At 45.0% G+C, this 104,520-nt stretch overlaps 1 protein-coding gene and 1 pseudogene across 2 annotated transcripts; one reads left to right on the top strand and one right to left on the bottom strand.

Annotated features, from left to right (window-relative positions):
• Positions 1–1,456: 1,456 nt before the first annotated feature.
• On the bottom strand, positions 1,457–104,107 carry LOC309818144 (coiled-coil domain-containing protein 3). The gene is made up of 3 exons (XM_082647621.1): positions 103,728–104,107; positions 99,309–99,483; positions 1,457–3,342 (listed from the first exon to the last, which is right to left on the bottom strand). The coding sequence occupies exons 1-3, from the start codon at positions 104,099–104,101 to the stop codon at positions 3,067–3,069; spliced, it is 825 nt and encodes a 274-aa protein (XP_082503747.1). The 5' UTR covers positions 104,102–104,107; the 3' UTR covers positions 1,457–3,066.
• LOC309819013 (large ribosomal subunit protein uL24-like) lies at positions 78,055–78,526 on the top strand (annotated as a pseudogene). The gene has a single exon. The product of its transcript is annotated as a large ribosomal subunit protein uL24-like (transcript).
• Positions 104,108–104,520: the final 413 nt, after the last annotated feature.

A 104,520-nucleotide genomic window follows, 5' to 3' on the forward strand; every position in this document is an offset into this window, starting at 1 on the left:
AACACATTTCTGATGGACTATATTTTCTTGGTAAATTTGCAGGAACAACCCACTACTGAATGTGAAAGAAAAGGAGGTAGTTCAGAAATAAGGAAAATGGAAAGGAGCTGGAGTATTGTACGGCAGTTGGACGGGAAAATGACATGGAATCCCACCAGACACTCTTATTTCTGACATGCATTGGGCCTTTCTGGTGAGTATTTATCACTATAATATAGATGATGATTGTGAGTAATATTATTGAGTATGTGTGGGGTGTCAGGTATCATGCTAAGCATCTCCTCACAGCCTTTACAGTAGGAGTGATTATCCCCATTCTACAGGTGAGCTCGTGCAAAGAGAAAAGAAGATAGGGTTGGAGGTCTGACTGGCCACCTGTCCTAGTTGTGTACACGGGGCAGGTTAATCTGTTGAAGCCCCAGATTCCTCTTGGAAAATGGCGATCAGAATCACTATTATGAAATTGTTAGGAATATTAAGTGAGATGTGTGTGCGAGAGCCTAAAGCATTCTGTGTACTTAGTTTTGTTTTTTTAAACGATCATAGAATGTGGACGTTGCTGAGCCAACAGCTGATCCATAGTCCTTGTGATTGGATTTTGCGTTCTCCCTCCCCAAAGGAAGGTGAGGATTTGCACCACAGAAGCGGGAATCCCTGTTAACTTCTGCTGCCAGGCAGGTACCACAAATGCATGATGTGTGTTAAAAAAGAAACAAAAAAAACAAAAAAACCCAAACGGGGGTGGGTGCGATAGTAGCAGAGACAGCGGCCTGAACCGTAGTCCAGTGAAGGTTGACATTCAAACACAGAAACCTCATCCCCACGTGAGGTGTGGCCCACATGCCACCAGTTTGTAACTCCTGGGGACCCTGGTTTAAAGATGCTAGATTCTGTCAGCCTCTTGCTTATTATGTAACTCTGACAAAGTCACTTAGCCTCCTTGAACCGCTGAGTGGAACTCAACCATGGCCCACAGCTCAGAGATAGTGCTACGACAGGTCGGCCAATGTGTGTCAAGTTCTGAGCAATTCTTGGGTTTTTCTTGCATGAACAACTCCTACTAGTACGACGAGCGGGTGGCGAGGGCTGCCGTAAGATGATGACGTAGCAGATAATGGGGACCTGGGAGTTCCTGTTGGCACAGATCCTAATGTACCTTTGAAGACACTGATTAATGAAGCTGTGTGTCCCGCGTGAGGTGAGGTCAGGATAACACTGCTTGTCTGCAGGTGTGTTGAGAGATGGGAACCTGGGGAGAGACAGGGTTAGCCTCATCCCAACGGGGAAAGCAGAGGCGGCTTCAGCTTAATCTCCTAAATGCCTCAGGTGTGACCCACAGATGCTTCCCCGAGGATCTAAATGGCCTTTTCAGGCCAAAGCTGGAAATCCTGCAGGCCCCCTGCTCCAAAAGATACACGCATTGCTCTACTGCTGTGGCTGAACTACTGGCTCACGTTTATTGAAAAGGCAGAACATAATGCATCCGAAGAGATCCAGCTTCCACAGTTCTCCAAACGCTGGCTGTAAATCACCGTTAGGCTTGTCATTCCCTTGGGTGGCAGCAAAACTGCTGTAATGAAACGTCCCTGGGAAGAATAAACCACAAGACGTGCCTTCTATTGTACAAGACCATGCAGATTACAGCTGATACAGTGCTGGCAGAAGCTTAGCGGTAAAGAGCCCTTGAGCAAAAGTCCCCATGCTGTGCAGTCCAGGGCGTTGGCTTCTCCTCTGAGGCCATCGCCTACCATCAAGACCCAAGTGTCACAAGGCTCATGCCCCAGGCACGCTGCCAGAGCAAGAAGGACATGGTTTTTCTAAAGGCAGGGGATGGAAATCTGACCCTAACTGCCATTTCCAATGGAGAGGACGGCATTGTCGGGCCCTCCTGTATCTGGGGTGGTAAAGGGGCAGCTTCTACCTAAAACAGCGGGGAAGGGATACTGGTTGGTTTGGAGAACCATCATCAGAAGATAGATAACCAAGGGATGGGCGCTTCTTAGTCACACAGCTGGGACGCGATCACATGTGGCTAAGTGAAGGGCTCAAGTGTTAGGTATTGTGACTATCTTTTACTTGCAATACTCTCTCTAGAGGTTTCTTCCCAAAGAAGGTGAAGCGATCGTACAGAGGATCTAATGCAGTGAGAAGCGGGCTGATGTGCAAACACTACTCCCAGGGTCTGTCTGGACAGTCCAGGTGGGTGCAAAGCATTTGCATAAAGAAGCCAAGATCGGAACGCCCTCAACAAGCCCTTTTGGGAGCAGAGCAACGAGGCAAGGTCCCCAGACCCCAGTAGGTAAGGAGGTGTCTTTGCACAACAGAAATTCACAACATACTGGGTCAGCTCACCTCGAATTCAGAGAAGTTGGAAGTAATCACTGAGCAAACAGTAAGTCAGAATTTAGTAGGGGGCTGAGATACTCTTCGAGCTCCTCCAACTTAGAAATGTGCTTTCATGAAACAGGACAGGACCATAAAGGCAATTCCCCTTTAAAGTGGCCCATGGGAAACCTCTGTAACTCTGGATAGCTGAGGTTGGAAATCAGGTATAATTCTTCTTACTTAATTACCTGCCACCTCTAGCTCCACTCCCTGACTTGTGATGAGCTCCGTAAGTCTTAATGACACCAGAAGATTCCACGACCTATCATTCCTTCAAACCAACGGTTGTCCTGCTGCTGAGAGCTGGGACCACACTCCCTTTCTTCGGAAATGGAGGCTGAACCCCTTGAGTTCTGTACCTCTAGAGATTCTAAAATGTTCTTTCCCCAATAAGTGCACTTTTCCCAAGCTGCTCCTGGAAGCCAGGGACAGGCCCCAGGCAAGCATATGGCACTGCTGGCATCAGAGCACTGGGTCTGGGACAAGGGAAGGGCAGGAGGCCGGCAGCCAAGAAGATAGGAGACTTGCCCTGTAAACCAACTAGACGCTACCCAATGCACAGTAAAAATATCATCATCTACAAGAGTTCTTGAGCTACGTGCACGTCTAAACCCAGTGTCCTTTTCCACTCCCCGTGAGAGGCCTCAGCGGGTACCAGGTGAGGCCAAGGCTCCATCCCTGCTACCCCCGCAGGTAGGCGGCGCCCGCGGGCTCGCGGCCCAGCGCGTTGATGTGCGGGAGCGCGCCTGCCGCGGCCGCCAGCTTCTCGCTCAGCTTCTGGTTCAGCAGCTCCAGGTGGCGGCCATTCTTCCGCGCCTGCCGCAGGGACCTCTTGACCTTCTTCACCCGGTCCCGCAGCTGCTTGTTCCGCTTCTCTAGGGTGGCCACCTTCTGCTGCAGCTTCTTGACGTGGTCCTCCTCCTCAAACAGGGCCTTCTGCACCGAGGAACACATAAGCTGGGGAGGAAACACCAGGAGACGCAGGTGAGTTTCAGAAAACCTCCCCAGGTAAGCTTCCTGGTGCTGCCAGCCCGGCAACACAGACCCCGATGTCACCAATGGCCCCAACCCGGGATAAGGACAGTCCTCATGCCCCCTTCTTGTTTTCACCCTGTGGACCCCAAATGCAGAACACCCCTCTTTTGCTTTCTGTGTTTGGGTACCCTAGATAATTTTGTTTTCAAAAGATACTCCATGGTTTTGTCTTCTTACGTGCCTACCGATTTGCATCCTGTTGAGTCCCTGTTGGATCAGGTCACTCTTCCCTTTCTGCTCTCATTCAGCAGTTTCGCCTGTTCAATTCTAATCTGACTCTAGAACATTTTACAGTAAAGCCCAAGCTTGAGGACCACCCACTTGGAAGCGAAACTGGATCCACAGAGGGCCTTCAGTGTATTTCCACGAAAGGGCTTTGCCTGTGCTGAGGTGCAAATACCCTCATTCTGGAAACATTTCTAGTCATCGTGGGATGGGCTGGAAGTGAGTGTCTCTTTTGAAAAACTGAGTTTTTGTTTCTTACCTAAGCCCCCTTGGTTTCTTACAGAAAAAAAAGATATTCTAAATATGTCACTCTAGCAAGGACAGAGAGCTCTGGTGACCCAAGAAGTAAGAGAACAAAACCCGAAACAGAAAGATGCACAGAGTATATGAATAGTCTACAGGAAGGTAACATACAAGTATCTCTTAATCTCTTGTAGGAAAAACTTAATAAGAGAAATGCAAACTAGATCCACAATGGATTGCTTTTCTTTTAACAAAATGAAATTTTGATTTTACCCTTTGGTAAAATCAGAATCAGCATTTGGGGAAATAGGCATTCTCCTGTAGGCATTCTCACATACTGCGGGTAGAGTGTAAACTTCTATAAAGAACGACCTGTGTCAAAATGAAAACTGCTTATACCCTTTGATCTAGTCATCCTGATAGAAACACTCCCATATGTGCAAATGTATATTTATATATTATATATAATAATATAATTGTATTTTATTTATACACACACACACACATAAAACAACTATAAGAAGGTTGAGGAATGACATTAGCATCATGGCCATATGAGACATCCCTCTTCCCACCCCCAACAAAAATGGCATCATGAACAAAAGAGACTTTAAGAGAACTGTGGGATCCACCAAGGGACCCAGGAGGAGTCTTGCCCACGCATGGCATCTGTGCATGCCTGTCCTTCTGATTGCTTGCCTGTCTCTAGTATTCTGTTGTGTCCACAGAACCTATTTTTCCCTGTATATGCAAATTGTATGTTTATAAGTGAAAATGTTAATACATTAAATGATTGTTCATTTTAAAGCATAAGAAAAAAAGACGCACATCAGTCCTGGCTGTGGACCCTTCAGTGGTCCGCGAGCTTCCTCCAGCCCCTCTCAGGCAAAGAACCTCAACAGATATTCCTCAAAGGAGATATACAAATGGCCAACGAGTATATGAGAAGGTGCTAGACATCACCAGTCATCAGGAAAATACAAATCAAAACCACAGTGAGGAGCAGGCAAGCAAAGGAACCTGTTGTTTGTTCTCCCTGCCCCCCACCCCTGCTCTGCTGCAGCAGGGGTCCCAATAAAGCCCTGACTGAACTTGGCCTCTGATCCATTTCTATTGATTAAGGAGGCCAAGAACCCTAGTTGGTAACAGATTTTGTGGTGCCCAACGCGGGGCTTGTCCCTGCTGCAGGAGAGGATCTGGGCACCTCCGGGACCACCTAACGCAGCTTCCCCGCGGGTGACAGGTGGCCACCTGAACCTCTTGTTTCAGCATCGCCTCGTCTGGTAAGTCTGCCTTTCTGGCCCCCGAGGGGCCTCAGTACCCTCATTCAGGCAATGCTTCTCCCCTCCCCTTTGTCCCTCCCCATTTTCCCTCTCCTGAAATCTCTCTGCTTCTCTCTCTGTCCTCTCCTCCTTCTGTCCTTCCGAGAGAGTGGACGCCGGGCAAGCTACAGCTCCCTGTGGCCGGCAGTGGCTCACCGTGACGGGCGACAAGCGGAGGAGGGAGAGGCTCCCTTCACACCTTGCAGACCTTGGTCCAGCGGGCTCTCCCTGACTGGAGATTTCTGAGTGATAGAGGTTCAAACCTCATATCGTGTAGTGGGCTGTAAGTCCGATCATCCCCATAGTCTCACCTTTATTTTCCTGCCGCCAAGAGAAGTCCCGGTGGGAACGAGCTGAAGCGGCAGATTTCTATGTACCGGTGCATGCGTGGGTGAGGGTCCCACCTGTGGGTCGGGGACCCACAGACGACATACAACTGGCTGGTTTCCGGGCTTGATCACCACGATGGGCAGTGGACAGGGTGCTCCCTCCTTCACTGGCCCTTTCTGGAAGCATGCAGATTGGTACCTGAATAGACAGCCCCAGGGGGCGGGCTGAAAAGGCAACCTCTCTGTCTCTTTCTCATTTTCAGTCTTTTCTGTCCCTCCTCCCTTTACTTCTCCCTTGGTCCTTACCCCTACCCTCCCATCCCCTTAATCCTGAAAACTTCTTGTTTGTGTCTTTAAGTTTTGCGATTGCTTTCTTTGTGATGTAGTTTTTGTCTGTCCAGCTGTCCCTGGAAGTCACTGCCGACATTGTGAGCACATACAAACACAGCCCGCATTGCCTGAGACTCCAGCCTTGGGTTACTTAGTGGGATTTCAAAGAACAAAAAGAAAAGACAGGGGCTTGCATCTCTCTCCTCTGCCTTTGCAATGTAACTCTTCTGCCTGAGCTCTCAGGAACTACCTGATTCATCTGTAGTCCCCCAGACTGAGGGGGGGGAAAAAAGGCCATTTTAAATTCAAGCAGGAAAACTATGAGATCTCTGCTTCTACAGAAATTAACTTGTCTAGCTTAAGCTATGGGTTTAATTAATACAGACCCATCTTTGGAGTCATCAACATAAAGTACAATACTTTCATTGTATCTAGGGTTACTGGAAGTCAATAAGTGCATATTGTTCCTGTTGTAAAAATCTGTCAACAGGGACAATAACCTGATATGATTAAATTTTTAAGTAAATGTAACTGGGATAAGAACTTTTTGCTAAGCTACATAGGAATAATTATGTTTTGGAAACGTCCATCTAAGAAGCTAAAGTAATTAAGATAGGAATTAATTGTATCTGCAGGCCATTTCAAATAAGATAAACTATTGGAACATTAATTGCTAAACAGGTCTAAATTTACCTGCTTTTGTCTTCTTGTGAGAGAGAAATTAAGCTGTTTGGTGCCACCTTGAGATGTTCGCTACCCATTTATGGAATGCTAACGTGAAAGACAGTTCATGGTGGCTTAAGGAAAGTAGGATGCGTTAAGAAAAGAAGGTACGAGGAATGGGAATATATTTTGTTGAAAGGAAAAAGGATGACTTTGTCCTACAGCTGGCTATTTCTGAAAGGGGAAAGAATAAGGGACAAGTATGGCTACAGAAAGTTGCAGGTTTGCGGAAGAGGAAAATTAGGAACTTTGGTCAGGATTTTCTAAGGTTGGATTAAATTTAATTAGGTAAATGGATTTTATTAAGAGTAGGTTGATGCAAGACTGGGCTTGGTTTCTCTCTCTCGTAAAAAAACAAAGTTTTCCCGGGATCAGGTTCAAAGTCAGCCCCCACCTTTCCCCCCTTCGGGAAGTAGCGATCCATAAGGCAGGTTCTCAGAGAACCCTGACAAGTTTAGGGATGAATTTATCAGGCTGGATTGACATTCTCTCTCACCTGGCAGGACATCATGGATTATTCTGGCCCACTGTTGTACCCCAGATGAAAAGGAGCGCATACTGAGAAAGCCCAGGGAACACGCAGATGGCCTACTGGCCACCAGTCCACATGGCCAAGTTTATCAGGTAGGTGGGACGCAATCCCAGAACATGACCCACACTGGACTATGAAGATTGTGTAGGCCAAGCTAGGATGAGACATTAGATTACTTGTGTGTCAGAAAGAATGAAAAGGTGTGTGGTGAAGCCAGTAAATTACGATAAGGTCTGAGAGGTTACACAGGAAAAAGATGAAAGCCCAGCAGGCTTCCTGAGCCGGGTGACAGAGGCATTCAGGAAGGACACCAACACAGACCCTGAGTCCGCAGAAGGGAGGACACTCTGGGCCATGCATTTTATCACCAAAGCTACTCCTGATATCTGGAGACAGTTCCAGAAGCTTGCGGCTGGGCCCCAAGCCCCGCTGTCAACCCTGAGGAGGCCTTCAAGGTCTGTAACAACCGAGATTAACAGAGGAGGCCAATGAGGATAAGAGGCTAAATAAAGAAAACGCAGCCTCTGGCCGCTCTGATCCACCCACCACCTCGAGGGGACCCTGGAGGGCCGAGAAGGCTGGACAGAAAACCATGAAGCCCCTTGGGCCCAAACCAGTGTGCCTTTTGTCGGAAAGGGGGGCACTGGGAGGCGGAATGTCCTGGGCGCCCTCCTGTGGGATGCCCGAGCGCCTCCCCGGCTCCAGATCCATCCTCGTGACTGCAGCAGAGCCTCGGGTCACCCTCGATGTGGCAGGTAGGAGAACTCTTGTAGACGCTGGAAACGCCTGCTCTGCTCTGACTTGGCCAGCTGGCCCCCTCTCCAGCCATGACTGTGCTGTGATGGGAGTCAATGGACAGCCAAAGGAAAGGCGATTTACCATCCCCTCTTGCCTGTGGAATCGGGTCCATTATTATTATTCACTCCTTTTTGTACATGACAGAATGCCCTGTCCCTTTCCTCAGGAGAGATTTGCTAAATAAGTTAGGAGCTAGTATATTCTTAGGTCAGGGTGAATCCAAGAAGGTAATCCGAACAGAGAATGCATCTATTAGTCCCAGATGACCCACCTGTTGGGCATCAAAATATGCCCCAAGACATCCCCCAAGAAATTACAGAACAGGTAGATCCTGCAGTTTGGGATACCTCGGTGCCAGGAAGGGCAAAACGTGTTCCCCCAATAAAAATAAGGTTAAGGCCTGGGGAAAAATACCCCTGGAAGACACAATATCCTTTAAAGCCTGAGGCCCTGAGGGGAATCCAACCGCTGCTCAGCAGATTCCTGAGACACGGACTCATTAGGCGCTGCCAATCCCCTTGCAGCGCCCCGAACCTCCCCGTACAGATGCCTAACGGGGAGTGTCGGTTTGTGCAAGACTTACGAGCATTAATGAGAGCTTTGCAATTAGGGAAGGATAAGAAATTAAATATTTTCACTGACTCTAAATATGGGTTCACACGTGCTACATGCTCATGTTGCCAGATGGAAAGAAAGAGGAATGTTAACCACTAGAAGTTCCCCATAAAACATAAAGATCTGATTCTGGTCTGTTTGTTAGAAGCAGTGTAGCTTCCTACCCGGGTAGCAGTAATGCACTGCAGGGGCCATCAGCGGGATGGATCTTTTGTGATCTTTTGCGAGCCAAGGGAACAGCAAAGCTGATCAAATTGCAAAACAGGGTGCACAACTGCAGGAACCTGAACAAGGTAAGGCTCTAGTGATTGGCCCCCCCTGAACTCCTAGCCTTCCCCAGTTCTCCCCCCAGGAATAAGAAAATGCTGAGAAATGGAGCTCTGAGAAGGGAAGCACAGGCTGGCATCAAAAGGAGGATGTTTCTAATCCCTGAAGCCCAACAATGGAGACTCACCAAGAGCTTACATGACGCCACCCACTATGGGAGGGATGCACTATGGGACTTGAGGCAAAAGGCTTTTTCAGGAAAGGGGCTTTAAAGAACAATAAAACAAGGAACGCTTGCCTCGCCTGTAATAACCCACAGGCCCATCCAATCCCCCCTTCGTTACTCAGGCCAATTCAACGCCAAGGGACATACCCGGGGGACGCCTGGCAGTTAGATTTCACCCAAATGCCCCCACGATCAGGATATAAATATCTTATGGTGTTTGTTGATACTTTTACAGGATGGGTTAAAGCCTTCCCCACCCGATCTGAAAACGCCCTGCAAGTCTGTAAGTCCCTTTTAAAAGAAATAATTCCTCAGTTTGGACTTCCAAAGTCCCTGCAGAGCAATAACGGGCCCTCTTTTTATAGCCAAAATCACAGAGGGGCTAGACTACAAGCTACATACCTCTTGGCACCCCCAGTCTTCAGGGAAGGTAGAGAAAATGAACCATCCATTAAAGAAAACCTTAGCAAAGCTCTGCCCAGAGACTCATGCACCCTGGACCAACCTGCCTCTTATTGCTCTCCTCAGGGTCCGTGTAGCCCCCAGGAGTGGTCTGAAACTTAGTCCCCTTGAAATGACCTACGGGAGGCATTTTCTTACTACTGACATTCTACTGGATGAGGAAGTGAACCAGACCCTGAGATATATTATTCTAGGACAAGTTCAGAAAGCAATCCAGGACTATGCCTACAAGGCACTGCCAGCTCCCACTAAAAATACAGAGGAAGGAGCAGTTCCTTCACAAATAAACCCCAGGGACCCAAGTTCTTCTCAACATCTGGAAAGAGAGCTCCCCCAAAGACCAACTATTGCCAACTATTACTGTAAAGTAATTTTAACCACCCCCACTGCTGTCAAACTGCAAGGGGTATCCGTTGGGTTCATCTGTCCAGACTAAAGCTTTTACTTCCAGAAACCCCACGGGTCACAACAGAAGAACAATGCACCTGTGAGCTAGCGGAAGATCTGAGATGCCTATTCCAAAGACAGGTACCATCAACAGGTAAGTAAAATGATGTAGTGGGTTGGCTCCTATCTCAAGCCTTAACGGGACTTGGGACCTCTCGTTTCCTTGGCTGATGTAGTTCTTGACAATCGTCTGGCCCTTGAGTACCTTCTGGCAGAGCAAGGCAGAGTTTGTGCGGTAACTAATACTTCCCGCTGCGCTTGGATCCGTGCAACAGGACAGGTAAAAGTTGATGTTAAGGAAATATAAGCTCAGGCAGAGTGGCTTCATAATTGTGGCAGGGGTGATATCGCCTTCCTTGTCTGGTGGTCAAGGAAGCCCAAAGTTAACCTGGTTCCTTCCCTTTCTAGGCGCTTTAATGGCAGTGGTTGTTGTTCTCCTTTTTAGCCTTTGTTTTGTTTAACCTTTTGGTTAAGTTTGTGTCTTTTAGGCTCCAACAGTTTGAAGGCTCATGATGGCTCAAGAAATTCAGCCCATTCCAGCGGAAAGTGGCCCAGGTCCCTACCGGTCCTTGGAACAGTCAGGTCCTTCTCCTCTAGGGGAGGCTGGGGTCTTTCAGAAGAAGAGACCTTCAGCCTCTTACCCCTTAATAAATGTGTCGAGTCTCTCGGGGGAAGGAGACAGGCTGGGACCTGGGAGCCTGTGCTGCAGGGCTGCAGTGCTTGCACCTGGACACACCTCTCCTCAAGCAACAAATTAAAAGAAACTGCATGGGACTAAAAATTACTGTGTGCATGCTCAGATGGGGCAAATTCTAGACAGAAGATACAAAGAGACCAAAAAAACCCAGCTGCCATTTTGAGGAGCCTGGAGCAAAAGCAGGGCACTGCGCATGCCCCCGGCACACACCACCACCTAAGGGGTGGGCAAAACACCTAAGCTACCCCTTCGGCCCAACCCCTGGACACACCCCTACCCTCACCCCATATAAGGAACAAGCTCGCCCCCTCTCAGGGTGTGGGCAAGCAAGGGAACCTGTTGTTGTTTGTTCTCACTCCCCCTGCTGCAACAGGGGCCCCAATAAAGCCTTGCCTGAAAAAACAAACAAAACCCACAATGAGGCGTCACTCACACCTGTCATCAAAAAGACAAGAAATACGGTTCCAGTTCAAGATGGTGACATAAGAGGATTCTGAGCTCACCTCCCACCATGGACACAGCGAATCTACAGCTACATACAGAACATCTTCCCCTGAAAGAAACCCCAAAACTACGAGTGACCCCTACATACCAGGCAACGGAGAAAAAAACGCACATTGAAGCAGGTAGGAGAGGCTGAGACAATCTCATCCTAAACCCGGTGCAGCAACCTGCAATCAACAGGGAACTGACAACTGAGCTTATCCCCGAGGAGCAAAGGGGTTGAACCCCACATCTGGCACCCCAACTTTTAAGACCTGCACCTGAGAGACGAGCCCCCAAAACTTCCAGGTTTGAAAGCCACTAGGGCTTGCCTCCCTGAGACCCACAGGCTATGAGTGAACTGAGAACAGTTCTTAAAGGGCTCACACAGACTCACTGGCTACCCAGCACCAAGGCCCAGTGCAGAGGCAGCCGACTGAAAAGCACCTGATTCGCTTATCTGAAAGCTTTGGCCTGAGGGGCAGGCTTCTCATTGAACACACAACTAAAGGCCAACTGAAATACGCGACAAAGACTATGGCCTCTTTTTGAATTACGGTTTTCTCAGGGTATATGCCCAGTAGTGGGATTGCTGGAAGTCATGTACCAAAATGTTCATTGCAGCTCTATTTACAACAGCCCAGAGATGGAAACAACCTAAGTGCCCATCATCGGATGAATGGATAAAGATGATGTGGCACATATATACAATGGAATATTACTCAGCCATAAAAAGAAACGAAACTGAGCTATTTGTAATGAGGTGGATGGACCTAGAGTCTGTCATACAGAGCGAAGTAAGTCAGAAAGAGAAAGACAAATACCCTATGCTAACACATATATATGGAATTTAAGAAAAAAAATCATGAAGAACCTAGGGGTAAGACAGGAATAAAGACACAGACCTACTAGAGAACGGACTTGAGGATATGGGGAGGGGAAAGGGTGAGCTGTGACAGGGCAAGAGAGAGGCATGGACATATATACACTACCAAACGTAAGGTAGATAGCTAGTGGGAAGCAGTCGCATAGCACAGGGAGATCAGCTTGGTGCTTTGTGACTGCCTGGAGGGGTGGGATAGGGAGGGTGGGAGGGAGGGAGACGCAGGAGGGAAGAGATATGGGAACATATGTATATGTATAACTGATTCACTTTGTTATAAAGCAGAAACTAACACACCATTGTAAAGCAATTATACCACAATAAAGATGTTATAAAAAAGACTCTGGCCTTCGGGAGCCACTGTCATGCTTTCCCTCTGCTCCACCCTAGGCTGTGGCGCCTCCAAGAAAGGGGCTTGTGTACACGTCTGACGCCTTAGCTTTTGTGTCTGTCACCCAGAGAACACATCCCTTGATACCGTGGCTCTGGTGGCCAGTGGGGCTTGTGTTCATGGGTTCATCAGCATGGTAGCAAACAAAGAAATAGTTCTTAACTGGCTGTTACCACAGGGTTCAAGGCAGAGGGAGCAGACAGAAATGCCCATCTCCCCGTCTTCTCCTAAAAGAGATATTTGCAACCTGTAAAAGCTTCTACATGAGGGCTTGGCTTCCAATCAGCCTGAATCTAGGTGCTCACTGAAATCCTCCCCTGACAGGTCTTGGCACACCCTCCACTACTGCAAGCCACTAAGAATAAAGGAGGCTTCTTGGACAATCAATCACAAAGGTTTGAGAGATATCCAAGAGCTAGGGCAGAGTTGAACGATAAGGTTCATCTCCTACACAAAGCCACTCCTTCAAGACTGGGAGAGGTAGTTGTTTCATCTAACGCATATAAGCCATAGACTGTCAAGGAAAAATGAAGAAACAGAGGAATATTTCCAAAGGAAAGAATAAGATCAAACCTCAGAAAAAGACCTTAATGAAATGGAGATGAGTAATTTACCTGATAAAGAGCTCAAAAGAATGGTGATAAAGATGCTCACAGAGCTCAGGAGGAAAATGCATGCATAAAATGAGAATTTCAACAGAGATCAAAAATATAAGAAAGTACCAAATAGAAGTGACAGAGCTGAAGAATAACTGAACTGAAAAATACAGCAGAGGTGTTCAACAGCAGACCGGATGAAACAGAAAAAAAGGATCACTGAACTCAAAGACAGGGCAGTGGAACTCATCCAATCAGAACAGCAAAAAGAAAAGAGAATGAAGAAGAGTGAAGACAGCCTAACGAGACAACATCAAGCAAAAGGGGTCCCTAAAGAGGACGAGAGAAAGGGGCAGAAAACTTAATTGAAGAAATAATGGCTGAAAACTTCTCTAACCTAGATCCAGATCCAGGAAACCCAGAGAGTATTAAATAAGATGAACCCAAAGAGACCCACACCAAGATACACTGTAATTCAAGTATCAACAGTTAAAGACAAGGAGAGAATCTTAAAAGCAACAAGTGAAAAATAACTTATGTACAAGGGGAACCTACGAGACTATCAGCAGGTTTTTCAGCAGAAACTTTGCAGGTCAGAGGGAGTGGCGTGATATACAGATATAAAGAGCTGAAAGAAAAAAAAAACTGCCAACTGAGAATACTCTACCCTGGAAAACTGTCCTTCAGAACTGAAGGAGAGAGAAAGAATTTTCTAGACAAGCAAAAGCAAAAGAATTTCATCACCACTAGACCAGCCTTACAAGAAATGTTAAAGGGAGTTATTCAAGCTGAATAGAGAAGGTGCTAATTCGTAACAAGAAAACATTACAAAGTAGGCATCTCACTGGTAAAGGTAAATATACAGTAAAATTCAGAATAATCTAATGTCATAAAGGCAGTGGGTTAATCACTTGTAAAGCCAGTATGAAGGTTAAAAGATAAAAGTAGAAAAATAACTATATAATTTGTTAGTGGATACACAAGATAAAAAGATGTATTTGTGACATCAAAAGCATTGGAAAATAAGTTATTAACTTAAAATGGACTGTTGCAAGTTGTTTTACATAAACCTCATGGTAACTACAAAGCAAAAACCTATAGTAGATAAACAAAATATAAAGATAAAGGACTCTACCACTACAGAAAATCATCAAACAACAAAGAGCAAGAGAAGAGAAAGGAACAGAGGAACTACATAACAACCAGGAAGAAATTAACAAAATGGTAATAAGTACATACCTATAAATAATTACATTAAATGTAAATGGACTATCTCCAATCAAAAGACAGAGTGGCAGGACTTCTCTGGTGGCACAGTGATTAAGAATCTGCCTGCCAATGCAGGGGACATGGGTTCAAGCCCTGGTCCAGGAAGATCCCACACGCCGCGGAGCAACTAAGACCATGTGCCGCAACTACTGAAGCTTGCGTGCCACAACTAGTGAAGCCCGCACGCCTAGAGCCCGTGCTCCACAACAAGAGAAGCCACCGCAATGAGAAGCCCATGCACCACAACGAAGAGTAGCCCCCGCTCGCTGCAGCTAGAAAAAGCCCGCGTGCAACAACGAAAACCCAACGCAGCCAAAAATAAATAAATAAGTAAATAAATAAAGACAGAGTGGCTGAATGGATATAAAATATGACCCATCTATATGCTGCCTAAAAGAGACTCACTTCAGCTCTAAGGACACACAGAGACTGAAAGTAAAGGAATGGAAAACAATATTCCATGCAGGTGGAAACCAAAAGCAAGCTGGGGTAGCTGTACTTATACTATAAGACAAACTATAATAAGAAACAAAGGTCATTAACATAATGATAAAGGGATCAATTCATCAAGAGGATATAACATTTGTAAATACTTATGCACTCAACATAGGAGCATCTAGATATATAAAGCAAATATTAACAGACCTAAAGGGAGAAATAGACAGCAATACAATAATAGTAGGGGACTTCAGTATCCCCCATCAATAATAAATAGATCATACAGACAGAAAAATAAGGAAACACTGGACTTCAACTACATGTTAGACCAGATAGACTTAACATTTACAGAACATTCAATCTAAAAGCAACAGAACACAGATTCTTCTCATACGTACAGGAAACATTCTCCAGGATAGATAATATGTTCGGTTCCAAAACAAGTCTTAATAAATTAGAACGCTGAGATCTTATCAAGCAGCTTTTCTGACCACAATGGTATAAAAGTAGAAATCAATTATAGAATAAAACTGGAAGATTCAAAAATATGTGGAGATTAAACATGCTCCTGAACAACAAATGGTCAAAAGAGAAAATCAAGAAATAAAACATACCATAACTTGCGGGAGGCAATAACATCAGTTGTAAGAGGGAAGTTCATAGTGATAAATGCCTACATGATAAAACAACAAAGATCTCAAATAAACAACCTAACTTTACACCTCAAGGACCTAGAAAAAGAAAAAATAAAGCCCAAATTTAGTAGAAGGACTAAAAGCTGGTTTTCTGAAAAAATAGTAATCTTCAGCTAGATTCAGTGAAGAAAAGAGCCGTAAATAAAATCAGAAATGAAAGGAGGTATTACACCTATTACAGCAGATCATAAGAGACTATGAACAATTATACACCACCAAACTGGACAATTTGAAGAAATGGATAAATTCCTAGAAACATACAACCTACCCACACTAAATCATAAAATAAATAGGAAATCTGAACAGACCAAGTACTAGTAAAGAGATTGAATCAGTAATCAAAAACTTCCCAAGAAACAGAAGTCCAGGACCATATGGCTTCAGTGGTCTTTCTTTCTTCATTTAAAGAAAAATTAATAGCAATCCTTCTCAAACTCTTCCAAAAAATAGAAGAGAGAACACTTCCAAACTCATTTTACAAGGCCAGTATTACCTTTAATACCAAAACCAGACAAGGACACCACAGAAATCAGAAGCCAGTATCCCTGATGAATACAGATGCAAAGATCCTCAACAAAACATTAACCAGCTCTTTTCAACAATATATTAATAGAACCATATACCATAATCAAGTCGCATTTATTCCAGGGGTGCAAAGACGGTTCAACATCTGCAAATCCGTTAATGTGCTACACCACATTAATAAAATGAAGGATAAAAATACTATCGATAAATGCAGAAAAAGCATTTGACAAAATTCAACATCCATTTATGACAGAAACTTTGGTGGGGGATTAGGCCTCGAGGGCAGAGCTCTCATGAATGGGATTAACGTCCTTATAAAGGAGGCCTGAGAGCTCCCTTGCCCCCTCTGCCACGTGAAGATACAAGAAGTCTGTGACCTGCAAGAGGGCCCTCACCTGTCCATGCCGGCTCCCTGACCTTGGACTTCCAGCCTCTAGAACCTTGAGAAAAAAATTTCTGTTGTTTATAAGTCCCCCAGTAGGTGGAATTTTGTTATGGCAGCCCAAACAGACTAAGACCCCCTGGTACATAGTAAATGTCCACTAAATGTTGGTCATTATTATGGTATAGAGTTCAATCTCTTAAAACCCTTAAGACCTTTGTGACTGGACCCAGCCTGCATCTCCAGTCTTACTTATCATCCTTCTGTTCACACACTTTATGCCCAAAGCAACCTGGCTCTAGTTGTTCACCAGTATGTCTTGTTCTTTCCCATCTCAGCCTCTGCGTGCTCTTCCTTCCTCCGGGAGGGCTGGTCGACCCCAGCTCTGTCTGGCAGTCCTAGAACCATTCTGCAGGTGCACCCCCACGACACTTTCCATAGGTGTCTCTCCAATTACACACAACGTTTCCTACTCCCCCATCTCCACAGCACGCAGAGCTATTCATACAGCACACACCAAGCACCACACAGCCCCGGGGGTACGTGCACTACCCTCGTCACATCGCGAACTGCTGAAGGCCTATTTCACCATGGTCTTTGTAGCCTTGTTGCCCTGGCCATTTTAGGCATACACTAAAACATCTGAATCAAGTTTTGTGTTCCAAAAATATCTGTCATTTAACAAAGAGCTTTTGCCACTGTTAAGGGAGTTGGGGGGAGGGAACATGTGCCACACTGCACTCTTCTGGCCAAAATGAGCCCCTCGAAGAGAAGGTGCTACAGGAGACTCTAGAGAACTCATTATTTATATAGTATATGACCAGATATCATCTATATAACTTTCTGATAGTTTAATATGGCCACGTACTAGGCTCAGCACTTTATATCCACTCTCACTAAGTCAAGATCATTCTCTAAGTTATGACAGATCCTTGAACCAAGAGCAAGATAAAAGAATCCAAGCAAAGTCTATTAAAAGAAGAGGACTGGGTTTCGGGGGGGGACTGACATGTACACACTGCTGTATTTCAAATGGATAACCGGGGCTCCCCTGGTGGCGCAGTGGTTGAGAGTCCGCCTGCCGATGCAGGGGACATGGGTTCGTGCCCCGGTCCGGGAAGATCCCACATGCCGCGGAGCGGCTAGCCCCGTGAGCCATGGCCACTGAGCCTGCGCATCTGGAGCCTGTGCTCCTCAACGCAAGAGGCCACAACAGTGAGAGGCCCGCGTACCGCAAAAAAAAAAAAAAAAAAAAAAAAAGATAACCAACAAGGTATTGCACAGGGAGCTCTGTTTGATATTATGTGACAACCTAAATGGGAAAAAGAATAGATACATGTATATGTATAACTGAATCACTTTGCTGTACACCTGAAACTAACCCAACATTGTTAATCAACTATACTCCAATATAAAATGGAAAGTTAAAAAAGAGGACTGGGTTTTAATATGGCTGGCTGTTCATTTTGAAAGGACAGAATCCAATAGTGGGTTGGAACATAACATCAAAGAGAAGGCTGAGTTACATTTTATGACGTTCTTCACACGCTGCATTTTAAAATAATAAATGAGAGCAAACATGGTGGGATGCGATAAGCTCTGTGCTCTTGGTGGAACGTTAGTGCACATCTAAGACATCAACACTCTTCACAGGCATCCCTCAGACCCAGGGCCCAGCTGTTCCCTACTCTAGGGAGCTAGAGCAAGAGGAAGACCACCTTGACAATGGCCTGAAGAAACCAAGATGAAGCAAAGGGACAGCCGGAAAGTGTGTCTGTGGGGGTTGGGGGTGGGGGGGTAGTTATTAAAATGGGATGAATGGGATGACTGGAGTTCCTTGGTGAATATGTCACTCTCAATCTCTTAGCCTCCCTTTGACATGGGTAGGGTTTGAGCTGGAGCAGAAAGACATAGAAGGACTCTTGTCCAATGTCACCAATAGCAAAGCTGTGACCCAGGACCCCTTACCAAGTAGAAGGTCTTTATCTTTGTGGAAAGTGGGCTCTGCCTGCAAATGGGAAGGGCTTCGGCCCTAGGAATAAGAGGCTAACCCCATAAAATCATGAAGCCATTGTCACAAGTGCCTCAAGCAGGCCTCCTGAATCCTGGCCTTCACCTCTTGAGAAGCATGAATTTCTACACAACACCTGTGCTTTCAAATATATGCTTCTTTAAAAAACTATCCTTTCTCTGAAATGCTTTCCAAATGAAATCAATCTCTTTAGAAACTGCTTTTAAAATATACATATAAAAGGTCAACACACTTGCTCATTTAATTTTGTGTGCTTTATAAGAGGCTGAGAAGAGGAGGGGTTTAAGGCCAGACCAAGAGGAAACACGTATTGCCACGTGCTCTTTGAAGAACCAAAGAGAAGCAAATGATCATTTGGGGCAACCGCCAAGCAACTGATTGCTAATGGGCAGCCCCATCCTCAGGACCACATCATACCAGCCCTGACTGGCTACAGAGGAGAAAGCCCTTGCCTGTCAGATGTCTAAGCCCCCAGCATCCACCTGTGGCTGAGTCGCTTTTCTCTAGAAAGCTCCAGTGCTTCAGGGTGGATGGGAAGGCTGTCATAGGGGAGCCTGCCCTTTTATTCTCAGACAAAAGGTAGGCTGGGATACCCATTCTTTACCTTCTTTTTAAAGTAGCGTCTTTTTAAACTATAAAAAGCAACATATTTTATTGTACAAAAACTTTTTCAAATTGAGACCAAAAAAAGATCATCTGTAATTCTGTTGCACTGAGATAGCCGCTGCTGACATTTTAATACATCTCTTCCTAGGACTGTTTCTATTGGTATACATAAATATTTAAACGAAGTTGGACTCATGCCATTATTAGACTTTCTGATGTGATTTTTTCCCTTTGCTATTTTATCATGATTATTTTCTGGACACTTTTACACTTCCATGGAGCATTTCAATGGAAGCTGGGGGAGGGGGAGTCAGGTGGTTCTGCCCAGCTGCCGTGAACTGAAAAACTCATCACTAGTTGTTAATCTTCCTCCATCCTTATAACCACAGGTCAACAGGGAAGGATGCCAAGATGGGCGTTTTTGCATCTGTGGGGCTGAATGATCTTAGGGTGGCCTTTTGGGTGGTCACCAGCCTCCAATGACAGGACAAACCCATGAGAGTTTCTCACCTGTGCTCTACCTAAAACCTTCCCATGTTATCTCTGCTGTCCCCAGGAATCTCAGGTGCTGTGGGAAAGTTTTGCAATCAAGATCTTGAAGGGTTAAGGAACTGAAGCCATGTTACCATATAGAATCCATATACAATACAGAATCACCTCTAAATGATTAAAGACATCATTTCTAAATGGTTTCCACCTCCATATGTTCGTTCATTCCAGCAAGAAGCATTTATTATACCATGCCTGGCACTGTACGGTGTAGAAAGTTCTCCCTGAGTTATTCCGCAATATACCACTAAGCTCTGTATCTACTTAACAAAAAGTGCATTAAAAATTACTATTTCATGGCAGCAGACATACCAAAGGCTCCCTGAGAGGATTCTTGCCTTCACAGCTGCTTTCAATTTAAATAACCCTATACAGACAAAACAAAATGTACTTTCTGAAATGTTAAAAATGAGGCAAGTCCCAAAGTGGTAACACTGACCAACAGCTTGCCTTTTTAACACTTTGCTCCTGTTCTTGAGATTCAAAACAGAGAAAGGAAAAAAAAGGAGAGAATTAAAATCTAGAACAGAGGCCAGCACAAACTGTGGCTTGTGGACCCGATCCGGCCCACCACCTGTTTTTGCTAATAAAGTTTTATTGGAACACTGACACGTTCCTTTGTTTACATACGGTCTGTGGCTCCTTTCCCACTACAATGGCAGAGTAGTTGCAACATAGACTGTGTGGTCCAAAAAGTCTAAAATGTTTAGTACCTGGCCCCTTGTAGGAGAAAATTCTGGAACCCTCATCTTGAGAGAAGCGCAAGGCAAATGGAGATGCAAAGGCCACAGCTGACAACTGGATGAGTTTGGAGGGAAAACAGCCAATAAGCCATGGAAGAGGGCAAAGGATGAAAAAAGCATCGGGTCCCAGAGTTTGCCAAGACCCTCACTGCCCACCCTTCACCCTTTTCACACCACTTTCAAACACTGATGTGCAATCACTGCTTCGGGCTGCCAGGTCGCAGCTCAAGTTCTCAGTGATTCTTGTCAAGGAGCCTTTGACTCCCAACAGACTGCTGCCAATTTCAAACCTCCAGATGGAAGTTCACAAAAGAGCTCTTTCCAAAATGGTTATCCCACTGTTTCTAAAGTGCTTCCCCAGTGACACTGGAAATACACGCTTTCTGGAACCTACCCATGTGCACTGCCCAGGAGCAGCCAATCTCAGAGTGAGTTGCACTCTGAAGTGGGTCGCCGGTCACACAATTTGTCAGTTCTGAAAAGCTTACACTGCATGGTGCCTTCTGAGCCAGTCAAGGCCAGAGGCTAAGACTCCTTCATTCTCCGTGTGATGCAGGAACTCCTGGAGGGTTGATGGTGAGCCCAGAGGCCTCAACCCAAGTTCTTGCCAGTTCTCTCTCACCCTGTCTCTTCGTTCCACCATTGTTTTAAACCTCTTAGAGACAGAGGAATGAGGAGGCGAGCAGCAGAGTCAAGTCAAAGCAGAATGGTTTCCTAAATGATTCGACAGCAACAGTTTGGATGACACCCAGCACTACCGAGAAAACTCCCAAGCCACAGAAGTGACAACAGCGTGCTGCTTCTGCGGACTCTCTGGAGAAACAACCTGAGGTTCCTATGACTGTATTTGACTTGGCATCTGGTCCTTCCTGTGCTCCACCCAAAGTCAGAGTTGTCTCCCTGTGCCAGGAACCCAGCAGAAGCGAGAGCAGATGCCCCAGACAGGCTGTGGCTGAAGGCGAGGGGTGTGGAGGATGGGCAAGTGGAGGTGGGAGCAGGCAGGCAGGGGGTCAGGGGACAGAGCTGGGGCAGCAGCACCCTTCCTACTGGGCAGTACTGGCTCAAGGGCTCCCCCAACCCTCCCTTCCTGCTCCCTTCCCCCCACTCTCCCCAGACAAGCCAAGGCTGTCTGGCCTCCTGGGTAGGAACCTGGGCTTCAGAAGCAGGCAAAACTGGGATTGCCTCCTGGCTGCTCCTTCACGTATGGCAGGGCCTCCTCACCTGCATCAATGAAGCTGCCTTAGTTCACTCTCTTTTTTTTTTTGCGGTACGCGGGCCTCTCACTGTTGTGGCCTCTCCCGTTGCGGAGCACAGGCTCCGGACGCGCAGGCTCAGCGGCCATGGCTCACGGGCCTAGCCGCTCCGCGGCACGTGGGGTCCTCCCGGACCGGGGCACGAACCCGCGTCCCCCACATCGGCAGGCGGACTCTCAACCACTGCGCCACCAGGGAAGCCCTCACTCTCCTCATTTACACAACGGGGGTAATAATGCCTCCACCATCCACTTGCTTTGAAGATTAAAATCACATAACAGATGTAAAAGCATCTGACATAGCGCCTGACATACAGTAAACATACAGTAAATGAATCTTTGTGACTGTTCCTCACCTGAACTTGAGCTTTCCTGATTGAACTACTCCTTCATAACCACACTGGGCTCCCTCAACTATCTGTGCCTTTGCATGTGCAGTTCCTTCTGCTTAGAAAATCTCCACCAACTACCCCCCACATCCTTATCCAACTGACAAAATTCTACTTATTCTCCAAGCCTGGGTTCAAGGGTCACCTCCCCTGTGAAGCCTTCCCTGATTCCTCCAGAAAGAGCCATGTAATCTTTCCCCAATTCTATTGTCAAGTTTATCACACTGTGAGTCTGACTCTCTCCTGGACAGTCAAAGCCCCTCAAATGCAAGGGTTCCATCTTTTCATCTTTGTATCCAGTACCTGGCACTTAATCAAGGAAGGGATGCAGGTTGAAATAAAAACAAGTTCAGTGACTTAAAAATGAGCAACAGGGCTTCCCTGGTGGTGCAGCGGTTGAGAGTCCGCCTGCCGATGCAGGGGACACGGGTTCGTGCCCTGGTCCGGGAGGATCCCACATGCCGCGGAGCGGCTGGGCCTGTGAGCCATGGCCGCTGAGCCTGCGCGTCCGGAGCCTGTGCTCCGCAACGGGAGAGGCCACAGCAGTGAGAGGCCCGCGTACCGCAAAAAAAAAAAAAAAAAAAAGAGCAACAAACGTAGAAGCAGGAGCCACCTTTGGAAAGTAGGTGCAGGGTTCATTGTGATCCTTGTGAAGTCCTATCCCAAGTCTGTTCTGACTCCCTGTTCTGGTAAGATCAGGAACTGGCTTTAATGATCCCTGAAGTTAATGCATTTTCTTTTCTGATTCTCTCCCAGGCCCCGGTGACTAGGTTATTTTGTGTATCCTACACCAAATCCATGAGAGCTGCAGGACATAATGGAGGTGAAAAAAGACTGAATTTTCCCGGGGAGATGCTGGGTTACAGGAAGCCCAGGTAAACTCAGGACACAGATCACGTTTCAGAAAGACTCCAGAGATGGCAGCAGAAGAGGACAGGGTCTTCAAAGGCCAGGGCTTAACTCTTGAATCGACCATGATTAAAATCAGGAGAGACTGCGCCGCCTTGGGTCCATTCTGCGCCATCACAGAAAGGGAAGTTTACCGATCACGTTCGGTTACAGAGAGATAAAGGTAAATCTTCAGATCAATGCACCGGAAAGCACTGCCAAGGTGAGGTCTACATAATGCTCATCTCACGATGCTCGCATGGGGACAAAAGGGGGTTTTTTGGTCAAAGAAAGTTCAAAAATCCTGCATATTATGTCTCCCTCTTTGATACGATACACATTAACCTATCAACCATACACGTTGGTCCTGCATTAAACCAACCTCCGTAAATGTTTTACACCCATTCTCATGTGACTGTGGCAGATCCCCCCAACAGGCAACAAGAACGGATTTCACGTGTTGGGGGGATGTCCATCTTCTTAGGCCTGGAGGCAGCCAGTCCACTCAGCTATGAGCAGCCTGCTACACGGTCCTCAGGGCTTTTTTTTAATCAATGTCCATTACAAAAATCCTTTCCTGTTATGGTTGGAAAAGGCATCATGGGTCTAGGAGTTCAGTAACTTTTAAAATAAATTTTGAAGATAATTAATGATATTTTAATTACCATTCATACATAAATGAATAAATGTCCTCATTGCATCCCACTACACACACACTCTCTCTATATATATATCTATATAGAGATATAGACATATATCTCTATAAAGAAAGAATATTAATCACTCAATTGTATGCACGTGGACCTTGCTGATGGGAACTGAACTTGTTCCATTCTGTGACACTTGGATCTAGGTTCTAAGCGTCTCGCGGGGGAAATCTGTATCTCCCCAGGGAGTTTTGCAAACATCATTTTCCACTGTCCATGATGGGAGGATGACTGGGAAGCACTAGGTCATGGAAGACTGATTCCAACCCCCGAGGCTTTTCTAGACCTACCAAAGGAGGTAAAACTGAAACCATGGATCCTTGCGTGAGAAGGCTGCTAGCGGCTCTTATTCAGTTCCGAGCACTTTCCACGGTGAAAGGGAGAAAAGACTCCCCGGTAAGGTGGAAAGGAGGGTGTGATTTTTGTAGGTTCCCAGAAATTCATTCCACACAGTGGGCATCACAGTAGAAGGATGGGCACCTCCATCTAGTCCCAATCCTGCCACTGATGAGTTGGTGACTTTGGCAAGTCATGGTCCTCCCTGAACCTCAGTTATAGCCTCAAAGACATCTTCCGATGCCTCTGAATGTTTGGTCCAAGCCTCCTTGGGCATTTTAGTCCCTAGTTGTCCAGTTCTGGCCAGGGCTGGGATTCTCCCCCATGAAAACAGTGGGAGGAAAACAGACCCACAGTAGACTTGCCAATGCAGGAGTTCCCTTGGGAGGCATGGGTGCTATTCACGGTCACTGGGATCTCAGGATTTTATTTAAAGGACTGACCACTGGCCTTCTGATGTACGTGCTCAGCTTTCATGGCATCTCGGGCTATGGGAGAGGAAGAATGAAAGGGCCTGATGGTGTGGGCACCTCCAAACCCAGCAGTCGACAGATGTGCGACTACTGGCGATGGGGGCCAAGTTCATTCCTGCCCCAGCCATGGGTGTGCAGACCACTGCTGAGTGGTCTGCACAGAGCCACCGACTGGCTCCTTAAGCTCCAGGCCTCGGGTCACTGCTGCTGCCCAAGGGAAGAGCAGGCTAAGGTGAAGCTTCTCCCTCGCCCTGTGGACCTCTGAACTCAGTCCAAGGTGACCTAAAGGCAGCTCCTCTGATCTCAAGGCATCCGGGTAAGGCTGCTGAGAGTAGGAAGGCTGAACCACGGATCACGGGGGTCCCGCCAGGGAGGGGAAGCCTAGAGCAGAAACTGGCCCAGAGGCAAGCCAGCCTGCTCTGCCCCTGCTCTCTCTCCAAAGGCATCACTGGCCTGACCCATCTGGGTCCGAGGCTCATTTCCCTGGGGCCTTTCGCACTCACAGGTTTCAAATATTCAGTATTGTCTCCAGCCCTTCTGAAAAGGGCAGCTAAGGACCAGGCTCTACTTTTCCTCCTGATGTGTGGTGTATTTTCCTGGCATCATCCGTACTGGCTGAAAAACCCAAAGGGTTCCTGCCACCAGCCCAGCCCAACTGGGAAATGCGACAAAGATTTATAAGCTGTGAGCATGCTCCTATTTACTTCCCAGAGACTGATGACTGGTCCACGGCCACATCCAGGCTCTGACTCAGTCCAAAGTCTGTTTGCTCGGGAGAGTTCTTCAAACCCAGATACAGGATTTTCTGCTACTGAATCAAGACAGATAGCCCCGGAGCCACCTCTCCTTAGAGGAGAAAGAGCTGGGGGTGGGATTCAGTGAGAGCAACTTCAAACTTAGCTCAGGCTACGCAGCTATTTTTTCTTCTTTCAGAAAGTGGAGATACAGATAATGGTGAGACTGTGCACGGCGGTATTTGGGAAGCTGTCCATCCACTAAATGTTGACCATTATAATCACATACAGCCTCGGTCCATAACCTCATGTCCCAGAATCAGTTCTCAGCTAATATTTTAATAGGTAAAAATATTATTGGAAAATCCTTAAACCACAGATGACAAACAGATACTCAAGCACAGTGATGTGTTTCTGCCAACTTTCAAGGGCGTCCTTCCTGCCTTGGTATCTGGCACAAGTCCCTGCAAACTTGAAAGCTTCAATAACATGGTCAGGGCAAATTTTACATGTGAAAGGCATTAGGTTACAGAATCCTACCCACTGCATGGTTATGGCCAGATTCTATGACAAATGAAAAAGGAATATTAGCTCTGAGAAGAAAATTTAAATATGCCTTAATTATTGTCCCATTATACAAACAACCAGTTATTCCTAGCCACCTCTAACAATTTGCTGTTCCACCTTCCTGAAATGCTGTTCCATGACTCTGCACATCAGGCTCATTGTCGTCCTTCTGGTTCCTGTGTCACCACCTCAGATGTCTTTCCTTACCACCTTGTAAGTAGCCTCCCCTAATGACTACCTCAGCAACCTGCTCGTGCCCCTAATAGCATGATCAGTTGACTAAATAATGATTAATTATCTCTTTCTTCCATTACACTATAAAACAGGGACTCTGTCTCTCTTTTTTACTGCTATTACCCTAGTGCAGTTATTACCCTAATACAGTGCCCGGCATACAGTAAGTGCTCAGAAGAGTTTTGACTGAAATAACGAATTATAAAGCTATTACATGCTAATTATTTTAAAAATTGGAAACTACTTCAAAACAGAAAAAACAAAGTCACCACTCAAAAATGACTTCTTTTACTGGCATCATTTTTTTTTTAACCTAGTTATAAACTACACTGTATTTTCAATTTTGAATTTGGCTTTCTCAAGCTTTCATTTCATAAAAACCTTACAATCTGAGAGTTTCACTATTCTGATGGCTGAATCTATTTCATTATAAGATTACTCTTTAATTTATTTAGATATATTCCTTTGGTTGGGCACACAGGCTGTTTCTAAACATTGTACTATTTTAAATATTATTCAAGACAATAACACGCCACATTTTTCTTTATCAGGATTATTTCTTTAGGGCTGACACTTGAACGTGAAATTCTTAGGTTATTAGACTGGAAGTAATGAACATTTCTAAGAATTTTGCTCTGTGTTGCCAAATTGTTTTCTAAGAGTATTACACTGATTTAAGGCTTAATTTTTCATATTTCTTTCTTTGATTTACCTAGAATCTATTTGGGTATATGGTATGATGTGAGTACATAAATACATTTTTTTCCAAAAAGCAAATCAATTATTCTCCCACATTTTATTAAATACTCCTCCCTTAAGCTGGGGGTGTGGGGGGTGTGTGATGAACTGGGAGACTGGGATTGACATATATACACTAATATGTATAAAATAGATAACTAATAAGAACCTGCTATATAAAAAATAAAATAAAATCCAAAATAAATAAATAAATACTCCTCCCTTTCCACAGATTATATTACCTCCTTCCGCAGGATTCTAACTTATACTAAGGTCTGATTGGACCTACTTCAACCTGTTTAGCTGTGGGTTAGTACACCAGTGTCATGGGGCTTTTATGGTCTATCATGTGATAGGATATTCCTCTTCTTTTTCAAAAAGTCCTTGGCCAAACTTTTAAAATCCAGATGGATTCTATAAGGATCTTAAAACACGGTATGAACCCATAGAGCTCTATACATATTTTGAGTGTGTCAAAAACTACAGACTAATATTTATTACCTAACTTTAAAAACTGCTTCAAAGTATATGCTTTTCTGATCTGTCTCCCTGCCCATTATTTTTTCTTAAATACACCCTTGATTCATCTGTCTTATTCCTACTCAGGGAATAAAGCCATGAAAGTTTTATGTTTTGTTCTGGATTTAACCTATAAAAGTTATATGTTCCCCTCTTCTCATTACCCATCTAGAAAAATATGCACAGATGTTCCTAATGGGAATAAAGAAGGACGGTCACAGCTGAATTGTTAATAAGATTGAAAAAGTAGCAACAACTTTCATGCCCGTCAGTAAGGGAAGGGCTAAATAAACTACAGCCTGTCCACCCGATGAAATACTATGCGAAATTAAAGGGATGAAAACGGAAAAAATCTCCGACATGTATTATCAAGCGGTAACCTTCCCCCAGTTGTAGACCCATTCATATAGTATTACACCACTTATGAAAAAAAAAAAAAAGCCCACCAAACTATATTTTAGGGTCCACATGTATGCATGTAAAACCCTGGTCTGAGGTCTGGAAGGATCTTGACTGTTAACAAGGTTGCCTCCGGGGAGGGGCCTGGGACTCAGAGTTGTAAAGGACGCTGTGCTTTTATCTGTAGCGCATACATTTTTATACAAATACATTTTTATACAAATACCATATGCATGCGTGTTTCACTCGCGCAATTGGAAATGAGTACGTGTGTTTCAAGTCATACTCTTGGAAGGGATGATCAGCTCTTAGGTGCTTCTCCTGCACATGCCTTGGTGCCATGAGGTTCCTTCCGTAGGTGCTCAGCACGACTTAGCCCCAGGGAGCACCCAGGGCCTCAGCCCCCAGGGATCCTCACCCAGCAGGAATCACAAAAGACTGCAGTTGCCATTTTAGGTAAAAAAAAAAAAAAAGCCACTCTCGGGCAAGGGTGGGGGGAGCTTGATGAGGATTAGACTAGCAGCCGAGTCACGGGTGACACTCCCCAACCACAGTCATAAAGGAGCAGGTGCTAAGCATGGAACCGGCTGGGGACATCACACACGACCCATCGGATCCGGTTCCCGGCTGTGGAAGGGGGCTGTTATTTCCTTGATGCACCAAGATCCCCACACTTGGGACTTTATCACCCCTAGATTCTGGCGTTGGAGAAAGAATAATAACTACCATTTATCAAGGCATCCACGTGCCAGGCACCGTACTACCCGTTTTGGACACATTCTCGTATTAAATTCTGACATTTGACCCACAAGGTAGGTTGAACTATTTGTCCCATTTTAGAGATTAGAAACACGAAGCTCAGACAGCGGAAGCAACTTGCCTAAAGCCCCATGGTACGTGATGGAACTTGAACTTGGAATCAGACCATCTCTCTTCAAAGGCTGTGTGCCCTTTGCTCTTAAGCTCTGTGACAGAGGTCTTCAAATAAGGAGATTTCATCTGCAAACCAACAGCTCAAGTGGAGGTTTCTAGGGGCCTGGCTCTCCTCCCTGGCCGTTGGCAGTGCACACAAGGCCATTCCCCTCCCACCACCTTCCACCTACTCCCCACTCCTCCGCCCGCGCCCCCCCCGCCCCCCAAAAAACCAGGCGCAAACTAAACATGACAATATTTGCCTGTGACACAGTGGTTTCAGTTACCAAAAGAGAAAACTGGGAACAAGCGTTCCAGCCGCCCGCCTCCTCACCTGCGTCCGTAACCCCACTTGCGAGCAGTCTGGATACTCAATCTAAAATGAATTAAGGAGGCAACTTTAGTGAAGAAGGACATGAGCTCAGCTTTTATTTATTTATTTATTTATTTGGCTGGGTTGGGTCTTCATTTCTGCGCGACAGCTTTCTCTAGTTGCAGCGAGCGGGGGCCATTCTTCATCGCGGTGCACGGGCCTCTCACTGTCGCGGCCTCTCTTGTTGCGGAGCACAGGCTCCAGACGCGCAGGCTCAGTAGTTGTGGCTCACAGGCCTAGTTGCTCCGCGGCATGGGGGATCCTCCCAGACCAGGGCTCGAACCCGTGTCCCCTGCATTGGCAGGTGGATTCTCAACCACTGTCCACCAGGGAAGACCCAAGCTCAGCTTTTAAAAACTCAGTTAATGAACATCAAATTCCACTCTAGTCCCTGAGAAGGTGACCTTTTGACTCATAAACTTTGTACATCCTGTGGCCAGAGCTGGAATCCTGTCCCAAAGGCTGGGCGTGTGCATCTGCTGTGAGGTCTGCCCAGAGGCCCAGGGTGGGCGGCCAGCTCCCCACTCACCCCCTCCCTGAGCTGGAAGCCAGGAAGCCCCGCCCACTGATAGACTTGACTGACCCGGGAAAAGCCAGGCCTTATGCTTTTTTCTCTTTTTATTTATCTATCTATCTATCTATTTTATTTTTGGCTGCGTTGGGTCTTTGTTGCTGCGCGCGGGCTTTCCCTAGTTGCGGCGAGCTGGGGCTACTCTTCGTTGCAGTGCGCGGGCTTCTCACTGCGGTGGCTTCTCTTGTTGCAGAGCATGGGCTCCAGGCACGCGGGCTTCAACAGTTGTGGCACGCGGGCTCAGTAGTTGTGGTGTGCTGGCTTAGTTGCTCCGTGGCATGTGGGATCTTCCCGAACCAGGGCTCGACCCCGTGTCTTCTGCATTGGCAGGTGAATTCTTAACCACTGCGCCACCAGGGAAGTCCCTCTTTTCTTCAAATCATTTTTTTTATTGTGGTAACATACACAGAACACCATTAATGCACCATTAATGCATCCATGTTTACATGCACGGTTCCGTGGCATCACGTGCATTCCCACGGCTATGCAGTCCCCCCTGCCATCCGTCTCCAGGCCTCACCTCTGGGCTCCCTAAGCGTTTCCACCCCACCCTACCTTCCCCTGTCATCGGCTCCGCTTCGGCCCTTACACACTGTCCTCCACTTCTCCAGATGGTCCTTTGCTTTCTGCAGCAGGGCCATTCTGGGGAATGAAGCCCGCACCACAAGCAGCCCACACGGCACAGGCTCCTGAGCGGCCCCGCTCTGATGGCCTCCGGGGCCTCCTTCCAGACCCGAGCTGGACCTCACTGCCCAGACGGCTCAGGACCTGCCCCCTGAGCGGACCCCCGAGCCTCCCCCTTGGACAGCCCTGCATCCACCCGCTCCTCCCTCCAGGCTTCTCCGTGTCAGGAGATGCTTTGGAACCCTGGCACCTCCTTGGGCAGCTAGGTGACCCTGGGCAGGTGGCCGAACCTCAAGGAGACAAAACACCCCTCTACAAAATGGAGCCCCTGTATCTAACTGCTACAATGGATGTGAGGACTAAAAAAGAGTCTTGTCAAGGGCCCAGGATGTGGAAAGCTCTGTTAGATGCTGACAGGCTCCTTCTATAAGATGATACTGACTCCTACTGATTCCTACTTCAGCTCCCTCTGTCTCTCCATCACCCTCCTCCTCAGTTCTCACTTCCCTCTTCCCACAACACCCCTGTCCGCCCACTCCTCACTCTCTGCCTTTGGTGGGAACCCAGAAGGTTGCTGTTATCCCAGCATGTGGTAGGCTCCCTGCTGTCTGAATCCCAAGGAGCTTCTGTTTCTAACCTCTTCCCTCGGCTGAGTCTGGCAGAAAACATGCCCACTTAGATGTCACATCTCATAGGAGGGAATGTACAGAAAGAGACAATTCCCCAAATGCCAATTTACAGCCTGGAAAGGGAGCCCAGAGCCTTCTGGGCTCGGAAAACATACCCTTGCTCTGATGCTTGCCAAATGTTCGATATACAAACACAGGACATCCTTTCCTTCCCTTCTACTCTGTGAGCGAGATAAAGACAATCCCTTGATAGATTTGAAGAATAAATTACTTATTTCTAAAAGTCACTGGGGGGAAGGAGACCATCTGGATGCTCTGAGAGCCTTAAACACGGGAAAGAAACCAAGTAGACAAAACCAGATTGGAATGGGCTTCTACAGACATCCCCTGGGCCTGTCTGTAACTTTAATCTCCTAGAAGAGAAAGTAATATGATTGTTCCCCTGCAACCCCCTGCTTGGGAAATACATGCCAGGGCACTTGTATTACATCACTTCTCTGCTCAGAAACCTTCAAAGGCAACCAGAGCCCATCAGGAGGTGGTCCTCACTTGGCTTCCCTATTTGACATCATAACTCTTTTCACAAGCACTAAATTACAAGCACCCTTTACTAGTCTTGCTGTTTCCCAAACATACCCCAACCGTCACTTGTAGAGTCTTTATTACCGATGCGTTCTCCACCTGGCATGTCTCCCCACCCCCACCCACTTAAAAGGCACCCTCTCCAAGGCCAGCCTCTGATGCCACCTTCACAAAGCCTTTCCTGGGTCCCTCGGCTGCATGTAATCCACCCCCTTTGGCCTCCCATGGTGCCTGGAACCTCCCTTTTTGCATTTATCTTGCGGAGGCAAGAATTAAAACCCATTATGTGACATCTTATCATAAGGTACATAGATAGGTTCACCCCAGGGATACATCACGGTCATGTACACACTTGTCTTTACCTCTGTGCTTGATGATGAATCTTGGGAGGCAACACCTGTGTCTGCCTCCTGGTCTCCATCACTCAGCACCCCTGCTCCATGCCTGGAACTTTCCGGGTACTCAGTAAACATTAGTCTCTTAAGCTTTACAAGTTGATAACACTTCTCTAAGCATACAGCCTGTGGACACAACCTCCACTGCCATGTGGATCTTGGAACTGTTTATAAGGAGCCTGAACTCAGCAGTGCACATATCCCCATGGAACAGCTGTACTTTGCAGCGAAACCAAGGGAAAGTGGAATTCCCTCCCTTTGATAGGTTGATGACACACTAGGTCTGGTCTGAGATTCATCTATGAGCTCAATTCTGCACCTTGAAGGAGACTGGTTTCAGATGCGACAGAATGATCATCCCCTCAATTTCCATACCAGCTTAGGCTATGCAAATTTCCAGGTGAAGCTCTGAGTTTTTAGAGCCCTTCCCAATCTCCCGGAAAGCTGTGAAGCAAAGAGCTTAACATTCCCTATTTCCCTATTCTTGAAACCACCTTCCCACACAGTGTGGCTTAAGACACAAAAATCACTGCATTAGGCTGCAGACTTGCGAGCACAAACGAGCTCGTTAGGTTCTCCTGACCTGTTTCAGGAAATCCTACACTTGCGGGTTGAAGTAGAAATCCTAGAATGCCTTCTGAACTGAAAATTCATTGCCAAAAGGGAACTTGTAACTGTGTTGCCATGGCAGCCAACCTGTCACATTTCACTCAGCCTAAGAATATCTAAACCCTGATGGTTCTGAGAACAGGCTAAGTGGAACAGCCAGAGGCGATCTCCACAGGGACCTGGGGTAAGAGCCATTTTCCTGGTCTTAACCCACTGTGCCTCTCTGTGGAACTCTAAATGCCCCGACTTCCTCTGAGTGTCACTGTGGGGATCCAGGCTATAGCTCCTGCTTCTCCATCACGTTCTGTATGTACACATGTGTGAATGTGAGACTCGCCAGAAAACACGGTCAGTGTGGGTCTCCGGAGTGTGAGGCACCATGGAGAACAGTGCGAGAGAACAGACAAAGAGAAGCTAGAGATTTTCAAGGGAGGCTGGCAGTTCCCCAAGGTGGGAACCGGATGTGACGTGGCGAGCAGCCCCCGGGGATCACTGAGCCCAGGTGGAGGGGATGCAGTAAGCCTGAAGTTCTAGAAGCTTCTGTGTGCTGAAGGAGAGGGCACCACCCATAACTGTTCAGGGGGAAGGCAGATTTGGGAGGCAGAGATGGTCCGAATGAAACACAGGGTCCCAGGAGAGCCCAACTGGGGAGCAACAGACCTCGGTCAGACCAGTGGGTCTCCATCAGGAAGCAGGTAGGTGGGAAGGGGATTCCAGAGAGGAGGATAGGCAGCAAGGCCTGAAGGGATGCCTCGAGGTGCTGAGAAATCCCGCCAGTGGGAGTGCTGTTGAGGTCACCAAACTAGGGTGTCCTCTTTGCCTCACTGGCTCACATTCAATAGGTTACTACTGATCCTAGTCAAAAAGTCATCCAGTCACCTTTCCCCTCCTTAAAATCCCTGGTGGCCCACTATTAATCAAGAATAATTTCAAAGTTCAGAGCCGCTGAATCACATTTCGAGGTCCTGCAGGCAACCTCTCACCCAGTGAAGGCAAACACTTCTGACAAGTGGCCACTGGGGAAAGACACTCTGACCACACCTGGCACCCAGCTCACTTTTTTTTTTTCTAGCACAACTACCTATCCCAAAGGTAAACATACTTACATACCTTATAGCAAAATATAACATAAATGGTTTCAATTCTTGCTCTGGAGTCACGCAGAATAAAACCATTTCCTCTTCTCCAGGGTAGCATGCCAAAGGTTTGCACTATACAGAATCACGCCTTCTTTAAGTCCTCTCCATCCCAGGGTAAATATCGCCAGCTCCCTGGACCATTTCTCACGTTACATTTTTCAAGACTCCCTCATGGTCTAAACTCTACATCTCAAGAAACCCTCCAATCGATCCATCCATCCACGCATCCACCCATTCTACCTAATGTGGTGTCCAGAGCTGAGCACTGTGCTTAAGGGATGGTCTGATCAGGGCTGTTAAAGCCCAAACCTTATGTATGAGGCAAGAAGGAGCAGGGAGGGGTAGAGTTGGAACTCCCATACAGCCAGCTCACTAAGGTGGGATAGGCCTGCGGAGGCCTTACCGGGCTGTAGAGGGAGACTCTGCAGATGCAGTGGGGTATTTGAGGTGCTGTGCCCAGGAGTAGAGAAGGACAGCTGGGCACCCAGTGATACATCTGGAGTGCTGGACAGTGTTCCAGTCCTGGGTGGGGTCTATGACACTGGGTAGGGTGGAAACGGCTGGACAGTCAGGAGTAGAAGCCAAAACAACAATCAATACCAATCCTTGCTATGGACTGGGGAACACAGGTGGAGTGTGAAGACAGCTGTAAATTAGTGATAATAGGCTGGTCTCTGCTCCATACACCGGGCTGTGTGCAACAGGTAGTGATCATCAAATTCTGAGCCTAAGAAACGGACATAACCCTAAGATCCACTGGATGGGGTACCAAAGCCATGTACTTAAAGCCATTAATGTATTTCTCATATATGCCAAGAACTGTGGCTAAATGGAAAAGGATGGCAGGCAACAGTAGCCTTAGCTATGAGGCCCAATGAAAGGACGGCAGGACAGACATGCTGCCCTGGCTCCAGGATGCCTCATTCATGATGTATTGGAACTGTGATCCAGCAGCACTCTTTTCAAGATTGTGATGTGAATGATCACACAGAGAGGGCCTACCTTCTTTGCTCTGCATTCTGTTTTTCTATTAAGGTGGAAACAAAGATCGAATAACAGGTAAGACATAGAAAATGATAAATAGCAAGATGGTACACTTAAACTCAACCATTAACTATGGTTGGACTAAACACTAATTAAAAGGACAGAGATGATCTAACTGGATAGAAAAGCAAGACCCACTACATGCTATTTATAAGAAATGGACTTTAAATACACAGACACAGATATATCATGGAAACATGCAGCACAAGAAAGCTGGTGTGGCTACGCTGATATCAGGCGAAGGGGACTTCAGCACATGGAGTCTATTACTCGAGATAACAGAGGACACTTCATCAAGGGTCAACTCATCATGAAAACATTATGGTTATATATATATTTACCCCTAAGAGCAAAAAATGTAGGAAGTAAACTAGGGGAATATTTCTTTAATGCTGTGAGCATTAAAAAGATAAATAAGATATAGCCACTGCCCCCAAATAACTTCCATCTTGTAAATAAACAAGTATTTAAAGATTTTCAGAGTACAGCAGGAATTCTGTCCTCTGACCACCATTCCATCCCTGGAGCAGCAACTGGGAAGTCAGTCCCTTTTGTGTAGCAAGTTCTGATGTGGCAAAAGGCTCTTGTTCCACTGAAGACATGTCTAGTCCCCCAACATCCAAAGTGAGGGGACAGAAAGGTCTCTATCACAGGACTGTTGGCAAGACCAGCTTTGCAGACACCTGGTTGACCTCAAGTGGAGATGAATGTGATGATTAATTTTATGCGTCAACTTGACCAGGCTAAGGGATGCCCAGAGAGCTGGTAAAACATTTCTGGGTGTGGCTTTGCGGGTGTTTCTGGAAGAGATTAGCATTTAGTTCGTAGACTGAGTAAAGACGATCCCCCTCCCCAATGTGGGTGGGCATCATCCAATCCCTTGAGGGATAGAACAGTAAGGTGGAGGAAGGGTGAATTCTCACTCTGCTTGAGCTGGAATATCTGTCTTCTCCTGCCCCCAGATATCAGCACTCCTGGTTCTTAGGCCTTCAGACTCAGGGCAAGACTTACACCATTGGACCCCTGGTTCTCTGGCCTTTGGTTTGGGACTGGAACCATACCACTGTCTTTCCTGGACCTCCAGCTTGCAGATGGTATGAGCCAATCCCTCATAAGAAGTCTTTCTGTTTTCCTACATTTATTCTCTTGGTTCTGTTTCTCTGACTGATACAGTGAAGATCCAGGTCATCTGGGGCCATCAGACTAAAAGATGACATCTATTGGAGTGTAATTGGTTTACAATTGGTGTGTTAGTTTCTGCTTTATAACAAAGTGAATCAGCTCTACGTATACATATATCTCCCTATCTTCTCCCTCTTGTGTCTCCCTCCCACACTCCCTGTCCCACCCCTGTAGGTGATCACAAAGCACTGAGCTGATCTCCCTGTGCTATGTTTCATTATGTTTAAAATGAAAGTCCTGATGCCAGTCTGATAGAATTGGGGATTACATCATGCATGAAGACGTATACGGAAGGTCTTTGTAAACTATAAAATGCTATACAAAAGCAAGCTAAGAAGTCAAAGTGGGAGGGGGTACAGTCCTATCCTGCAGGGCACAATAACAGAAATCCTAGAATGAGAAAGAATTTTCTGGGCTTGCTTTAGCCACTGAAATTTCTTTTTGTAGTAAGTAGATGAAAGGTGAAGGGTATTATAAGGTAGTCCGCAAACATAAAATGGGAAAGACGTGACAATTAACAGCTGTGTACTGTTTTAAAGTAAAAGTACTGTTTACGCATCTATATGTTATAATGGGAGATGCTAACTTGGGAGCAAGTTATGATGATGGTTTTTAAAAAATTAACGTATTTATTTTTGGCTGCATTGGGTCTTCGTTGCTGCCCACGGGCTTGCTCTAGCTGCGGTGAGCGGGGGCTACTCCTCGTTGCGGTGCACAGGCTTCTCATTGAGGTGGCTTCTCTTGTTGCTGAGCACGGGCTCTAGGCGTGCAGGCTTCAGTAGTTGCAGCACGCGGGCTCAGTAGTTGTGGCATGTGGGCCCTAGAGCACATGGGCTTCAGTAGTTGCGTCACGCGGGCCCTAGGGCGCAGACTCAGGAGTTGTGGCGCACGGGCTTGTTTGCTCCACGGGATATGGGATCTTCCCAGACCAGGGCTCAAACCCGTGTCCCCTGCATTGGCAGGCGGATTCTTAACCACTGCGCCCCCAGGGAAGCTCCAGTGATGATTTTTTTCGTTCATTTTTTTCCTTTCATAATTGCACAGTTGGAACAGAATTCCAGATGTCATCAAGCTCATGCCCCGGGCAGAACCTCAGCCAAATCACTTTCATCAAATAGGTCTCTAATCCTTTTGAACAAGCTTCCCAGGAGAAGAGACTGTGAAGCTTCTCTGTGAATGGCTTAACGTTTTTCACTTTCTCTTCTAATCAGTGATAATGGGTCACCGATTTGCAATGTGCCCTCAGAAAGCATATGTGTCACAAAAGCAATCTGTAGACATTTAGCAGAGCGGTGAGTATACTTAGATATTATTTTGAGGGAAAGTATTACCCAGTTTCTAGTGGCAAATATTGTGAGCAATGGAAAATGTTCTCTTCCCATGACTGGGATGAGAGTTCCCTGCAGTGTGTGAATGTTTCTCTGTATTATTGGTAAGAGGTCAACCTGACACTGAGGGGACAGGATGCCGTTTTGATATGTGAGGTAGGGTTGCCCTCCTGTGCAACGGACAATGGCCGCAGCAGACACTGGCTGCTACTATTGGGTTAACAGCTGAGACCACATTCTACAGCAATTGTTCTCAAATGGGGTTGGGGGCATTTTACCTCCCAGGGGACATTTGACAGTGTTTGTAGACATTTTGCTTGTCGTGACTTAGGAGATAATACTACTGCCATCAGTGGACAGAGGGGGCGGGGATGCTGCCAAACATCTCACAACGCCCAGGACAGGCCCCCTCAACAGAGAAGTATCCATCCCGAAACGTCAACAGTGCTATGGTTGAGAAAGGCCGTTCTAGAAGGAGACCTGGAGCACAGAGCACAGGAGGGGCTTGTAAGGATGGGGCTTCAGTGGGAGCTCCAATGACATGTGTCTGTCCCAGGCTCTGGTCCAGACCTGACTCTACACAGTGAGGGGCACAAATCCATTTAAAGCTCTGACAAGTGTACTGTGTTCACAAACCTTTATGAGTGAGGTCCACGCATGAGTACAACAATTATCAACTTTTTTAGGCAGACATGGTGGAATGGGAAAAGCCAGAAGTCCTAAACTGTCTGCATTTTAAGAATTGGGTCCTATGTGTACGTTTCTTCTATGGGGGTTCTTATTCAGGGGTTCCCACCTGCCAAAGGTCTGTGAGTAGAATTCAGAGGCTCTGTGGATTTGGGTGGGAAAATATTACATGTTTATTTTCACTAATTTCTAACTGAAACATAGCATTTTGCTCTATTCTGAATTCAGTCAACAAGCCACAGCAGTATTAGCAACACCTGACGTTCTGTCACTGGTGGAAATCAGACACCTTCATCTCACCTTATATCTCAATAAATTACTGATGCTCATCATTACTTTGAAATTATAAATGTTATGAGACTTGCAGCTAGTTCTTATTCTATAATGTGTCAACAATAGAGCATATGTATTTCGCTATCACAATTTTTTTTTTTATATTCTGATAACTTACGTACATAAAACTGGCTGCCTTTGTAACCCTGGGCATCTTATTTTCTGCCTTTAAAAATATTACTCTGAAAAGGGGTCCATAAGCTTCACCAGACTGTCATAGAGCTCTACGGCACAGAAGAAGTTTAAGAATCCCTCTTGGTGATATAGTGAACAGACTTGTGGTTGCCAAGTGAGAGGAGGGGTAGGGAGGAAAGGAATGGGAGTTCGGGATTAGCAGAGGCAAACTACTACATATAGGATGGATAAACAATAAGGTCCTACTGTATAGCAGAGGGAACTATATTCAATATCCTGCGACAAACCATAATGGAAAAGAATATGAAAAAGAATATCTATCTATATAACTGAGTCACTTTGCTGTATGGAAGAAATTAATACAACATTGTAAATCAACTATACTTCAATGAAATTAAAAAAAAAGAAGACTCCCCCTTGGATAGGGACAGACTATGACTCAGAATAAGCCCATACACAAATTGTTGCCACGGCTAAAGGAAAGCTGATGGTCTGTGGAAAGCAGGTTCATTGGCCGGGCTCTGATGGAAGGCCAACCTGGGCCCTTTGGACAGTGGTCACAACCTGGGGCCTTGGCCGGCTGGAGGTCCATGCAACTCCACACCAGGGCTCCACTTGGACCCCTGAAGGCAAACAGTCCGCCCCGGTCTGTCATCACCCAAAATGTTGGCCCCTTCCATCTCCCATCGGCCCTGCTCTCACTCCAACTTTCTCTGTGTTGTTATGCTTTGATCCAGGCTGCCCACACCCTCCTCCCTCCCAAGTCGCTGGAACTCTGCAGTATAGAAAATAAATCCTCAAACATCTTCATCTCACGGGGAGAATCCTCCTTCCATCTGCCTGCCTGGTTGAAGCCTCGCTCTTCCCCAAGAACACAGCTTCCCAGTCCCTCAGGCTGCAAGGGTGGGAGGAGGGATTCGCTTTTTCCTCCAACAATGGCATTTCCAAGCTATTCCTCCTCCACTCACATGTAATAACCCTGGAGCTTTCGGACTCAGGCCATCCGATTGTATCACAATCTCCACCTCTTCATTTGTCATCCACTGGTCTTCTAATCACCTGCCTACACTCATGAATGCTTTTAGCCCAGGCTTCTCTCCCACCAGGAATCCCACGGATAATGTACCCTTGAGCTTGCCTCCAGTGACCTTCACCCACACCAGGCTTTAGCCACTTTCTCCTACGGATGTCTCCGGTAGTGAGTCATCACCTGGAACCACCCCACCCTTAACATTCTGCACCCATTATGCACCACAACTTCCTAGAGGCAGTATAAGTACAATGTGGAAAGCTTAGGCTTTGATGCTAGACCATCTGGGTTCAAATTCCAGTTCTGTACTAGTGGGGAGACTTTGGACAAGTTACTTAATCTCTCCATGCTTGTAAAATGTGAAAAATAATAGTCCTTTCTCATACGGTTGCTGTGAGAGTTAAATGAGGTAATTTGCACCAAGAATCTAGAATGATGCCTGGACACACAGAGAGCTATTTATACACCGGCTTCCACTCTCATCCTTCCAGATTGCTCATGCCATCACTTCCTTTGTTGGTCCTTGACTTCCTGAGGTTTCTCATCTCCTGACCTCTCCATTTTCTCCAAAAGTATCCATTTACTCTTGTCTTCACCTCCTTCCCTATCCAGCCACCCTCTCTCCCATGGTTGCTTCATAAATATTTGCTTAATGGAAGCATTAATCAATGATCCATAACTTCAACTATGTTCTCGTCCATACCCTCAGCCCGCTGTCTTCTTGTCCTTTTCATAAACACCCCAACAATACACCAGCCCCGGATCTAACCAAAGATCTAACTTCTCCCCTCCTACCCCCCGGATGTTGACTGCTTCCACTACAAATTTAGCATCTCCAGCTTCAACTCTGCCCAGTTCTTCCTTTATGTGTCTCAAGTCAACTCTCTTTGCTATCGCTCACAACAGTGATGCCAGCCTTCAGTGCTCCCTCAAAGCCCTCTTCTCCTACCACCTCCTTCTTCACTCCTGGCAGATGACTGCTTCCTGCTTTATAGAGAAATAAAGACTTCCGTGCGTGCGTGTGTGTGTGCGCACGCGCTCACGTGTGTATGAGAGAGAAAGGAAGAAATGAAGTGGGGCAGAAGAAAGGTTCCTCAACTTTCTTCCCCATTCCTTAAACATATCTGCATCTTCTAATCTGCCGTTCCAGGAGAAAAGCTGCCCTTCTTTGGAGTCAAAGCTAAATTCCTACTCCAGTGCTCAACTTCCATCCAACCCATCCAACTGTAGCTTTTAAGCTGCCTGAGAAGGAAGCTTTATATTTTATAATGAAGATCACTACTAGGTAATAAATGGTAGAAATGGATCAATCCTGTCCAGATATCAGCTGGCCTCTAAGAATAAATTAGACACTCTGGGAAGGTCAGCTTTCTCACATGGGGCCATACAGAGACATACTGGAGATACCAACCAAATCATGAGAATTACCTAAAAGAACTATGAAATCAAAGCCTGAGCAATCCCATTAAGAGTGACCCAAATCAGTAACTTTTTACAGCCAATGACTTAATACAGATCTTAACTAATTGGTAAACCCAAAGAACTTCCTGAAAACAGACTTAGGTACCAGCAGAGTTCAGCAACTGTGAGATTGCAGGCCTTTAAAGATGGGATACACCTGGCTCAGATGGAGCAAATGCCCATTCAGGGCCTTCCCCGTCTCCAAGTTTACTTCTGTGTTAACATTATCAGACCTAAATATCTGAAAACAGGCTGTTTTTTTCCGACAAAGCAGAGAACCCTGCTGGCAGCTGTTTCACAGAGAAAAGAAAATAGCTTAAAATACATCAGACTATTTCAGTTAAAGAAGCAATGACACAAAAAGAAAAAATAAGGCATCTGGAAAAAGAGTAATTGAAAGAATTTTTTCCCCTTAAGCCAAACCCCAGTACACTGTTTCTCCTGGGAATGAAATTTTACAGTTGGGAAACATGATGTGCGGATAACTGCTACATTTCAAATATATTACTGGTGCACAGAAGGCTGCAATGAAATGGTCAGCAAGGATTTCAAAATTGTATAACCCTTTGAGAGTTACGCTAATAAGATCCATGTTATGAACGAGCTAGATGTCTGCAGAAGTCACCTTTGGGTCTCATCCCTATTCAAAGGGATGAGAATCAGATGTGGCTTAAGGAAGGAAGGTAATATACATACATGATGGAGGAAAGGGCCACCTTCAGCCCACATCCCTTCTTTCTCTCTCTCTCTACTTGCAGGACTTTTCCTAGAATAGCAGGTCTCTCTCTTCAACCCTAATTTGAAGGTCATTGTTGGACAGGATTTGCCCTTCTTAGATCCTAGGTCCAATGCCTTAAATCACTGGGAGCACTAAATAAATATCTGGTGACCAACTGAAGACCAACAGGTCTGGTCAGAACTCAAGTCCTTGTCCTTAGGCCCGTTCACATATATCTTGTGACATTATGAGAATATCTGGGAAGCTGTGGGGCTGTGAGCAGACTGCGACATCACATTTGATTTTTAGGGCCCCTGGAAGACTCTTTTGGTTATTTAAATAGCAGAGGCGCCAAACACCACTGCCAACGGTCCCTCGATATGGGTTCTCTCTTTTCCTCAGTAACAGAATCCTACGAGAACTGTGTAACCGGGCACTGGGTTGCCCAGGTGAGAACCCAAGATTCCCAGCCTGCCTTGAGCCCACTGCAGCCATGTGAACAAGTTCTGACCACGGAATATGAGTAGAAGTGGTAGGTAGAGTAGTATAATGTACAACTTCTAGGAAGTGCTTCATAAAGGTAAAAGCATGTCCTTCTCTTACCCTTTTTTCCTTCCTGCTGGCTGGACTGCAGATGTGATGGCTGGAGCTGGAATGGACATTTTGGGCCATGAGTTGAAGTTAGTCACAGAGGCCATGCACAGGGGAGTAACCAGATGGAAGAACCAGACCCCAGGGCACTCCATTCCAGTCTGGCCTGCCTACGTGACTTTCACACGAGTGAGAAACAAACCTCTACCTAAGCCTCTTGGGTTTTCTGATCCTTGACCTGAAACTAACCCTAGGAATACATACTGATTTATATAACACGGCAGGACTGGGCTAGTTGTCATGCTCACTGGGAAAGAAGGTATAAAACAGACTCGTGCTTCTAACTCCATGGAAGTAATAACCTGGCAGGACTCTGAGGAGGTCACATCAGATTCTTGGACAAAGACTCTTCCTTTAATACCAACATATCTGGGTTTTCTGACCAGGGGAACCATGGACTTCCCTGGCTGTATATCACTATGAGTGCAGCCTGTCAAGCAGTCAGGTGCTGACGTTAGGCTGAGGTTGTACACACGTGGTGACTGTGCAGGCCCATCGGAATGGCGGGACATCCAATGGAACGGACATCCATTGGAATGGCTGGGCATCGCACTGTTACCTTTTTCTGAGCACACTTTAGGGGCACACACCTGTGCTCTCTCCTGGCTACTGCTACCCCTCACCCCTCATGCACCATCACGTCCTGCACTCCCCTGGCTGTCTCCTCTCCAGGGCAGCCCCCTTCCCACATCCACCATTCTCCTTACGACACAGATCCAGCCCCACCCCCTCCTGGAAGCTGGTCCTTTCTTCCTCCAGCTCTTACCTGCACACTGACTAACGCAAGGGCTCCCCCTGACAGGTCAGGGCTCAAAACATACGTATTGAATGAATAAATAAACTAAGTATGTTCAATAAGGCTCAGGCCTGAGAGTTCAACCTAACAGGAAACTCTCCAAAGCACTCCCCAGAAGCCAGAAAGCAGTGCATATTTAAAAGAAAGAGAATCAGCCTGAGTCACCACTAGGCTGCTCTGTCCACAGGATTGTTTCACTTGAAAAAAAGAGGGGACACTGCCTGCTGGAATGCTAAGCAAGACTCTATGGCGCCCGAGATCAGCTTCGGAGCAAACAGAATGAGGTGAATTGTTCTCTATTAAAATAAACAACATGGGGGGCTGCCCTGGTGGCACAATGGATACGAATCTGCCTGCCAATGCAGGAGACACAGGTTCGAGCCCTGGTCCAGGAAGATCCCACACGCTGCAGAGCAACTAAGCCCGTGCACCACAACTACTGAGCCTGTGCTCTAGAGCCGGCGAGCCACAACTACTGAATCCCACGCACCTAGAGCCCGTGCTCTGCAACAAGAGAAGCCACCGCAATGAGAAGCCCGCATGCCGCAACGAAGAGTAGCCCCCGCTCGCTGCAACTAGAGAAAGCCCGAGCGCAGCAATGAAGACCCAACGCAGCCAAAAATAAATAAATAATTTAAAAATAATAGTAAAATAAAATAAACAACATGAAATGCTTTAACACGCTGGGGTTGGTGAACCTCAGAGAAACATGCATTTGATTGTCATTTTCTCCCCTTATCCTGGGTTTTCTGGCTAAATCTCCTGTACGCCATTAGAAAAGAGAAGATAAACATTTCTCAACTTCCCACCTCATCGCCCACATCTGAAACCCTTAGAAGAAACCACACACCCCAAGCAGAGCCAACTGCACAAGTTCAGACCCGCAGTCCTGCCCAGGGAAGATGTCGGCCATGATCGTTTTTTCACAGCTGACAGCGAGATCCTCTATAAGGAAGGGTCTGATTCCATTTAATGCCCAACTGGAGTAATTATGACCAGGCAGCCTGGGTCACCTCAGGAGGGGCAAGACGTGCAGGGGGCATGTATGGCGGGGCTGCCTCGGTAACACAAAGACTGAGTGATCTACGGCTCAGTTTGTGCGCAGTTGCTTGGATATCAAAGGCCAAGGAGGAGCTGAAACAATCCATCAACAAGTACTTAGTGAGAATTGGGAGAAATAAAGACAGTTGAAAACCCTGCGTCAGCCAGCAAGGAATGTTCACCTTGACACACTGATTCTTAGCCTGGAGGCCATGACCCAGTCACGGTGGGTTGTGAAATCAGTTTAGCGGGTCTCTACCTACATTTGTAGATAAATCAGGACAGAATAGAAAGTATCAGGGCAACACTTTCATAACTTTGTGAAACTTCTGTTTTGGTTCTAAAATATTCTTCTTTGTGGGAGCTCCAGCCAAAAATGTGTGGGAGCCACTGCCTGAATAAACGATGAATAGTTCACGTTCTTGTGGGAACTCCTCTTTCATGTCTCGTGCACTCGCCTTCCGTGGAATTCGACCCCATCTGCACAACCCCCAATATCGTTCTTCCAGTGTGTTCAAAGATGGCCACAATTATACCCTTTAATCAGATAATGGATGCAGGTGCAAAACAGAAAATGACTTCCAGTGGCCACTCAGAGGACACGGCCACAATGGCTGTGGCCAAGTCACGTAAGACCCAAAGGCAGGCTTGTGTGGTCCTCCCCAAACCTCCTAAGTAGCCAGCCAAACAATGAACGGCTGCAAGTAGCTAGTGGGCGCCAGCTAGAGCAATTCGCTGCTCCGTCCTCAGTCCCGGAAACAGTCCCTGGCACAAAGCTGGCCCTCAATAAATATTAGCTGAATGAATAACTCAATGAAGGAATGAATTAGGACAATCCCCAAAGCTCAAAAATCATGATGTAGTGACATGGACATTTACCTAACCCTGCAAAGAAATCGTGTTTCACTGAGGTGCAATAAAGATACTCAGCTAGACTTAGAGAACTGAGTTAGAACCAAGATTATTTAACTCCAGCTTGAAATGCTCTGATGGCATCATTTGGACTGAACACTAACCTGGCCTGGGGCATCACTTCATACCCGAGCTCCCTCCTAGCTTTCTAGCTACAGATTCTTCTTCGCTCTCAGCCCATCTTGAAACTTCTTCTTTAGCAATAATGAACTAATTGAAATTCTTCGTCTCATGGGACTGTTTTATGATTTGGTGACATTGCATGTTCAGTGTCCTTTGCCTGAAATGCTAGTCGTCTTTGAGAGCCCAGCCAAATCGTCCCATCCTCCTTTAAGTCCCAGGTCAGGTATGATCTCCTCAAAGCCTGCCCTGATCACGTGCCCTTAACCCCAGCCTCTGCAGAGTAAACCAAGCTCTCATCCACGCTACCTCTGTACTGCAGACAAATCCCGTACAATCGTTGTTTGGCTAATATCCTGTTGCAATTTACCTGGTTAGGTGTTTTACTCCCGGACTGGATTCTGAGCTCCCTGAGGTCTGCAGCGGCTCTTATTCAGTAAGTGTTTAATGGAGGTATAAATGAATACACGAATGAATGAGTAAACCAGTCAGTCCTCCTGGACCCCTCTTGCCCACCTTCAGCCCATCTCATCCTATCCTCATAAATTACGAGAAAATTAAAAAGATGAAAATATGTACATGCAAATAAAATACTGCTATGGCCCGAAGCAAAAGAAAAATAAAATTAAAAAAAAAAAAAAAAAAAAAACGGCTAATGGTGTTTTCACAGGTAGACCACGGAGAAGTCACTGGTCTGTGACTCTCGCACCACCTGCTTGAACGTGGGCAGGGAACATTCTCTCCCGAGCCCCGCTGCTCACTCGCTGAGGGACAAGCTGAGACGGTGGCTCGCTCAGGTTTAACCCTGTGGAATTGAGACTTAGGAAGAGCCTGGGGGGCTCGTGGGCACTCAGCCCAGGGAACGCGGACCCCGAGAGGAAGGACCTCTCACGTGGGAAGAAGAAAACAAGGGAAGTCATGAAAGGGTCCAGGGCAGGGGACGACAATCATTTTTGATAAAAGGCCAGTGAATAGGTAGTTGGGGCTTTGGGAACCACACGGCCTGGGACAACACTCATCCAGGCCATTGTAGCCCAGAAGCAACCACACACAATCCCTGACACCGACCAAGGCTGTGAGCCACTAAAACTTTATTTATACACGCTGAAATGAGAATTTCGTGCAATTCTCATGTCGCAAAATATATATATATATATATATTTTACACGTGAAAACCATACTTAGCTCAGGAGCCATACAAAAACAGGCAGTGGGCCGGAGGTGACCAGCTAACCAGATGTGGCCTGAGGGCCGAAGTTTGTCGAGCTCTGGCCTAGTGTGGAGAAGTCGTGCTAGGTAATAACGTCTGCAAATCTTCACTCAGAAAACAAACACTGCTATGTATATGCATAACTGAATCACTTTGCTGTACACCTGAAGCTAACACAATATTGTAAATCAACTACATTCTAATATAAAATAAAAATTAAATTAAAAAAAGAAAAAGAAAACAAATACTGTTGTAGTTTAACCCAGAATGCCCGTGATCTGACCTATGCCAAATTATCAGTATCTCCAGAATTTCTATATTTTAAGTCCAAACAAACATGATGCTCATAAGAGACTTCATCCAACTCAAATGTTTTTGATTTTGAATGAGCTTATGCTTCATGACACAGATTACTGAATGGGGTACTTACTATATATTCGCCCCATTAGAATCCAACACTCCAAAAAAATGAATATAACCCATGAAAGCAAATAAGGGACCCAGACAATCACAATGCATGTGTCACCTGGGAGACTCCCAGGAGAGCCCTGCAGACGTCCATCGCCTTCTGCCTTCCCGTCTTCAGCGCGTGGACCAGCCCACCTAGACATCACCAGCTGTCACTCACAGCCCAGCACTTCACGCAGTCACCACACACTGCCCACAGCAGCAACCTGTGCTTCAATTGTTTTCGATGACTCATCATCTATTTTTTAAACGTTTAGAATAAGTGTATTTTTGTTCAGACACATCTGATATTTAGACTCCTCAGTTGGTATACCAAAGGGAGTTACATGTTCCCACAATTGTGTACTTTCACTTCCCTAAAGAGTCACTGTAAGATTTCGTTAAATACTAAGCTCTCCTAATTCAAATAAAATATAACTTTTCAAGGACACCTCTGTTAGGCAACCTGTAGAATTTCACTTAAGAAAATCTTACTACCCGCCCTCTGATTGGGATTCCATACCCCCCGCCCCCAATCCTACTCCATCCATCACTTCATTCCTGTCTGAAAACACCACCTTTCTGAGGCAAAGCCCAGTTATTTCTAAGCCTGTCCACGGTTATTACAGGGCAGGACGTTGGGAGTGAAGAGGGAGAAAAGTTTCAAGGGAGACCCTGTGGATCATCTGGTTTGTAACCAAGATGCAGATTCAATACCTTCATCCTTGTTTCTGTGACTTGTGACCACTACATGTTGCTGTTCTGCCAGACCACCACAATCAGAAAGAAAACGTCCTCATCCATCATTCTATGCCTCTCAAGATATCCTGAGCTATTCGTAAAATTCAGTATTATACTCTTCAGGCCAAGTTTCCTCCATCAAGCCTGTCTATGGAGCAGGAATATGGTTAAGATGGACATTAACGGGCCCTCCACCCAGCACAGCTGGGGAGTCAGCACCCAGACCCAGCGGCAGACCCGAAAGCCACTCCTCACCCCCTTTTTCCTGCCCATGGAACCCTGATTTTATTCACCTTCCTCCTGGTTCCAGGCTCAGAGAAAAGGGATTTCCCACCTCCAGGAGATGTACCTTGATGAGTCTAAGGTTAGACTCTCCACTAACAGGGGAAATTACACTTCTTTTGCCACAGTAGAAGCCTGGAGCTTCCGGTGGATTGATTATCACGGGCCAAGAACACAATTCTGGCCAAGGAAATGACAAAGACCTCTTCTTGACGAAGCTTTGGTCAAGTTCCTCGGAGTCTTCTTCTCCACCAGGCCTCAACCTTGTGCTGAAAGGACTATGACCCTCGGCACAAACGATCTTACCCACTGCACCCCACTAAGGGGCTCAAACAAACTCACACGGCTTCGAGCAGCCTGTGGTCATGGCCCTGGGTTGAACCAGTGCCCTGTGAGTTCCCACCAGAAAACACCTCAAAGCTGCCAAATCAATTTACCATTTGTTCCAGCCAACAGCCTGATGGGCCCCTGACTCCCTTTTCTTAAAGCATTTATTTAAAAAACAAAACAAAAAACCTTACAATTGTAAATCCTTCTTCTGTCCCTTTGAGATGTATATGTGTCTTTCTCAAGGACCTGAGAGCCATTCCTTTCAAATGTAATCATCAGGAAAGATAGCACCCCCCCCCCCCCCACACACACACACCGTCCCAGGTCTTCCGGGCTCTATGGGAGGCAGGAGCCTAACTTCTATTAGCACCAGTCAGTAAACCCACATGGCCTCATCACACTGACTAACCAGCGTGCTTTTTGTGATTTTTCTGCCTCTCTGTCTGTGCTTGAGCCTCTGCTCATTCTCCTCTTAAAACTCACAGCCACCTCTACCCGGATCAGAGTTCAGCCCAGCTCTCCACGTCCTCAAGTCTCTTTCTCCTACTGCCACAGTACTGCGTGAAATCTGTCTTTACCTCCTTTACCTAGTGTCAGGCTCTGTCTTCCTTTACCAGAAGCATAAGGAAAGCCTGCTAAAGGGCTGCTACAAACTCCTTCTTTCTGATCAAAAACAAAATGAAACCAAGCCAAATGAAACAAAAACAAACAAACAAAAAACCCCCAACCATCCGAGACTCTGAAGGAATCTGGAGAAAAATTTCCATTTGGGATAAAGCAGCTGTGTGAGGAGGTGATTCCTAAGGCGACAACCTTGCACCACAAGGGGACAAATTCAAAGGCCAGGCTGAGAGCCACAGGTGCCAAGACCCTGACAGCCTGAGCCTCCCACGACACTAGATACCAACCCTGGACCTGCACGGCCCTGGGCTTCTTGTTACAGGAGACTGATAAACGCCCTAGCATTTAGACTGCTTTGGGGACAACCCTGAAGTCAAACACATCCTAACTGATTCAATCCACAGGGTCTGCTGCCCAGAGGGTGCGGCAGAAACACAGCAGTGCCCAAAGAGCAATGGTGATCATGACAATTACAGGTAACACGAATGCAGCCCAAAGCTCCAGTAGGGAAAAAGGAGTCTTTGGTCTATGAAACTGACAAGTCCAAGACTCACTCTAGGTCCTGGCAGAGCTGGACTCAGGTACGCTGACGATGCCATCGGGAGGCTTTCCTGTCTCCTCTGCTCTGCTCTCCCCGGTATCAACCTCATCCTCAGGAGCTTCGCCCCATGTCGTGGGGAAGATGCCAACAGCATCAGGTGTACATTCTTCCTATCGGTAACCCCAAAGGGAACGAGGAGCCTTTGTCCTTACAGTTCCCGCAAACGTCTCATTAGCCTGGCTTAGGTGTCTGCCCATTTCTTAAACACGGACCATGGCCAGGGGAGATGAAATCTACTGGACCAGGCCTAGATCACAGGGATGCAATCAGTTCAATGAGAAAGGGTGGCCACGGGAAGGTCAGGATGCCACTGCCAAAAGCGAGAGTCAGGCCGAAGCAGCAGGTAGCCAAAGATGACAGGATTGAAAGTTAAACCTTAGACTCTGACCTGCCCGGCTAGCTTAGTCTCTTAAATCTTAGACTCTGATAACTACCCTACAACTGCCCTAATTCACTGTAACCTGGGAAGGGCTACCACTGCCATCTCACCCACGTTAGTAGTAGTATACAAGCTACAAAGAGTAGGACCATGCCTTATTATTCCTTAGCACAGTGCCTGGCTTGTAATAGACACTCAGATACTAGTTACCCAAGTGTTCTATCATTTGCATATACAGGGGTCAGGGTTAGCCCAGGACCAGCCCATAGGAAACCGTCTTTATGGACTTAGTATCTCCTCCACTCAAAAAATAGGATGCCAGGGCTTCCCTGGTGGCGCAGTGGTTGAGAGTCCGCCTGCTGATGCAGGGGCCGCGGAGCGGCTGGGCCCGTGAGCCATGGCCGCTGAGCCTGTGCGCCCGGAGCCTGTGCTCCGCAACGGGAGAGGCCGCAACAGTGAGAGGCCCGCGTACCGCAAAAAACAAAAAAACAAAAAAAAGCCCCACAAAAAAATAGGATGTCAGAGCTGAAAGACACCTTCTAAATCATCTAGTCCAAACCCCTAGGATTACAGTCAAAACACCTGAGCCTCAGACAGGGTTAGTGGTGTGGCCTAGATCTCAAGGCTGGTCAGGGTCAAGGTCAGGGCTAGGGCCTCTTGCCAGCCTGGTGTTTACCATTGCACCACAGACTACCCAAAACACTTACAGGTGAGTCTTCAGGAAAATTAAAATGTTCCCTCCTCTCTTAAGGGTTTTCTCAGCATAACGGTACTGTCCTTGAGAGGGCAAAGCAATGAAAATAACAGACATAAGATTTCTGAATATCTGTTGTGTTTTTATCCTCCAGTTCCACAGACCTTTGGGATTACTGTATTGTTTTTTAGTGTTTCATTTGCGTGTGTGTGGAAAGAGCGGGGTGGGGGTGGGGGGGAAGAGCCAGGATAAAGAAAGATCACTGGGAGCGAGAAAGATGTGTCTGGGTCCTGGTGCAGCAGAGGATGGAAATTCCCTAACCTTAGGTTCAAGACTTGTCTGCTTATTGGCCCGGAGAAGGCAGCTGCCAGGCGCGGCAGATTTATGTGACATTCCAGCCCTGATCTCTGTGGAAGAAACAGGCCAAAGCCCACAATACTCAGTGTACGTCTGGTGCTTTTGTACTGAGCTCAACATCTTTTCCCCACAATGGCAAACTATGCGGAGTGGAAACACAGGGTGGGCGGGGGGAGCTGCGCAGCGGGGAGAGGCGAGAATTGTGGGAGATGACGCCGAGGCCCCTGAAGGGGGCAAGGCTGCACAACCCTCCCTACACCCAAGGGCGTGGAGAAGGCCACACCTTTCCAGAGTAACTGTGCTGCCCGAACACCGCCCGCCACATCCCAAGCTCGGGATTTCTGCCCTGACACCCAGAAGCAGCCCTGCTGACCAAACCAATCAGGATGGAAAATGGAAAGTTTTCTATGGGGTATAAAGCTCTGTGCAGAAACGCAGGAGAGATCTTAGTGGTCTTCAGGCTTGGTCTGCTTAGAATGTGACATCTCAGTGGAAGAAAAGTAGGCAGGAGGGGGAACAGAAGTGCCTAACAGCAGGGAGGAGCCCACAAATAGCACCACCACACCCTCGGCAATACGGATGCCCCCTAAGGTGCTGGCAGAGAGCGTCACCATCCTGAAACAGCTCTGCGGTAAGCACGGGCTTGGGATCCCCTACACCCAGGCCCTGGCCCAGACTCTGCCCTCACCAGCTCGGTGGTTTCAACAAGTGGCTTCAGCCCACCCTGTCTCAGTGTCCACGTCTATGACAGGAGAGTCCTAAGAGTACACACGTCGCAGGGCTGTTGTGAAAACCTAGTGTCACCAGAGCCTGCCGAGTGACTGTCACCCACTTTATCTACTGTTCCCAAAAATGAGTTAGGAAAGGAAACGGCAGGTGGATCGACTCCTTGCTGAAGACCAGTATTTCCTTCAAAGCAAAGAAGAACCGTAAGGCCAAAGAGCATGAAACGTGCAGAGAGGGAAGACGCTTCCATCAGTCTTAAATTATCCGAGCTACAGTCTATGTAGCAAATCTATTCATAGAAATGGTCCTTGTGAATGTCGGGAAAGGCGTTGGCATACATAATTGGGGTGTTTTTTCTGTTGCTTCTTCCTCAAGGCTCTGGGACTACCATACACCTGTAGCCTAGCTCCCCGCTCCGTGTTTGCTCTAAAGCCTGGAGCAACTCAGGACAAAGGAGGGCTTTGCATTAGGAAGTTAATGGAAGCACCTAGGCTCAGAGAGCTGGGGACGCACAAAGATCTGCCACTCCAAAGAAATCAGCTGAAATCAGTACAGTTTCCATTTCAACGTTGGTGATCCAGGTTTGCTCTAAAGACCTCCTTAGGAGGCTTCCAAATAGTTACTTGCGGTCTCAACTTCAAAGAAAATACTCCCGCCACGTAGAGGAAGACCCTCTGACCCCTCTTTGAGGGCATGAGCGTAAGGAAACAGCTTCTGAGAAAGAAATGACTATTTGGATTTGTGGATGCTAAGTGTCAGACCAGATAGATTGACAAACATCAGACTTCAGGAGGTTGATGATAAATAATGGAACATAGCTTTCTGAGATTCAAAGTCAAATTTGATAAAAGCCCAAGAAGCAAGAAAACAGAAACTGCTGTTTTCACACCAGAGTAAGAGCTCCAAAATTTCTCCCTGCCTTCTTTGGCTTCCCTGAAGTGGAAGGATTTGATATGACAGGTTCTACTGTCAGATGGACACCTACCCTTTAAAGAGATTTGCTTTGGATCTAACAAAAATACCGAACCATCAGCAAACCCCCCAAATCTCTTCCAGCTGTAAGAATGAAATGATGCATTAACGTGAGTGAGCTTTCCCATTTAGAACTGGTTCTTCCTTTCTTCTTCTAAAGACCTGTAGCTTTGCAGTTGTCACCTGTTACATCTAAAATGCCATATCAAGTGGCCAGCACAAAAGCCTCAGTCCCAAATGACATAAAACATCATCAGATACAACAGGGAGTTTAAGTCACATAGTGTGAAAATGAACTCCAGAATCGTTTGGGATACACAGAATAAATTTTTTCTTGAGTAATGTATCAAACATGGACTAGGAAGAATATTTTTAGTTCTAGTTAAAAGCTTCAAGAAGCCAAGATTTTTCTTTTCCTTTTTCTTGGCTAGAATTGCCATAGCTTTTATATGTTTCTTACAAGTGTATGTGTATGCTTTTCATAAATTTACACACAGATACACAACACACTATTTTCCAACTCCATTCTCCCATCAAGAGTAATGGAATCTAAGCTTTTTATTTGGTTAAGAGACCTCCAGCTATGTTAAGAATACTTCTGCAGTTAAATACCACTTTCAACTAGTGAAAGAAAATAGCTGTGGGAAAGAGGAGACTTCTGAGACTGGAATTCATTAACACATTGGACAATAGTATTTTTCCTTTATTTAGAAAGCTGCTCTAACTCCTCCCAAGATAAAGACGATGACCAAATATAGGCCAAGGGCTCACTCTGTCTCCTCTTTGGCTCTGAGCACCAACTAGATTTCCTTTCTTGTTTACCTTCGGCTCTCTCTCTTCGTTTACCTCTAACAAAACAATACCATTCATAATGCTACTTTTTACTGGTATGGCACTCAGACTCATCACATTCATATATTCAGCCCAATAAGCAAACACACACAGAGTGGTGCCCACGTCCTAAGCACTGTTCGAAGAGTTTCGTATGTGCTTCACTCATCAAACCACGTTACGTCAACATTCCTCACGATAATCTTACAGGCTTCATGGTGATGGCTACCCAAATCCTTCCTCCTTTCCCGTTAAATCCCAACTTTGTTAAAGTTCCACCCTTTTTCACATGGCCATTACTTCAGGAGGGTGTCCTAGGGGGTGGGTCCTTACTGGTCTAAGTTAAGTGGCCCACTGGGTACAGGTCTGTGACACACTTCTGGCCAAAGACACACGAGAGAAAGTCTGCTGGCTTGTGGGGAGGGGAAGTTCATGAGGATAATTTTTTTGTTCTTAATAAAAGCGACACAGGAAGAGAGAATGCCTCCCTCTTTTGGATCTTGCTGGGCCTGGAGTTGATGCCTTGAACTGCTGCAGCCTTCTTGCAACCGTGAGGAAAGCTAGCCTGAGGACAAAGGCACCACAGAGAGAAGGCCAAGCCAAGAGAGTCACCCAGAGGGGTCCGAGAGCCCCGACCGTACTGTTTCCGCAGCTGCCATAGCTTTTGATTTCTTGTCTCATGTGATGAGACATTTCCTCATTGTTTTATTCTTCTATAAAGTATTTAATCTAGTATTAATTTCTTATTATTATTTTAACATTTATTTATTTTTGGCTGTGTTGGGTCTCCATTGCTGCACGCAGGCTTTCTTCGTTGCGGTATGTGGGCTTCTCATTGCAGTGGCTTCTCTTGTTGTAGAGCACAGGCTCTAGGCACGTGGGCTTCAGTAGTTGTGGCACGTGGGCTCTAGAGCGCAGGCTCAGTAGTTGTGGCACACGGGCTTAGTTGTTCCGCGGCATGTGGGATCTTCCCGGACCAGGGATTGAACCCATGTCCCCTGCATTGGCAGGCGGATTCTTAAGCACTGTGCCACCAGGGAAGTCCCTTTCCTCATTGTTTTAAATTAGCTGAGTCCAGAGTTCTCTCTTACTTGTAGCCAAAGGCATCCTTAATTGTAAATTAAGAGATGAAGAAAGAAATAAAGAGTAAGAGGGCAAGTGACTTACCTAAAATCACACTGCTAGTAAATGTCCTGAGAACATGCAGGCACTAAGGGACTACGGTTTATACACAAAACCTAAGAAAAAGGGCTAAGAGAAAGACTTCCAAATACCAATGTTTTATAAATTATATGTACATATACTTTCATAATCACACACACACACACACACACACACAGTCTTTCTCTCTCCCACACACAAGCACATCACAACTAATCTTGAAATCATGGTTAGCAAGTTCATTAACTAGAGCTCAATATATATCTCTGACTCCTATCCCCAAAGATTATTAGATTTTGATGTTGGGTGAGAAAGAGATTATAGGTGTAAGTCACTGACAGTGTCACAGGCACACAAGAAGGCAAATATATTCTTTTTATTAAACTCCAATGGTTTTGACTCTTGACAGTTTATCTTAGTAAAATCAAGGGATTAGCCACCATAGTCTAAGAATATAAACCAGGCAGTGATCTGTTGCTCACTGTTAATGCTTCTTTTCTCCCGTGATCCTGAGTTACTGACTCCTGGATGCTAGCTGTGTGGGGATTTCGGCTAGAAGGAGGCATCATGCAAAAGAGAGCCCAACGCTGGCTCTCCCCAGGGAGAAAGCTTCATTACTACAGATGCCATAGAATGACACATGGAAAAGGCAGACTCCACACAAGCGGGACTCGGCATAGAATTCACTCTGGATGATAAACCACTGAATTCTATGAAGCAAATTATGAGTTCACTCTTGGGCTTCCCTGGTGGCGCAGTGGTTGGGAGTCCGCCTGCCGATGCGGGGGACGCGGGTTCGTGCCCCGGTCCGGGAGGATCCCACATGCCGCGGAACGGCTGGGCCCGCCGCTGGGCCTGCGCGTCCGGAGCCTGTGCTCCGCAACGGGAGAGGCCACAGCGGTGAGAGGCCCGCGTACCGCAAAAAAAAAAAAAAGAGTTCATTCTTAGTGACTGCCCATCAGTAAGAGTCCCCAGCACAGAAAGCGAACCCTCCACGCAGGCATCAGACTTCCAGGTCCTTTGTAAGCCTTTCACCAGAGGCTCCTAAGGCGATGTCTCAATAAATCTGTCATGGTCTGTGAACAAGAAGCCTCTGGGAGCGAGGTAAAAAAGCGCTAATGAATTCAAAGCCCACAGCATTAGTTCTGGGACGAGTTACTTCTAAATGCTAGTATCTGTTGGGAGGAGTCTCCTTCCCTGCTGTCTAGTTTCTGTGTAGAGGGTCCTTCAGTGGAGGTACGTTCCTGGTCTATCCAGGGCTCCTCACTCACGCCCCCCCAGGGGCGGGGAGTGAATTCTGATTGGTTTATTTGAGAACGGAAACTGCGCCTGCCTCTCTTGGTCCCACCCTCTCCCCTTACCCTTTCGGGAACTAGTTGACCACAGGGGACTCCCTGTCCAGTCTTCTTATCAAAGTTGAAAACAGTAGGGCACCACAGCCCACAGACACAGGCTGTGGTTTTCCAGAGCCATCTGTGCCTGACTGGGTGGGCAAGTCCATCGAATCCTAAACTGGGGAGACAGCCCTCTCACCTGCAGGTAGGATCACATTTTCCTACACCATCTTGATCCGTTAAAGAAAAAGCAATCTTCAACTCAATCTAGAACATGGCTGACGAAGCTGGCGGCTCTTTATGGAGCACACTCCGACCCCGACATTTTCCAAAAGGCTTCACCACCCTTGACTGTGTGTGTATAGTGCCTCATGGCGTTAGAAGCACTCTCCCATATCCTCTCTCTTTGGGCCTTTTCAACAAACCGGGGAGGAAGACAGCGTTTATCATCCCAAGTGGGCTCCAGTGTGGAAACAGGGACTCGCAAATTTTAAGTGATCTGTCCAGAGTCCACAGCTCTGCACAACGTCCCAGATCGCTAGCTCCAGGCTTCTGTGCTTTGCGGAATACCTTTCCCTCCCAGCTTTCTCCAAGGCTCTAAGAACCATGAGCTGCAGCATGGGGCAGCAGCTGACGGGGCAGGATGTAGACCAGGCCTCTCTCCACCTCCCCCGACGTGGCAGTCCTGCCTTTTAAAGGCTGCTTCAGTACACCACCATTTATTGATGTGGGTTCTGTTTAATAGAGAGCTTAATTTACAGGAAGCCCCAACTTTAAATTTTTCCTCGCTTCAGAGGCTTCGACCGGGCACAGAAGATAATTAGATGAATTCTTCTGTTATTTCAGGGACCTATTTTTCATTCTGACAAAGAGCGTGTCTCTCCCCAGATTAGAGGCTCTTAAAAACTTCCTTAAAAGCCACTCCACAAACTAATAAACTAAGCAACTAGAAAGCACTCTGTAAAGGCAGGCGCGTCATCAAACCGTCTACTTCTCAGGGTCTACACCCTAAAGCGGGAGCCTGTCTACTTACAGGTGCAGTGTCAAGGCAGGTAATCACTCTAGCACATACACCTGCAAAGTTGTAGTATTCTGAAGGGAAGAAAAGTCCTTGACTGTCATGATGTGGAATCAGATCCCGAGCCCATCAGCTGCCCTCGGAAGCCTCCCTCCCTCCCTCTCTGTCCCGGGGGACTCACAGACTACACTTACACGGTGCAGCAAAACTCTGCCTCACGGAAGCTGGCAGGAGAGGAGCCTTGGTTGTCAGCCGAACCAAGGCCTGAGCGGAAAACACCATGGCTGTTACCCTTCCTCCCATGACCAACGATGTTTTCTTGCCTTAACTGGTCCTGCACAGTGAACACAAGTGACTCTGAGGACCTCAGGTCTCTCACTCAGAGCACAACTTCCCAACGTCGACCATGGTAGGCGGCAACGTGGATGAGCAGGAATGGACACGCTGCAGTCCTACAGGAACCTCTTTCTTGCCAAATCCAGCATCTTTCCGCCCCTTGAACTTCAGCCCTTGGCACCGCTGCCCTCCTGGTTGTCTCTGCGAGAGGGTCCCGCCACACTGCAGTCTCCTGCTCTCCCACCCACATTCCTCATGGCTGGTGGTCTGTCCGCCGGGCTGAGTCTTGTCCCTCTGTCCTCCCTCAACTGCAGCCAAGCCCCAAGGCGTGGTTCTCAACCTCAGTTCTCTCCTGTCTCCTCCGAGGTGGCCTCATTCTGCCTTGTGGCTGCAACCATCACCTCCCAGGCCAGGCACATCAACTTCTCTCTGCCTCTCATCCCACTGCCTACAGGACAATAATCCTCACTGTCAAACCATGACCTCGCGCCATCCACAACCCAGACCACCCCCTACCCAAGCAAGGCCTCCAGTGCAACCTCTCTCCCCAACTCTGCTTGTGGTTTTGCTTGTGTTATTCTATTTTTGTCATGATACTCGCAGTCAAGCAGGCTTCACCTCCAAGAATGCACAGCATCCTTGGACCTCACTGGCACCTCACCCCCAATTTCTAAAGCTGGCCAGAGGCAAGCATCCCCTTACCTCAGCCACAGGTCCAGGCCATACAGTTAGTTGGTTTCTGCCATGTTTCCAGTCTGGCATCCTGGGTTTCCTGCTGGACCAGACCTCCTACCCTAAGCCACATCCCATTCTAAGCTGGAGTCCTGATACGTTCCTAGTTCCTGCCAAGTCGCCATCCACCAGGGCTGGGGGACAAGCATGCTCTCTAGATCACATTCCAGATGCCTCTAAACCTCCAGTATGGAGGTTCCTTAAAAAACTAAAAATAGAACTACCATCTGATCCAGCAATCCCACTCCTGGGCATATATCTGGAGAAAACCATAATCCGAAAGGATACACGCATCCCAAAGTTCACTGCAGCACTATTCACAATACCCAAGACATGGAAGCAACCTAAGGGTCCATCGACGGAGGAATGGATAAAGAAGATGTGGTACATATATACAATGGAATATTACTCGGTCATTAAAAAGAATGAAATAATGCCACTTGCAGCAACATGGATGGACCTAGAGATTATCATACTAAGTGAAGTAAGGTCAGACAGAGAAAGACAAATATCATACGATATCACTCTTATGTGGAATCTAATTTTTTAAAAAATTAAACAAATGAACTTATTTACAAAAGAGAAACAGATTTACAGATATCAAAAACAAACTTATGGTTACCAAAGGGGAAACGTGGAAGGGAGAGATAAATCAGGAGCTTGGGATGGACAAACACACACTACTATATATAAGACAGGTAACCAACAAGGACCTACTATACAGCACAGGCAACTCGACTCAATATTCTGTAATAACCTATATGGGAAAAGAATCTAAAAATGAATGAATATATGTATAACTGAATCACTTTGCTCTACACCTGAAACTAACACAACATCATAAATTAACTATACTGCAATAAAATTAAAATTTTTTACAAAATAAAAATGAGGAATTCCAGAAGACAGCTTGGTTTGGGGTAAACAGCAGAGCAGAGGGAAGTAGGGTGGTATAGTAGAAAGAATCCCAACTTTGGGTGCGGACAGGCCTGGGTTTGAATCCCACCAACTCACCAACTGTGACTAGGCAGCCTTCTCCTCTAAGCCTGGTCCCTTCACTGTGAGGTGGGGACACCACCACCTGGTTTTTGGAATTGTCATGAGGAATAAAGAAGTTCAGAAGAACAATGACAGGAGCTACCATTTATGGAGTCTTCAGGCGAAGGAGACCAGATGAGACCAGCCCTTAGGGCTGCAAGAAACAGAACATTCACACTCCATCTTGCGAGAGCACCAGAATCACAACTAACTGCTAAACAGTCATGACAGGAAGACACTGGAACTCACCAAAAAAGATACCCCACGTCCAAAGACAAAGGAGAAGCCACAATGAGACAGCAGGAGGGGCACAATCACAATAAAATCAAATCCCATAATTGCTGGGTGGGTGACTCACAAACTGGAGAACAATTACACCACAGAAGTCCACCCATTGGAGTGAAGGTTCTGAGCCCCGCGTCGGGCTTCCCAACCTGGGGGTCCAGCAACTGGAAGAGGAATTCCTAGAGAATCAGACTTTGAAGGCTAGCGGGATTTGATTGCAGGACTTCGACAGGACTGGGGGAAACAGAGACTCCACTCTTGGCGGGCACACACAAGGTAGTGTGCACATCAGGACCCAGGGGAAGGAGCAGTGACCCCATAGGAGACTGAACCAGACCTACCTGCTAGTGTTAGAGGGTCTCCTGCAGAGGTGGGGAGTGGCTGTGGCTCACCATAGGGACAAGGACACTGGCAGCAGAAGTTTGGGAAGTACTCCTTGGCGTGAGCCCTCCCAGAATCCGCTATTAGCCCCACCAAAGAGTCCAGGTAGGCTCCAGTGTTGGGTCGCCTCAGGCCAAACAAGCAACAGGGAGGGAACCCAGCCCCACCCATCAACAGTCAAGCGGATTAAAGTTTTACTGAGCTCTGCCCACCAGAGCAACAGCCAGCTCTACCCACCACCAGTCCCTCCCATCCGGAAACTTGCACAAGCCTCTTAGATAGCCTCATCCACCAGAGGGCAGACAGCAGAAGCAAGAAGAACTACAATCCTGCAGCCTGTGGAACAAAAAAGACACAGGCTCACTGAATGGATACGAAAACAAGACCCATATATATGCTGTCTACAAGAGACCCACTTCAGACCTAGGGACACATACAGACTGAAAGTGAGGGGATGGAAAAAGAGACTCCATGCAAATGGAAATCAAAAGAAAGCTGGAGTAGCAATACTCATATCAGATAAAATAGACTTTAAAATAAAGAATGTTACAAGAGACAAGGAAGGACACTACATAATGATCAAGGGATCAATCCAAGAAGAAGATATAACAATTATAAATATATATGTACCCAACATAGTAACACCTCAATACATAAGGCAACTGCTAACAGCTATAAAAGAGGAAATCAACAGTAACACAATAAGAGTAGGGGACTTTAACACCTCACTTACACCAATGAACAGATCATCCAGGCAGAAAATTAATGAGGAAACACAAGCTTTCAATGACACAAGAGACCAGATAGATTTAATTGATATTTATAGGACATTACATCCAAAACCAGCAGATTACACTTTCTTCTCAAGTGCACATGGAACATTCTCCAGGATAGATCACATCTTGGATCACAAATCAAGCCTCAGTAAATTTAAGAAAATTGAAATCATATCAAGCATCTTTTCTGACCACAATGCTATGAGATTAGAAATCAATTACAGGGAAAAAAAACATTAAAAAACACACACATGGAGGCTAAACAATACATTACTAAGTAACCAAGAGATCACTGAAGAAATCAAAGAGAAAATCAAAAAATACCTAGACACAGATTACAATGAAAACACAACGATCCAAAACCTATGGGATGCAGCAAAAGCAGTTCTAAGAGAGAAGTTTATAGCAATACAACCCTACCTCAAGAAACAAGAAAAATCTCAAACAATCTAACCTTACACCTAAAGGAACTAGAGAAAGAAGAACAAACAAAACCCAAAGTTAGCAGAAGGAAAGAAATCATAAAGATCAGAGCAGAAATAAATGAAATAGAAACAAAGAAAACAGTAGCAAAGATCAATAAAACTAAAAGCTGGTTCTTTGAGAAGATAAACAAAATTGACAAACCATTAGCCAGACTCATCAAAAAAAAGGAGAGGACTCAAGTCAATAAAATTAGAAATGAAAAAGAAGTTACAACAGACACCACAGAAATACAAACCATCCTAAGAGACTACTACCTGCAACTCTATGCCAATAAAATGGACAACCTGGAAGAAATGGACAAATTCTTAGAAAGGTATAACCTTCCAAAACTGAACCAGGAAGAAATAGAAAATATCAACAGACCAATCACAAGTAATTAGATTGAAACTGTGATTAAAAATCTTCCAACAAACAAAAGTCCAGGACCAGATGGCTTCAAAGGTGAATTCTAACAAACATTTAGAGAAGAGCTAACACCCATCCTTCTCAAACTCTTCCAAAAAATTGCAGAGGAAGGAACACTCCCAAACTCATTCTATGAGGCCACCATCACCCTGATACCAAAACCAGACAAAGATACTACAAAAAAAGAAAGTTACAGACCAATATCACTGATGAATATAGATGCAAAAATCGTCAACAAAATACTAGCAAACAGAATCCAACAACACATTAAAAGGATCATACACCGCAATCAAGTGGGATTTATCCCAGGGATGCAAGGATTCTTCAATATACACAAGTCAATGTGCTATACTATATTAACAAATTGAAGAATAAAAACCATATGATAATCTCAATAGATGCAGAAAAAGCTTTTGACAAAATTCAACACCCATTTATGATAAAAACTCTCCAGAAAGTGGGCACAGAGGGAACCTACCTCAACATAATAAAGGCCATATATGACAAACCCACAGCAAACATCATTCTCAATGGTGAAAAACTGAAAGCATTTCCTCTAAGATCAGGAACAAGACAAGAATGTCCACTCTCACCATTATTCAACATAGTTTTGGAAGTCCTAGCTACGGCAATCAGAGAAGAAAAAGAAATAAAAGGAATACAAAATGGAAAAGAAGAAGTAAAACTGTCACTGTTTGCAGATGACATGATACTGTACATAGAGAATCCTCAAGATGCCACCAGAAAACTACTAGAGCTAATCAATGAATTTGGTAAAGTTGCAGGGTACAAAACTAAAGCACAGAAATCTCTTGCATTCCTATACACTAATGATGAAAGATCTGAAAGAGAAATTAAGGAAACACTCCCATTTACCACTGCAACAAAAAGAATAAAATACCTAGGAATAAACCTACCTAGGGAGACAAAAGATCTGTATGCAGAAAACTATAAGACACTGATGAAAGAAATTAAGGATGATACAAACAGATGGAGAGATATACCATGTTCTTGTACTGGAAGAATCAATATTGTGAAAATGACTCTACTACCCAAAGCAATCTACAGATTCAATGCAATCCCTATCAAATTCCCAATGGCATTTTTTACAGAACTAGAACAAAAAATCTTAAAATTTGTATGGAGACACAAAAACCCCATATAGTCAAAGCAGTCTTGAGGGAAAAAAACGGAGCTAGAGGAATCAGACTCCCTGACTTCAGGCTATACTACAAAGCTACAGTAATCAAGACAGTATGGTACTGGCCCAAAAACAGAAATATAGATCAATGGAACAGGATAGAAAGCCCAGAGATAAACCCACGCACCTATGGTCAACTAATCTATGACAAAGGAGGCAAGGATATACAATGGAGAAAAGACAGTCTCTTCAATAAGTGGTGCTGGGAAAACTGGACAGCTACATGTAAAAGAATGAAATTAGAACACTCCCTAACACCATACACAAAAATAAACTCAAAATGGATTAGAGACCTAAATGTAAGACCGGACACTATAAATCTCTTAGAGGAAAACGTAGGAAGAACACTCTTCGACGTAAATCACAGAAAGATCTTTTTTGATCCACCTCCTAGAGTAATGGAAATAAAAACAAAAATAAGCAAATGGGACCTAATGAAACTTAAAAGCTTTTGCAAAGCAAAGGAAACTACAAACAAAATGAAAAGACAACCCTCAGAATGGGAGAAAATATTTGCGAACAAATCAGTGGACAAAGGATTAATCTCCAAAATCTGTAAACAGCTCATGCAGCTCAATATTAAAAAAACAAACAACCCAATCCAAAAATGGGCAGAAGACCTAAACAGACATTTCTCCAAAGAAGACATACAGATGGGCAAGAAGCACATGAAAAGCTGCTCAACATCACTAATTATTAGAGGAATGCAAATCAAAACTACAATGAGTTTTCACCTCACACCAGTTAAAATGGGCATCATCAGAAAATCTACGAACAACAAATGCTGGAGAGGGTATGGAGAAAAGGGAACCCTCTTGCACTGTTGGTGGGAATGTAAACTGATACGGCCACTATGTGGAACAGTATGGAGGTTCCTTTAAAAACTAAAAGTAGAATTACCATATGACCCAGCAATCCCACTACTGGGCATATACCCAGAGAAAACCACAATTCAAAAAGACACATGCACCCCAATATTCTTGCAGCACTATTTACAATAGCCAGGTCATGGAAGCAACCTAAATGCCCACAGACAGATGAATGGATAAAGAAGAATGGACAATGGAATATTACTCAGCCATATTAAGGAATGAAATTTGGTCATTTATAGAGACATGGATGCATCTAGCGACTGTATACAGAGTGAAGGAAGTCAGAAAGCGAAAGACAAATATCTCATATTAATGCATATATGTGGAACCTAGAAAAATGGTACAGATTAACCGGTTTGCAGGGCAGAAATTGAGACACAGATGTAGAGAACAAACGTATGGACACCAAGGGGGATAGCGGCGGGGGAGGGGGAGTGGTGGTGGTGTGATGAATTGGGAGATTGGGATTGACATATATATACTAATATTTATAAAATGGATAACTAATAAGAACCTGCTGTATAAAAAATAAAATAAAATAAAAAAGAAAGAAACAGAACATCCTAGCACAGTGCAAGTCCCTCTGCCAATTATGAGTCCTGATACAGGGCCACTACAGCTGCCCACCCTACGGGGTAAGTCTCCAGGATAAAGGGAAGAAGGAGGAGGCCCTGGAGAGAGTCCAACCAAGGCGGGAGGCCTGAGCCATGGAAGAAGGCAGGGAAGCAACCTGGCCTCACGCCTGAGTCTTGGGGGATGCCGCCGGCTCTCACCTGTGTAGACCAGCACTGTCCACCTCTGGGAAGGGTTGGGGGAGCCAACCATGCTCTTCCAATGTGACCTCCAAGAGGTCAGAGGCCGAGATTATTTGCTGGGTTCCCAGCGTCACCAGAAGGCCATTGCTGCCTCCGAGTCAGTGAGAAGGGGTAAGTTTCCCTCTCGCTCATGCACGTTACCCAATTTCCACTGCACTTAGGGCTTCCAGGTAAACCCAACCCCAGTCCCACACCCCCAAGGCCTCTTGCATATAACCCCAGCTTTTCTCCCGGGAGCACGATGTAGTTTTAAACAAAAGTCACTACACCAGACATTTGGGGACCTGAATTATTTTCCTACCTGCTAACAACCTCTATGACTTTGCGTTGGTCACTTACCCACCCCCCGCCACGTTCTCATCTGTAATGACATCTGTGGTTGTGAAAATGACATGAGAAATAAAAGCATCCTCAAACTAGGCAGCACTAGAGAAAGGTCCAAGATGATCTTTGGAAAGGTCAAAGACATACACAGTAGCCCCTTTAATGGTAGGAGATTTAAGGGGCGATGGACAGCGTCCCAAATCTGAGATACCTAGGCCTCCATAATGAAACACATTGGATAGGAAATACCTGCTGGGTACAGTGAGAAAAGCCTCATCCCATGCAGAAACCATGGCCAGGTTTTCAAACTTCCTGTCTGGACTTTCCATTTATGAGACAGGCTGCTTTCAGAACCTGGCCAAGCCAGCGTGTTCCATACGTCATCAACAGAGCACAGGAACAGGGCAGTTCGGTGCAGGCCAGAGGTCTCCACTGCCACCAAAATGATGATCCTGCTGGCAGGGACTGGCCACATGCCTCTCCTCCTGTTTTCCTCTCAAAGTGTGTTTTTATAGCTGTTATCTTTATCAGCAGAGGGGACGGAACTGCCTGATGGTAGATTGATATACTGAAGTGATAGCAATTATATAGAATTTGGAAATCATGCATGTGGCTCTTTTATCCACCTCACCTCGGCCTCAGAATACCCTACAGAAGGGGAGGGAGGGGTGGGATGGAAAGGGAATTACGGCCCAGACAGAACACGAGGTACTGGGAAGCAGAGGGCATGGGGCTGAAGGCTGAGTGAGCTCTGACTATGAGTCACAGTGGAGCTGGGAGCCGAGCTCAGTCAGGAGACCCAAGGTGCGCTGGACCCCCAGGCCAACAGGACACCCCCGTCTTTCTAGGAGAAAGGAGAGGTGGGTGAGTGGATCAAGAAGAGACCTCGTGTTTCCCAGTGACGTCATCTGCATCCTTAATCCCAGAAAAGGGATCAGGAGGGCGTTTTATGAGAGTCCTCTGTGCAGCCCAGAGAAGCCCCACGGTCTGCTCACTTCCTCTCTGTCCGGAGGCCCATCCTTCAAGGTCGGATGAGGACACTCTCTCGCCAGCTCCTGCAATGGTAGGAACCAACCTTACTCAGAGAAAGACCCGATTTCTGCCAGGCGCAAGGGAAGAAAACAGGGCTGACTCAACCCATCCGAATGGAAGTGGGTGGGAGGAGGCGGGTAGGATGAACCCAGCTTCTCAAGACAGTCCCGACAATCCCCTGCCCTTCCTGGAAACTTCTTGGAACCCAAATCAAAGGCAGGAGACGGAAAGAGAGGCTGGAGGTGTAGGAGGAGAAGATGGAATACAGAATAATCACAGTAAGAACGACAGAACCAATATTTATCGGGGCTTTACTCTAAGCGTATGAAGTATATTAACATGAGTTAATACATTTAACTCCTAACAACCCTATGAAGTCAAGTCTATTATTGTCCTATTTTTTTTCATGAGGAAACTGATCCCACAGCTGTTACTGTTCACTTTCATGCCAGGTGTTTGAAAAATGTCCCGAAGGCCTTTAAGACACGAGTTAACCGTCACTCCGAGTAGCCAAGCAGCAAAGGGCAGCATGGCTGGGAAACGCCGTTCCACGTGGCGAAACAGGAGTGTGGCGTCCTGTTGTCGAGAGCTTTTGTGAGAGTGTAGGGAAGAGAAACAGACGCAGCTCTCGGAGCCCTGGACGCTGACCCACCGGCAGAGGCACCCGCCTTTCTGAGCAGCTGGGTCCTTGCTGCCGGCTCCATGGGGGGCTTCCACCCCCCTCCCAGGTCACTGCCTAACTGTGGGGTGGGGGGGCAGGGCTCTGTGAAGCTTCGTCCTTTCAACATCTCGAATTCTTCAATGGGTCTTATTTGAATCGCATCCAGGGATGAAGGTGGTTGGCCAGATCTGGATCTCCTCAGGAGAGCTCTAATAATGTGTTCTCCCAGTTTAACAGTTACCATTTTTTGAACACCTACTGTGTCAGAGACGTGTAGTAGCTAGGGTTTTCTATACATTATCTCCTGAAATCTTGACCTCTTCAAGGTAAGTAATGCCTACCCTGTACACTGTGCCATGACAAATGAAGAATCTGAGACCACCCTCCTGCCACCACCTCCACGATACAGGGATTCCCAAAGGTCAAATGTCCGGTGAGGCCAGGAGTCAAATCCATGCCTGACTGACTGAGCTCATGTCATCATGTGGGCTTCTCTGGCCTTCATTATTAGGTCTAAATTGTTTTAACACCATGGACTTCGACCCTGCCATCTACACCCTCTTCCCAAGCCCCTGACCCAAGCAGGGAGCAGAGGCATCTCTCCCTCGTAAATGTCCTCCACCACACACACACACACACACACACACACACACGCATGCACGCACACACGCATGCACGCACACACACACACACACACACTCACTCTCTCTCTCCCTCTCTCTGTCTCTCTCTCTGTCTGTCTGTCTCTCTCTCTCTCTCTCTTTCTGTCTCTCCCTCACCCTCTCTCTCTCTCTCCTGGCCTCCCACACCTTCCTTTTGGGCCTAGCCCCCAGCCCAAGTTCTCAACAGACAGGAACCTTCCCATGTTGTACTCAATTCCAACCCCACCTACTGCACACAGGTCAGCCTTGTAAGAGAAGAACTTGAGTTTCAGCAGCCTTTCACAAGAAAGGCTGCAAGTAAAAACTCCACCAAGCCAATTCACCCCTAGTTGTTTTTCCAACTAGAAGAGAGATGGGCAAATCAATACTCAACAACCCCTCCCACGGCCTACAGCACTCAAGTCTCTCTTTGTGCACAAGGCCAGGCCTGCAGCCAAGGGCTCTCAACAAGCAGCTGCCCACCTGCTGAGCATTGGGGGACAAGTCCTGCTAACAGTCCTTCTGTTGCCAGCGCCCTCAGTCACACAAGGGATGCCCCTGGCAAGTGACAAGAAATGGACACACTGTGCATGTAACCAGCAACTCTTACAGACAGGCTTGAAGCATTTCACTCTTATCAACCTTTAACCTTGTTGCCAAGGGTGGTAGAGTTATCCCAACCCCACTTTGCAGGTGCTAACCTTCATTTCCCCAGGTTTCAATGAATTGAGTCAGGCTAGAAATTCAGAACACAGCACAGTCATGGGACCCTGCGCCCCAAGATGCACCCTTCCACATTGCATCCTACTGACTTAAAGACAGGAGGTGAGAATCCCTGCAGGGGTAAGATGGCTGTTATTCGCATCTCAGCCTCCAGGTCTCCCCAGATGGGGTCCAGACAGTGGAGCAAGGCCACCTCAACCAGCCACAAGCCCGGGCTTGGTGAGAAGCATGTCTCTGGAGACCAAGGTCTCTGCCCCATTTCCCTCAGATGGATGAGTAGAAAGATGAGCAGTAGCAGCAGTGTAAGTGAGGGACAGGTGGTCAGCAGAAGCTCCTGGATCAGCATAAATGAAAGGAAGTGGTGTTTCTGGAGCTGGTACTTGAGCATTCATTCTCCCATTCGCTGAGCAATTTCTGTGTGTTAAGCTACAAGGATGATGAAGACATGGTCCCTACCCTCAGAGTAGCGGGTATAATGGAGAAGCATAGGGATGGGGAACAGGGGTAGCCAAGAATTCTAAGTGAATTCCACCACATAAGATTGAATTGTCAGGACACGAATCCACAACCACAAAGAAATGTATGTTATAGAATTTATTTTTCTACATCTGATCCTAACCTGCTTCTAACTTACGATCTTATGATATAAGTAGATAAAAACAGACGCGTGCACCTCTACACATGCCCTGTCCCATATGCAAAATAATGTAATTCTCACTGAAAATCCAGTAAGACTAGCGGGGAGGGAGGTATGAATTGGCAGAGCACGAGGGAATCTCAAGGCGGCGAGACTACCCTATATGACACTCTAATGGTGCACACATGTCATTATGCATCTGTACAAACACATAGTACGTACAACACCAAGAGTGAACCCGAAAGTAAACCGTGGACTGGGCGATTATGATGTATCAACGTAGGTTCATCAATTGCAAGAAATGTACCATCTGGAGAAGGATGTTGATAGTGGGGAAGGCCATGCATGTGTTGAGGCAGCGAGTGTATGGGAAATCTTTCTATCTTCCCCTCAATTTTGCTGTGAACCTGAGACTACTCTAAAAAATAAAGTATTTAAAAAATAGTTCGATAAGACCACCACCAGATCATAATATAGACGGGTATTTAGTCCAGTCGGGCTGCTAAAACAAAGTACTATAGACTGGGTGACTTGCACATAACAGAAATTTACTTCTCACAGTTCTAGAGGCTAAGAAGTCCATCAAGACACTGGCAGATTCGGTGTCAGGTGAGGGCAGCTTCCTGGTCCACAAGCAGCCATCTTCTTCGCTATGCCCTCACATGGAGGGACAGGGAGCTCACTGAGGTCTCTTCTATAAGGGCACTAATCCCATCCATAAGGCTCCACCCTCATGACCTAATCACCTCCCAATCCCATCGCACTGGGGGTTAAGGTTTCAAGATATGAATGGGGGGAAGGGCACATAAACATTCAGTCTGCGGCAACAAGAGCCCTGGGCAGCCAGCCAGCCTACCCACCCTGAGCCCTCTCTCTGCTCACAGCCTTCTCCATGGCAGCAACCAAAATGAGACGTTATGCAGTATGCCAGGCATTTTGAGCCTCTACGGCCACCCTTTAGGGTCCAAGATTTAAAGAAACGTCCATTTGGAAGCCCAGATTTCTCAGTCTGCAAGCTCTGCCTTCACACACCATCCTGAGATAGAAGTTCAGTGGGCCAAAATGCAAACCATTCGGGGATTTGCCAAATTACAGAGCTCCATACAGCAGCTAGCCACTTCTTAATCTGTGCCAGAGTCTCTGCATACATAGCTCATTTAAATCTTAAAATAGCCCTGTGCAAAGAGATCATTATCCCACTTTTACAGATAAAGCAGCAGAGACTCAGAGAGGTTGAACGTCTTACCCACAGTCACAGAATGAGTTTGGAGCAGTCCCAGGATTCAGCCCCCAGGTCTCCCCAGGCCAACACTCAAAATGGTATCCACCACTTTTTAGTGTCCAGAGGAGAGTAAGCAGTGCCTTTGACATATTTCCTTGGTGTCCCTAAATGCCTGTAGATACCAGCGTTGATGAAGCCTTTCAAGGGAAAAGAGCAAACCTGCCACCCCTGCAGAGTTAGTAAGCTGATTGCAATGCTGACAATGACAGCATCTCAAGCAAATTTCCTTGGATAGGTCTCTCCAGAAAGCATTCAATTCCAGCCATGAGAGCAACATGTTTGCAACATGAATTGACTAAAGGGAGAAGAAATGCCCTTCACTTAAGGGTTTCAGTTAGTGTTTCTCATAACAAAATCCAAGTCCTCAAAGGGCCTTTCCAATAAGGCCTTGTAAATGGTTTTCTAACCCTAGGAAAGACTTACTGCTGACTCCTTCAGGCTTATTAATATTTCATCATTAACAGATACATATTAAGTTCCTATTGTTCATGAAAAGAATTGGATTTAAACGAGAGGATTCCTTCTCATTAGTAGCTTATGATCTTATTACAGACAGATAAAAACTTACAAAAGACACGTCAGGGGACTTCCCTGGTGGCGCAGTGGTTAAGAATCTGCCTGCCAATGCAGGGCACACGGGTTTGAGCCCTGGTCTGGGAATATCCCACATGCCACTGAGCAACTAAGCCCGTGCGCCACAACTACTGAGCTTGCGCTCTAGAGCCCACGAGCCACAAATACTGGGCCCTCGTGCCACAACAACTTAAGCCCGCATGCCTAGAGCCCGTGCTCCGCAACAAGAGAAGCCACCGCAATGAGAAGCCTGCACACCGCAACGAAGAGTAGCCCCTGCTCGCCGCAATTAGAGAAAGCTTGTGAGCAGCAACGAAGACCCAATGCAGCCAAAAAATAAATTAAATTAATAAATTAATAATAATAATAAAAAAGACACGTCTGGAATAAAGCAGGTTTAATCTTCCTTAGGAACAACTGGACAGAGGAATGAACTCAGGCCCGGGCTTGTTCATGGTTGGTGTCTGGATGGTATCAACTGTGTGGTTTGAGTGACCCAATGTATCGTCTAGAAAAGAAAAGCTATTTTCCCACTCTTGCTTGAGTACCCTGTTCCACTCATTTTTTTTTTCAACTGAAGTATAGTTGATTTATAACATTATATTAGTTGCAGGTTTACAACACAGTGATTTAATATTTTTATACAGTATACTCCATTTAAAGTTATTATAAAATATTGGCTATATTCCTGTGAACATTACATCCTTGTATCTTTTTATTTTATACATCTCTATTGGAGTATAATTGCTTCACAATACTCTGTTAGTTTCTGTTGTCCAACAAAGTGAATCAGCCGTATGCACACATATATCCCCATATCTCCTCCTTCTTGGGTCTCCCTTCTACCCTCTCTATCCCACCCCTCTAGGTCTCCACAAAGCACCGATCTGATCTCCCTGTGCTGTGCTGCTGCTTCCCACTAGCTATGTATTTTACATTTGGTAGTGTATATATGTCAATGCTACTCTCACTTTGTCCCAGCTTCCCCTTTCCCCCCACCCCATGTCCTCAGTTTCATTCTCTATATCTGTGTCCTTATTCTGTCCTGCCACTAGGTTCATCAGTACCATTTTTTTTAGATTCCATATATATGCATTAGCTTACAGTATTTGTTTTTCCCTTTCTGACTTACTTCACTCTGTATGACAGACTCTAGGTCCATCCACCTCACCACAAATAACTCAATTTCATTTCTTTTTATGGCTGAGTAATATTCCATTGTATATATGTACTACATCTTCTTTATCCATTCATCTGTTGATGGACATTTAGGTTGCTTCCATGTCCTAGCTATTGTAAATAGAGCTGCAGTGAACATTGTGGTACATGTCTCTTTTGAATTATGGTTTTCTCAGGGTATATGCCCAGTAGTGGGATTGCTGGGTCGTATGGTAGTTCTGTTTTTAGTTTTTTAAATATCCTTGTATCTTATTTTATACCTAGTAGTTAATACCTCTTAATCCCCTTCCACTATCATGTCCCTCCCCACTCCCCTTGACTCATTTTTGTTTTTTAGAATTAAAGGATCTAAAGCTTTAAAATGTCAATGTTTACGGAAGGCAATAAATAATGCCACTCATCTCTCTTACCACTTTACCCTGAATTAGTCTATGAGATCAGCTTCAACTGTCTAGCAGAGCCTTGGGGTTACACAACACAGGCAGGCAAAGGACAGGTTGGGCAGAAGAAATCTCTGGGGTCTGGAGAATGGGACTCTAAGAAAGAGACAAGGTGGGAGCCATGGGCACCAGGCAGGCGGCCAACAGGGGTCTGCAGGGAGAGCCCAGAGATGAAAACAAAAAGACAAACAGCACATAGAGACTAACCCTGGTCTCCAGACGCAACTACGACCATTTCCCAGAAAACTGAGAAACCAACCCTTCTCTCTGGCCACAGAATAAGGAAATGAAAAAAAGGGCCCTTTTCTCAAAGCAAACAAATAGAAATGATTTAGAAAGCACCTACAGGCTTGCCACCTGACACTGTGCAGAAATGTCCTTCCTTTACTTTTTATGTATGTATGTATGTATTTATGCACACAGGCATTGGTTTATTATATTCCTTTGACCTGTACTTATGACCATTTTGCTTTACTACAAAGCTACGACAGAGGCTACACACTTTTGGAACCCTACGCTAGCTTCTACTAATATTTTAATAGTTTTAGGGTTGAAATTACAGTTACCGTATTTAAAATCAAAACAGCATCACTCGGCCACATGGTAAGAGCTGTAGCTGTGGGGTGGGTCTTTGTTTTCCTATAAAATTCTTCCGCGATGTTGCATTAAGGGGTTGACTAGATGACTCTTCAGCTCCCTTCTAGCACCGACATTCTTCTCCTTGTGTCTGTGCAGAGTAAATGGACTGGCCTTGAGTGCACCCCGGGGACAGAACAGGCTGGCAGCATCTGGGTTTGCCTAGGCCCCCAGGGGAAGCATGGCTCTGCCAGGTGTCACAGCTGATTTAACTAAAAGAAAGATAAAAACCAGCCATGGGAACTGAAGCTTGACAGCATTCCCTGAGGGTCTGGTGAGTGAGAACCAGAGAAGTATGGAAGAGACTAGAGGAATCTCCTCTGGCCCAAGACTCCCAGGCAATGTTTGCTCTAACCACTGAGATCCATCCCCAGAAATGTCCCCAGCTGTGTGCAAAACCACAGCGCCTGCTGAGGAAGGTGAGAGCTGAAGCTGCTAGTCAACTCCTGGGATAGGATGATGCAGAAGCAAAGGGCCAACTGGGAGAAGGGGGTGTGGGGAAGAAAAAAGGATAAAGGCAAAGATACGTTTTCCGGTCTGCATGAGCTAATATCTCCACAGGGAGAGCTCAGATGGTGGCAGATTTTTTGTTTCCAAGACAAGAAGGGGATAAATGATCACCCTGTCTTATTTAAGACCACAGCTTGATGGCCAGAGATCTCTCTTCCAAATTTCTCATGCTGCTTTGTAAAGGACAAGGACAGTCAACACATTCAGCCTCCGTGTCCACATGGGAACAATGAAACACCGAGAAAGAATGCAATGAAGAAAGCAACTGCAGTAGGCTTTGGGACAGACGTCAGAACGCCCACTTCCTAGCCTGCAAGACTCTCAGAATGCTTTATTTCCTTTCCTCCTAGTACCAGAGCACATGTCTATAGCAACTCCCAGAGAACTGGGTGCCTCATGGGGCCAGGTGGAGGTTGGCTTAAAGATCCTCTTCTTTGGGGGCACAGAAGACCCTTAACGAGAACTAGATCCCTTGTTGGATCCTCCCCTTTCAATTTCAGGATATATGTGCTGAGATACTCTGGAATGATTGGGGGATTAAAGGGTGAACATTATGCAAGAAGAGAAATTAAAAATTAATGAAGAAATGAGGTCACTCAGTGAAGCCTCTTCAACAAACCAGGATGAGAACCTTCTGCTCACTTCTGACTTTTTGGCGAAGACGCATAACTGCCACCTGTGAGGCGGTCCACAGGATGAGAGTATGGATTACTCACAAAGCTCTGAGTTTAGTTACCAAGTTCTATGCCACTATGACCTACTGTTATCCCTTTTGCAGAGGGAGAAACTGAGTCATGGTGAGATCACATGGTTATTAATGAGATAAAAATGAGCACTGGCCTCGCATGGATCCAAATCTACAGCTTGGCAGCTCTATTCACAACAGTCAAGACGTGGAAACAACCTAAATGTCCATCAACAGATGAATGGATGAAGAAGATGTGGTGTATATATACAACGGAATACTACTCAGCCATAAAAAAAAGAATGAAGTAATGCCATTTACCACAACATGGATGGACCAAGAGATTATCATACTAAGTGAAGTAAGTCAGAAAGAGAAAGACAAATAGCATATGATATCACTTATATGTGGAATCTAAAATATGACACAAATGGGGGATTCCCTGGCAATCCAGTGGTTAGGACTCTGCACGCTCACTGCCGAGGGCCCAGGTTCAAACCCTGGCCAGGGAACTAAGGTCCCACAGGCCACGCAGCATGGCCAAAAAATAATAATAATTTAAAAAATGACACAAATGAACTTATCTATGAAACAGAAACAGACTCACAGACATAGAGAACAGACTTGTGGTTGCCAAGGGGTGGGGTGGAGAGATGGATTGGGAGTTTGGGGTTAGCACATGCCAACTATTATGCATAAAATGGATAAACAACAAGGTCCTACTGTACAGCACAGGGAACTATATTCAATATCCTGGGATCAACCATAATAGAAAAGAATAAGAAAAAGAATGTATATATATGCATAACTGAATCACTTTACTGTACGGGAGAAATTAACACAACACTGTAAATCAGCTATATTTCAATAAATTTTTAAAAAAATCTACAGCTATGGTCACATACTACAACATGGATGAACCTTGAGGACACTATGCTAAGTGAAACAAGGCAGTCACAGAATGACAAATAACGCATGATTCCACTCATTTAAGGTATCTAAAGCAGTCAATCTCACAGAAGCAAAAAGCATAACGGTAGTTGCCAGTGGCAGGGATATGTGGGGAATGGGGAGTTACTATTCAATGGGTCTAGAGTTTCAGTTTGTGCAAAATGACAAAGTCTTAGAAATCTGCTTACAACATGTGTATAGTTAATATTTGCACTATACACCTAATGGTTGAGGGTAAATTCCATGTTGTGTTTTTTAATCACAATTTAAAAGATCTATAGCTATGAGCAGCTTAACAGCTGCGTCTCATGCATCTTAGTGCTGCTGCAAAGAAGAGTTTGAAGACATATATACTATAAAGGGAAAATGTCTACAGCCATAGCTCTAGTAAGAGGAATGACAAACATGGGCAAAAGATATGAATAGACATTTCACCAAAGAGGCCATACAGATGGTAAAGCTGCAGATGAAAAGATGACCAACACTGGCAGTCATTAGGGAAATAGAAATTTAAACTACAGTGACAAGACAGACCACATAATGGGAGAAAATATTTGCAAATCATATACCTAATAAGGGCCTAGTATCTAAAATATGTAAGGAACTGTTACAACTCAACAATAAAAAGACAACCCAATTGAAAACTGGGCAAAAGCTTGAATAGACATTTCTCCAAAGAAGCTACGCAAATGGCCAATAAACACATGAGAAGATGCTCAAATCATAACTCGTCAGGGAAATGAAAAATCAAAACCACAATGAAAGACCACTTCACTCCCAGCAGGATGGCTAGAATCAACAAGACAGATAATAACAAGTGTTGACAAAGATGTAGGGAAACTGGAACCCTCATACACTGCTGGTGAGAAGGTAAAATGGCGCAGCTGCTTTGGAAATCAGTTTGGCAGTTCCTCAAAAGGCTAAACATAGAATTACCATACGACCCAGCAATTCAACTCTCAGGAAAATACCCAAAAGAAAACACACATACATACATACAAAAACTTGTACAAAAACGTTGTTAGAAATATTATTCATAACAGGCAAAAGTGGAAACAACCCAAATGTCCATCAACTGATGGATAAACAAAATGTGGTAATCATACGATAGAATATTATTCAGCCATACAAAGGAATGAAGTGCTGACTCATATTACAACATGGATGAACCCGCGAAACATTATGCTTAGTGAAAGAAGCCAGTCACAAAGGGCCATATATTATAAGATTTCATTTCTATGGGCAAATCCATAGAGACAGAGGATAGTAGTTGCCGGGGGCTGGGAAGAAGGCTGAATTGGGAGTGACTGGTAATGGGTACCTGTCACTCTTTTTGGAGGGATGAAAATGCTTTGGAAATACAGATAATGATGATAGTTGCACCTACATGAGAATATACTAAAAACCATTGAATTATATACTTTAAAAGGGTGAGTTTTATGGTGTGTGAATTACATCTAAAAAAAATTTGAACACAATGAGAACACACCTATCAGAATGGATAAAATTAAAAATAGTGATAAGAGCAAAGAGTAATGATGCAAAAAACGGGGTCACTCATACATTGTTGGTGGGAATGTAAACGATTCAGCCACTTCGGAAAACAGTTTGCAAGTTTCCTTTAAAATGACAAATGAACTCATCAGATGACCCGGCATATGACACTCTTGGCCATTTACTGTAGAGAAATGAAAACTTTTTTTTTTTTTTAAGTGGCATACCCTTTTTTTTAAAATTTATTTTTTATTTTTGGCTGCACTGGGTCTTCGTTGCTGCACACAGGCTTTCTCTAGTTGAGGCAAGCAGGGGTTACTCTTCCTTGCGGTGCTCAGGCTTCTCATTGTGGTGGCTCTAGGCGCGGAGCACGGGCTCTAGGCGCACGGGCTTCAGTAGTTGTGACACGCGGGCTCAGTAGTTGTAGCTCGCGGGCTCTAGAGCACAAGCTCAGTAGTTGTGGGGCATGGGCCTAGTGGCTCCGTGGCATGTGGGATCTTCCTGGACCAGGGCTCAAACCCGTGTCCCCTGAATTGGCAGGCGGATTCTTAACCACTGTGTCACCAGGGAAGTCACCTTTTTTTTTTAATTTATTTTTGGCTGCACTGAGTCTTCGTTGCTGCACGCAGGCTTTTCACTGCGGTGGCTTCTCTTGTTGTGGAGCACGGGCTCTAGGCGTGCAGGCTTCAGTAGTTGTGGCGCATGGGCTTAGTTGCTCTGTGGCATGTGGGATCTGCCCAGACCGGGGCTCGAACACGTGCCCCCTGCACTGGCAGGCAGATTCTTAACTACTGCGCCACCAGGGAAGTCCAAGAAATGACAACTTCTGTCCACTCAAAAACCTATGCATGAATGTTCAGAGCAGTTTTCATTATAGCTGATAACTCAAAACCAACCAATGTCCTTCAGTGAGTGAATAGTTAACCAAATGATGGTCCACCATACCATGGAGTATTACTCAGCAATAAAAAGAAAAACAACTTTGGATGAACCTCAGGGAAGTTATGCTGAGAGAAAGAAAATAATCTCAGCAAGTTCCTTAAACTGTATGGTTCTACTGATATAACACTTGAAATAAAATTCTGGAGATAGAGAACAGATGAGTGGCCACCAGGGTTTGGGAATGGACAATGGAGAAGTTGTAGCTATAAGGAGTACCACGAGGGAGCCCGAGGTGATGGGACGGTTCTGTATCTTGACTGTGCTGATAGCAACAGGAAGCTACACACACACAAACAAGTGCATTATGTATAACTGGTGACTCAGCTCTGTGCATTTTACCAGTGTCATTACCCGGTTTTGCTATTGCACTAGTTATACAACATGTTCAACTGGGAAGAATGGGTGAGGGGTACCAAAGACTTCTCTCCATTTCTTTGCAACAGCCAGTGAATCTATATTTATTCCAAAATAAGAAGTGTGTGGGGTTTTTAAAGTAACTACATGGGGTATTAGTCAATGCTTAAAAGTAATGACTGTGTTTCAATAAAGGTCAGAATTGAAGGCAGGAGTCAAGAAGAAATGACAGCCTGCACAGTACGGCCACAAACCATCACCTCTACAACATGTCAGAGGAATCCTCCTTTTAGTGTGAACTGCATACACCTGAGAACAAGTCAGGAACTTCCGGTGCAGACCCACTAACTTGTGTGTCCTCACTTGTCCTCTAGTCCCCTGCGTGCAGCTCTGCTATCCTAACCTACCCTCATCCTCATCTCCGGGCTTCCATTCATGCTCTTTCCTATCTGAATTTATCTTCTCTCCACTTATCCAAATCCTTCCCACTGGGTCATAAGGCCCTGCAGCAGTATCCATCTTTCCACATGAGTTAATTGTATCTCTCTAACTAGATGCTTGAGTTCAGACACCAGGTCATCTTCCTCTACCATATCCTCCATAATACACCATACAATGCTGAGAACGTAAGGAGTATCAAAGATCTCTGTTGATAGAATAAAGGCCTGCCTGCCTCAAGATCTTTTATTATCACTCTTGCAAGCTAGGTGATGGAGAACGGGTACACACAGGGGCATGAAAGCCAAGACAACGTTTCACACGTAATTGCAACTGTGTACTTTTAAAATCATCATCTCAGTTGCTTTTTTTTTTTTTTTGCGGTACGCGGGCCTCTCACTGTTGTGGCCTCTCCTGTTGCAGAGCACAGGCTCCGGGACGCACGGGCTCAGCGGCCATGGCTCACGGACCCAGCCGGTCTGCGGCATGTGGGATCTTCCCAGACCGGGGCACGAACCCGCATTCCCTGCATCGGCAGGCGGACTCTCAACCACTGCGCCACCGGGGAAGCCCCTCAGTTGCTTTTTATTACAGGGCTATGAATGATGCATAGGAGGCATAATCTGATCCATTTTACGGATAAGGAAACTTAGTTCAGAGTGGCTAAGTGATATACAAAATCACAATTGGTACTGAGTCAGTTAGAAACCAAGACTCATCCTAAAACCTTAACGAGACGCAAATTGCCACTTTAAACTTTGTTTTTAAAAATTACTGCTCTCTTCCCTTTTGCGGCCATTGCTGAAGCACCAGCGGCCAAAATGAAGTGCAATCCCTTTGTGACTTCTGACCCAAGCGAGAACAGGAAAAGGCATTTCAATGCGCCTTCCCACATTCGCAGGAAGATTATGTCTTCCCGTTTCTAAAGAGCTGAGACAGAGATACAATGTCCGATCCATGCCCATCCGAAAGGACGATGAAGTTCATGTTGTACAAGGGCACTACAGAGGGCAGCAAATTGGCAAAGCAGTCCAGGTTTACAGGAAGAAATATGTCATCTACGTTGAACGAGTGCAGTGGGAGAACGCTAACAGCACGACTGCGCATGTGGGCATTCACCCCAGCCAGGTGGTTATCACCAGACTAAAACTGGAGGAAGACCGCAAAAAGATCCTCGAACGTAAAGCCAAGTCTCACCAAGTAGGAAAGGAAAAGGGCAAATATAAGGAAGAAACAATTGAGAAGATGCAGGAATAAAGTAATCTTGAATACAACTTTCATTAAAAACTGTTAAAAATGAAAAAAAGGGCAAATTATTAGTAAATTAAGATGCAAATATTCCCAAAATGAAGTGTAACTTTTGCAACCCAAAATATGGTACTTAGCCGACACCTTGGGGTGGCTGAGGCCCTATATGAAGAGGAAAAAGGAAAAGCCTTAAAAAGTGGGGATGGAAGAGCAGACTGTGATCAGGGAACAATTGGAGGAACACAGGAAAAGCCCCACTTCCAAACATATCCTGAATCCAGCCATACCTCTCCAGCACCACCGCTGTCCCCTAGACCCTGCCTCCATCACTCAGAGCACATCACTCCACTCAACAGCTCCCCGAAGCATAAAGATCTAAACTTGACCTTGCTTAGAAAGCTCTAAATGGTCCGGGTCCTGCTCACCTCTCTAGACTCATCTCATTCCATTCGTCCCCACCAACAATGCTCCCTTCACACCTTTCCATCCCTCAAGCATGCCTAGCAGGGTCTTGCACAGCGGCACTGGCTTCTTCTCCTGCCTGGAATGCTTTGCCACCTGACCTTTGTACAGCTTGCCCTGTCATTCAGACTTCAGTGTAGGTGTCACCCCCTCAGCCTAAAGTAGTTGCTAATTCCTCTTTGTCACTTACCACCCTCTTAATTCTTTGCCAAACATCATTAACTGACATGTTTCTTATTGACTGATGTATTGATCGATGTATTGATTGTCTCTCCCTCATCCCACTACAGTGTAAGCTCTAGGAGGGCAGGGAACTCTTTTCTCTTTTTTTTCTTTTGTATTCCCAGTGCCTGACATATAGCAGGTATTCAATAAATATGTGTACAGTGAAGGTCTGAAGGAATGAATGAATGAAAAAGACCACCACCCTACCTCCTTCACAGTTCTGGTTCTACCTGGCCAATGAATGACCTATTAATGGCAATCTAAAAGTTACTAACATTCAACTAGAGGATAGGTAAATAGCATGACCCTTGATATCACAAAAGGTACTTTGAAAACAGTAAACCGCTGACCCTTGAACAACACGGGGGTTAATCCACGTATAACATAGTTGGCCCTGTGCATCCTCAGACTCAACTAACCATGGACCGTGTAGTACTGTATTTACTACTGAAGAATATCTGCATATAAATGGACCCGTGCAGTTCAAACCTGTGTCATTCAAGGGTCAACTGTATTACAGATCATCTTACAAGGTCCAGATCAAGCCCCCTCTCTTCTCTGAAATCTTCCTGGGATACTCAAGCCCCATTGATCTCCCCTTTCTCTGACTTCCTAAAGCTTTTACTGCCTACACGACTCATGTGATACTTTACAACCCTCTTCTTCTTTTTCTTTTTTTTTTTTGCGGTACGTGGGCCTCTCACTGCTGTGGCCTCACCCATTGCGGAGCACAAGCTCCGGACGCGCAGGCTCAGCGGCCATGGCTCACGGGCCCAGCCGCTCCGCGGCATGTGGGATCTTCCCGGACCGGGGCACGAACCCGCGTCCCCTGCATCGGCAGGCGGACTCTCAACCACTGCGCCACCAGGGAAGCCCTACAACCCTCTTCTGTATTTTGGTACCCATGCCTACCATGTGAGGGAACCATGCTAGGTCCTGGGAATACAACAACCAGTAAAAAGGAGTTTATACCTCGGTTGGGGGACATGAATAGTGAACCAGTATTTTCATAAACCATTGTATTTGTGATAAGTGTCACACACACACACACAAAAAAGTGTGCACTAACGGCATAATCAAAGGACAAAACCAGACCAGCTGCATAAAGGAAGGATAGCAAGTAGGAAGTGCGTCAGGGAAGTAACAGTCTATGAGAAGAAAATCTCTCAGCTTTGGGAGGCAGGAGACCAGGGAGCAGGCAGGATGGAGAACATAAATAGCATGAACTTGAAGCCGGGAGACCCTGATCCCACTTCCGGCTCCATCACTGTCCACCCACATTCCTCAGTTTGTCTGAGTTTCAATTGACTCCACTGTGATAAGAACAGAATCACGTTCAGTGTTTACAGAACCCTCAGAGAAATAAAATATAACCCCTTCGTTTTCCAGAGATGAAATTATTTAATTTCAATGAACAAGATACCTATTGAGCATATATTAATTACATGTTAAGCATAAACATCCATCAAAGTAAATGGATTTGCCCAAGATTAACATTAGTCAGTGGGCACAGACCATATTAGAATCCACATCTGCTGAATCCCAGGCCCTGAATTCTTCTCATAGGTATCCATCACCCTCCACAATCTGGTCTATGCAACTCCCACTACTCTCACTGCCAGAAGCCCATTCCAAGCTGAAATGCTGAAACCATTCCAAGCTCCATGTTGACTCCAGGCCTTCTGAAATTCTGGGCCCCTTTGCGAGGTCACACATCCCCCCTTCCCAGCTCAGAATGTGAAGTGTCCCCCATCCACACTCAGTTCAGGTAACACCTCCTAGTTTGCCATTCACCTAGCTGGTCTAGAGCAGTGGTTCTCCAAGTCTGCAGATTCCTGGGGGATCCAGAGATCCTTCAGGGGAGCCCATGAAATCAAAACTATTTTCAGAACAATACTAAGATGTCTTGTTCACTGTGCTGACATTTGCACTGTTGGTGCAAAAGCAAAGGTGAGTAAAACTGCTGGCACCTAGTGCAAATCAAGGCAGCAGACCAAATGACACGAAGAGGCATTATATTTTTCAGTGCCTTGTGTGGGCAGAAAAGAAAAAGGCAGTTTAAGAATGTCCTTGATGATGGGACTTCCCTGGCGGTCCAGTGGTTAAGACTTCACCTTTCAATGCAGGGGAAGATTTGATCCCTGGTCGCAGAGCCAAGATCCCACATGCCTCAGGGCCAAAAAACCAAAACATAAAACAGGGCTTCCCTTGTGGCGCGGTGGTTGAGAGTCCGCCTGCCGATGCAGGGGACGTGGGTTCATGCCCCGGTCTGGGAGGATCCCACATGCCGCGGAGCGGCTGGGCCTTTGAGCCGTGGCTGCTGGGCCTGTGTGTCCGGAGCCCGTGCTCCGCAGTGGGAGAGGCCACGGCAGTGAGAAGCCCTCATACCACAAAAAAACAAACAAAAAAAAAACCATAAAACAGAAGCAATATTGTAACAAATTCAATAAAGACTTTAAAAATGGTCCACATCAGAAAGTCTTTTAAAAAAAAAAGAAGAACGTCCTTGATGAAGCAGTAAAAACCATTAATTAAATCCTGGCCCTTGAGTACACACGTTTTTAGTATTCTGAAGAAATTCAGAAGCACAGAAAGCACTTCTGCTGCTTATCAAAGTACAGTGGTTGTCTCAAGGAAGAGTACTTAGGTGACTGAGTTCTGAGTTGAACTAGTGGCTTTCTTTGTGAAAGACTATTTTTACTTGAAAGGATGAATGACAGAAAAACTATGGATTTGAGTATTTGATAGACATTTTCTTGAAAATGAATAAATAAGCCTCTCACTTCAAGGAAAACTAGCAGTATTTGCTGCCACTGATAAAATTTGAGCTTTCACACAAAAATTAGAATTTCAGAAAACTTGCCACTGCATGCTTGACATTTTTCCATTGCTTCAAGACTTTCCTGATGAGATCAATGGTGATAATGATGAAAAGGGGTTTTTAATATTGTATAATTAAAAGTCTCAATGTTTTCAACATCTGTATAACTCCGAACGAGTATTTTTCACATGGTCAATTCATCATGTTACAAAAATCATGCATGGATTAAAAAAATCCATTCAAAGCACAAGAAAGACTATTGGATTTTCATGTAGGAATACAAAAAGTTCATTGATAAGGTTTCTGATTCTGCACTGTAACTAACTTTTAAGAAACTATCACTTTTTGAGTTTTGATGAGGTATCAAAGAAGACTAAATACAGAAAAAGTACTTAACTTACACTTAACAAGTCACAAATACTTGTTAAACTGACGTTATACTCCTCCATCCCTAAGGGATATCTTTGTTCTTGAACAAATAGTGTGGTAACCTAGACTGCCTAAGCAAAGTTCCAGGGACATTTTAAATCAAATACTTCTAGGGCTTTATGAAAGATTTGGATGAACTGAATTATGATTTTCTTGACCCATTTGGGCTCGAATTTCACTTTAAAAACTACAGATCCAGAGAGTGGCATGGACATATATACACTACCAAACGTAAAATAGATAGCTAGTGGGAAGCAGCCGCATAGCACAGGGAGTTCAGCTCGGTGCTTTGTGACCACCTAGAGGGGTGGGATAGGGAGGGTGGGAGGGAGGGAGATGCAAGAGGGAAGAGATATGGGAACATATGTATATGTATAACTGATTCACTTTGTTATAAAGCAGAAACTAATACACCATTGTAAAGCAATTATACTCCAATAAAGATGTTTAAAAAAAAAAAGGACAATCCTCTTTCCCATTCCTATTTGCTTTTGATCATCAAGAAATAAATACTGTTCTTTCCCCCCCTGCAGTATGTCCTATGCAAGATTGACCAGATGTTCTTGATGGGCCCAGTCAAACAGGAACATCAGCTTCCAGTAGCAGTCAAGATGAAGGAAACTGCATGTAGCCTATGAGTCCTACTGATGTCAAAATCTCTGCACATAATACACAAAGCAACTACCTGAAGACTCTGAAAACTAAACAACTAGAGGCTATGGGACCTGAATCAAAGAGGGCAGAATCATTGAACTGTGCAGCAAAAACTCTAGGAGAAATCTCCTATTTCTATCTAGAACATCAAGTAAAGGAGCCCCAGTGTACTACACAGTAAGGGGGAAGTCCCTGGTTTTCTTCTCTTTTTCTTTTCCTTCCTCACCTGGCCTTGCACTACACCAACCCCAGTCTCAGATCTGCATTGCCGCGGTGGCACAAGAAAAACAGACACCCTAAAGAGTCCTATCTATTAAAGAAATTGAATGAGTAGTTTAAAACCATCCAACAAAAGAAGACTCCAGGCACAGATTATTTACTGATAAACTTTACGAAACTGTTATGGACTGAATTGTGTCCCTCCAAAATTCATATGTTGAAGCCCTAACCCCAGTACCTCAGAATGTGACTGTATTTGGAGACAGGGCCTTTAAAGCAGTCATTAAGTTAAAATGAGCCTGTTAGGGTGGGCCCTAATCCAACCTGACCTGTGTCCTTATAAGAAGGGGAGATTAGGACAAATGGAGAGCCACTAAGGATGCTGACACACAGAGCGGGGACCCTGTGAATAGGCAGCAAGAGGGAGGCCATGTGCAAGCCACAGACACCTCAGAGGAACCCAACCCTGCCAGCACACGGATCTTGGAATGCTGGCCTCCAGAACTGAGAGAGAATAAATTTCCGTTGTTTAAGCTACCCATTATGTGGTATATTGTTTTCCACAGAAAGCTAATATACAAACATTTAATGGAAAAAAATACCAATTCTACACAATCTCATCCAAAAAACAGAAGAGGAAAGAATACTTCCCAACTCATTTTGTGAGGCCAATAGTATCCTGATGCCCCCTTTTTTATTATAAGAAAACTACAGGCCAATATTCCTCATGAACATACATGTATCAAATCCTCAACAAAATATTAGCAGATTAAATCCATCAATATATAAAAAATGGGATTTATCATGAGAATGTAAGGGTGGCTCAAAAGTTAAAGACAAAGAGAGTTTTGAAAGCAGCAAGAGAAAAGCAACTAGTTACATAGAAGGGAACCCCATACCCACTCCAATGAGACTATCAGAGGATTTTTCATCATAAATCTTGCCAGGCAAAAGGAGTAGAATGATATATATATTTAAAATATTGAAAGAAAAAGAATTGCCAACCAAGAACACTATTCTGTCAAAATTGTCCTTCAAAAACAAAGGGGAAAAAAAGGGGTGGGGGGGAAACAAAGGGAATGTAATTGATATAACCACTGTGGAGAACAGTATGGAGGTTCCCTAAAAAAAGAACTACCATATGACCCAGCAATCCCACTATTGGGCATATACCCTGAGAAAACCATAATTCAAAAGGTCACATGTACCCCAATGTTCATTGCAGCACTATTTACAATAGCCAGGACATAGAAACAACCTAAATGTCCATCGACAGATGAATGGATAAAGAAGATGTGGTACATATACACAATGGAATATTACTCAGCCATAAAAAGGAATGAAATTGGGTCATTTGTAGAGATGTGCATGGACTTAGAGACTGTCATACAGAGTGAAGTAAGCCAGAAAGAGAAAAACAAATATTGTACATTAACACATATATGTGGAATCTAGAAAAGTGGTAGAGATGAACCTATTTGCAGGGCAAGAACAGAGACACAGACGTACAGAACGGACATGTGGAGACAGTGGGAGAAGAGGAGGGTGAGACGAACTGAAAGATTAGGATTGACATATATACACTATCATGCATAAAACAGATAGCTAGTGGGAACAAGCTATAAAGCACAGGAAGCTCAGCTCGGCACTCTATGACAAGCTAACTGGGTGGGATGGGGGGAGTGGGAGGGAGGTCCGAGAGGGAGGGGATATAGGTATACTTATAGCTGATTCACTTCCTTGTACAGCAGAAAATAACACAACATTGTAAAGCAATTATACTCCAATAAAAAAACAAAGGAGAGATAAAGACTTCCTCAGACAAAGGCTAAGAAACTTTACCACCTGCTTTATAAGACATGCTAAAGGTAGTTCAAGTTGAAATGAAAGACACTAATTAGAAATATGAGAGCATAAGAAAGTGTGAAACTAGTTAATAAAGGTAAATATAGAGACAAAAACAATATTTTATTACTATATACTATAAAAGACAAAAGTATTAGAAACAACTAAAACTGAATGTTAACAAATATATATAGGTCAAAGTAAACTGTGACATCAAGAATATATAATGTGGTGGGGAGGAGAGGGAAAAGACAAGATTTCTTGTATGCAAGTGAAGTAAATTAGTTGTCAGCTTAAAACAGAATGTCATAACTATTCGATACACGATATATTACTTAAGCCCTTAGTAACCACAAAGAAAATATGTATAGAAGTTATACAAAAGAAAAAAGAAAGACATTTCCACTAAGATCAGGAAAAAGACAAGGTTGCCCACTCTCACTACTATTATTCAACATAGTTTTGGAAGTTTTAGCCACAGCAATCGGAGAAGAAAAAGAAATAAAAGGAATCCAAATCAGAAAAGAAGAAGTAAAACTGTCACTGTTTGCAGATGACATGATACTATACATAGAGAATCCTAAAGATGCTACCAGAAAACTACTGAAGCTAATCAATGAATCTCGTAAAGTAGCAGGATACAAAATTAATCCACAGAAATCCTTTGCATTCCTATACACTAATGATGAAAGATCTGAAAGAAAAATTAAGGAAAGACTCCCATTTATCACTGCAACAAAAGGAATAAAATACCCAGGAATAAACCTACCTAAGGAGACAAAAGACCTGTATGCAGAAAACTATAAGACACTGAGGAAAGAAATTAAAGATGATACAAACAGATGGAGAGATATACCATGTTCTTGAACTGGAAGAATCAACAGTGTGAAAATGACTATACTACCAAAAGCAATCTACAGATTCAATGCAATCTCTATCAAACTACCAATGGCATTTTTTACAGAACTAGAACAAAGAGACTGCACAATGTGTATGGAAACACAAAAGACCCCGAATAGCCAAAGCAATCTTCAGAAAGAAAAACAGAGCTGGAGGAATCAGGCTCCCTGACTTCAGACTAGACTACAAAGCTACAGTAATCAAGACAGTATGGTACTGGCACAAAAACAGAAATATAGATCAATGGAACAGGATAGAAAGCTCAGAGATAAACCCACACACATATGGTCACCTTATCTTTGATAAAAGAGTCAAGAATATAATGGAGAAAAGACAGCCTCTTCAATAAGTGGTGCTGGGAAAACTGGACAGCTACATGTAAAAGAATGAAATTAGAACACTCCCTAACACCATACACAAAAGTAAACTCAAAATGGATTGAAGACCTAAATGTAAGGCCAGACACTCTAAAACTCTTAGAGGAAAACATAGGCAGAACACTCTATGACATAAATCACAGGAAGACCCTTTTTTTTTTTTTTTTTGCATTACGCGGGCCTCTCACTATTGTGGCCTCTCCCGTTGCGGAGCACAGGCTCCAGACGCGCAGGCTCAGCGGCCATGGCTCATGGGCCCAGCCGCTCTGCAGCACGTGGGATCTTCCCGGACTGGGGCACGAACCCGTGTCCCCTGCAACGGCAGGCGGACTCTCAACCACTGCGCCACCAGGGAAGCCCGCAAGACCCTTTTTGACTCACCTCTTAGAGAAATGGAAATAAAAAGAAAAATAAACAAATGGGACCTAATGAAACTTAAAAGCTTTTGCACAGCAAAGTAAACCATAAGTAAGACGAAAAGACAACCCTCAGAATGGGAGAAAATATTTGGAAATGAAGCAACTGACAAAGGATTAATCTCCAAAATTTACAAGCAGCTCATGCAGCTCAATATCAAAAAAACAAACAAACAATCCAAAAATGGGCAGAAGGCCTAAACAGACATTTCTCCAAAGAAGATATACAGATTGCCAACAAACACATGAAAGGATGCTCAACATCACTAATCATTAGAGAAATGCAAACCAAAACTACAATGAGGTATCACCTCACACGGGTCAGAATGGCCATCATCAAAAAATCTACAAACAGTAAATGCTGGAGAGAGTGTGGAGAAAAGGGAACCTTCTTGCACTGTTGGTGGGAATGTAGACTGATACAGCCACTATGGAGAACAGTATGGAGGTTCCTCAAAAAACTAAAAATGGAACTACCATACAACCCAGCAATCCCACTACTGGGCATATACCCTGAGAAAACTGTAATTCAAAAAGAGTCATGTACTACAATGTTCACTGCAGCTCTATTTACAGTAGCCAAGACATGGAAGCAACCTAAGTGTCCATCAACAGATGAATGGATAAAGAAGATGTGGCACATATATACAATGGAGTATTACTCAGCCATGAAAGGAAATGAAATTGAGTTATTTGTAGTGAGGTGGATGGACCTAGAGACTGTCATACAGAGTGAAGCAAGTCAGAAAGAGAAAAACAAATAACCTATGCTAACACATATATATGGAATCTAAAAAAAAAAAAAAAAGGGTTCTGAAGAACCTAGGGGCAGGACAGGAATAAAGACGCAGACATAGAGAATGGACCTGAGGATACAGGGCAAGGAAGGGTAAACTGGGATGCAGTGAGAGAGTGGCATTCACATATATACACTACCAAATGTAAAACAGATAGCTAGTGGGAAGCAGCCGCATAGCACCGGGAGATCAGCTCGGTGCTTTGTGTCCACCTAGAGGGGTGGGACAGGGAGGGTAGGAGGGAGACGCAAGAGGGAGGAGATATGGGAATGTATGTATATGTGTAGCTGATTCACTTTGTTATACAGCAGAAACTAACACACCATTGTAAAGCAATTATACTCCAATAAAGATGTTAAAAAAAAGACAAAGGAATCAAAACCTATCCATACAAAATAAAACACAGCAGAAAACACTGAAGACAGCAAGAGAGAAAAACATGGGAAAAGGAACTATAAGACAAACAAAAAACAGTGAACAAAATGCCAATAGTAAATCCTTATCAATAATCACTTTAAACGTAAATGGACTAAACTCCCCAATAAGAAGACATGGGATAGCCAAATACATACAAAAATTAAGATATAATTGTATTGGGACTTCCTTGGTGGCACAGTGGTTGAGAATCCGCCTGCCAATGCAGGGGATACGGGTTCAAGCCCTGTTCCAGGAAGATCCCAATGCTGCAGACAACTAAGCCCGTGTGCCACAACTACTGAGCCTGTGCTCTAGCTCTCGCAAGCCACAACTACAGAGCCCTCACACCACAACTACTGAAGCCGGTGCACCTAAATCCCATGCTCCGCAACAAGAGAAGCCATCGCAATGAGAAGCCCACGCACCTCAACGAAGAGTAACCCCCGCTCGCCGCAACGAGAGAAAGCCTGCATGCAGCAATGAAGACCCAACACAGCCAAAAATAAAAAAATAAATTTATTTTTAAGAAAAGAAACAAGTGTATTGTATCTAGAAGAAACTCACTTTAGATTCAAAGGCACATTGACTGAAGGTGAAGGAATGGAAAAGGATATTCCATGTGAAAGATAACCAAAAGAAAGTAGGAGTGACTATCCTAATATCAGACAAAGTAGGTTTTAAAAACTGTCTCTAGAGATAAAGGTCAGTACATAATCATAAAGTGGTCAGTTCAATAGGAAGATATAATAATTGTAAATATATATGCACTCAATGTGAGAACACCTAAGTATATAAAATATTGACAAATCCAAAGGAGAAAGTGATAGAATACAATAATAGTAGAAGACTTCAGTATCCCACTTTCATAATGGAGGTAACATTTAGATGCAGAATCAATTAAGAGTGGACTTGAACAACAGTATAGACCAAAAGGACCTAACAGACATATAGAAAACTTTTCACCCAACAGCAGGAGAGTACACATTCTTTTCAAGCGCACACAGATATGCTCCAGGATATATCACATGTTACACCACATGTTAAGTAACAAACAAGTGTTAACAAATTTAAAAAGATTAAAAGTATACCAAGAGTCTTTTCTGAACACAATGGAATAATCAATAATAGAAGGAAAAGAGGGAAATTCACAAATACACCGAAATTAAACAACACACACTTGAATAACCAATGGATCAAAAGGGAATTTTTTTAAATCTTGAAACAAATGAAAATGAAAACACAACATACCAAAACTTATGGGATGCAGTAAAAGCAGTACTAAGAGAAAAGTTTATAGTGATAAATGCCTATATTATAAAAGAAGATCTCTAATAAAGAACCTAAATTTACACCTCAAGGAACTACAGAAGAACTAAACCCAAAGTTATCAGAGGAAGAAAATAATAAAGAACAGAGAAGAAATAAATCAAATAGAGACTAGAAAATAACAGAAAAGAACTAAAAGTTGATTTTTTGAAAGAAATAAATAAAATCGATAAACCCTTACCTAAACTAAGAAGGAAAGAGAGGAGACTGAAATAAATACAGAAATGAAAGCAACATTACAGTAGATACCTCAGAAGTAAGAATGATCATTAGGGACTATTTATGAACAATTATGTGAACAAATTGGAAAACCTAAAAGAAATAGATAAATTCTGAGAAACATACAAACAACCTGTCAATACTGAAACAAGAAGAAACAGAAAAATTAAACACACCAGTAACAAATAAGGAGATTCAAACAGTAATAAAAAGACTCCCAAAAGCAAAGAGCCTAGGACCAAATGGATTCAAAGCTGAATTCTACCAACATTCAAAGAAGAATTAACACCAATCCTTCTTAAATTCATCCAAAAAATAGGAGAGGGAATACTTCCAAACTCATTTTATGACAGCAGCCTCACCTTATATCATAGCTAGACAAAGACACTGCAAGAATAGAAAACTACTGACCAATATCTCTGATGCACGTAGATGCAAAAATCTTCAATAAAATACTAGCACACTGAAATCAACAATGTATCAAAAAGTTTATACACCACAACCAAATGATATTTATCCCTGGGATGGAAGGTTGGTTTAACATATGCAAATCAAGGTAATACAGCACATTAACAAAATGAACAATTTGAAACACATGATCATCTCAGTAAGCAGAAAAAGCACTTGACAAAGTTCAACACCCATTCATGACAAAAACTCTCAATAAAATAAGTATAAAAGAAATTTATACAACGCAATACAGGCCATTTATGAAAAGCCCATGGCTAACATCATAATCAATGGGGAAAATGTAAAGCTTTTCCTACTCTTGCCAATTCTATTAAACATAATGCTGGAAGTACTAGCAAGAAAAGACATAAAAGGCATCTAAATTGAAACAAAGGAAGTAAAATTATCTCTGTTTGCAGATGTCATGATTCTATATGTAGAAAACCCTGAAGACTCCACACACACAAGAATTAGAATATATGAATCCAGTAAAGTTGCAGGATACAAAATCAACATATGCCCAAAAAAGCAGTTGTATTTCTTTACACCAACAACAATCTGAAAAGGAAATGAGGAAAACAATCCTATATATGATAGCACCAAAAAGAACAAAATACCTAGGAATAAATTTAACCAAGGAAGTGAAAGATCTATGCACTGAAAACTTTATAAGATTGATGACAGAAAGACAAAAAAAATCAATAGAGAGGTATCCCATATTCATGGATTGGAAGAATTAATATTGCTAAAATGCCCATATTACCCAAAGTGATGTAGAGATTCAAAGCCATCATTATCAAAATTTCAATGGCATTTTTCACAGAAATGGAAAAAACAATTCTAAAATTTGTGTAGAACTACAAAAGATCTTGAATAGTCAAAGCCATCTTGAAAAAAGAACAAGCTGGAGGCATCATGGTTGCTGATTTCAAATCATATTACAAAGTTACAGTAATTAAAACAGTATGATACAGGCATAAAAACAGACCAGTGGAATAGAATTGAGAGCCCAGAAAGAAATCCACACATGTACAGTCAACTAGTCTTCAGGAAAGATGCCAAGGACACACAAGGGGGAAGAATATTTTCTTTAATACATTGTGGGGCTTCCCTGGTGGCGCAGTGGTTAAGAATCTGCCTGCCAATGCAGGAGACATGGGTTCAAGCCCTGGTTCAGGAAGATTGCATGTGCTGCGGAGCAACTAAGCCCGTGCACCATAACTACTGAGCCTGCGCTCTAGAGCCTGCGAACCACAACTACTGAGCCCATGCACCACAACTACTAAAGCCCACGTGCCTAGAGCCTGTGCTCCGCAACAAGAGAAGCCACCATAATGAAAAGCCCGCGCACCACAACAAAGAGTAGCCCCTGCTCGCCTCAACTAGAGAGGGCCCGCGTGCCACAACGAAGACCCAGTGTAGCCAAAAATAAACAAATAAGTTTATTTTAAAAAGATACAGTGTGTTGGGAAAACTGGATTCACATGCAGATGAATGAAATTGGACCCTTATCTCACACCATATACAAAAATTAACTCAACATAAAGACTTAAAGGTAAGACCTGAAACTAGAAAAAAAATCTTGACATTGGTGTGGGCCATAATTTTCTAGATAGGACCCCAAAAGCACAGGCAACAAAAGCAAAAATTGATAAATTGGATTGTATCAAAATAAAAAGCTTCTGTACAACAAAGGAATCAATAAAATGAAAGGGCAACCTATGGATTGGGAGAAAATAATTTGCAAACCATCTATCTGGTGCAAAATATACAAGGAACTCATACAAGTAAATAGCAAACAACCTGATTTAAAAATGGATGAAGGAATTGAACAGACATACAAATGGCCAACTAATCATCAGGGAAATGCAAACCAAAGGCATAACGGGATATCACCTCATGCCTGTCACGATGGCTAGTGTCCAAAAAATGAAAGATAACATGTGTGAGCAAGGATATAGAGAAAAGGGAACACTTGTACACTGTTGGTGGGAAGGTAAATTGATGCAGTCATTATGGGCAACAGTCCAAATGGAGGGTCCTCAAAAAATGAAAAATAGAACTACCATCCAGCAAACTCTCTTCTGAGTATATACACAAAGAAAATGAAATCAGTACCTTTAAGAAATCAGTACCATGTTCATTGAATCGTTAATCACAATAGCCAAGACATGGAAACAACCTGTGTCCATCAGCAAGTGCATGAAGATACATGTGGTATATACACATAAAATGGAATATTATTCAGCCATGAGAAAGAAGGAAATCCTGCCACTTGTGACAATACAGATGGACCTTGAGAGCATCATGTTTAGTGAGATAAGTCAGAAAAAGACAAATACTGTTTGGTCTCACTTATATGTAGAATTTTTTTTAAACTCACAATGAGATAGCACCACACACCTATTAGAATATCCTTTTTTTTTTTTTTAACTGACAATACCTAGTACTGATGAGAATGCAGAACAACTGGAAATCTCATACAGGGCTAATGCAAATGCAAAATGGTACACTCACCCCGGAAAACAGTTTCACATTTTCTGATAAATTTAAACATACACTTACCTTATGGTCCAGCAAACCCATCCAAGGTATTTATCCAAGAGAAACAAAAATTTATTTTCACACAGAAACCATACATCTCTATTTAGAACAGCTCCAGTAGCCTAAAACTGGAAACAACCTAAGTATCTCTAACTGCTGAATGGATAAATAAAACTGTGGTACAGCCCTATAGCAGAATATTCCTAAGCAATAAAAAAGGAGTGAACTACAGATACATAAAACATAGACAAATCTCAAGTGCTAAATAAAAGAAGCCAGGCTAAAAAAAAAAAAAAAAAAAAGCAACATACATGATTCTATTCACATGACTTTCTGGAAAATGCAAAACTAGTTGGAGAAGCAACCAGAAGTTCCCAGGAGTTGAGGTTGGGGAAGGGTCTGACTATATGGCAGCAGCTCAGGGGAGGGTTTTGGCAATGATGGAACTTTTCTATATTGTGGTTGTAGTTGTGATTATACAACCATGTGTATCTGTCAAAACATAACGGTACCTGAAAAAGAGTAACTTCTGCTACATGTGGATTTTAAATATTAATTTAGAAAGTAGAAATAGAGAGGGAGAAAGAGGAGGCCTCTGCTTACTAAGGCCTCAGAGCTCCCTGAATGAGACATAATACATTCAACAAATGTGTAAGACACCATAAAAACATACCAAATATACAATAGTGAATAAAACAGATATCCCTGCCCTCGAGTAGTTTAGTCTACTTGGGAAGACAGCATCTGATGACTAGGCAAACAGGGACCAAGAGGCTTTGAACAGGATGGCTGCCATCTTTATTTATTTATTTTGGATGGCCGCCATCCTTAAATACAACAGCCGCTCCCCACCCCCACCCAGCTGTTCTCCCGCCTTCACCTGCAGCCTCATCTGTATTCAACCCTCCACAGCCAAACGTCCTGAAGGCGTTGCCCACTCCCACTATCTCCATATCCTCTTGTCCCACTCTCTCCTCACACCCCACAACCTAGATTCTCCTCCCTCACTCTATGGAACTGTCCTCATCTCTGCCACCAAAGTCGAGTGGTTATTTGACTTCATCTTACTTGACTTCTCAACAGCTTTTGGTTCTGTCGATCACTTATCCTTCCGGAGATATTCTGTGCCGTTGACTCTCCTAGTTTTCCTCGTACCGGTCTGACCGCTCCTTCTCCACCAGTGTTAGCATTCTACACCACTGAGTCCTGCCCTAGGGCTTCTGCTCTTACTCTAAGCCCTCTCCCATGGAAGTCTCATCCGTGTCCAGTTTCAGCTGATACCTAGTTATCGATCAGACACAAAGGTATATCTTCTACTCAGAGCTCTTCTCAAAGCTCCAAAGTTACAGACACAACCACCCATTCAAGATCTCACATGGATGGCTCAAGGGCACCTCAACTCAACATGTCCAACCCTAGACTCATGAATTCCCTACCACCTGTCCTGTCCCCATTTATCAGTGTTAGTCCTGGCATGCAGGCAGCCAGGAACACAGGAGTTATCTTTGACCCTCCCACCTCTTGTACCACCCAAATCCAAACCATCATGAACATCTACTGATTTTATTTCCTAAATCTCTCTCAAGTTTGCCTACATCGCTCCACCCCCATTGCCTCCACCCTGGTCCAACACCTATCTGGTAGCTTTCTAACAACCACTACCTGTTCTTACTATATCACCTGGATCCCCTCCTATCCAGTTCCCTACTCCTGCCACTTTGGGTGGGTTTTTTTTGGTGTGTGTGTGTGTGTGTGTGTGTGTGTGTGAATTTGTTCCCATCACCCCTTGCTTTCAAAACATCAAGGGTTTCCCATTACTGTAGAACAAAGCCCAGTCCTCACCAGGATCTATCAATCCCTGCATGGTCTGACGCCACCTACTGCTCTGGCCTCATTCTCACTCACTCCCTTTCCTCCAGCCACAGGAGCTTTCTTTGGTTTCCTCAAAGGCACCATGGACCCTGCTACCACAGAGCCTTTGCACAGATTCTTCTCCCTCTCTGGATTGCTCTCATTTCCCAGTTACCCCAACATTAACTAAGATACCTCCTCATCCATCAGATTTTAGTCTCATTATCAATTCAGCGGAAAAGGCTTTCTTTACCCCTAAGTCTAGATCAGACACCCTGATAATTTCCTTTCTTTTCCTTGGAGCATTGATTTCCATTTTAAATTATAAAGTCATTAACGTGGTCTTTTGATTGTGTCCACCATCAACACTAAGACTATAAACTTCATGAGATCAGGAACTCTCTATTTTGCTCAACACTGAAACTCTCGTATCTAACACAGCAGCTGCCTCACGGTAGGCACTCAATAAATATTTGCTAAAGTTTGGACTTGGGACTTCCCTGGTGGTCCAATGGTAAAGAATCTGCCTTACAATGGAGGGGATGCAGGTTCATTTCCTGGTCAGGGAACTAAGATCCCACATGCCACGGAGCAACTAAGCCCGAATGCCATAACTACTGAGCTCGTGCGCCTCAACTAGAGCCCACGTGCTGCAAACTAGAGAGCCCACGCACTCTGGAACCTTTGTGCCACAACTACAGAGCCCACACACCCTGGAGCCTGCACACCACAATGAAGAGCCCGCGCACCACAACAAAAGATCCCGCATGCCTCAACGAAGATCCCACATGCCGCAACTAAGACCTGATGCAGCCAAAAATATATAAAATAAAATAAATAAGTAAATAATAGATCTTAAAAAAAAAGATTGGACTCAACAGTCCCACAAAATGAGGTATGTATAATGTTACACATGTCCGCGCTCTATGTAATATCAATGAATTGGAAACAGCGTAACTACCTATCGACAGGGGACTTGATTAAATATATACAGTGAGGCGTTCATACAATGGAACACTATGCCGCAATTTAAAGCAACTTACATGCATTGATATGGAAAGATTTTAAAGATCTACTTATGAATAAAACGGCACAGCAAAGTGTGCATAGTGCAGTGCCACTGGTGTCAAAGACAACAATAAATCATGTTTGAATTGTTTGTTGGATGAGAATACTCATCGAATGTTTACAAGAAACTGTTAACAGTGGTTACTTGTTTGGAGGGTAGGGGGGAACTGGGTGGATGGGTGTCAGAGGTGGGAGAAAAAAACTCTACCAACTACCATTTTGTACTTTTAGATTTGGGAATCCACATGAACATGGATTATAATTCAGTAAACGATTTTTTTTAAGTGCTCCCTGGCTGGAACCCAATAAGTTCTATTGAATGAATTACAGCACACATGACAGCTTCCCCATCACTGTTCCCATCTCCAACACATATCCCTGTCACCACTGCTGCCACCACTCTGCCACTGCCCTGGGAAGAAGCAGGAAGCTTTTTTAAAGCTACATATCCTTTCAATTTTAAAGCCCTACTTTCGAATTACCAATTTACAGTCATCACTCTTTATACTTGACAAAGTGCTTTCAAACATGTGCTCTAATTAGGTCCTCATAACAACCTGAGACAGTGTATATGTTTTTCGCCCCATTTTATAGATGAGAAAACTGAGGTTGTGAGACATTAAGGGTCCTGCCTAAGGTCACGCCTCTGGAAATGGCTGAGCCAATCTCAATCTCCTGATGAAAAGTCGACGTTCCTTCTGATGCAGCTTGGAGGATGACAACTCCCCCACCATCCTTCCTGACTCCAAAATGGGAAAAAAGAAAGATGGCAGCAGGTCTTTCACAGATTTTACTTCATTCCCATGACATTCTAGAACAGTGTGGAGCCGTCTGGGTGTTGGTCCTAGGGGACAGGACTTGCTGAGAGGGGAAAACAGACAACTTCTGTTTTGATTGTTACACTCCCCCAGCAGGGAAGAAAAGAAGGAAAGTCTTCTTGGCTGGTGTGGAGAGAACCCTGCCAGAAAATGGGATGGATGCTCTCACTTGCCAAAGACATCCCCCGCGGTCCCATTAACACCATGATACTGCACCAGAGAGACACTAAACAGAAGCAAGATTGTGTTTCTACCGTCTGAGGCATGGGTGGAACGTTTGAGGACGGAACTAGAGAATGGGAGGATCTGGCTGCTGAGGATGAGTTGCGGGTCACCCTGGGTGCGCATCACAAAAAGTTTCCCTACATAAGATTTTCCTCTGGTTCCATTTCTTAACCTCCAGATGGACCCTAGAGTCCCACATTCACGTGATGCTCCGAGTGAGTGAGAACTAGGAGAGAAAAGAAGGAGATGTGCCCTTCACAACCAGAGCCTAGATCCACCGTTCAAGCTGACTGGGGGCGTAGAGAAGAGCAGCAGCAACAGTGGAAAGGACAAGAACTCCGTGTTCCTCCGGGATTTATCATCGTCTAAGATACGGCACGTAATTCAAGAAAGCCACGTTAACGTGTGACATCCAAGGCCGTTCATAAAGGTCTCAGAACAAAGGAAGGATTCATGTGTTCCGATTAGCAAGAGTCTAACTGGAGTAAAAAGGTGACCTGCACAGCTCCTCTGATCCCTCCTAAGACCGAGAACCCACCACCTTAGGAAAAACATAGCTTCTAATGTAATAGGCTGTGTTTATCCTGCATAGGAGAGAAAATAGCATGCTCACCTTCAGACAGAAAAGGCAGAGAATTTTTAGCCTTTTTTGGAAGAAAGGAGCAAGTAATTGTCAATAACTCTTCATCTAACTCTCAGATCTTCAATTCACAGCTACTTTAGTCACTCCAGAGGCCATAAAAATTTCTCAAGGAGTGTCGCAAAATGTAAATGCTAACATTTACCAGAAAGCCAACTTAGTTTTAGTTTAAACCTAAATTCTCAAATGAACTAGCTAATTTAATTTAGCTCTAATGTGGTACATTTCAAAATGGACCATGGATAAAAATGGAGGGAGCCAAGGTGTTGAAAAGTACAAGGTCCATAAACGCCTTCAGCTACACAGCAGCTCAGCAATCTGGAACAATTAATTTTCCTCCCCAGAAGCTTCTGACTCTTAGAGCAAATGCACACGCCCACCCTTTGTTGTCTAAGAGACCAGGGTGATGAAAGGGAAAAGGAATTCTCCCCAAGATCAACATCTGACCACCAGAAATAGGACTGCCTTCACACTGAAACAATTCTCCCTGGTCCTATTGTTCTACTTTTTTCTAATGATGGAAAAATCTAATTCCAGGGAAATGCTAATAGCTTCATTATGTGACCACAGAGCTAATCAGTTATACAGCTAAAGAGTTTGGGGGCTAAGCTATAAGGTATTTTTGGAACAACATCTGATCTCGTGAAATAAATCTATTGTTACCAAGGATTTAGTAGTTTAAGCAAAACTCTCACAGGATGGAGACCCAAAGGACCAAGACTAAAAGGATTTCATTCGGAACATGCTAAGGACTGACCCAGGCTGGGGATTCTCAGGCTGATACGTGGTAGGTCCAGTTCAATGCAGGGTGGGTGCCGGCACGGATGAAGAGCAGAAAAACAAACTAACAAACAGGTGCTTGGAACCATGCTGGGAGCAAAATATAAGACAAGCACTCAGAAAATTCTGGCAAACCATGGAGGAAGGGTCAGAGGAGTCTAGATCTCTGTCAGTAGAGTAGGCCTAAGGAAGGAACCCTTGGTCATGTTAAGGAAGTAAGAATCAACATTTTTCCTTAGTTGGATGCACGTGCCCTTCATGAGAACAGTTTCTGGGCAAAGAACATGAAGAAAGCCTCCAGGTGCCAGGGAGCGCTGGGCAGAAGGTAAGGAGGTTTGGGCAAACAAGGCCGCTCCCCTGGCCAATTCACCAGACAAGAGAAAGTCACATCCCCCAAGGCCACCCCAGATAGGACAAAAGAAGGAAGCCACCTAACATGTGCAAATTTACCCATGAAAAAAGTCCTTGTTTCAGGGGACACCCACATCCCCACATCAGAACTCTCTCCAGTGGTCTGTCACACGGTCCTAAAAACATCTCAGATGGGAGACTGGGAGCCATGGGCCACCACCTCCCCTGACCTGGTCCCACAATCACCACAGGTCTATTGTGGCAATGCCACTGCTCTCGGAATGTGACAATCCTTAAAATGTCCCCACAACTCTGGCAACTGCCTCAGATTGAAAGATCCCTTTTATACTTTCATGCCCAAAACTACCCGACCCTTACATTCCACAATTACCTTGGTCACACTGTACCTCTACGTCTTAGCAACTATAGATAAGAATCATAGAAGTGTTAGCTATGATAATTATTTAATTCCATTTCCTTAAGGGCTTTTTCTTTCCTCTTAGAAAATTCCTTAGAGCCCTATGCTATCAATAATAATGATAATAATAGTGGTAGTAGTCATAATAGCTCGCGTGTATTGAGCACTTACCGTGCTAAGTACTGTGCTAAGGGCTTTACACATTTCCATTTCCTGCCTAGTTAAATCATGTCCCATCAGCCCTCCGGGGTAGCTGCTACTATTGTTTCCATTTTACAGAAGCGGAAACTGAGGCACAGTGTGCCAACCTTCATCCCATCTTGTTCCCTCACTTTGTGAGGAACCCCACGCCAAACAGTAAAGCCTCAGAAGTCCGAAGTTTATAAGCAGTGTTTGTTAACTGCTGGCAGGGAAGGGAGGAAAATACTCTTTGGTTTGGGTTTTTGGAAGAGGACTCTTGACTCCCTTGGTCACAAAATGCACACAAGATGTAACTCTTCTATTATTGTGCTGTAGCTCAGGGTACAGCCAATTCTTACCCTAGTGTCTTCTTGGACCTCCCAGTCACTGGAGAAAGTTGCCAGTTGCTGCCCTTGGGAACAGTTTGAAAACTGGAAAAGGCTGGAAAACATCCTTCTGTTCTCTTGAGTGTCTGGAAAGATGGCATCTTGGAAATTGACTCCATGAGGCAAGAGGTTATAATTTTCATCCATCCTAATGGAAAAAAGGAAAAAAGCAGAGCTGTAGACTGGGTCCATATGGGGTGTACCATCCTGAATCAAGAGTCAACAGAAGACTGTGACAGCCAATTTTATGACTATGTCTTTTTTTTAATTAAAGTATTGTTGATTTACACTGTTGTGCTAATTTCTGCTGTATAGCAAAGTGACTCAGTTATACACGTATATGTACTTTTAAAAATATTCTTTTCCATTATGGTTTATCCCAGGAGACTGGATATAGTTCCCTGTGCTATACAGTAGGGCCATGTTGTTTATCCGTTCTAAGTGTAATAGTTTGCATCTACTAACCCCAAACACTCAGTCCATCCCTCTCCCTTCCCCCCGTCCTCCTGGGCAACAAGAAGTCTATTCTCTTTATCTGTGACTCTGTTTCTGGTTTGTGGACAGATTCACTTGTCCCATATTTTAGATTCCACATGTAAGTGATATCATATGGTATTTGTCTTTCTCTTTCTGACTTACTTCAATTAGTATGATAATCTCTAGTTACACTCATGTTGCTGCAAATAGCATTATTTCGTTCTTTTTTATGGCTGAGTAGTATTCCATTATATATACACCACATCTTCTTTACCCATTCATCTGTCAATGGACATTTAGGTTGTTTCTACATCTTGGCTATTGTGAATAGCGCTGCTATGAACATAGGGGTGCATGTATCTTTTTGAATTATAGTCTTGTCCATGTATATGCCCAGGAGTGGGATTGCTGGATCATACAGTAGTTCTCATTTTAGTTTTCTGAGGAACCTTCATACTGTTTTTCATAGTGGCTGTACCAACTTACATTCCCACCAACAGTGTAGGAGGGTTCCCTTCTCTCCACACATTCTCCAGCATTTGTTATTTGTAGACATTTTAATGATGGCCATTCTGACTGGCATGAGGTGGTACCTCGTTGTAGTTTTGATTTGCTTTTCTCTAATAATTAGTGACGCTCAGCATCTTTTCATGTGCCTACTGGCCATCTGCATGTCTTCTTTGGAGAAATGTCTGTTAAGGTCTTCTGCCCATTTTTTTGATTGGGTTGGTTTTTGTTGAGTTGTATGAGCTGTTTTTAGATTTTAGAGATTAAGCCCTTGTCTGTCACATCATTTACAAATATTTTTTCCCATTCCATAGGTTGTCTTTTCTTTTTTTTTTTTTTAATGGTTTCTTTTGCTGTGCAAAAGCTTGATTTTGATTAGGTCCCGTTTGTTTATATTTGTTTTTATTTCTATTGCCTTGGGAAACTGACCTAAGAAAACATTGGCACGGTTTATGTCAGAGAATGTTTTGCCTATGCTCTCTTCTAATATTATGGTGTCATGTCTTATGTTTATGAGAGAAAGTCTCATAAAGGCACAAAGTCTCTAAGCCATTTTGAGTTTATTTTTGTGCATGGTGTGAGTGTGCGTTCTAACTTCACTGATTTACCTACAGCTGCCAATTATACGACAATGTCTTCCATGGCTCTCATTAGAGAAGTGACTTTGTTTCTCTGCCTCACATCACATGAGTCTATTCTTAAGGTTTTCAAAAAACGTAAGTTGGGGAGTGGGGCAGTGTGTGCGTGTGTCTGTTTGTCTATTTGTGTCTCCCCAGTGGCCTTCCTTCTCAGAGTGTTTCTTGGCGAAAGGAAAGCCAGTTGTAATGAGCCGGGATTCAAGTCCTACCATTGCTACTTATCTCCTGTCTGACACAAAGTGAATTTCTTAAATTCTCTAAGCTTCAATTTACAATCTATAAAAAGAGGGTGACAACAGCGCCTTATTATTTAATGGTGGTGTGAGGATTGCATTTTAAACAGTAAGTAAAGCATCTGGCACAGAGTGAGAACAGTATGAAAGTTAGTTAACATTTTTACAGAGCCTCACGTAAAGTACCTGTTGGCAAGATAAAGTCAAGAAAAGGAAAAGGAGAGATGGGAGTTACCCTCCAGCCCAAAGGGGGCATTTAGAGGTCACCAGGGAGTCTCCACTGCCACTTTCTCCTGTGACACTGACCAGAATCTGTTCTCTTCTCAGTGGGTCCCAGAATAACAGAAGAGGAATGATTTGTATGCGGTTGTTAACACACATCAGGGCAACACAGCCCTGAGAAATAGAAATCTGTCAGACTACCATTTGACTCTATTTCTACCCTAACGTTTTATAAACATGTCAGAGCAAAAGATGAAAGAGTTGGCTGACCACCGCAGAGCCAGCAGACAAAACCGTATTTCATTATAAAATCGGAAAAGAAAATAATGTCTTCTCAAGTACTCCAGCTCTTTTTTTTTTCTTTTTTTTTTTTTTTTTTTTTTTTTTGCGGTACGCGGGCCTCTCACTGTTGTGGCCTCTCCCGTTGCGGAGCACAGGCTCCGGACGCGCAGGCTCAGCGGCCATGGCTCACGGGCCTAGCCGCTCTGCGGCATGTGGGAACTTCCCGGACGGGGGCACGAACCCGTGTCCCCTGCATCGGCAGGCGGACTCTCAACCACTGTGCCACCAGGGAAGCCCCAGCTCTTTTTTCTTGGGAAAATAAAGTTTTATTGTTGAATAGTTTTATAGCTGGGTTCCCAGTGTTTTCCCTAAATAAAGGCATGAAAAAATCTATGTGAAGTTTCTCTGTATCAAGAAGATACTGTCTCACTTCTTGCTGACTTCATTTAGAAACTGTACTTCTCAAGCAATTAAAAAAAAACTCAGCTTAATCTAGCTAAACCACTCAAGCCAACACAAAGCACGCCATGTATTCTAAACTTAGCTATTCTGGCTTCAATATGGAAAACATGTGTTGACATGAGCTTACTGACGGCCCTCTGTGGAACTTACTGTTTTCTTTCTCAGTGACATGAAATCTCGAGAGCTAAAAGTGAGTCTGCAGGCCAAGGTCATGGTCATTCCATATACCCTTACTGCTACTCCAGGGGCTGGGAAGACTGGATCTCCTGGATCCCCTGAAGATCAAGATAGCGAGTGAATCCACGGCCCATCACAGCCGTGGATTCACTCGCCATCTTGATAGATACAGAACCTCAAAATGGAATCTAACTTATCAGTCTTCTCTTTCAACTGGAGACAACCAATGCATTTAGGGTTCCACCTGCTGCTTTTTATTTCAAACTTCAGTTGAACCCATCGTCTGAATTCTTATCCACACGCATTTCATCGTGACCACAAGACCAACTTTCATGGAACTGCACGAGGTTCCAGGAATCTCCTATCAGACAGGGCGTCCTACCTAATTCACCTCTGTAACTTCAAAGCCCTGTGACACCCCGCCCCGAGCCCTTACCGCCCCCCAAGTCCCTCCTCCATAAACCTTTGCTATTTCGAAGAGCCTGGCATTGAGGTCTGCTGGCAGCTGATACGAGCTAACACGAGTGAAACAAGAGGACAACAGCTGGGTTGCATTCCACACCATTCCCATCTTGGCATTTAAGCAGGTGCGCAGAATAACTGTTCGTTCCCCATCTAACCTGAACCAGGTGTTTTGCATGAGTTACTGTGTTTTAGTCTCAACCAGCCTTGTTTCTCACATTATGAAGGTGAGGCTATTGAGGTTCTGGACAAGGTCAGTAACTTGCTCAAAATCATAGGGAGAGCAGAGCCAGAATTCCAGCAACAGTCTGATTTCAAAGGGGGTTTGTTTTGACCACCGCCCAGCCCAAACTACTCCCACCGAATCCAGTTTAAAATATAGGGTCTCACCTATATTAGAGTTCCACCTAAATTAGGGTTCCACCTGTTCTTTATTTCAAACTTGAGTCGAAGCCATCACCTGAATTCTTACCCACAAGCATTTCATCTGGACCACAAACCAACTTTCATGGAACTCAATCAGAGAGGGCTCCTGCCTGATTTACCTTTATATCCTCAAAGCACTGTGACCAGGGTCTCCCCACCCACATCCCGGAGCCCCCCCGCCGCATAAACCTTTGCTCCTGGAATAGGCTGACTACTTGTTGCTGGAAACCACTTAGAGCTTTTGCCTGAAACACTCTTCTGTCCTTTAAGCGGAGGAATCATCCCTCTTTTGCCAAGTCTTAGCCAGAGGTACCCAGGATGTTGTAGACACGGCGGGAGGAGCAGGAAAGAGTCGAGTACGGGAAGGAGCCCAAGGCATCATCTAACATCGCACGCAAGGCCAGGATCCCGTGGGAGGTACTGATCCGGCTCCGAATAAAGGTGACCTCGGTTGGTCACACGCAAATGGCCGAGGGGGTGGTGTGGGCGGGAGGTGGCGGGCTCACCTGAGGAAGAAGAAATAGGAGTAATCCTGGACCACGGTGTGGGAGTGACAGGAGAAGTAGCCCAGGCCGGTGAGGTTGAGCCTGGAGCCCGCGGGCACCTCGAGCATGCTGCCCCACGCCTGGTCGCACAGCATCTCGATCTCGGCCGAGTAGAAGAGCCCCGCCTCGCCGGCCTCGTACTGCCAGGGCAGGTAGTTGTACAGGCCGTGCACCTCTTGGTGCAGCGCCAGCACCTTGGCATACACGATGATCTCGGCCAGCTCGGCGCGGCAGCCCTCACTCAGGGGTCTCCACTCCGAGGGCAGCTGGCAGCTGCGGGAGGTCCCCAGCCGGCCGGCCAGGCAGAGCGCGGCGAGCAGCAGCGGGCGCAGCATGCCGGCAGCGGGGCGAGCGGCGGGACCGGCCTGGTGGGCGCTGCGCCCGAGGCGCACTAGCCGGTGCGCATGGCGGGGAGGCCCGGGGCGGAGCTGGGGCGCCGGTGGCGTCGGGGAGCCCGGAGCGGCCGGCCCACGGTGCCGCCCCGCCGGCCGGGAAGCGCAGCCCTGGGCGCTCGGCGCGCCGCTCCCTCCGCCGCCAGAATCAGCCGGCTGGCCCTAGCCCGTGACGCTTTAAAAAGGGCGCGGGGAGGGCCGACCTCCGCCTCCTCCTGCCCCCAGCGGCTGGGGCGTGGACGGCAGCGGGAGGGGCGGAGGCGGGACGCGAGCCAAGGGCGCGCGAAGCTCGGGAGACGGGGGGCGCTGGACCCGTAGCCCCGGGCCAGACGCGGTGTTTGGGGAGCGCCGGGCTCCGCGGA

Source organism: Grampus griseus (genome assembly GCF_964374135.1).
Source record: "Grampus griseus genome assembly, chromosome: 2".
NCBI lineage: Eukaryota > Metazoa > Chordata > Mammalia > Artiodactyla > Delphinidae > Grampus > Grampus griseus.

Excerpts from the sequence above, each read along its gene's own strand:
- LOC309818144 (XM_082647621.1), bottom strand. The coding sequence starts at position 104,101 with ATGCTGCGCCCGCTGCTGCTCGCCGCGCTCTGCCTGGCCGGCCGGCTG. Across the intron at positions 99,484-103,727 it reads TCCTATTTCTTCTTCCTCAG|GATGGATGAAAATTATAACC; the intron begins GTGAGCCCGCCA and ends TTTTTCCATTAG. Across the intron at positions 3,343-99,308 it reads AGGTCCAAGAAGACACTAGG|CTTATGTGTTCCTCGGTGCA; the intron begins GTAAGAATTGGC and ends TTTCCTCCCCAG.